Source organism: Neovison vison, chromosome 13, assembly GCF_020171115.1.
Source record: "Neovison vison isolate M4711 chromosome 13, ASM_NN_V1, whole genome shotgun sequence".
NCBI classification, from domain to species: domain Eukaryota; kingdom Metazoa; phylum Chordata; class Mammalia; order Carnivora; family Mustelidae; genus Neogale; species Neogale vison.
Genome location: NC_058103.1, coordinates 17,183,289 through 17,305,184, shown reverse-complemented (window position 1 = coordinate 17,305,184; position 121,896 = coordinate 17,183,289). Strand labels below are relative to the sequence as shown.

General features: G+C 49.1%; 3 protein-coding genes and 1 long non-coding RNA gene across 4 annotated transcripts; 1 reads left to right on the top strand and 3 right to left on the bottom strand.

Moving 5' to 3' along the window:
* Positions 1–419: 419 nt before the first annotated feature.
* On the bottom strand, positions 420–31,341 carry LRRC74A (leucine rich repeat containing 74A). The gene is given in 15 exon segments (XM_044230975.1): positions 420–457; positions 460–604; positions 607–759; positions 1,181–1,288; positions 4,685–4,831; positions 7,521–7,616; positions 10,981–11,175; positions 11,631–11,716; positions 16,868–16,949; positions 17,299–17,348; positions 22,802–22,898; positions 24,110–24,217; positions 26,159–26,331; positions 29,534–29,662; positions 31,194–31,341. Coding segments are annotated over 15 exon segments (1,719 nt in total). The 5' UTR covers positions 31,306–31,341.
* Positions 31,342–31,692: 351 nt separating this feature from the next.
* On the bottom strand, positions 31,693–43,405 carry LOC122893784. Its single transcript, XR_006381684.1, has 3 exons — positions 43,261–43,405; positions 34,000–34,070; positions 31,693–32,260 (listed from the first exon to the last, which is right to left on the bottom strand). It is a non-coding gene; the product is annotated as an uncharacterized LOC122893784 (long non-coding RNA).
* Positions 43,406–45,019: 1,614 nt separating this feature from the next.
* ANGEL1 (angel homolog 1) lies at positions 45,020–73,016 on the top strand. Its single transcript, XM_044230325.1, has 10 exons — positions 45,020–45,128; positions 48,259–48,834; positions 49,738–49,964; positions 50,427–50,496; positions 51,102–51,535; positions 53,779–53,905; positions 54,215–54,325; positions 68,585–68,654; positions 69,181–69,344; positions 70,090–73,016. The coding sequence occupies exons 1-10, from the start codon at positions 45,065–45,067 to the stop codon at positions 70,248–70,250; spliced, it is 2,004 nt and encodes a 667-aa protein (XP_044086260.1). The 5' UTR covers positions 45,020–45,064; the 3' UTR covers positions 70,251–73,016.
* Positions 73,017–75,538: 2,522 nt separating this feature from the next.
* Positions 75,539–95,657, bottom strand: VASH1 (vasohibin 1). Its single transcript, XM_044230446.1, has 7 exons — positions 94,094–95,657; positions 88,378–88,466; positions 87,216–87,272; positions 85,387–85,461; positions 82,137–82,518; positions 80,236–80,348; positions 75,539–79,430 (listed from the first exon to the last, which is right to left on the bottom strand). The coding sequence occupies exons 1-7, from the start codon at positions 94,394–94,396 to the stop codon at positions 79,358–79,360; spliced, it is 1,092 nt and encodes a 363-aa protein (XP_044086381.1). The 5' UTR covers positions 94,397–95,657; the 3' UTR covers positions 75,539–79,357.
* Positions 95,658–121,896: the final 26,239 nt, after the last annotated feature.

The window sequence follows — 121,896 nt, the reverse complement described above, 5'->3', positions numbered from 1 at the left end:
GGGAGCCCAATCGGCAGGCCTCGGCGAGGAGGTCCAGCACACAGGCCTAGCTTCAAAGGCCACAGCTGCCGCGTTCTGTGTGCGCACTGAGCTCCCGTGCTGCCCTTCTCCAAAGCTCAGTGTCCGTCACTGCGTGCAGCCGACGACAGCCGCTGTTGGACGCTGTGAGAGGTAGGGCACCTGGGCAGGTCCGGTGGCCCGCAGAGTACAGGGCCCATGGACAGGGCTCATGGACAGTGTCTTTATCCCTATGACTGTTATCCCAGCCGCTTCCTGTCTCTTTAAGGGATGGAGACTATGTCACAAACCACCGAACCACGACAGGTCCTGCCGGAGTGATCCTCCTCTTTGGGCTCCCAGGGGACCTGCAGACCCCTCCCAACACGCCGGGGTCTAGCCATGCACTCCGGGGTGTCACCTCACTGTGTCCCCAGAGTCTGGCCCTGCAGCCAGCAGCCCGTGGTTGAGGGGGAGCTGAGGCAGAGGGCAGACCGTGGGGCGGGCTTGGGAGCCCCGGAGAGCTCGGCCAGCTGCTTCCATGGAGGTGAGGTCGCCTCACAGAGTGCAGGGTGCACATGGAGCTCAGCTCAGCCCCGGGGGGCCTGCGGGGGGTGGGGGTGGGGGCAGGGCCTCCCGGGCAGAAGCGGGATCAGATGGCCGCCGGGCCCACACTGACCTGAAGTTCACCATGCCTGTCTTGTCATCCAGCTTCTTTATCAGCTCCCTGACCTGGTGCAGGTTTACAGGGACCTTGTCCTGCTGAAGGGGGTGAATGGACCGGGCAAGATCAGCAGCCCCCCAACACAGACAGAAAGACAGACATACACACAGACACACACACCCAGACAGACAGACATGCAGACACACAGACACATGGACAGACATGGAGATACGCACAGACACAGAAACTCACACGCACACGGATATTCACACATACAGATACACAGACATATAGACAGCACAGGCACACACAGACACACACAGAGACAGATGCAGAGATACACACACACATGCAGACACACAGATACACGCAGACACACACACAAATATACACAGACAGATACACACAGACACATAAACACACACAGACACATATGCAGACACAGACACACACAGACGCACGGACGGACAGACACACAGACACCCCCCCCCCGGGTTATAGCCACAGGGGTCCGCACACCTGTATCATGGCCTTCCGGAAGTCCCCCACAGGCATCGTCATTGTTCCTTTAGGGTTCAAGCTCTTGAAGAAGTCTAGGACTGTGATTTTTTGCTGGTCGGCATAGCTCTGAGAGAAGCGGGAGACCCCAGGAGCACACAACTGACTTTAGAACACCCACTCACCGCCCACCGCCCCACCCGCCGCCCCCTGCCACAGGGGCAGCCTGGCAAGCGGAGGGGAGGCGGACGAAGGAGACGGGGGAGCCCAAGTCTCCTGTGTGTGGCGGTTGCCTGAGCCCAGGAGCCCCGCACAGGGTGAGGCGTGGCGAGCTGCCCGCCATGACGGCTCTGGGGGTTTGCTCGCTTTCCAGGAGCCCCCACTCCGCGGAGCAGGATCTCCAGACAACTCCAAGGAGGGAAGGATTAGAGTCGCTGCTGTTTGTTCTGTCTGTCTGTCTATCATTCATTTATCATCTACGACCTGTCTCTCCATCCATCCAATATCTTCCTATCGTCCATACTCTTTTATAGAACGCATTGTACTAATACACCGTGAACATCTCTTCCGTATCATTCAAACATTCTTTTGGGGTCCTTCTGAAGTATGTGTACGTGTCTCTTCCCCTCGCACTCTCGACGGGCCTTTGAGGCCCAGCCGGACTGACAGACATTCCCGCAGATAGCATGCTCGCTGGGGAACTCCTCAGGGACCAGTCCTCAGTCCTGCTCTTGCCTCCCCCCACTAACCCCTCTGGGGTGCGCTGCCTCTCCCCCCGGAGGGACCCGACTTCTGCATCCTGAGCGGCTCAGCTGCCCACAAGTCCATGCTGACACCCACCAGCACCACAGGCCAACACGTCTCAGCTCACTCTCAGGCACGGGTGAGCCGCCATGAATCCCGTCCCCTCCACACACGCAGCTCCATGAGGCAGACACTGCAGAGCTAAACACGGACCTTCCCTAACCTCCTTGCAGCTAGGCGACTGAATGGGATGCGTTTCACCAAGCAGCCAGGGGAGGCTTGTGTGAGAGGTCTGATCCGGAGGGAGCAGGCCGGAGGCAGCTGTGGGGCGGGCCTGATTCGGCAGCTGATTCCCCACTGGGCGGCTCCCGTTCACAGCAGAAGCTGCCTCCACACTGGGAGCCCACGTGGGGGATTGGGGGAGCCATTTCTGGAACCTAAACTAGGAGTCTGTTTCTTCAGCCCCCCTCCACCTTTCTGGGGTTGGTCTCTGGTAATATATCCCTCTTCGCTTAACCCAGTTAGAGTGGATTGTGTGGTCAACAACAAGAGCTTGGACCAGCTCAAGAAGGGCCCGTGGCTCTGGTAGGTGCTACTGATAGAACCCATCATCGCTCCTGCCCTGGACGGGTTCAGAGAAGGGCCAGCACTCCCGACTAGGGAATCTGGAAGGGTTGCTCGAGGACGTGAACTTGAGTAGAGACCTAGAGGAGGAGTAGGAGCCAGTGAGACACAGAAGGCAGGAGGAAGGGTGTTCCAGGCGGAGGAACGTGCGTGTGCACCGGCCTGAGGTTGAGCGAGAACTGGGGTAGATAAACAGGGGGAAATCCTGTGGGGCTCAACTGTGCAGAGCCAGCGGGGAGGGGTAGGGAGAGAGGGTGCGGCCAGAGAAGACTTGGCTTCCCCTGCCAATTTTTCTGGTCGCCTGGGTTAGAACTCTTGGGGTTGTCTTTGGCTCTCTCCTATCACAACAAGCCTTTCTTCTCCGAACACATACATACTCACACACATTCACACGCGTGCACCATGTGCCCAAATATCCACCAAATCCTGGAGATGCCCCATAATGGTACCTGCCACATAAGTCCCTCCACTTCCACTGCCGCCCTCAGGCAGAGCACCATCCTAGAATGCTGTTACCATACCCAGCATACGATCCCAGTGTCCTCACTGGCGTTCCCTCTCTCATCTTTACCCTCTTCGGTTCATTTCTTCTCCATTGCCTGAAAACTTATCCCTCAGTCCTGCTGGATTCACATCTCCCACTGCTCAGCAACTATCGCTGGCTCCCTATGCCCTGTGGGATCAAATCCCAACACTGAGCCCCAGCCAGCCCCTGCCTCCCTGCGCAGCCTTGACTGCCAGGCTTTGCAGGAGCCTGGAATCACGGGGTTCTTTTGCTGGAGCCGCGTGGTCCTGCCCATCCCCCAAGCACATGGTGTGTACCACCCCCCCAGCTCCTTTGCTGGTGGGAATCCTATTCCCAGAACTTCCTCCCTGTCGCTGTCACTCTCCTGAATCCTTTCTGCTCTTCAAGGCCCTTCCCCAAGACGTGTCCTTTTCTGTTTGCCTAATCCCACAGTGGCCTCTGCTCTGGACTTGGATAATATTTGCTGCCTGTCACTCATTTATTATTTGTCATATATCTATGAAAAGTTACCACATCTGTCCCATCCTCCCAACCAGACTGTTGCCCCCCACCCCCACCTCGAGGGGAAGGACTATGTTTTCCATTGCACATCAGGTTTGGTCTCTAATCTGGAATTCTTATGAGATTCCTAAAGATTTCTATGCTGTTTTAAACACGGGGTGCGGCCCCCACTTCGCATCTCAGAACTCCATTCCTGTGGTTTTCCCTTGGTTCCATCGATGTCATCTGACTCGTGAAGATACTTGATACCCCCTTGCCTTCTAGAACTTTCCACACAGCAATGTTTTGCACGCAGAGCTTTTCAATTTAGTCCTGGAGGCTAAGGCACAGAGCAGACCAACTAAGGAGCAGGAAGCAGCCCCAGCAGCACACAGCCTACAGGACCTGCATCGGCTGGGCATCACCCCAGATAGCAGCCAGTGGGCACCCAGCAAGGGCCTGTCCAGCAAGAGCTCGGAGTGGGAACACCAGCCTGCGCTGGACGCTCCTCTGTGAGCTGATCAGACCCGACGAGCGTCCTTGCAGCTCTAAAACTGATTTCTCATTTCCATGGGTTCCACCTGCCTCCTGTGATCTGAGACTTGAGCTAGGAGCAGGTGACCACGAGATAGAAAGGACCTGAGAGTCTCTCCTTAGCCAGAGCTATCCAATAGCTGTCCTTACCACGGCGGGGGCGGGGGAGCCGGGGAGTGTCTTGGCCATCCTTACCGCTCATTGGCAAGAGCTTGCCTTTGCTGGGCGCTTATTATTGGCCAGGCATGGCTCTAAGCCCTTCATGTGTGTTTAACAGAACTGGCTATCCACAGCCCTTCTGGGGTGAGTCGTGTTGTTCTACCTGTTTTCCACAAGAAGAGATTGGGGCTCAGAGAGCGCAGCGACTTGCCTTGGTTGAAGGAGCCTGGCTGGTAGAAACCATCCTTTTCCAAGACCGGCCCTCTCCTCCCCTCCCCTCCAGCCAGGTCCTAGATGGCCCCTTCCTCGGGGAGCCGGGAAGCACTGCTGGGGGAACCAACATCCACAAGAAACATTCCATGTCTGAGACGTTCCTCGTCAGAGAGGACTGTGCAGACGCTCTGGGGGAGGGGAGCCTCTGGGTCCTTGGGGTCTCAGGGAGGAAGGCAAGGGCTCACCTGGATCAGTTTCATGGGGTTCGTCCACTGGAGGAGCGCTTTCTTGGCAGAGAAGCCTTGCACGGACTTGTACAGCACATCCAGCTGGGGGTGGATGGCACACACCCCGTCCAATATTTTTAGGAACTGCTCAGACACCAGCACATTCTGAGGCAGGAAGAGAGGGGACCTCCACTGTACCATCTCCACGCCCCGGCCCCCTCCCCACCTCTCCACCTCCTCAGACCAGCAGGTGCATCCAAGCCAAAAGCAGAGGTTTTGGTTTGGGGATTTTGTTTTGTTTTGTTTTTTTGTTTTCTTTTCCAGCTTGTTCTGCAGTGCTGCTCCTAGCCTGGGGTCCTTCGTTGTTCTCAGAGCTTGCAATTTGACTTGTAAGGATCGCACGTGATTTTGATCGGCTGTTCCGGCTGAGGGGCAGCCTGCCCCACACTGTCTCCTCGGCTCTCGGGGGGGGCGAGCCTCAGTGTCTGCGTGTGACAGATGACACCCAGCTATGGGGGTAGGAGACGGCGCCCGAGACAAAAGCCCTGAAATGTCCATTTCTACACCATATTGGACTTTAGAGCAGATGCCCCGGAAGCGGGTTCCTCATCCCAACCACCCCGTCCTGACTCAAAACCCACTGGGAACTCCCCTTTTGGAAGTGCCCTCCGAGCGGGGTGATAGGCCACGGGAGATGACATGTTCTGTGAAGCAGTGTTTGGCCCAAGCGAGCCTCCCCTGGTTGGGTGAGCCCGTCTCATTCCTCAGATGTGGTTCTGAGGAATTATTTGCCACTTCAGATAATTAAACCCGTGCTTAAGGGCTGACGGCGTACCTCATCCCAGTTTGTAGATATTCTAGAGAAGGTTCTAGAGAAAGTTCATCTACAATGAAGGGGTTCCAACACTGTTTAGAGTTACATCAGGAGAGATGACAAAAGGGAGGGAAAAGTCTAATTCAGACCTGTCTGTGCTGCTGGTAGGCTTTTTTTTTTTTAATTTTTTTTTAAGATTTTATTATTTATTTGACAGAGAGAGATCACAAGTAGGCAGAGAGGCAGGCAGAGAGAGAGGAGGAAGCAGGCTCCCTGCTGAGCAGAGAGCCCGATGCAGGACTCGATCCCAGGATCCTGAGATCATGACCCGAGCCGAAGGCAGTGGCCCAACCCACTGAGCCACCCAGGCGCCCCTGCTGGTAGGCTTTTAAGGGGGCAGGGTGATCCCAGCTCGTGGCGTCGTGTGCCATCTGGGATTAGCACCGCTTCTAAACGTTCCCTCAGATGGCAAGACAGTGCCTGAGGACATGCCTTCCAGCCTGCACTGGGGCAGGCTTGGGGGCAGGGTTGGGTGGGGGCTAAGGCAGCATGGAGGGGGGGTGCGAGGCCAGAGCTATTGGGTGAGGGTGGACCGAGGGCCCCCGAGGAGACAGACTGTGAGCAAAGGTGGACCCCGGGGGCAGGGAGCAAGGGGAAGAGAACAAAGGGAAAAGAAAAGCAGGGGTGTTTTTCCAATGTTTTGTAATTTGTGGCAAACCTAAGTCCAAATTTCACTTATTACTCAGTTCCAAGGAGCCTGAGCTTAAATCTTCAAAATACCATCACTGATACTATTGCATGGCAATAAAATCTTGGCAAAACATCGTATTTGTGGGACGTTAAAATAATGTAACATGACTTTAACACTGTGTCTTGATAGAACTCTAGAGCAAGAGGCAGAAGCCCTGGGTTTACCCCTTGTCGAGTTTCTCACTTGCTTTTGTGATCCTGGGCAAGTGACCTAACTTTTCTGTTTCACTTTCCTTATACATAGAAGGATGAGGAAAAGTTCTTGTTATGGGTTGAACTGCATTCCCACCAACGAGATACTGAAGTCCTAATCCCCCTATACCTGTGAAGGTGATCTTATTTGGAAATAGGGTCTTTTTAGAGGATAGAGTCAAGATGAGGTTATTGGAGTGGACCCTAATCCGCTGTGACTGGTGTCCTTCTAAAAAGGACATTTGGATACAGAGACAGACATGCACACGGGGAGAACACCATCTGAAGCTGAAGGCAGAGATCAGGGTGATACTCTTACAAGCCAAGGAACATCCACAATTGCCATCAAACGGCCAGAAGCTGGGAGAAGCATCAAACCCTCTTCCCCATAGTCCTCTGCAGGAGCCAATCCTGCCAACACCTTGATCCTGGGCCTTGGTTTACGGAACTGTGAGATAATACATTTCTATCGTGTGAGCCCCCAGACTGCAATACTGTGTTCACGGTCGCTATGGAACATGAGAAAACTCCACCCACCTCGCAGAGTGGGGTCCGATGAGCTGGGGCATAGAAGCTCACTTGGGGGGCGGGGAGGGGCCAGTATAAAGCGGAGGACCAGCCGCCACCTGTCTGATGATCTGGGCAAGAACACCTGGCCCAGTGTCATCTCTTCCTCGGGCCCCCCTCCTCCAGGGGGGGGTTAACCTTTACCTTCTACTCTCAGGGGGCCCATGTCATGGGATACAAATACAGATTATGTGTGTGTTAACTACACAGATTCTAAAAGTTCTGTGATTCTGGAACCTTCCTGGAGCCAGGGCTGTCCACGAGCTGGGCTGGCGGCGAACGAAGGCTGCTCTGGGGATCCCTTCTCGGTCTCTGCTCTTTCTGCTCCCAGACCCACCCGGGCTCCGGTCTGGGAGGTCACACCATGAAGTTCCTGACGGAGTGGCTACTCCTGCTAAAAGGACCCCGAGAGAGGGCCAAGTGGTACTCCAAAAGGAGTGACCTTGTCACGGGAGCACTTGTGGGAGGGATAGAGCTCTTGGTGCCCCCGGCGTGCGCCCTGGTGCTGGCAAGCACCGTCTGATCACTCACGGCAATGTCGATCTCTTCCATCTTGGCTTTGGGGTTCCTCTTGAGCGACAGGATAAGTGAAACAGCCCCATCCATACTCATAGGGTTCAGGAAAAGCTGTGGGAAGAGGGACGAGAGATGCGAGGGATAAGGCGGGGACTGGAGAGGCAGGCTCAGAGCACGGCTGCCGTTCCTTCCCGTCAAATTGTCATCTCTGTCTTCCACCCAGACTTCTCTGCGAACACCTGTCTCCCTGTCTGTCTGTCCAGACACCCATCTGCTTGTCCGTCTCACTGCTCATCCATTCATCTATCTGTTCGTCCGTCCAGCCAGCCAGCAAACCTACCATGTGCCAGTTGCTGGGAAATGTGCTAAGGGACGCACAGGCAGACAGGAGGGGTCTCTGCCCTCCTGCAGCTTACAGTTGAGAAGGGGCCGCAGGCAAACACGTGCACGGCACCAGAAGAGCAGCGAGGGCAGTGACAGAGGCACACCCTGGTAGCGCGGAAGCCAGGAAAGGGGCATCCACCACCGGGGAGGGGACACTTGAGGTAAGCCTTGCAGAACTAATGGGGATTCTTCAGGTCTGGAAGAAGTGGGGGCAGGACCAGAAGAGGGAATGAGATGCACCAAAATAGACAGGGGTAGGCAAGTGCAAAGGTGCAGAGGTGTTTGGGCAATGGCAAACATCTCTTGAGCAGGAGCCAGAAGAAAGAGGCCACAGAGCTCCACAGGGACCGTGAAGGCCTAGCTGAGCACGTAGGGCATGATCCCAAGGCAGCTGAGAGCCGCTGAAGCTTGGTGTAGTGGTTAACAGTAAGGAACACGGAGCCCAATGGCTCTGTTTCCTATTTGCTGGCCTTGGATTAATTCCCTGACCACTAGGTACCTATCGCTTCGGGCCACTCTGAGGTTCCAATAAATCAAGTCAAGCAAAGCATTCAAAAGAATGCTTTGTACCCACTAAGCAGCAAATAAATGTTAGTTATTATTATTGAAGGCTTTCTGCCAGGTGGTGTCTTCATGAGGCCTCCAGAACTTTCGCTGAGCACATACTCTGTGTCCGGTGTTTCCCCAGCTCTGACGGACTCGAGAGGGAAAACACAGACTTCGTAAGGCTTAGCTTCTAGAAGCCTTTGGTTGACTCACTTCCCTGGGGAAATCCTCATTTTTCCAAGGGTAGGGAAAGGAGGGCGGTGCTCGACCTGGAGAACAGGAGATCATTCCAGGCGCAAGACTCACCTGGCTCCCACCTACGCCCCAGCTGAGAGGTAGGTTGTAAGTTGTGTTTAAAACTTTTTCCTTTCATTTTAAAACATTAAGCGAATTTTACATATATTTAAACACATGACAATATGTTTAAACATTTAAACAGTGACCCATGGTCATTATACAAAAAATTCAAAGAGAGGTAGAAAAAATGTTAAAATCGCCAGTACCCCACCCAGTAGAGAAAACCCCCGTTGCCATGTTGCTGAGACAACGTTTCAGTCTTTGACGATTCGGGTGCTCTGAGCTTGGCTTCATGGTTCCGCGGAGGCTGAGTCCCAGGCAGGCTGCATCGGTCAGTCTCTCTTCTCTGAGTTACTCTTCCTCTGGCTCGGGCCGGACCTCACTGCCAGCTCTCGCGGTCCCCAGCCGGTCCCCCTGCTCCCTCCATTGCTGGGAAGCTGGCTTCCTCTTTGCCGTGCTAAGGTGCCTGTCCTCTGAGATGCCAGTTCATGGTCACTGACTTCGAACTCCCATCCTTCTCCACCAGCACCCCCACATCTGTGGCCCCCGAATCACCCCCTCTCCCATCTTGAGGAATTTGAAGTTGCAGCGGGAAGCCAGGTGAGGCTGACTTCTTGGCCTCTCTCGAGCTGCAGGGCCTGAGCTGGTCAGGTAGGCTCGGCTTTCCCATCTGACAGGGGGCACGCATGGAGCCCATGCTGGAGGGCCACGTGGGGGGCAACAAGCCAGCCCCCTGATAGGCACCGGCCTCATGGCAGGAGCCCCAGAAAGGGAAACTGGTCATGGAAGGCCTCCTTTGTCATCTGTTTTCTAACCGCCGAGGAGCTTCTTTTTTATTTTATTTATTTATTTATTTTTTATTTGACAGAGAGATCACAAGTAGGCAGAGTGGCAGGCAGAGAGAGAGAGAGAGGAAGGGAAGCAGACTCCCCGCCGAGCAGAGAGCCCGATGCGGGACTCCATCCCAGGACCCTGAGATCATGACCTGAGCCGAAGGCAGAGGCTTTAACCCACTGAGCCACCCAGGCGCCCCGCCCAGGAGCTTCTATGTTAGATATTAGCATCTATAAGCCCATCTATGTATTTATTTATTTTTAAAGATTTTATGTATTTATTTGACAGAGAGAGAGAGAGAGTGCATACAAGCTGGGGGTGGGGGCAACCGGCAGAGGCAGGCACCCCTATAAGCCAATCAATTTACAATGAAAGATGTAGGGATGCCTGGGTGCTCAGTTGTTAACCATCTGACTTTCACTCAGGTCATGATCCCAGGGTCCTGGGATCGAGCCCCACATCAGGCTCCCTGCTCAGTGGGGAGACTGCTTCTCCCTCACCCACTCCCCCACTTGTGTTTCCTCTCTCCCTTTCTCTCTCTGTCAAATAAATACATAAAATATTTTTAAAAATAAAATGAAAGATGTATTCATTCTTTCATTAATGGACATTCATTGGGCATCTATTATGTGTCCATAGGTATAAGGGGTAAAATAACGGGCAGAAGAAAACAGCGTCTTTGGTCTGGTGCAGCTCTCACACCAGTGGAGGTGGCCAGATAGTCAGTGAGTCACAGAAATGAGAGTCTAGGGAGGAACCTGGCAAGTTCTGCATGAAGGGGTGAGCTGAGATCTGAGGGTCCGTGAGGACGGCTGCTGGAGCAGGGCACTGAGCCGGGGCACTGACTCAGGTATGGGGCAGAGAACAGTGGGGGAGAGCATTACAGGGGAGGCTGAGCCGAGGCCACCGGAAGAGCCGGCCCTGGGATGGGGGAGATGAAAGCAGCTCCTGAGGCCATGGCTGGACAGCAAGGGAGAGCACGGGGTAAACTGAGTCCGGAGAAGCACACTGGGAGGAGAGACCAGCTCTGAACCACAGAAAGCCAGGTGGGGGTCTAAGCCGAAGGAGACTAGATGCCAGTCGGGGTGGAAGTCAAACTTATGCTCAAAACGCACACTCTGGCTTCAGTGTGGAGTGAAGTCCCAGGTGGGAGGAAGGAAGACGGGTTGGGAGATGAGCCCATGCGCCAGGGCACAGCAGAGGGTGATGTTGGGGTTGTGAAGCGCAAGGTGAATTTTCCCAACAAGTCTCCCCAGCAACATGCAACCCCATCACCCTGCCGCCCCTGCCCAACATACAAACACACACACACACACACACACACAGATGCACGCACACACACCTGAACGTGTGTGCGCGCACACACGGACACACACGTAAAACGCCCTGCTCCCAGCTTAAGTAAAGACTTCACCTTCAGAACTTTGAGGCTCTCGTTGACCTCCAGCCCTTTGCTGATTTTGGAGACTCCGTCGTTGGTGATGTCATTGCAGCTGACGTCTAGGTAGACCAGGGAGTTGTTGAGTCTGAGGACCTCCCCCAGGGCCGTAGCCCCCTCGTTCCCAAAGCCGTTCATAGAGAGATCCAGTTTCTGCAGGGTCGTATTAACCTCCAGGGAGGGGAGAGAACAGCACCAGCAGCAAGGCTGCGTGTGACTCCACCAGCCACCAGGCCCTGGTTTCTCTCCCCTGCTGCTGTCCAGTGTGGGTGCCCAGGGGTCTCCAGGAGGGAGAGCTCCGCCAGAATTTTCCAGATCCTTCCCGGTGGAGGGAGTCAGGACCTGGTCATTCCCTACCCTCTAAAGAAACTGCCCTCCTAATGTATTCCCAAAGATGCCACCGAGACCCCAGCAAGGTACATTTGCCAGAGTAGGATTTATACTAAAGAATAAAGCACATCCAGGAATTGTGGGAGGGATGCTACCAACGGGAAAGCATCGGATGAGAGCTCAACCATGGGGTGCGCTCATCCACGGGGTCAGGAGGAAGAGGCTCGAGATGGCAGGATGGGAGGCCCTGGACGTCCTCATTGGCCTCAACACACCACTGCCAGAGAGCACCTTACCCGGAGACCATTGCACAAGGCCACAGCTCCCCGTACGTGGAAGTGATTCCAGCTCAGATCCAGTGACTGGAGCCCTATATTGAGGGCTGGGGGAGGGAGGGAGTCATCTTAGTGTTCCCCAAATCCCAGGGAACCCATTCTCAGAGTCGACAGATGTCCATGACATCAGGGAATAAGGACTACTCAACGATCATGCGAAGCAAGACACGGGGACAATAATGTTTCAGTTATTCACTGAAAGACAAAATTGTAAGAGGACTCCCGAAGCTCACAACAATGTAATAAAACAATACCGTTCGTATATTGCAGGTGGCAAGCAGATGGCTACAATCTATTTGGCAAATGTGATCTGGTCACAGATATTTGGCTCTTGGACTGTGAGTGCCCTATCATGCAAGCAATGTCACCTGTGAGACCCTTCCTAAGGAGACGGTGCAGGATATGAGAAGAGTCTCATGCTTGTAGGTGTTTAACCGTGGCCTCACTTAGAAAAGTAACATTCGTGACACACATGGGAAGGGTCAAGTACATAAAAAAACCTCCATCTGGCGGAATGTCATGCAGCCATTCAACTAATAGAGATGGTTGGAACCCAAGGGTTGTAGTTACACAGGGAGGCAGTGATGGCCTATTACATCCCGCAATGTGTTTTTCTTGGAGAACTACGGAGCAGAGGCGGCTCCGGAAAGCTTTAGGGACACTATCAGTTCTAAGTGGTGAGGCACCAGGCTTATCTAGAAGCTAGTTTGCATAGAAGTTGTACTTTTTTTAAAACTTAAAAATATTTTGGGGGCACCTGGGTGGCACAATCTATTAGGCGTCTGACTCTTGGTTTCAGCTCAGGTCATGATCTCAGGGTCGTGAGTTCGAGCCCTGCTTTGGGCTCCGCACTCAGTGGGGGAGTCTGCTTGGGACTCTCTCCCTCTCCTTCTTGACCTTCACCAGCTCTTTCTCTCTCTAAAATCAATCAATAAGTCTTAAAAAAATATTTTTGCTTACGTGCTATCTAGGGTTGGGAAAACATCCTCTTGAAACTCATCATCGTGGTTATTTGTACTAGGGGAGGGCGGCTATGCTGAGGATACTGTTGGAAAGGGGCTGAAGAACCCTTGAAACTTGGCTGGGTGGGAGGGATGCCTTCACCCTCAGACTCAGGAAAATGTCTTACTCGGTGTTCTTTTCCACAGTCAGTGCGCTGTGTACTGATTATCCCTTGTGTCAACCACCAGGACGGACTTTGAGTAAAGTGCACATCACCTTACACTGTTTTGAGAACAAACTTCCCCCCTTCATTCTCTTCTTATCCCTACTCCCTCTTCTCTGCCAGTTTCCTCCCTTACTGTGCCTTGTACACCTGCATCTCTTCGATGGCCACACAATTTAAATGTGACTTCTGTTCTCACCCCTGACTAGCTGTGTGACCTTCAGTGGGCTCCTGATTCTTCCCTTACTTCTGTTTCTTAGCTGTGAAAGGGGAGGTAGTAACCCATACAAGGTTTTGGGGGAAACGGATGTAAAATGTCTAACAGGATGCCTCACTGAATCACTGGCTGCCTTAATAATATTTTTTAAAAAGCTCATATACAATAGGAGTCTGTCTCACTTTAAAGTTGTTTTAAAATTTAGGGGTTTTTATTTATTTATTGTTTAAAAATATTTTATTTATTTATTTGAGAGAGAGAGCATGCACACAAGCAGGGGGCAGGGGCAGAGGGAGAGGGAGAAGCAGGCTCCCTGCTGAGCAGAGAATCCTATGCAAGACTCGGTCCTGGGATGCCGAGATCATGACCTTAACCAACTGAGACACCCAGGCACCCCTAATTTATAGTTTTTTAAAAACCCAACATGGGGCTTGAACCCACAACCCCGAGATCAAGAATTACAGGCTCCACCAACTGAGCCAGCCAGGTGCCCCTAAAATTTAGTTTTAATGTATTTGAAAATCAGGTTTCAGATGGACTCAAACTGCCCCACAAGGCTGGTGCACTACACTCCTCCCCTCTGACCTATCGGCCTGGACCCTTCTCTTGGGGAAGATGTCGCTCACACCTCACTGAGCAGGTGGCAGCAGTGACATGGGAGAGCTCTACCCTCCTCCACTCCCTACCCCTTCTACCCACCCCCCACATCTGTCCCCTCAAGCACACACTTCCGGGCCCTCCCTCTCTCAGCACATTTCTCAGAGGCTATCCCTGCCCCCCTGTTCCTCACTCCATGGATGCCAGCATTTTCTTTCTTTTCTAATTTAAATTCAGTTAATTAACTTACAGTGAATTATAGTTTTAGAGGTAGAGGTCAGTGAATCATCAGTTGCATGTAACATCACGTCTCCTCCTTCATGCCCATCACCCGGTTACCCCCTCCCTCCACCCCTCGCCCCTCCAGCAACCCACAGTTTGCTCTTCTGGTTTGTCTCCCTCTCTGATTTTATCTGGTTTTATTTTTGTCTCCCTTCCCCAAAGCTCCTCTGTTGGCCTTCTTAAGGACTCTGTCCTGCAACTACCTCCTCTTCCTTTCTCACGACCCGTTTCTTCTTCTTTCCTTCCAATGAGTATTTTCCATTGTTACGAGTCTTCCTGCCTCCATGTCACCCGTCTTTCTGCCCCAGCCTCATCTCCAAGAAGCTCCTGGAAGTGCCCACATTGCCATTTCACTTCTTTGTGGCCCATTTTCAGTTCCGCCTTCTCTAGTCAGGTCTTCACATTCACGTCCTTCACCAACACAGCTCTCATCCAGGTCACCAAGTATCTTCATGTTGCCGGGTCCTGTAGTCACTTTTCTGACCTCATCTTGTTTGATGTCTACGCAGCACTTGACCCACCTGAGATCACTTTCTCCTTCCTGAAAGCACCCCTTGCTTGGCTCTTTGATACCTCACCTCCCCCTACTTAGGTGACCACTCCTGCTCAGGCTCCCCCTCCCCTCTGGGACACGTGAAGGTGTCAGACTGGTCCAATGGCCACCATCTTAACTCCATCCACACTCCTTGCCTCGATGATCTCCTCTTGCCCCATGGTTTTGAATACATTGCAATGCCTCTACCTCCCAGGTCCCGATCTCCGGTCCTGACCTGTTCACCAAGTTCTAAACCCATGTAGCAGACCACACATCTCACTGCAGATGACAGACACGGCAACATCACATGACCAAAATGGAAGTCTTGGCTCCTGACTCCTGTCCCTCTGTAACATTTACTCCCCGAGTTTCCCCTTCTAAGTGAATGGCACCACCATCCAACAAGTTCCTGAAACACAATAACCAGGCCTGTATCTTTCTCGCTCCCTTTCCTTCACACTCCACATCTGCAAGTCTTTTTGGCTTTACTTCCAAAGTCCGTTCGGGATCCTTCCACTCCCCTCTGTTACTACCTTTTCCCTCAGCTCCAGCTACGGTCCCCTCTTGCCTGGACTACAGTATTAGTCTCCTGACCTTTTTCTTACATTTTTTCTTTTTAATTATAGTGCAGTTAGCATACAGTGTTATGTTAGTTTCAGGTGTATGACACATTGATGCAACTGTTCTATATATTACCTAGCGCTCACCATGGCAAGTGTCACCATAATGACACCACCATGACACCACCAGTAAGATACTATTGACAATGTTCTCTATGCTATACTTTTCATCTCCATGACTTACTTGTTTTATCACTGGCCATTTGTACCTCTCAATTCCCTCCATCCAGCTCACCCATGCCCCCCACCCCCATCCCAGCAACCACCAGTTTGTTCTCTGTATTTAAGAGTCTGGTTGTCGGGGTGCCTGGGTGGCTCAGTGGGTTAAAGCCTCTGCCTTCAGCTCAGGTCGTGATCCTGGAGTCCTGGGATCGAGCCCTGCATCAGGCTCTCTGCTCGGTGGGGAGCCTGCTTCTTCCTCTCTCTCTGCCTGCCTCTCTGCCTACTTGTGATCTCTGTCTGTCAAATAAATACAATCTTAAAAAAAAAAAAAAGAGTCTTGTCCTCAGCTGTGTTCTTCCTAAAACTGCATAAACTTCACAAAACAGTTCCTCTAAACTGCAAAGCCAGCCGTGTCACTCCCCGACGCTAACACCCTGCGCCGACTTCCATCACATGGGGAATGTGATGATGAACACGACTTCATGCGTGTCTTAGCCCACCAATCCCCGGCTGAGCAGCGGCAGGCCACCTCGCTGGCCTCCTCCTTCCATTCGCTTCTTCTGCCCACTCTCCTCCCCTCTCCCCTGCCTGCTCTGCCGCAGTCCCACCTCCCCCCTTCCTCAGACTTGCCAGGCTCTGCTCCTTCTGCCTGGCATGCTGAGCTTCCAGAACCTGGTTCTTCTTTGATAGTCAGATTTCAACAAAAAGCCACCTTCCCTGTGGGGCTTTTTCTCGCCACCCCACCTAGAGTAGCATCTCTCCCACTAATGGTGATCCCCTATTCTACTCATTTCCCCTAGGAATGAACATTTAGTTTATTTTTTTTTTCTTATAACAAATCTGCAACGAGCCTCCTCAGACATCTCTGTCTATGTACGCGCGGGAGCGTCGCTGAGACATGCACCGCTGAATTGTTGTATCATGGAATATATACATTTTCAATTTTACTAGACACTGTCAAACTGTTCCCCAAAACTGGCAGCTTCAGAGAGTTCTTATTTCTCCCCTGGGTTCAATGCACGGGGTATTTTCTGACTTGAAAATTATGCAGCTTTGGTAGAGGACAAGGGGGATCTTTTCATTGTTTTATTTTGCATTTCTCTAATTGCTAGAGTGTATAGGCATTTAGCTTTCTTTTTGCACTGCCTGTAGGATCATTGTTTTACTGGGAGCGTTCATTATTGTCCAAGGATCTGCAGGATCTTTTATCAATATTCTGAACACAAATCTTGTATCTGATGGGATGCTGCTAGTGTGTGCTCTCTGTCTGCTGCTTGTCTGTTCACATTGTCCCGTAACATCTTTTATCAGAGGCAAGTTTTAAACTTATCGTTGTCAAACAGATGAATCATTTTGGTTACAGTTTTTGCCTGCTGTGCCTATTTAATCACCCTTAGCCTCCCTGAGGTTATCAAGTTATTCCTTCGTATGTTTTTCTGATCTTTGTAAAGTGTTACTTCCCACATTCAGATGTTGGGGTGTGGCTTCCATCACTTCCATCACTTTATGATTTGAACATTCAATAACCATAAAAAACAGGGGGATGCAGCCCTGACAGGTGACCGACCGTCTGCCAAGTGCCTCTCCTTTGCTGGACCCTTCCCTCGGTGGGGGACTCACCCAGCATCTGGCCCACGTACTCTCCTCCCTTATCAGAGAACTGGTTGTGGCTGAGATCCAGCGTCTTGATTTGGTAATTGGCCTGGAGAAAGAAACCGTGTAGAGAGGTGATTTTTGTCATCTCTATGACTGCAAATACCTCTTTCATCTCAGGGCCATGTGATGGAGGGCTCCCATGCACCAAAAACTGAGTGGACCAGATCATTTAGACAGAAGGTATTCTCTTGCGCATTTTCTATAACCCTGGGAGGGCTTTGTCCCATCCAAACAGCCCTGCTGCTGGCCGTGGCTGTTGTCAGGCTCAGCAGAGTCCAGATCCTCACCAGCTCCCTAGACTTTTGGGTGGAACTCACTCTTCTCTGCCTGGAGCCACCCAACAGGCCCCCCACATGGCCCAGGGCTCTCAGTGGCACCCGTCCCTCACTTCTTACCGACAAGGCTTGGCACAACAGTTCTGCGGATTCGTCCCTGAAGTTATTTCCTGCAGTGAAGGGGAGGGGAGGGGGGCGTTTTCAAGGCTGTCCAGACTAGGGCTCCCTTGCCCTCCCGAGTCCCGGCCCTGCCAGGCTCTTCCTTTTGGAACAATCAGCCATAAGAAAGGTGGCAAGTGCTTAAGCAAATATATGAATATGGAAGAAAACATGAGAAAAGAAGGCAACTGTTTGCCTTTCTCTTTAATCTTCCTTGCTCTGCCTTGGTAGGGCAAGGAGTTCCAGGAGCCTGCATACCAGCCCCTGGGCACCCCCTGGTGGTGTCAAACCCTACTTTGGTGCCTAAAATTGGTTGTGTGATAAAAAAATAAGACTACAGTTGCAGGGCCAGGACCAGAGGTGACCAAGTGAGGCAAGCCCTTTGCACGCAAAATCCCAGCTCCCTAAGCGCAATGAGCAATATCTTTATTCACAAAAGAATTTTTAGAAATATTGCAATATTTCTAAAAATAAAAATTAATGCAACACTTCTAGGATGAACAGTTTTAAAATTTTAAATAAAGGTAGGATCTGACCTTGCATGGCTAGGCCTCACTCACCTCACCACAATCTGTTCCTTTTGGATCTTGTTTCATATTGGAAGTGATGATATTTTGTTCAGCACAGACTTTTTTTTTTTTACATCGTTTTTGACTTTCACAAACATTACAACACAGTATTATTTACTTGGTTACTGAGCTTTTCTGTGCCCCTTAAATTCTGGGACGGAGGCATGTGCCCTCCTTCTTTTACTCTCAGCCCAGCACTGCTAGACAGTTTAAAAGATTTCTGGAAAATTGGGGTGCCTGGGTGGCTCAGTCGGCTGAGCATCTGACTCTTGATTTTAGTTCCGGTCATGATCTTGAGGTTCTGGGATCGAGCCCTGCATCAGGCTCTGTGCTCAGCAGGGAGTCTGCTTGAGGATTCTCGCCCCTTTCCCCCTCTCCTCCACTCACACGCACTCTCTCTCAAGTAAATAAATCTTAAAAAAAAAAAAAATTTCTGGAAAATAAATGACATAGAAGTTTATCCCCAAATTTCTCCTTTAAACTCTTAATAATCTGTGTACCTTTAACACCCAAGCAGTGCTTGGCACCTAACAGTGTTCTGTCAACGTTTACTGAACGAATGGATGAATCCACTGAGACACAAATGTTTCTTGGTTGCATCTGTACCAGTGCAATAAAATGAGACAATAAGCTAGTCTAGGTATAAAATTAGGTTTCTAGCTATTCAAATTATTTTTACATCAATGGTTACAAATAGTAGAGCTGGCTGTAAGTTTGATAAAATACAGATGCCTAGATCCCTCCCTTTAAAGACTCTGATTCAGCAGCCTGGAATAGGACTGGGTAATTTGTGTTTTTAGAGAGGTTTCCGTATTAGGTTAACGTTGTATTAGAGGTCTTAGCCGATGCAACTAGAAAAGTCACTGGAAGCTATAAATGCTGGAAAGAAGAGACAAAACTCCCATTATTTGCAGACATGATCACCTACCTAAATAATCCAAGAAAATTGATGAAAATGTTAGGACTAGTAAGATAACTCGATAAAGTGACTGCGCGGGGGTGAGGTTTGCACCTGAGTGGCTCAGTCAGTTAAGGGTCTGACTCTTGATTTTGGCTCAGGTCCTGATCTTGGGGTGCTGAGCCTCATTGTCAGGCTCTGCACTGAGTGAGGAGCCTGCTTCAGATTCTATCTCCCCCTCTCTCCTCCTCTCCTCCCTACCACTTGCACTCTCTAAGTAAATGAATGAATGAATGAATGAATGAATGAAGTGACTGGATATAGTATCAATGTGCAGAAATTAATAGCTCTCAGACATATCAGTAATAGCCACTTAGAATATATGATAGAAAAGGCATTCTGTGCATGCAGGAATAAAATGATAAAACACCTGGATCTAATATGAAATGTGCAAGACTTCTAATGGAATAAAAGCACACTACTTTACTGAAGAAGATAAAGACTTTGAGAAATAGAGACAAAACTAGTGCTTGGGATTTTTTCCCAAGCATTGACTTCAACATCCACACATTTAACCATCCTCATTTACAGATAACTTGCTGAGACCCAAAATGGAGACCATATATGGAAACAGATTTTCCACTGGTAGAATTGTAACCTGCTACTGTCTTCTTCTTTTTCTTCTTCTTCTTTTTAAGATTTTAAAATTTATTTGACAGAGAGACATCCCAAGTATGCAGAGAGGCAGGCAGAGAGAGAGGGGGAAGCAGGCTCCCTGCTGAGCAGAGAGCCTGATGCGGGGCTTCATCCCAGGACCCCAAGATTATGACCTGAGCCGAAGGCAAGAGGCTTTAACCCACTGAGCCACCCAGGCGCCCCCTGCTACTGTCTTCTTAAGTGAAGACATTAAATATCTCGAATACGTCAATGCTTTCCTAAATTAATCTAATCTAAATATAACCCCAAGCAAAATCGCAACAGTTTGGGTTTTTTCGTTTCTCTTTTTTTTTATGGAACTTGACAGGATGATTCTAAAATTCACTTGGAGGGGAAATTGCATGAGAATAGCCAAGATTACTTTGAAAAAGAAGGTCAGAATTTGTCCACTCAAATATATAACATATTGTGTCATATAATATAATTATACAGCTAATATATTACATATTGTATACTTGATATATTTTATTAACTACAACTAATCATTAAACTAAAACACATGGCATATAATTTTAATATTCTAAATAAATATTAAACCAGTGTGGTGTTGACATAGATATAGACACAGAGATTAATGAAATGGAAAAGAAAATCTAGAAAGAAACCTGTATTTATAGGGAGTTTAATATAAAATAAAGGTGACGTTTCAGATTAGTCAGTAAAGACTAGATTATTCAGTTGAGGATGCTGAGGCACCTGGCTATTGGTTTTGGAAATACAGTGTTTGATTCTTTCTCTTCCTCATGCCATGAACAACAACAAGTTCCAGTTATACTGAAGATTAGGGATGAAAAAACAAAATCACAAAAACATCTGAAGAAAATTAAGGAAAACATTTTTAAAATTCAGTTTTTTGAGCAGGACTACAAAAATCAAATCTATAAAAAAGTATGATGAATTTTTTTTTTTTTTTTTAAGGAATTGACAATGGTGGGGCATCTGGGTGGCTCAGTGGGTTAAGCCTCTGTCTTCAGCTCAGGTCATGATCCCAGGGTCCTGGGATCAAGCCCTGCATCAGGCTCTCTGCTCGGTGGGGAGCCTGCCTCTCCCTCTCTCTCCGCCGCCTGCCTCTCTGCGTACTTGTGATCTCTCTCTCTCTCTGTCAAATAAATAAATAAACTTTTTAAAAAATCACTTAAGGGGCACTTGGGTGGCTCAGTGGGTTAAAGCCTCTGCCTTCAGCCCTGGTCATGATCCCAGGGTCCTGGGATCGAGCTCCACATCGGGCTCTCTGCTCAGCAGGGAGCCTGCTTCCCTTCCTCTCTCTCTGCCTGCCTCTTTACCTACTTGTGATCTCTGTCTGTCAAATAAATAAAATCTTTAAAAAAATCACTTAAATAAAAGAGAATTGACAATAGTATAAAATACAAACATAATAAGAAATCTGTGTAAGAAAACACCATAAGCAAACCCATAGGTAACATTCTAACATTCAGGTGTGAATATGTATAACATAGTTTCTAACACTCGATAATACAAACAATCCCACAGAACAATTGACATTTCATAGAGGAAAATAAAAATGGAAATGAACATCTGGAAAAGATGTTTTATTTCAGTAGTAACGTGAGAATGTAATAAAGATAGTAACAGTGATGAACTCTTATTGAATTCTTAGGTCCTAGGTATTGTTCTAGGTGTTCTAAATTTTAATTCACTTCATCTCAGCAGTCACTGTCTGAAGTAGGTAATATTATTCTTCCTCATTTATAAATGAGAAAAATGAATCACAGAGGGCTAGATAACGTGCCTTGTGTCAAAGCCAGGATTTGCACCCACCTACTGGGACTTCAACATCTATATACTCAATTATTCTGATTCACAAAAGACTTGCTAATAACCAGGAATTCACCAAAAACTAGTTAATAACCAGGAAACAGATATTCCATTGGTGGAATTATAACTTGGTATAGTCTTCTTCTTTTTTTTTTTTTTTTAGATTTTTTTTTTTTTTTAAGTACTCTCTACCCCCATGTGGGGCTGTAGCTACCCTGAGATAAAGAGTTGCATGCTCTATTGACTACGCCAGCCAGGTGCCCCTAAAAGTTTTATTTATTTATTTTAGAGACAGAGAGAGAGCGCGCACGCGCGCGTGTGCGCGCGCACACACACACACACACACACACACACACACACACGAGTGGGGGAGGGGCAGAGGGAGAGGGAGAAGCAGGCTCCTCACCGAGCAGGGAGCCTGATGTGGGGATCCAGCCCAGGACCCCAGGACCATGACCTGAGCTGACCTAAACCGACTGAGCCACCCAGGTGCCCCAATTTCTTTCTTTCTTTCTTTCTTTTTTTAAGATTTTATTTATTTATTTGACAGATAGAGATCACAAGGAGGCAGAGAGGCAGGCAGAGAGAAAGAGGGGGAAGCTGGCTCCCGCTGAGCAGAGAGCCCGATGTGGGGCTCGATCCCAGGACCCTGGAATCATGACCTGAGCCGAAGGCAGAGGCTTTAACCCACTGAGCCACCCAGGCGCCCCGTCCCAATTTCTAATAATTCTATTTTCTCAAGATCTTGATGCTGCCACTTACTAGTCTTGGACAGTTCTCACAGTGTCTGTTTCCTTGCTTTGCATTTTTGGACTGTGAGCCCATCTTTAGTGGAGCTTTATCTGTGAGAATCTCAAATAGCCTGGAGCCTCAGTCAAGGGATTGTTCCTCCAATGGGGTGTTCTCTTTGTTCCTGTTGTGTGCCCCAGGGCATTACCAGCATGGGACCACTTAGGTTAAGTTCCAGGACCCTGAAGATAATATAAATCCAAACCACAAGCCTGAGTGAGGACAAGTCTGGGGGTGCTAGAGTTCTCAAATGAGTTTTTTTTTTTTTCTTCTGTGAGAGAGACAGATAACAGACTAATTACAAACTGAGTGTACAATGGGGATCAGGTAGCAATAAATGCTGTTAAGAAAAACCCAGCAGGGAAATAGGACAGTGATGGAGATGGAGGGGAGGTCAGGGAAGTCCTCTGTAATGAGGGGACATTTGAACAGAGGCATGAATAAAGCAACAGAGTGAGTCATGCAGATACCTCGGGTAGAGACTTTTCAAGCGAAGGCTGGCATGCTGCCAAGTGAGTCAGAAGTCCCTTGTCTGGGAGAGCCAGGAAGCCAGTGTGGCCTCGGGGAGGGGAAAGGATGTCCAGAGGCCTTAGCAGGGTGCAGACACAGTGTTCTGGAACCTGGTCTGGCTCAGTTAGACCCTGGATTCTCTGCTCTACCCCTTCTCTCCTTTTCATCCCCTTGTCCTCTCCTGCCTCATCTTCCATGGGCTCACCTGAAAGCTGGAGGTTCCAGAGCGAAGAGATATTTCTCTGAAGGAATTCTGAGATGATTCTGGCCCCCTTCAAACCAAGATCATTGTCGGAAACATTCTAAAAAGCAAGAACACCCTTATGTGTGTATTGAATACGCCACCCAAGGGCTCTCATTAGCAAATGGTGTCCAGGAGGGGCTTACTCAAGACCTGCACTGGGGAGTAGGGCTGGGTGGGGAGAGGAACAGGGGAGAAAGGGTAGGAAGGATTGGGAAGAGCAAAGGAGGAGAGGACGATGAGAATTCAGCTCCCCTAATGCCTGGCTGGGAGGCCCCCCTGCTCGTCTCAGTTTTCTCTGGTCAGCTTTGGTGACTCCCCACTTCTCTGGTTTAGCTCTAGTACTTTACATTTGTTTTTTTTTTTTTGTTTGTTTGTTTTTTTTTTTAAAGATTTTATTTTATTTGACAGAGAGAGACACAGCGAGAGAAGGAGCACAAGCAGGGGAGGGTGGGAGACGGAGAAGCAGGCTTCCTGCCGAGCAGGGAGCCCAGTGTGGGGCTTGATCCCAGGACCCTGGGATCACAACCCGAGCCGAAAGCCGACGCCTAACATCTGAGCCATCCAGGCGCCCCAGCCCTAGGACTTTAGATAAACTTACTGTACCTTTTTTTTGAAACCTAAGATAGCTTTATTAGGATAGTTCGGCATAAAGCAATTGAAAGATTCCTTCAGAGTAAATCATCATTGTAAATTTCATTTACTGATTTGTGAAACATGAATGACTGTGCTGGGAACACGCAGGGATGCAAATGGACACAGTCCTTTAGGGCTTGTGGGAGGGACCTTTATACAAACCAGCTCTTATGATCTTAATTGCTTCTCCTCTTTTTTCCCCCATTTCTAAATTATGGTAAACTAGATATAACACAACATTTACCGTCTTAACTATTCCTAAGGGTACTGTGCAGTGGTCTGAAGTATGTTCACATGCTTATGCAACCCTCGCCATCATCTGTCTCCAGACACATTGTGTTTGATGGAAGTATTTCGTGCCTTTATTTTCTCTAAGTTCACTTTAAAGCGACTCTGCGGAAGGGCTTATAAGGTCCAGACAGAACTGGTTTCTTTGGGCCACGGGGAACACAACCCCCTGGCCAGCCTCTGACGCGCGGCCCTCCTCGGAGAAGTCACCTCTGGAGGAGAGGGGCCTCCTGGCCCATCGCAGAAAGCTGGAGGCTGGCCGGGGCCAGGGCGGGGGTCTCTGGCCCATCCTAGGTGGTGTCGAGAGCCCCGGTGCGGGGGTGGGAGCTGGCAAAAGGGCCACAGTACCATCCCCTGCAGGTAGTAGTTCTCTTGCAGCATCTCCACCAGGCTCAGGAGCCCCTCCTCCATGAGACCGTTGTCTGCCAGCTCCAGGGTGACCACACTCGTGTTGGACTTCAGCCGCCACAAGAGGAGGGGGAGAAAGACAGAAGGAGTCGGTGACCTGATCAGTTCCCTGCCCTTGCCCAGAGCCTGTCCTCTCCCTTAGCCTCCCAGCCTTTTGAGAGGGCACAGAGCTGCAGGCCAGCACTTCCGGAGAACGGACTGGAGCAGGAGGAAGCCCGGGGGGGACGAGCCATCCCGCCGAGGTGTGCTGGGACAGTATGCTTATTCTGGGCACCTCCACCAAAGGGGGCTCTGCAGGGGAATGTAGAAAGGGGTTATTGAAACGATGAAGTCCCTGAAAAATGCGGGACACAAGGGTGAGCTACACAGAGTGTAGTTATTTAGCCTGGAGGAGAGAAGCTGTGACCTACTCTAAGATTAGGGAGAAACTGATGCATTTAATCCGGTACTGAAACAGAAGGCGTCTACTGGGCCTGCTTCCTCCAGAGGTCTTGCTCAGGCTCTGTCTTATCTGGAACGTTTCTTTAGTCAGAACGTGGCCCCAGGGCTGCTTGGAAGGACCTGGACTTCAGTCTTAAATATCTACATCCAAGCCCACAGGCATGCCCACAGGCAGCAAGGTCAGAGCAAGTGACTCACAGCAAGAGGGCCAGGGATCCGCTCTAAGCAGCACTGTTTGCTATTCTCCCCTTCCGCACCTCGGGGGTCCTGGTGCAGCAGGTGTGGGGGGCAGCAGACAGCCCCCGACCCAAGGCTTATCCACATTCATCTCACCCAGGCCAGTAGCCACTGGTTACTTATTGTGCCCACTGCTGGGGAAACAAGCATGAGAGAGCAGGGAACACCTCTGCACCCCACCAAGTCCAAGGACGCAGAGGCAGACAGGGGAGGGAGGAACAAGACCCATGAAACACGACCACTACTGTCAGGGTGCTTTTAAGCTAAGCCCGGAAAACACAACATGTGCAAAGTTGAACAGTACGAAAGATAAATACCAGTCCGGTCCGCTGACATGTCACAGTGATTAACTGTCAAATTAGTGACACAGAGAATCAGAGAACAGAAGACTCCCCCCCCAAACGGAAACTGTTGTTACTAAGAGATAAGTGGCCCATGTCCTGAGAGAATTGCATTATTATCTGTTTTTTCCCCCAAGAAACTTATGAGGTAATGGTGCATTCCTAGCACCTCATTAATCAGTCTTTCAACACTCAGTAAATTTTGAGACGGCTTTGTTCGTTCTCTGCTCTTCCCCTCTTCCCTCCCCCCAGAAAGCAGCACAATCTCACATTTCATGTAGCCTCTTAATGGACACGTGCTAAACGTAAATGCTGTTCTAGTTCCCAAAATGAGTGAGTGCTTTTTTTTTTTTTTTTAAATCAAACTTTCCCTTTACCGTCTTAAATGAACAGTGTTGTGCTGACCTACAGTCATCACGTGTTCTGTTTTTCTGGGATGCAAGGTGGTTTGTATACAATCAATTATAATTATATAAAGCCAGGATGAATTCAAGGTGAAGTCCTTGGTTGCTCATGCCGAGCCGAGAGAGAGAGAGAGAGAGAGAGAGAGAGAGAATTATTCCTGTGGGAAAACATGATCTACTCTACAGTGTGATCTTTTAAGAATTATAATGTTGCAAAAGGCAAACACTGAATACAATAGCTCAGTAGTGAACCTACTTACAGCAAAGGTGAGCTTTGGAATTGAGACCCAGCCTGGCCACTTACCTAGGACTGTTGCCTTTGCTTCCTGAATCAGAAAGTTCATAGGCTTCCAAGGCCACGGTCCCTAGTAGCCCCCTTCCCAGGAGCTAGTGGGGCACACATGTCTGTGAGGTCAATCAACTGGCAGTCAAGCAGAGCCTGGGGTAGGTTGGGCATAAAGCTTGGAATCTAAGGTCCCCTGGAGGATCTCTCTGAGTCTTGGACCCCCCCACTCCATCAAACCCCACCGCTGCCAGTCTCCATGTGCCCCCATTGTCATGCTCACCACCAAGGCTATAGCAATAGCCTTGGTACCGTTGGGGCCCAGCCCATGGTGGTTGAGGTTCATGTAGGACTCCTCCATGTTCCGGAGAAAGTAGGAGACAGGCACTACACCCATCAGTTTGCAGGCCTCCAGGTAGAGCTCCCTTTGTCCGGTGGTGAAAAATTTCTCTGTATCTACACAAAAAGATGCAAATGAATGAAGTGGGGATTCTCTTCTCCCTTTGTCTTATTCCCCTCTAACCCTAGGGCCAGGTGTGCTTCTGCCTGGTGTCCCCTCTGCCTGAGGATGTCCCTGTGGGTGTGTGTGCAGGAGGGTGGCTCTAATCGCGAAGGCAGCCGGAGGTGGGAGAGGGAGACCTGAACTTCAGAAAGCCCCAGATGGATGTCCCTTTGGGGAAGAGACAAGGCCCCTGGTTCTAGCCCCCAAGCTTTCCTAGGAGGAGAAGTGTGGCCCACGCCCACCTTCCCAGGTTGCCCGCATCCGGGACTGATTACCAAGGATGCACAAAGGCCCAGCTCCCTTGCCCACCATGAGACAGCTCTGAAAGGCCAAACAGACAAGAAGCTCATTTGTGAAACGGGCAGCCTTCATTCAGTTTTCGTTGAATGAGTGAATGAATGAGTGAGTGAATGAATGAATGAATTTCGTTGGAATGAGAGCCACAAGGGAAGCTTTACTAAAGATTTCAAGAGGAGAGGTTCCAACTTTAAAATCCCCAAGCAGGACTGAGAGGGCGTCTCAAGGTGACCAATCCATGCAAGGTGGAGAGACCCCTCCCCAACCCCAAATCAGCTGGAAATGAACAAACTTGTATTTGAGGGGGCTTTCCTCTTTCAGAGATTTGCATGTCATTTTTCCTCCCAAAAAGGACAGTCATGACTCCTTTACCAAGGACAATTCTAGCCCCGAATCACACAGAGCTGATCAGAGCTAAAAACCAGCTAACAGCATACGGCGATTTATCTTTCCATTCCAACCACTTGGGGTCTTTGTTCCTTGGGCTTTAGACCTGCCTGGCTTGTGGTCGACGGGCAGTGGGCCTCCCTGGGTTCCGTACGCCCTCGCAGCTGTCCCCTCATTAAGTGAGCCCCTTCGATGGCAAGGCTTCCCACGGCCCGCCGGGTTCTAAAGCCTGCATCTGTTTTTCCTTCGGATGCCAGGGCCTTTGTCCAACCCACCCTGAACATTTCTGGGGCAGACAATGAGAGCTTTGTCGGTGAAAGGACAACCCTACAAGGAAGTTGACTTTGCAGGCACAGCCCCTAACTGGCCTTCTCCTTAGGACGGCTGGAGAGCAGAGTCTCTCCAACTCCGCACATCCGAGAGAATGGAGTTGGCTAACTCTCGGGTGCGAGGATCTGTTGTGTGCCTTGGAAGGATATTCAGCAGGATTCCTGGCCTCTGCCAGGGACAAGCCACTAGCATCCCCCCAGCCCCCGCCCTGGCCCTGTTTGCCTGATGTCCCCTGGGGTACAAAATCGCCTCCGAGTGACAACCACTGTGGCATAGGACAAATGGCATGTGGCAGGTGACAACTTGTCCTGCCTTCTCTCCCTCCTCCGTGGCTTCGTTGCCAGCTTGTTATTGCACCCGGGCTCGTGTCTCAGGCCTGCCCGGAAGCCCTCCCCGCCCTGTTCCCAGCACCTCAGTCCCCGCGGCAGGGACACGAGAAGCCGGAGCAGCTGGGCCCTGGGTTTCTGTCCCAGCACAGCACAGTTGCCATTGGAGATGTCTGTTTGCCACGGCAGGGTCGGTAAGCCCCACCTTTGTCCTTGGCACTAATTCTGCTCTGTTTCGTTCTGCTAACCCTTTCCAGCTGTAGTCACTAGGGTGGGGTGTCATCTGATTTTTTATTTTTTTATTATTTATTTATTTAAAAAAAGATTTTATTTATTTATTTGACAGACAGAGATCACAAGTAGACAGAGAGACAGGCAGAGAGAGAGGAGAAAGCAGGCACCCTGCTGAGCAGAGAGCCCGATGCGGGGCTCGATCCCAGGACCCTGGAATCATGACCTGAACCGGAGGCAGCGGCTTTAACCCACTGAGCCACCCAGGAACCCTCATCTGATTTTTAAAAAAGATTTTATTTATTTATTTGAGAGGCAGAGCGAGAGAGAGCATGAACTAGGGGAGCAGCCGAGGGAGAGGGAGAAGCAGACACCCCGCTGAATGGGGGGCCCAATTCAGGGCTCGATCCCAGGACCCCGAGATCATGACCTGAGCCGGAGGCAGACGCTGAACCGACTGAGCCCGTCAGGCACCAACTACCACTGTATTTCGGAGGCAGCTTGCAACTGTGTTCTCTCTTGTGGGGAGTTGGGGGTGGGGGAGGAATGGTGTGAAAGCAGGAAAATGGGAGAAAACATCCAGTTTCTATCTGCCACCCCTCCAACCAGGTAAAGTTCCACGTTGAAAACATCAGTATATTAGCATGGAAAATGCTAATCAGTACGTCTTGACATGGAAAGAAGTCAGAAAAAGAGCAACAAGACGTGGGGTGGGGTTGGGGTCAGGAAGGAGGCATGCGTGGAGGGGAAGCTGTGTGTTGATCGTGGGTTTGGAGGTTTACGAACTTGTTGACCCGGAGGCCAGAGCACAGGAGAGGAAGGCCACTGGGCTAGCCTCAGGCTGGAAGTCCCAGGCTTGCCCATCAGTGGGATGAGCACGGAGCTCACCTTGTTTTACAAGGGTTCTGGGCACTTTCCTGCTTCGGGAAACAGAGAGGGAGAGGGTAAAAGCATTGTTTGCGGTAACAGAGTCCTTGCTGCAGCTTCCCCGTCCGCGCCCCCATCCCAGGCACACTCGCTCTGTCCAGGGTGAACTCTCAAGTAGGAGAACCGAGACCTTGAATGTGAGTAGAGAGGAAAGCCACCAGGAGGCAAGGTGGGCCCCAGACACTCCTGGGCCTCCCACAACACAGAGCAGGAAAGCAGATCAGCAGGGTGGGGCAGACAGGGGATCTGCGAATGGTAGCAGCTCTCCGTGGCCTTGGGCAACTCACACAATCTCCGTAAGCCTCAGTTTCCTCCTCTTTAAAAGGCGGGTAATAAGACTATTCCTGGGACGCTAGCCAAGATGACAGAAGATGCCACATGCGGAAACCTTGAGAAAGCCAGAAATCCCCATTTGTGTTTGGGTTTGGCTTCCAACAAGCTGATGTGACCGCTCTGCTCCCCGGGGAGGCCACGAGCTCAGGGCAGCTACAGCTGCGGCACCCGGCCGGCCTCAAGGAGGACCCGAGGCTGCTGGCCCGGGGTTCCTTGTGCCGGACGGCCCGCTGGCCAGAGCCATGGCCCACCCCGGAGGGCAGAGCCTCCAGCTCCTGCGGAAGGGGTCGAGCCACCACCACGCGCCCCCAGGGCCCACTCTCACCTTCGATCTCCAGGTCTGTTTCTGAGCTCTCCCGGGCGGCCTTGTCTTTATCCACACCCACGGACGCCTCGGCCTCACAGTAAAGGGTTTCATCGCTGTTCTGTGGCGCTGGCTCTGTTTCGGGTTCATCTGGAAGAAAAACTCATCTCCGGATGCTGGCAATGAAAGCTGTGGGCCTTTCCCGTGGAGCCCGGCCTGCGCTCCCTTGCTCTGCCAGCCGGTCCTGGCCACAGCCTCTGACGCCCCAGCCTCACCGCGCTCGGGGGGCCGAGGAACTGCAGTGCGCTTCAGTCCCGCCAGGGGGCTCCGTTCCACGGGCCGCCCCTCCCGGACCCAGTGCTGCCCCCTGATGGCCCGCAGGGTCTTCTGTTGAACCCCCGCCCCGCTCCAGCCCAGATCCCTGCTTTGGGCCGGTCTTGGAGACTGGCTCCTTGCTCATTCTTTTCCTTCTCTTTGCGTTGGGTGGGGTTCAGGGTCTGCTTCACTATTCCCGGGAGAGGATGTGTGCCGATGCTTAGGCTTTCTCATTGGTGGGCACAAACCATGCTGAGGAAGGCCCGGGATGGGGCAGGGTAGGGCAGGCGACTTGGGTCAAATGTCAAATGAGGGGGTACAGGAACAGTCCCAAGGAGAAAGAAGGATAAGTTGATTCCTAAAAACTTAACCTAGCTTCTCTCTCTTCCAATCCAACATTTTAGGACCACGAAGAAGGACGGACTTGCAAAATCTTGCTGGGGTTGAAATTAATTACAATGAGTACGTACCTATGCCCTTTGCTTTCCTCCCACCAGTCCCTACACTCGCTGGACATGGGTTTTCTGCCAGTGGACCACTGATCTGGGATCAGCATGGGTTCCTGAAAACCTCACACAAGGGTCAGAGCTAGTCATCCCACCTCTGTGGGATGCAATGTTTGGGGGTAGCCATGCTCGGCCACCAGGAGCCCATCAGAACTTGGCCAATCTACTCTTTGGGTGGGCTGAGCATTTGTGGCGGTGGTCCTAAGTTTTAACCCCCTACGTTCTAAGATAGTGGCTTCCTAATGAGTCCATGCAGGTCTGTGTTTTCTTAGTCCTTATCCATAAACCCAAGCTCCAGTGTTTACTTCCAAGAGGGTAAGACAAGGTCTACATGATAAGGGGTGGACGAAGCCATAGCCCAGCAGCTGGAAGACATACAGTGGCTTAGCCATCAAACTCAGCCATCGAAAAGTGATGACTTTCTGAGTCTTAATATCCTCATTAGTCCTATAATTTGAGAATTCCATCCAATGCGTAGAATGCTCTAGATGTTTAACTGGCTCTCAAGGGGGGGCAGGGGTGAGGAATCCTGATTTGTAGTATGGGTGGTGTAAATATTCCCAACATGGCTGAGTATCTCCACTACAGATCGTATTTGTATTCTACCCATTCATTCACAAAATGAAAAAGAAAATCAGCCAGAGCTAGGACAATCCCATTCCAGCAGATCACTACATCCAACTCTCTCACTCCCTGTTTGAGAAGCCCCTGAAGCCAAGTCACTGTGACATTCCATCCCGCTTCTAGAGGAGAGGTCCCCATGAGGAGGGGAGGGGGCTTCGGGGTCCATGTGATCCCTGGGTATTACACTGAGACAGCCCAGAAGGGCCCGAGAGGTGAGAGGTAGGATGCCTGTTCACCTTGTGTCTTGGGCTCAAGAGGCTCATCATTTTCCATGGTTCCAGGGCTCTCCTGGCGGCTGCTGTCAGCTTCTCGCCACCTCTCTGCTGCTCCCCTAAGAAGCACACCCATCCATTCACTTCTGTCTCAAAGTCTGTGCACCCTGCCCCTCACACGGATAAATTCCAGGGGGGCCTGGAGTTATCTTTCCATCCCAGCAAGCCCTGGGGACAGTGGGCTGTGGTGGGAACAGGACAGGCATGGAGTGGACCCCAACTCTGTCTGGGAGAAGTCGCTGCTTCCCCGGAACATCAGGGAAAGTGGTACAGCCCGATTCCTGGGAGCCCCGTCGAAAGGATGCCCATCCGCCTGCGACTTTGTGACTCAGGAGCCGCTTTCATCCCACCTCTCCAACATTCCATGACCTCATGCAGTCATTGTGACCCACGCGGGTGCACCTGGCAACAGCAGCCGGCCTCCCACCCTCTTGGTGGCTCTGGCAGGCCCTCTTTTCTCCTATGTCCGCGGGGGCCGAGCCCAGGCTTGGCTGTGAGTGTGCTGGTGCTGTGGGCGGGCCTCTCCGGGGTGGTGCATTTCCCTCCAGGGCAGGAGCAAGCCCAAGACCCTTAGTCAGGTGACTGTGAAGAGCGGCCACCATGTTCTTCTCTCAAGGTGGCTGTGCTTCAGGTACGAAATATTACAATGATGGGTGAAGTCCGTTTTCTTCCACCCAGTTCTCTTTCCTTTTTTCTTTCCCCCTCGGGAGAGTGTCCTCAGCTTTGGAGCAGAAGATCAAAAGCAAAGCCCGGGAAACATATGTTCTATCACCACAATTTGTTGCAGCCAAAGCACTGTTCAATCCAAATTACCGGGCTGCCTAACTTGAATCCACTCAACCACCACTCACATGCGGGGCTGTTTTCACATGCCTTGGAGTTGAAGGTCACTTGCAGTTTACTCTCAAGAGAATCTGGAGGCGTGTTTGTTCCTTCTTGATAAGCTTTCAGCACATCAACGGTCAGGTCAGTGACTGGAGGGCTGGGGATGTTGGCAATCCGTCTTTGCCACTCGGAAGAACGACGACGATCTAGGAATTTGTTTAGAGAAGCCGTAGTTAGAATCTTGGACCAAAAGAAACATGTATATCTGAGACGTTACTCATTCCTTCAGGGATTCATTCTGTAAGATTTATGGAGCGTCAGTTATGTACGAGACACTGAGGTAGGCAACCACTGTGGGGAGGGGGTACAGACAACATTATGGATTGGACCTTTCAGGGCAAGTATCATACAAGACAGAAATTGACACAGCTACCCCTAGGGTATAAAGGTCATACGCAAACATTTTTGGCAGAGCTGCCATTCATAAAACAAATCTGGGTCACCCTAAATCAGCATGGTAACACCATTCTTCCGTGGTCCAATATCATGTGTTTCCTTGAAAGAAACACCAAGCAGACCAGGGGGAGTGCTCGACTTCTAGGATGAATTGGTAAGCATGTGTCCCGGAGACTCTTTGGGCATCTGGTATACTCCCATGCTGGTGCAGAGGATACAGAAGTATCCTTAAAGGAGAAAAAAGGGGACTGGGAAGTATGTTGGTCCTGGTCTAGACTCTAGGTGCTCTATCTGGACAGTACCACGTGGTCTCACGCACAAAGAGAGACTTAGAAAATTTGGAGGACAACACCCTAAATAGCCACTGGGCAGAGGCACCAGGCAGTTACTGGAAATTGATTAGGGTCATGAGGGAGACTGAGTTCAAGGGAAGGTGAGGTTTCTTTAGGCTGGGGAGCATTTGTGGGCTCTGGGCAAGTAGCGTCCTGGCCAGAGGCATTTCTGGGAATGCGGAATAAAGGAAGCAGCAGAGTCCCAGGTGAGTTTGGGGGAGTATAGGGTGCAGGGAATAGCAGGGAAAAGTGAGGCAACAGATACCAGAGCAATTTCAGGGATAGATTCAATGCAGTGGAAAGTCAATAGGAAGCCACTGAAGATTTTTGAACAGGAGTGTGATTTAATCAGAGCCTCTCTTTATGATGGTGGACAGCAATTATTTATTTGGGGGAAAGAGTATTCTGGAGAAATAAAAATGTTCAAGAACCATAATTTTAAAGTTTTCTTTCTTTTTAACATCATAAAATCTACCTGCAACTTCTTTTCATATGTTATTTTAAAAGTTTATTACTGAGGGGTAGCCTTTTTATTTTTTTAAAGATTTTACTTATTTATTTGAGAGCAAGAGAGAGAGCACGAGTTGGGGGTGGAGAGAGGAAGAAGCAGGCTCCTTGAGGGGCTCCACCCCAGGATCCTGAGATCATGACCTGAGTTGAAGGCAGACACTAAATGGACTGAGCCACCCAGGTGCCCCAGAGTATCCTTTTTTTTTTTTTTTTTTTTAAGATTTTATTTATTTGTTTGACAGAGATCACAAGTAGGCAGAGAGGCAGGCAGAGAGAGAGGAGGAAGCAGGCTCCCCGCCAAGCAGAGAGCCCGATGTGGGGCTCGATCCCAGGACCCTGGGATCACGACCTGAGCTGAAGGCAGAGGCTTTAACCCACTGAGCCACTCAGGCGCCCCATAGAGTATCCTTTTTTTAAATTAAAGTTTTAATTCTGAAATATTTAAGGGGCGCCTGGGCGGCTCAGTGGGTTAAGCCTCTGCCTTCAGCTCAGGTTGTGATCCCAGGGTCCTGGGATCGAGCCCTGCATTGGGCTCTCTGCCCGGCAGGGAGCCTGCTCCCCGCGCCCCCCCCGCACCTCTCTCTGCCTACTTGTGATCTCTCTGTCAAATAAATAAATAAAATCTTTTAAAAAAGAGAAATACTTACGACTGTAGCAGAGTCACAAAATAATAAGGTTCCCGTATACTCTTTACGCAGCTTCCCCTTGTCTTTACATCCTGCATAGCAAAATTATCAAAAGTAAGAAATTAACATTGGTGCAATGTTCTTAACTCCACTACAGATCACATTTGTATTTTACCCATTCTTTCACTAATGCCCGTTCTTTGTCCTGGGATCCATTTCAGGACCCTACTTTGTGTTACCATGTCTTTCTCTCTCTCTCCCAAAATATGACCTTTCTTCAGTCTCTTTTATGACCTTGACACTTCTAAAGAGTCCTGCTCAGATGTTTTGTGGAATGTCCCTCAGTTTGGGTTTGTCTGGTGTTTTGTCATGATTACTGGGAAAGGTACCAGAGCGGATATGCCCTTCTCAGCACATATCAGGGACACATGATGTCTATATGTATTATGTTGTTGCCTTGGTCAAGGTGGTATCTGCCAGATTTACCTACTATAAAGTTACTGTTTTCCCCTTTGTAATTATTACATATTTTGGAGATGTTTTATGCAAATATCCTATTTCTGCTTAAACTTTTTGCCCAATACCTTTATTATTTATTCTGCCCAATAATTGTAGCATCCGTGATCTTACTGAGGTCTTGCCTCAGCCCTTATTACTGTCATGTTTCAATGGTGATTTTCTGTTTCCCACAGTCCTTCTATTGTTTGCTGATTGGAATTCTTTTGTGGGAGAGAGTGGTCCCTCTCCCCTACTTGTTTGTTTATTCAGTTGTTTATCTTAACAGGGATCATGGAGGCTTATTTTATTCATACAGTGCTACCATTATCTTGCTATTCAAGTTCCGGCTTTGGTTATGGGAGCTCCTTCAGGTTCACCGCTGTGCCCTATTGACGTGTGCCTCGCCTTTTATTTTTATTTGTTTGATCCCTTTCTTCCCTTTTGGCGCCACAGGCATCAAACACTTTCCCAAGGAGAGTGAAAGCCTAGGTCTGAGTGCTGGCATGCCCGTCACTGTTGGGTTGGCACTGCTTCTAGTCCTTCCCGGTGGATAGAGCTAGGAAATACACCTCTGTCTGTCTGCATATACACTAAGCCACACATAACACACATCTGTATTTATTTCCATACCCGTCTATCTGTATATATATTAAACAAAGCCATGAATACACCAATACCCCCTGATTCCAATTCAGCACCATCCTCTGTCTTTCCCCTTTTCATATTTGTCATTTCTTTCTCCTCAACAAAACCTGCTCTCATTTTCTACAATGTATTTACTTCTTTGCTCATCTCTAGTATACATATAAAGTAATTCCACAATTGCTAAACCATAATAGGGGAAACAAATTTACCAACTAGAACACAATGTTTGTAATTATATAGTGTTTGTGTGTGTGTGTGTGTGTGTGTGTATGTGTGTGTCCCCTTATGTATCCAGTTAAAACACTCCACCCCCCATCCCCCCCACCCCCCCGTGCCACCGCCCTGGCAAATTATCTAGGTCCACTCTTCCTAGCCTCTTCAATGTGGTTATTTGATTCATTTGTAACATAGGTTCACTGGTAACTGCCTGCATTTTACACCCCCCCCCATATCCTGGTTGATTTTATTTAATTTACATACAGCAACATTCACTTTGTATAACACAGTTTTGTAGGTCTTGATAAATGCAGAGTCATGTATTTACTACCATGGTTCCACTCCAAACAGTTCCGTCACCTGAAAATTTCTCTCATGCTGTCTATGATTAACCCCTTCCCAGCCTAATCCAATGTTAGAAATCACTGTTCCATCCTTATAGGTTCACTTTCTCCGGAGTCATTTAAATGAAACCATACAAGATGTAGGTTTTTGGCCGGGGGTGGGGGTGTCTGGTTCCTTTCACTTAGTAAAATGCATTTAAGATTATCCATGTTATTGCCTGAAGCAGTAGTTTGTTCCTTCATATTTCAGAGTAATATTCTATTGTAGGATGTATCACACACTATCCACTTACCTGCTAGATCTTCATAGTTTCCCTTTCTGGTGATTTTGCATAAAGCTGCTATAAACAATCAGGTTTATACAGTTTCTGTGTGAAAACAGAGATTTCTCTTGAGTAGATACTAGAAGTGGGATTGCTGCCTGTATGTAGCACGTACATGTTTTGCCTTGTGAGAAACCGCCATGTTGTCACCCAAATTGCAAAGGAGCTTCGCTAATTTGAATTCCCCCAGGAATATATGGTAGCATCAGCTGTTCTACATTCTTGCCAACTCTTGATGTCGTGGTATTTCCTGGCGGTTTTAATATGCATTTCCCTAGTGACTAGTAATGTTGAGCATCCTTTCATGTGCTTTTTGGTCATTCATATATCTTTCTTACTGTTCAGATGTTTTGCCTATTTTAAGCTGGATGGTTTATATTCTTACTGAGTTTTGAGAGTTCTTGATATATTCTGGGCAGAAACCCTTTGTCAGAAATGTGGTTTGCAAATATTTTCTCCCAGTCTATGGTATAGCTTCTTATTCTTTTTTTTTCTTAAGATTTTATTATTTATTCATTTATTTGACAAAGAGAAAGAGAGAGAGAGAGTGAGTGAGTGAGCGTACAGCATGGGGAGCAGGAGAAGGAGAAGAAGGCTTCCTGCTGAGCAGGGGGCCAGTGTGGTGGGACTCAATCCCAGGACTCAGACACCATGACCTAAGCTGAAGGCAGATGCTTATCCGACTGAACCACCCAGGCGCTCCTAGCTTGTTAGTCTTAACAGTGTCTTTCAGAATATGCATTTCAATTTTTATAAAGTTGAGTAATTTTGATAATTTTTCAAAATTCATAATTTTAAAAAATGTATTCATTTGAGACAGAGAGAGACACACAAAGAGACAGCATGAGCAGGGGAGAGAGGCAGAGGGAGAGAAGCAGACTCCCTGCTGAGCCAGGAGCCCAACGAAGGGCTCAATCCCAGGACCTGGAGATCATGACCTGAGCCGAAGGCAGATGCTTAAGCATCTGAGCCACCCAGGTGCCCCTCAAAATTCATAAATGAAAAATTTTCAAAATTGATCAAAATTACCATTTTTTTCTCTTACAGATCATGTTTTTGGTATCATATCTAAACGTTCTGCCTAACCCAAGGTCATGTTGATTTTTTCCTATATTTTATCCTAAAAGTTTTATGATTTTAGCTTTTACATTTAGGTCTACAATCCATTAAATTTTTTTTATTGTGATAAAATATGCCAACAAAAAATTTATATTTTAACCCTTTTAAAATGTGCAAGTCTGTGGCATTAAGTACATTAACAATGTGGTATAACCGTCGCCACCATCTGTTACAGTGCTTTCTCTAGGATTCGTTTTGCATGAGCATAAAAGGTACCTTCGTGAGGTTTGGGTGGAGATTCGTTGTGCGTGTGGATGTTCGAATGTTCCAGTACCATTTGGTGAAAATACTGTCCTTTCTCCAGTGAATCGCCTTTTTACCACTGTCAAAAGTCTGTTGACTCTATGTGTCCTTCAGGGTTATTTGTGGGGCTGGCATTTCAGAAACCATATACCCAGCGTGTGATGTCCCACCTAATCAAAATGTTGTACTTTTAAACTACTAATTTGGGCATTGAGCTGCTGTGGCGCTGGGAGGTAGGCATAAGGCACTTAAAAGTTGGGAGGTAAACTGACTCAAGAGTTAATCCACAACCAGGGACAAAAGAGACAGTCCCAGGGGAGGAGGGGAGGCACAGTTTTGATTTGAATGAGTCAAAGAGAGTATCACCCTGGGCAAGGTATGGCCCAATACTAAGAGAATGAAAATTCCCTTTTTTATTGTCAGTCTCACTGCTATAACACTTCCACTAGTGGGGGGAACAGCAGAGGGACCCATAACGATCCTATAAGGTACCATTTACACAACAGTTATAAGTGCAGACACTGTTCAATGGAATTGACATTTAAACCATCTATTATTATGCTATTACGAGATACTATGTTTGATTCCCATTTTACAGAGGAGGAAACTGAGCACAGACAGGCTAAGTAACTGGCCCCACATCACAGAGCTAGAAAGTGGCAGAGCTGGGACATAAATAAGTCAGTCTGGTTGCAGAGCCCATGCTGCCTCTCCACACTGCCCCCTTGCTGGTGGTTTAACATGACAAGGTTGTTCTCCATTCATGGCTCGGAAGGGTCTGGGCTCAGGGGGTAGGTTTCAGAAGTTGCCGAACTATAGTCTGAGGACAGAATCTGGTCCATTGCTTGCTTTGTAAGCAAAGTTTTCTTGAAATACAGTCATTATCAGTCATTTAGGTATTTCTGTGGTTGCTTTCATGCAGCCACGTGGCAAAGTCAAGTTGCTACTGAGACCCACAGACTGCAAAGCCAAAAATATTTCCTAACTGCTCCTTTAGGGAAAAGTTTGCATTGTATTTGGTCTTTTTTTTTTTTTAAGACTTTATTTATTTATTTGACAGACAGAGATCACAAGCAGGCAGAGCAGCAGACAGAGAGAGAGGAGGAAGTAAGCTCCCTGCTGAGTAGAGAGCCCGATGTGGGACTTGATCCTAGGACCCTGGGATCATGACCTGAGCTGAAGGCAGTGGCTTTAACCCACTGAGCCACCCAGGTGCCCCATGTATTTGGTCTTCTATTAGCATAAGATGATGAAGGTTCTAGATCTCCAAGGAAAGAATGAAGAGAACAGAATCCAAGAAAATTGGCAGAAACCACGTTAGGAGGCAAGGTTGAGGAAATGCAACCAATGAAAGAAGAAAGAGATGCCATTATTATTAGATGTAATCATATCTCATATTTTGCGAGAGCTTTTTAAAATAAAATGATAGTTATAAATCAAGTGGAATTTCAAATACGGGGGGTCTTTGAAAGAAAGTCACTTGCAGAATTATAAAGGAAGAAGTGCCCCATTATGTGTCCACTTTTGCAAGTTTGGGTTTTATTATGCTCAGTTTCCTTATGAAACTGATGCCCTCCAGAAAGAAGGACTTTTTATTCATTTATGTGTTTGTTCTTTCTATGTGTTGGATGCCCTAGGCCGGCTTAGGCAATGGGAACAGAGTGGCGAAGCTCGTGAAGTATACAGTTCCCTGAGGGGTACTGAGGAGTAAAGAGACAGTGACAGTGTTGGGCCCAGAGTGAGCAAGGGTGTGAGAGAAGCAAGTAAGAGGAAGCTTCTGGTCCAGACTGGGGGATGTGGTATGTTTGTGTGTGGGTTGGTGCTGGGGATTTGGGAAAGCTTCCTTTTTTTTTTTTTTTTTTTAAGATTTTATTTTATTTATTTGAGAGAGAGAGACAGTGAGAGAGAGCATGAGCGAGGAGAAGGTCAGAGAGCGAAGCAGACTCCCCATGGAGCTGGGAACCTGATGTGGGACTCGATCCCGGGACTCCAGGATCACGCCCTGAGCCGGAGGCAGTCGTCCAACCAACTGCGCCACCCAGGCGTCCCTGGGAAAGCTTCCTTGAGGAAGAAATGTCTAAGTTGAGACTTGAAGGTCCATTAGGCAGTAAGCAGTGAAGACAGAAGGAGGGGCAGACCCAGGGGAGGAGGAGAGGGATTTGGGGCTGGGAAGAAAATTTCCATAAAGTTCCTGCAGCCTGTTGGAGTGGGATCCTCACCTTGGCGGGGGGGGGGGGGGGGGGGGGGGGGGCTGAGGGGGTGATAGAAGGGAAGGGCTGAAGGATGAGACAGGGAAGTGGGCGGGGCCAGCAACAGAGGGCCTTCACTGCCATGCTGAGGAGTTTGACATGCATTTTGAAGATGGTGGGGGTTGGCAGAGAGGTTTGGTTTTGTTTTGTTTTTTAATATTTTATTTATTTATTTGACAGATCACAAGTAGGCGGAGAGGCAGGCAGAGAGAGAGGAGGAAGCAGGCTCCCCGCTGAGCAGAGAGCCCCCAGGACCCTGAGATCATGACCCGAGCCGAAGGCAGAGGCTTTAACCCACTGAGCCACCCAGGTGCCCCCTGCAGAGAGGTTTTAAGCAGCAGTGCGACTGGCCATGATTCACAGAGTAGAATTCTGCTCTGTGCAGTGTGGAAAGCAGACTGAGGACAGGAGGAAGATCAACACCAGTTAGAAGTGGCTGCAGGAGGGCGCCTGGGTAGCTCAGGGGGTTAAAGCCTCTGCCTTCGGCTTGGGTCATGATCTCAGGGTCCTGGGATTGAGCCCTGCATTGGGCAGAGAGCCCCGCATCGGGCTCTCTGCTCGGCGGGGAGCCTGCTTCCCCCTTTCTCTCTGTCTGCCTTTCTGCCTACTTGTAATCTCTGTCTGTCAAATAAATAAAAAATTTAAAAAAAAAGTGGCTGCGGTGAAGTAGACTCCCTGAATAAACATAGAGAAGGCCAAATCCCTTCACTTGAAACAGATCAGAGATGAAAGTCAAAGGGAGAAGAAAAAGCCAGAGGCCAGGGTAACTTGATAGCGATCGTGCCATTCAGAAAGAAGAGGACAGAGGAGCCGAGGGGACAGAGGGGCTGTCTTTTTTTTGGAGGATGGCGGCAGAAGGTGCTGAATGCACCTTTGGGCATGTTGAGTCTTTGTCTCTGATGAGGCTTTGTCTCATCCATTGAAGAGGTCCATAGGCAAAAGGATTTATGAGTCTATGGCTCAGAAAAGGGAATAAAAACATAGATGTATGAGTTGTCAGTAGGGGGATGATATGTGACGCAACTGGAGGGGTGAAATTTTCTCAAAGAGGGGCTTTAAAGTAAGAAGAGGAAAGAGACCAAGGATGAAATCTTAGGAACACTGTCATTGTCTACAGAATTAGAAGGAAAACAAGAATATCACAGAAACCAAGGGAAGAGAATCTTACAAGAAGGGGGGGTTACGCAAAATTATAGAACATTCAAGAAATAATAAAGCCTGGAGGGTGCCCATTCCATCTGGCAACAAGGAAGGCACTGGGGATTTTGATGGGGAGTTTCAGTAGAGTGATAAGAATAGAAGCTATATTTCAGTGGAATGAAGATGAATGAAAAGTAAGGAAGTATGGATATCAGGAGAAGACAACTCAAAAAGCTTGGCTGTGAGGGAGATGTGGGGAGGTGGAAGGGTGGCTGGAGGGGGCCTTCGGCTGGGAGAGAGTTTCATATAGGAGAGATCCGAAGCATGTTTAAATGCTGATGGGAAGGAGTCAGGAAAGAAAAGGAGAGAGGTGAGCAGAAGGAGCATAATCTCTGAGGAGGCAGGAAGAAGGGATCCCAAGCATAGTGGAGCAGTCATCTACTGTGTTGGGAAGGAAGGAAGAAAGGTGGTTATGGATACCGGCCAGTGTACTGGTGTGGCAATAAGGAGTAGAGTGTTTTCACTTGGTGGTTCCATTTTTTTCTCTAAAGTTGACAGGGAGATGATCTCTAGAGAACAAGAAGGGAGATCATAGGACAACAAATTAGAAAAGAATGGTCATCAAGGAAATGGGAGAGAAAGCTGATTAAGAACAAAGGATTGCCGGGGAGGGTTGGGGGCTAAAGTGTGAGGCTGGAGACCAGAACACTAACAGCTCCAGTCCAAGGGGTTGGTAATTTTATTCTCCAGTGTTCAGCAGCCCAAACGTCAGAGCCAGGAAGGAGAATGGTTTCACTGACCTCAACAGGTGTCATTTAAGAACAGTGGGCAGGGGAGTCGATATTGGGAACAATGATAAAAGATGGTTCAGGGGGATTCCATATAGGATAGAAACAGAAATGATGACTGAGGGGAAGCATGAAGACAGAAGAGAGAATGCCAGGGTTTGATGGCGTTAGCAGCTGAAGCAGAAGTGAGAGTCGGAGAGGCAGAAAGCCATGAGGTGATCCGCTGGGGTGGGGGTTTGAACTTAGGATTTCAGAGGTGGAGCAGTACTTGGCCATGATACTCCAAGGGTGTCAGAAGTGGGAATGAGGCCACTGAGGAGGTGGTGCCAGTGACCTTCTAGGCTCTGGGATGGCTCATCGACTTTGGGCATGGGAGGACTCGAGGTAGGAAAAACTGAGTCAGGGTTAGTCTGCAGTGGAAGAGGAGGAGGGGGCCTGAGGTCAAGAAAAATCATGGTGAGGTTGGGGTAAACACTGATGAGTGTTTGACAAACGTTCGATGAATACACGAATACAGGAATCAGTGAATATGTGAATGCATCAACTCAGACCAATCTGGCACATTCTGGGAATATCAAGCCATAAATCTCGAGATCCCAGGGGAAACACTAGGATTACAGAGGCCCGGTTAGGAGAGTGTATGGGTCTCAGGTTATCATAAGCGTTAAAGGTAAGCAGTTCTTTTCAGCCTCTCCTATCTTAAGAGGCTATTTGAGTCCTCTAGACCTGCCTAGGTCCAGACAGATAGCTACTAACCCCTTGTAGCTATTGAGCACTTGAATTGTGTCTAGTCTAAATCAAGATGTGCTGTCCACATAAAACACACTGGATTTCAAAGACTTGGTACAAAAAAGAAAAAAAAAAGAACATAAAATATCTCATTTTAAAGTATTGATGATGTTGAAATCCCAATTTTGGGGAATGGATGCATTTAAATAAATAAAACATTATGAAACATTATTAAAATGAACAAAACATTATTAAACATTATTAAATAAATGAATAAATTCATTATTAAAATGAATTTCACCTGCTTTCCCCCCCTTTGCATATGAGGCTACTAAAAAATTTTAAATTACAGATGTGGTTCACATTGCATTTCTCCCGAGCAGCTTGGCTCTAGGCCTTGGTCCGTAGCTTCTGCAATCCCAAAAGGAAGGATTATGCAGCCTGTGTGATGTGCCTGTTCTACCAGTAAATGAATAAAGGCAGCCATCTTGAACTTCCACACATACTTGGGGCAGGAAAACAGTTTGAACCCGCAAAGGCTTGCGTTTCTTGTATACAGGAAATTTCGCTGTAAGAGAACACTTTGTATCTCTCAGAGCATTGCAAAACCTTCCCCTGGCCCTACTAGATGGGGTCTGCATCCTTGCAACGACCCGGTGGTTTATCATTGCCTCCACCGTTATCACAGTTGGGATAAACTGAGGGACTCATCCGGTCTCTCTTCTTGGAGTATTTCTGACATGATGAGGCTGAAGATGGTACAGACTGTACTTTATACTTTTCCTTTGACTGGGGAAGCCCGAGACTGTTCTCCTCCATGCCCAGTCTCCTTGGAATCTGCGGGGAGAGCTTGCTTAACATTACAGTTTGGAAGGCTCTTATTTCTGCCAGGGATTGTAGATGACCCTACATTAGCAGTAGCCAGAGCTGGTTTGGGCTTAAATTAAAAAAAAAAAAAAAAAAAAAGTCGCAAACACTAAGAGCTTACCCTACGTTGGAGGAAACTGAGGCTCCAAGATGTTCCGTAGCCTGAGAGGTTCCACAGGTGTGAAGTCGGCAGAGCCAGATCTAAACTCAGGTGGTCTAACTCCAAACCTTGTGACGCTCACACCCCCTACACTTTTCAACACAGCTGATTATGGCCTGGGAAACAAAGAGAGGGCAGTCTCACTTACTTGGCCTCAGGGAAAAGCCTTCCTTTTCTCCAAAAGAGTATGGCGTCGGTTGGCCTGACACATTTGCTCAACACACGCGTTGAACAGCCCAGTTGAGGGCAGGTCCTTTCCACAGAGGTTCCTACACTGTACACCAGAATAACTCGGTCCAAGTTAAGGGCTGCATTCCAGACCTGTTAAATCAGAATTCTGGGAGTAGGGCCTAGGAATTTGTATTTTTAAAACATTTCTAAGGAGATAAGGGAACCCTCATTTCACAAAATGATAAACATAGGCTCTAGGTAAGTGGAGCCTATTTAGGATCTTGATTTAGGATCTGATTTAGAACTTGGACTTCTGGGTGACCATTGGGACAAAATGTAGGGAAGTTACAAGGAAGGTTTATTTCACCCACCTGAAAAGAGTGGGTCTGGCTTTGGGGGCTCCTTAGGCAAAGCTGACATTTGTGCGCTAGGTTCTACGAGGCTTCCCAACCTTCAGACTGCCCTTGGCGCCTCTGCTTCATCTCAGGCAACGGGTGAGTGCTGTTAGTTGGAGCCAGACTGACTCTCTCCTTCTTCTTCCTTTTATTTAGCCTTTCAGTGTTATGATGTACCCAGCTGGTCCTGGATCTGGTGACTCCCCAGAGGGCTTCCCTGAGCAACCGAGGCTCCAGCCACAAATTGGAAATCACACAGCTCAGACACTAGGTACTGAATTTGGGAGTATTAAACAGTCCTTGCTTCCCAGCGTGGCTGGGGTAGACTGAGGGTGAGGCAGGGGGAAGAGAGACTCAAAGAGGTCTTCGGGTAGCACAGAATCCACAGAATCCTAACCTTCATTTAGTGACATGGGCTTTATTTGATCCACAAAGATTTGGTTCCTCCTGTGTGCCTGGCACTGTTGTAGGCACTAGAGAGATATCTCAATGAAAACCAACCAAGCAACCAACCAACCAGACTCAGCGCCTGCCTTGTGGAGCTTTTCCCCCCAGCCTTCCTTGACTCCCTTACCAGTGGGACACCCCCCTTTTTTCCAGATTAGGTTAAAAGAGGGCCCATTTGGAATAGGATGGGAAAGGAGACGAAGCTGTAGATTTAATTTGTGACCTAGTATCTGAGCTGGGGAAGACTGAGCAGAGTCAGGAAAAGAAAACTAATGGGGAAGAACACGTGCTCTTCTCTGGGATGAGAGGACAGAGATTATAGAAGTCAGGGCTATGTGGGGCTTTAAGGAAAGTCCAGCGCCTCATTTTACCCGTGAGGAAACTGCGGGACAGAGAGGTTAGAGTGTACCCCGAGGGGACCCCTCGTTAGGTGGCAAAAGTGGGAATGGAACTGTGGCCCTGCAATGATACTATGCAGCCTCCAGCGAGGCGCTCAATTTTCACACTGGGCGCCTGGATGGCTTCTGGGAGCTAGGCCCGGCCGTTGCCACGGGGAACAGGGTTCCCCGCCCCCGCGGGCCCCGGCGTGGCCCTGCGCTCCCAATAAAGTTTTTGTTGAAGCGCAGCTGTACCACGTGAGCCGGCCCGGGGGCGGGGTCGGGGTCGGGGGCGGGGCCGGGCTCGGAGACCCAGCGGGCGGCCTTGAGGAGGGGAGGCGGGCGCGAGCCGGAGCGCGAGCGCGGCGGCTGGCCATGATCGCGTCGTGCCTGTGTTACCTGCTGCTGCCGGCCGCGCGCCTCTTCCGTGCCCTCTCAGGTACCGGCCCCGCGTCCCGGCAGGCGGGTGCCAGGCCCGGGCCCACGTCGGCGGGGTCCCGCGGGGCCCGGGGCGGTGTGCGGCGCGTCGGGCCTCACGACCACCCTTCCCCGGCCAAGTGGGGAGGCGGCCCTCGGTCCCCGGTGCCCGCGCTGGACCCCACGGGGCCCCGGGCCCGGCCGACGACCCTCGCGGGCGCCCCTCCTCTCCCCGCGCCTGTGGCCTGGTGGCGTCCGGCCACGGTTAATGCGGGAGGGGGACGGCGAAGGGGCAGGAGCCGTCCTTCCCGGGTCCCGGGGGTGTACAGGTTTCAGGGGTCCGCCGAGTCACTGCCCTGGGGGCTCGGTGAGGGTTGGCAACTCGGGTCCAGGCGAACGCCCGAATTGTCGGGGCTTGGGTGGGGGGTGGTGTCTGTGGGCCGAATACCCGCAGGCACCTGCCCTCCCCCGGGTTACTCCACGCTCACCTTTCCCAGCCGCCTCTCCGCTCGCTCGCCAGCCGCGTCTCTCGTTGAAACACCGCTGCTCACAACCCAGAGACCTTTTCCGACCCAGCTTTGAAGCAGCCTCCCCTGCCCTTAGAGATGCGGCGGGGTGGAGCCAATGCCCAGCTGGTACTTTAGAGGGGGAAGGGTGCTATTTTTTTTTTTATTTTTATTTATTTGATAGGCAGATCACAGAGAAGCGGGCAGAGAGAGTGGAGGAAGCAGGCTCCCTGCTTAGCAGAGAGCCTGATGCGGGGGCTCAATCCCAGGACTCTGGGATCATGACCCCGAGCCGAAGGTAGAGGCTTTAACCCACTGAGCCACGCAGGCGCCCCGAAGGGAGCTATTCTTTCACTTTTTCATGATCTGCCTGCGCTGCCATTCCTGGTCTTTGAAATTCCCGAGGCTCTTAGGACACCGTCACTTCCCACAGAACTCCCAAAATGTTCTCTGGCAATTTAGAGGCCGGGACAGACCAAGCGCTACTGTCTTGGAAATAAGCAGTCAACTGCATTCTGTGCTTTTCCTTTCTAGACCTTTACGTGTGTGTGTGTGTGTGTGTAGATACATTTATCTAGTTATTTGTGTGTCTGCCTCTGGAGTGCAACCTCCAGGAGGGCAGGGCCATGTCTGTTTTGCTACTGTATCTCCAGTGCTAGCACACTGCCCAGAATATAGCAGGCACTTGATTCAGGATGAGAAACTCCACGGAAGTAATTGCTTTCAGAGAATTAAAGCATATTCCTTTATCCATGCTGTCATTTCTGGAGCTCTTCCAATGTCCACCATGGTAGTCTCAGTGACATATACTAGTCCACAGTTTTCTAGGCCTGCGGTCAGCCTTTAGAGATCTCAGAGGAGGGACCACTTCCCTCCCTCCCCCATTAAAGTAGTACCACTTTTTAAAAACTTTGTGTATTTGGTTTTTACATAAGGGTTTCTTTCTTTCCCTCCCTCCCGTCGTTACTTCCTATAAAACAATTCTGTTGAAAAACCAGCCTCCACCACCACCAAAATTCTCCTAAATTTGAAACCAAGGACCCTCACACTTGTCAACTGGAGAGCCTCTGCCATCTGGTATGCAGAAGATGTTTCAAGGGACAGGGAATTAGCAAATCCCTGAGATTAAAGCCAGCAACACAGTTCATGGGTGTAAAGCGGGGTTTCGCAATCTCAGCATTATCGACATTCGGGCCTAGATAATTTGTTGTGGGGCTGTCCTCTGCACTGTAGGATGTCCAGCAGTATCCTTTTCCACTAACCTCTAGATGCCAGCAGCATCCCTGCAGTTTTGACAACCACTGTTTCCAGATAATACCATCTGTCCCCTGAGGGCAAAATCACCCCTTGTTGAAAACCACTGGCTGAGAGGGACATAGACTATAGGTCCACGTACACTATAAAAAAGATAATATCTTTCAGCATTTGAACCATTTTTGATACTTTTCTTTTGAAAAAACAGAGCTGATAAAATGACTCTCTGGTGATTGAGGGTGAGCTTGTCACTTGTCCCATGCTGTAAATAAGTGATTTAGTGAGTGTGGGTGTTTGCTTGCACCCAAACCAAAACACTGTGCTTGGAGTTTGGGGGGCTCCTAGTTTAGAGTTTTCCCACTTGCTGTCTTGCCTGTTCGCTCTCATTTGTTGCTGCTGTAGCAAAGAGATGACAGCTGTCTCTTACTGTCACTCGTTGGCACCTTCCGATTTATAGCCTCTGGTGTGTTATAGAATGGGAAGGCTGATAATGAAGTTTGTGAAGATTTATGAATAGAATATATAGCTTTGAGAAAAAGAACTACGGCCTTTGCTAAGAAATAAATTCTGTACATTTTGAGACACCCTTTTTGTCTACTTCAGGACATATTCTCTTTTTAAAGATTTTTTTTTAAAAGATTTTATTTATTTGACAGACAGAGATCACAAGTAGGCAAAGAAGCAGGCAGAGAGAGAGAGGAGGAAGGGCTCGATCCCAGGACCCTGGGATCATGACATGAGCGGAAGGGAGAGGCTTTAACCCACTGAGCCACCCAGGTGCCCACAGGACATTTTCTTTTGGAATGCATTCATAGATAAGAGGATTTATAGAACTAGAAAGGTTCTTGGAGATTGTGTTGTTCAAACTTTCCCTTTCCCGCCTTTACAGTCAAGAGTGAGTCCATCTCACCAGGGGCTTTGTCCAAGGTCACATGGTTTGTTAGTTTCAGTGCTAGGTCATAACCCACAGTTCTGATTCATGGTCAAGTGCTGGTTCCAATGTAATGTGACCCCTAGAACCAGAGAGTTGATGCTCAATAGGAGTCGTGACCTCTAGACAGAAGGGGGTGGGGGTGGTTATATATGACCATCTCCATCCTAGATTATGTGGGACAGCCACTCTTTCATTCGTGCACTGGATATCTCTCAGATCACTACCATACAAGTTAGTTTATACTTGTAAAGCACTTAGAATAGTACCTGGCACATAAAGCACTTTATGCTAATGATAATGGTGTTCCCGGCCCTAAAATGGGCAGGCTTGGTGATGGTAAACAATGGGCAAGGTGCACATGATTCTTGTTTGTATGGGACTTTCATTTTAGTTGGGAGAAGAGTATGGTTTGGGGCATGTTGTCATCTTCTAACACAGTATTTTGGCTTGCTTCTTAGATGCTTTCTTCACATGTCGAAAAAATGCCCTCCTGGCGAAGAGCTCGTCCACCCAGGTAGAGGGCGACTTTGCCATGGCCCCTCGGGGGCCCGACCAGGAGGAGTGTGAGGGCCTGCTACAGCAGTGGCGAGAAGAAGGGTCGAGCCAGGTGCTCTCAACTTCGAGTGAGGGTCCCCTTGTAGATAAGGGACTAGCCCAGAGCAGCCTGGAGCTCCTGATGGATAATCCTGGAGAACAGGATGCTGCTTCAGAGGACAAGTGGTCCAGCAGGCAGCTGAGTGACCTGCGGGCAGCAGAGAACCTGGAGGAGCCTTTCCCCGAGGTGCTAGGAGAGGAGCCACTGCCAGAGGTCGAGGGTCCAATGTGGGCGGCTGTCCCCATGCAGACCGGCCCCCAATATGCAGACTGTGCTGTCCTCCCAATGGGTGCCCTGGCTGCAGAGCAGTGGGAAGAGGACCCTGCAGTGGTGGCCTGGAGCATAGCACCTGAGCCTTTGCCCCAGGAAGAGGCTCCCATCTGGCCTTTTGATGGCCTGGGGCAGTTGCAGCCTCCCCCAATGGAAATCCCGTATCATGGTGAGTCTGACAACTGGCTGAGTGAGCCTGGGCAACAGCTTGTCTCCAGTGTGAGCAGAGCCTCTGCTAAAGAGAAGATTCTCTGACAGGGAGCTCTGTTGCGTTCTGTTTTTGTGAGAATCTTACGGTATCAGATCTCGAGGGGCCTTAGAGATTGTCTCATCCAGCCCCATGGTTTTTTGAAATAGATGATGAAATAGCCGTGGTGCAGAGAGGTGGCAGGACAGGCCTGAAGTCACACAGCTAAGTAGAGGCAGAACTGAAAGCACATCCTCGTTCTGATTCTCCACTCTCTAGCAATTGTGGTGGAAAGATCTCAGGGCCTCCACACCCTGCCTCAACCAGAATTTTATCTTCTGGTTTTATCTATGTTATATATATTTGGCTTCCATTAATATTTGAAGAATGAGTTCTGTGGCTCAAATAGGTTTGAAATCCACTTTGCAGTGCCCACAGGCTCTAGGGGAGATGGGGACATGTGGTTTATAGCCCCACAGGCTTTTTTGAATTTAAAGGTTAGGAAACACTCAAGGTTGAGATTACTCTAGTAATGTCTTTAACCTCAGGTGATTGGGAAGCACATTGATCTGTGATTCTCCAGAGACCCATAGACTTACCAAAGTGAGAAATTGTCAGCCTAGAATTATTGACCATGTACCAGGTGCCAGGTATCGTGCTAGGGACATTGGTGAACAGGCCAAGATTGTCTCTGGTTTTGTGGAGCTTATTATCTAGTCTGAAAATGTCTTATGAGCGCTGCTCAAATAGCCATAGAGAAGGATGGGTGGTAGGGAAGATAAAAAAAGGAACCTGAGGCACAGTAGCTCTGACTCAGGAGTGGAGATGGTGGGACCTGAGGATAACATACTTGTTGTGGACCTCTTCTTTCCGACCCCTTTGCAGAAATCTTGTGGCGAGAATGGGAGGATTTCTCTGCTCAGCCAGATGCTCAGGGCCTGGAGGCAGGGGATGGCCCTCAGTTCCAGTTCACTCTGATGTCCTATAACATCCTGGCCCAGGACCTGATGCAGCAGAGCTCAGAGCTCTACATGCATTGCCACCCGGACATCCTCAATTGGAACTATCGCTTTGCGAATCTCATGCAGGAATTCCAGCACTGGGACCCGGATGTGAGTGAAGAGGGGAGGAAGTGCCATCTTGTATTTGCTTTAAACCTGGGCTGTTTCCCAGTGCTCTTAGAAAATGAGTTCAACCCCATAGTTTTTTATAGGATTGGAGTTTTGCCTAGGGCTGGAGCTTTCCTGCCTGGAGTAAATTAAGTTTTGGGCAGGTGCTGAGAAGACTCTCTGGGTGCACAGTTTCCAGCACCATTATGCAGGGAGGGAGACTCGAGGGATTCAAGAAGCGGGTAAATCCAACTCAGGCATCTAGTCTAATCAACTTAACTCTGGGCCTGTCCTTGCTGGTGGTGGCTGTTTGGGAAGAGTCGGCCGTGTGGGAAATTTCAGTGTGACCCTGCCTGAGACAAGCAGCAGCTTCCCACCTGGCCTCAGTGCCTGCTCCTTGGGTGGGAGTCACTTTCCAGCACTCTTGGTACTCTGTAGTGATTGGTCTCCTTGTCAATCTCCCAGATCCTGTGTCTCCAGGAAGTCCAAGAAGATCATTACTGGGAGCAGCTGGAGCCTTCTCTGCGAATGATGGGTAATGCAGCTCCCTGGCATGCTCACCGGTCTTGCTTCCTCTGGCCCTGTCTGCTCTCTCTGGAAGGCACCAGCTTTTTCTTTTGCCTCAGTAAATCCTCAGTCTCAGCTGTGCACTAGCTCCTCTGTATGGGTGAGAGAAAGAATGAGTTCTGCAGTTTTAAGGCAGTTCTGACATTGAGTGCCATTTAATCCTTGAAGTAACCCACCCTGTGGGGCTGAGTTACTGTTATCCCCATTTTTATAGTGAGGAGACTGAGGTTCTGAAAATGTGTGTGACTTGCTCAAGGTCACCCACGCTACAAAGTTAGTAGGTTGTGGAGCTAGGACTCGAATTTGTCTGACTCTAGAATCCATGTTTTTTCTATCCAGTGATACTGCTTCATACCCTTCTGTCCTCCTTCCCCTTTAGCCACTCTGTCATCTGGTTATAACTGTAAGGGAACCTCTGCAGAGCCAAGGAGTTGGCAAGGACAGGAACCCCCTTACGGAGCAGCAGGACAGGAGCAGTGCCATAGGCACACACACCCCGGCTACTGCCACTGGTTGGAGGGATTCAGGCTTGGAGGTCCCTGACCCATGTTCTTGGCCGGATGTTCCTTGCAGGTTTTACCTGTTTCTACAAGAGGAGGACCGGGTGTAAGACAGATGGCTGTGCTGTCTGCTACAAGCCCACGAGATTCCGTCTGCTCTGTGCCAGCCCTGTGGAGTACTTCCGGCCTGGCTTGGAGCTCCTCAATCGGGACAACGTGGGCTTAGTGTTGCTGCTGCAGCCACTAGTCCCAGAAGGCCTGGGGCAAGTCTCGGTGGCCCCCCTCTGTGTGGCAAATACCCACGTCTTATACAACCCACGCCGGGGTGATGTCAAGCTGGCCCAGATGGCCATTCTCTTGGCCGAAGTGGACAAAGTAGCCAGGTTGTCTGATGGCAGCCATTGCCCCATCATCTTGTGTGGGGACCTGAATTCTGTTCCTGATTCACCTCTCTACAACTTCATCAGGGACGGAGAGCTCCAGTACCATGGGATGCCAGCCTGGAAGGTGAAACGGGAGAGGCCACTGGAGAGTGAGGTGGGGGGATGGGAATGGCCAAGGGAGAGAGTCAGGTATTGGCAACTTCTGTGGCAGTGACCTCAGCTACACCTTTTCTGGCTCCCTCTGGCTTTTTCTGTTGTTCTCTTGAATAGTGTGTATGAAAGGCTGGAAGCTAGAAATTCCTGGGTGCCTTTGGCATCTGGGAATTCTTTTAGTTTTTATCATTAATTTTTAGTTCGTGAGGAATACAGAAGTGCATCCTTGCAAGAATTCAGACATTGTAAAATAAGACCAAACCCCCTTTATCACCTACATTCCTTACCTTTCCCTTTAGAGTGAGGTAGTAATTGTTTGAAGTTTGGTGGTGGTGTTCCAGAATATTCTGTGTGCATTTACAGTGATATCTATGTTCCTGTGATATTATAATTATAATTTATAGTTATTAGGCACTTACTTGGTTCCAGGTGCTATTTTAAGCACTTTACTTAAATTAGCTCACTCAACTTTCACAATTTCTATCATCGTTTTCATTTTTGAAGTGAGGAAACTAAGGCGTAGAGAAGTTTGGCTGTTTACTGGCTCTAGGCCATGCAGGTAGCTAGTGGTAGAATCAGGATCCCAGAGCCTTTCCCCTCCAATACTGTGCTGTGATTGCTTCTGAGAGCTGATATATGATCTACTGTCTGTGTGTTTGTAAACCCATTACTGTATGTTTTGTTCTGTAGCTTGTTCATTTTCGCTCAATGTATATATGGATCTATCTCATTCCTTTTAACTGCTGAATGTTGATAGCATACATATCTCGTAGTTTTATTCCATTTAGCACTGCTGATGGACATTCAGCTTGTAGTGATTTCTTTATATGTCACTTCATCTCCCTGTTCTTCTGTTTGGCCACTGCTGTCCATCTTATCACTTAACTTGTGGCAAGGCACAGTGGCGAAAGGACACAGAAATGGCTGTGTTATTGTTGAGCACTCTGGGCTTTTATTTTAATAAGGTTACTCAAGTGCCAGCAATATCCTGGTTCCCATGTGTGCAGAGAAAGGTCTTATCCTGCCAGAAAGCGCTATGATCAAGGAGCTCAGAGAGTGGGAAAAAGAATGTACTAAGTGCCTACCATGTGATCAGCACCATTAGGCATGATGATTAAGAGCCAGCCAGTCCTAAGTTCCAGTCCCTGCTCTGCTCCCTTGTGCAAGTTACTTAACTCCCTTAAGCCCCATGTGCCTCATCTATACACTAGGGATAAAATGGGACCCATTTCAGAAGGGGGTTTTTTGTTGTTATTTGGCAGATCAAATACAAGAATGCATGGTAAAGTATTTTCTGGTTTCTGCTTCAAAGGAAGCAGTCAGCCATCAGTTGTTATTATCAAGATTCTTAATTGTAGGTGATTATTATTATTATCCCATTTTATATTATTATCCCATTTTATAGTGGAGGATATTGAACCCTGGTGTTAAGTAACTTGCCCAAAGTTACACAGCTAGAAAGTGACCATTAAATCTTTGGTCTGTTTTACTTGAGACGGCATATTGAAAATGTATGTCCTTCAAGGGCAGATGGATTGTATCTATCGCTGTGCTCTCCCTACCACTCAGCTAGTGTCTTGCACATAGCTGGCATTAACATATTTCTTGTTGTTCGATGACATAAAGGGAGTTTTGCTACACAGGGTAGAGCTAGGCAGATGACTGATGTTACCCGATGTTTCCCTGCTACATTCTGTCCGTTCCCAGGCTGCTCATTGGCTTTTACCAAGGATGGTGACGTAGATACGGTAAAGTTCTTGGTGCATTTCCCATTTGGTTTGACCCTGCGGTTTCCTCATGATGGACTTAAGATGCTAGACCTTGATCCAGAAGATCCAAAGATCGAGATAAAACTTTTTCCCACTGCAAATTAAAGCCCCTGGAAGTTGATAGACCCTGTGGAGACACATGTAGATTTTTCTGAGGTGAAATTCAGGGGACCGTATGTTCTTACAGTTCTATTCCTTTGACTCACGTACCTTATCTTCTTAGCGCTCCTTTCTGCTTCCTGGACATTTCAGTGCCTCTGGTTTTTTAAAAATAAGTTTTAATTAGCATCTTATTTTTAACAACTTCCCTGAAACTGACGTGTTTTGCTTATATTATGTATATAGTGTGTGATTGTGTTTGTGTGTGTGTCTGCATGTCCCAAATCATGGGCTATTTTCTTTTTCCATCTTGGTATCATCATTCCCACCTGCTCTTTCCTTCTAGGTGTCTGGACAGGAAGACTTTTCCCATCAGCTTTACCAGAGGAAGCTGCAGGCTCCACTCTGGCCCAGCTCCCTGGGCGTCACTGACCGCTGTCAGTATTTCTCCTCCTGTCACCCCAAGAGAGCAGGTGAGCCTCTGCCACATTCTTGGTTGGCTGTGCCTCTGTGCCTATTTTGGGAGAAAGCTGGTATTTCAGTGACAAGAGAAAATGTAATTCCCTCAATTCTCTTAGCAAGTTCCTTTGTTTTTCCCACCGTCCTCCTCATGACCTCCCAGTGAAATGGACAACTTTAAATCCTATCTGTTGGAAAATCAGCTGGCCTTCGGAGCCAGGCTTCCTCTGTGTCCCTATACTGGAAGCTTCTTGGTATTAAGGCTGCTTCAGCACGTGGCTTCTCTTCTTTTCTCTCACTGTGTGGCTTTTCCTGGTTTGCAGAGAGACTGAAGTATAGCCGAGACTTTCTGCTGCAATTCCGTTTCTGTGACGTTGCCTGTCAGCGACCAGTCGGACTGGTTCTTATGGAAGGAGTGACAGATACTAAGCCAGGTAATGGACACTAAGCTTATTTTCTCGGACTTCTTTCCTCCTTACTCCTGATATTTGCCAGTTACGTGGTTTCTTAGTCTTTTTGTAGGTATAATTCTCAAGGTCAGCTTCTAGTAATAAGCATGCTTAGAAGGAAGGTCAGTGGAGTTCTGCACCCATATGCCGGCTTAGATGTGCAGCATAGTGAGAACACGGACCAGGAGTCAGGAGACTTGAGTTCCAGTCATGTCTGAGACCTTAAATGAGCCATGGAACCTTTTTAGGCTTAAGTAGCTAGTGACCAATGTATGTACAGCAGATAGGGGAGATGCACGTGACAGAGTTTGAAAGTCATACGGTGACAGTGGTCCTGCTTGTGATAAAAAGTTATTCCTACTGAGAACTCCCAGATCGAACGTGGCAGAGTATCCTTGACATTTTCCCCTTCTTGTCTCTGAAACCATTCCAGAGCAACAAGGATTGGAAAAAAGCAATGCAAACTCCATCTTTGAGAAAACTAGGAGACTTGAATATATCTGAAACTGTGGATCACAGCGTAGATAGAATGGCTGCAGGAAGCACTGGAGGCTGTGCAGGTGTGCTGGGGGAAGTATGGAAGGACATATCTGGGGGCTGTGTTGATCTCAACAAAGACCCAGCGTAGCACATTTCTCCGAAGTGCGGAGTGTACCTTGAGGCACAAAATTAAAAAATTCCTTGTTTCATCAGCAAGAATAGTACGCACAGGTTGTGATAGGAGATTCTCTGTACCTGCTTTGGTCTTAATAGGCACTGGAGAAAAGCCTGATAAGGAATCAAGCCCTATTTGCATTAAGTAGTCTGTTTGAGTGGCAGGAGGGGCGATGAGATACTTAATAGAGCTGCATATCGCTTTTGGCTGGGGAGAAGTAAAGATTAAAAGGACTCATATACAACCCTGTGTCATCAGGAATATTCCTGTTACTTGGAATGTATACCCAGTTCTTCCCTCAGAGAAGCTGTGCAGATAGCTGGTACAGAAAAATCTCAACTAATTCAAAGCCAGGGTGCTTAAAAGGAACCAGCACGAGAGCTGTGCTAGAATATTGCAAAAAAGAAAGCAGAAGGAACAGGAAAAACAAAAGACAGATAAAGAACAATTACCTCAAAGATAAAAATTGTTGTCATGTAGCATATGAAAGATTATGATTATTTTCCCATGAATAAAAAAGTGAAGCAATTGCCTTTTAAAAATAAGAGTACAAAAATAATTGCCTTTATAAAATAAGTTCAGACATTGCAGGACATCAGAAGTTGAAATGGAAGCTGCAGAGCCAGGAAAAAATAAAAAGTTTAAAAATCACATAAAATGAAGACAAAATTGGTACAGCATAAGAAGGAATGGGAATAGAGACTGCTGAAAACAGACCAAGAGACAGAGGCCATGAAAGAAAAAGCAAAATAAAAAGGACGTAAAAGGTAACAGGGATTAGAAATGATAGTGGTAGAAGATCAGGAGACTCTTAACATACACAAAGTTGGAGTTCACAGAGAAGAAAACCAATATAATGGCACAAAAGGAATGCGTAAAGGTATGATTCAAGGAAAATTTTTCCCAAAGTTAAAAGATCTGAGTCTTCAAATTGAGATAAAGTACCATGTTTCAGTAGTAAATGACATAGGAGAATCAACAATAAGATATCTTACTGAAGTTACTAGAAGCCAGAGACAAAAGAATCCTTTGGGCAGTTGAACCAAAATGATTGGGCTGTTCTTAAGGGTAAAAATAACCAGGTTGGCTTCAGACTTCTTAACATTATCATTCAACTCTAGAAGACAGGAGAACAAGGCTTCATGGAAGGAAGGTATGATTCAAGATTTCGTACTCAACCAAAAGCTCTTCTTGACCAAACTGTGAGAACAACCTAAAATAACCAAGCCATGACTGTATTAGAAGGCCTGGTGATAAGCAATGAATTTATTTTTTCCTGTAGGAATTTAATTTGAATTGGCATTTTGCACAAAGCAAACATTTCAGTGGCTTTATTATTTTTTTTTATTGTGAAGTTAAATCTGTTATGTAGCTCTAGCGATAGCAATAATGGTAATGGTCCCCATGTGTGAAGCAGCTACCATGCTCCAGGAACTGAGAGAGCTGCTGGTATTAAGTGGCCTCAGGCAGGGAAGCAGTGACTCAGTGCTTTAGAATTACAAAATCCTAAAGTTAAGACAGTAGTAGGACCCCACATTTCATGTTAAGAAGAATACATTATTAAAAACCAAACCAAAACAGAATTGTACTTGAAACATAAAACAAGCATTTCAATTTAATAACAAAATGAAACCGTTAAAACATATACAGATGATCACTTTGTAAGTAGAATCATTATGTAGGGGGAAAATATCCAATTCACTAGCAGTGCAAAATAATTAGCAGTATTTTCAAAACTGAGATTAAATTTGGGTAAACACACTGATCCACCATAAGTATAGTTACCATCTATCACTGTACAAAATTATTACAATATTACTCTGTTCCCTGTGTTGCATTTTTCATACCTATGATTTACTTACTTTATAACTGGAATTTTGTACCTCTTAATCTCCTTCACCTATTTTGCCTCTCCTTTACCTCCTCCCCTCCGTCAACCACTGGTTTGTTCTCTGTATTTATGAGTCTGTTTCTATTTTGTTCTTTGTTTTGATTTTTAGATTTCACATGCAAATGAAATCATATGGTATTTGTCTTTCTCTAAGTTATTTCACTCATAGTGCCCTCTAGGTCCACCTATGTTGTCACAAATGGCAAGATTTCATTCTTTTTTATGGCTGAGTAATATTCCGTGTGTGTGTGTGTGTGTGTGTGTGTGTGTGTGTATGTGTACATACATTCTATGTTCTTCATCCATTCATCTGTTGATGGACACTAGGGCTGCTTCCATATCTGTGCTAATGTAAATGAGGCTCCAGTAAACATTGGGGTGCTTATATCTTTTTGAAATGGTGTTTTTGTTTTCTTTGGGTAATTATCCAGAAGTGGAGTTACTAGGTCATATGGTATTTCTATTTTTAATTTTTTGAGGACCTTTCATACTGTTTTCCACAGTTACTGGTTTATATTCCCACCATGAATAGAAAGTCTTTTTTTTTTTTTAAATATTTTATTCATTTATTTGACAGACAGAGATCACAAGTAGGCAGAGAGGCAGGCAGAGAGAGAGAGAGAGGAGGAAGCAGGCTCCCTGCCAAGCAGGGAGCCCGATGCGGGACTCGATCCCAGGACCCCGAGATCATGACCTGAGCTGAGGGCAGCGGCTTAACCCACTGAGCCACCCAGGCGCCCCATGAATAGAAAGTCTTAAGTGTAATAAGGAGATCATAATATGTGATCTCTTATCTAGAAGATGTGTTTAGATGTGTTAGCAAATAATATTTCCAGTCTAATACTAGAGTCATGCAACCCACCACTGCACAGTGCACAAAGGTTCCCTTTTCTCCACATTTTTCTCAACACTTGTTTTTGTCTTTTTGATACTAGCCATTCTGACTACATTCTGATACGAAGTGATATCTCATTGTGGCTTTGATTTGTGTTTCCCTGATGATTAGTGATATTGAGCATCTTTCCATGTTTTTGTTGGCCATCTGTATGTCTTCTTTGGAAAAGTGTTTATCTCATGAATGTCTTTTAAAGACTCCAGATGTAAAAACTGCCACGAGTTTTAGACCATGAGTAGAAAGACTTAAGTGCATTAAGACCATCTGTGATCTTTCTTTCTAGAAGATGTATTTAGATGTGGTAACAAATAATATTTCCAGTCTAATACTAGAGTCATGCAGCCTACCAGTGCACATCAGAACTTTCCAACTTGACCGTGACACTGATTTAACAGGCAGCAATGTGAGATGCAAAAGGAGCTGCAGTGCTCAGTCGTGATGGCGGACATTGCACTGAGCAGAGAACTCTGCATTGCCCGGGTTGTGCAATAAAAACATCGTGATTCTCACTCTCCCCAACTCCCTTTGTGGGGGAATATTTCGTAAGAATGGAATCCAAATTTTAAGTCCCCTTCTTACAAATATTTTCAATTACTAATGATTTCTTCTTTCCAGTATGGTCTTAAAGATCCTGAAAGAGGGTTACTGATTTTCTTTGTAATGACCACTTGCCTGTTTCCATCGAACTCTGGACCTTCAGGTCTTTTAACAAATAACCAAAAAACCATGTGCCCAATAAAGTACACTATAGAAAAACCGATGGCTAATAGATGATTTTTGTAACCACTATTTACAAACTGACCAGATGGCCACAGACCAAAAGCTGTCTGATCAGTTGTCTAACCAGGAAAGTTCTGAATCAAGCTTCTCCAACGGCCCGTGCCAGAATACAATTTATCCTCTTCCCAAGCCTTGCAGAAGAGCTTGCTTGTTTGACCACAGCTCTGGTAGAGGCAGCTATGGCCCATGTGCTCATCTGGTCTGGTGGGGCACGTGTGTGACTGCTAGAACAGTGCTGTTTGTACACAGTGCGGCTTGGACAGAACTGCGTGTTGAGGGAAACCAGTTTTAGTATCCTGCTGCTCACTAAGATTTTTCTTGTGTATCATAATGTAAAAGACACAACTCAAAATGAAGATATTCGCATTATAAATATTTAAGCTTCCAATAACATTACATCAACAATCATCAAGTGAAAGTGCAGGCATAACAAGGAACAGTACTCAGAAAATAACTAACAGTAAAGGGTTTTAATTCCTCTGTCTTAGCCCACAACAGATCAAGTAGAAAAAAAGATCACTAAGAATATGGAAGACTATAATCATGTGTATATGGTAAATCTGATTGATGCATATCAAACTCTGAATACTGAAAGCAGAGGAAAGACATCTTTTTAAGTATTCATAGGAAATTCTTAAGAATTAGACCACCAAAAAAAAAAAACACCTCAATAAATCTCAAACAATAGAAGTCATACAACCTTTCTTTGGTTACACATGCAGTAAAAATAGAAATTAGAAACAAAAAAGAAAACATTATCATCTGGTTAGCTAGAAAACTTCAAACAACTTTTGAGTCAAAGGTGAAATTTCAGCTAAAATTGCAGAATATCTAGAAAATAATAATAATGAAAGTACCATGTATTTGTGGGATGTAGCTAAAACTGTTCAGTGAAAAGTTTATGGAATTATGTGGAATATTTAGAATCATAGAATTACATGAATAGATGAGATAAAAGTAAATTACTTTCTTTTTTTGGGCAAAAAACCAGCTGTCAATTAGTTAGCCCCTTTAAGCTATTTTGAAGGGCAGGGAAGGAACAAGGGAATGTATCTGCATCTGGATACAGAATGCAGATAATTAATAGGATTATAAGGGGGTTCTTTTCCCACCTGAGTGAAATTGAGATGGTGTATATTAATTTTAGAAAATGTATTTTAGTAAAGTTGGTTACAGAGGAGAGAGAGAATCTAAGTAGGGAAGAAATACATAAAGTTCTCAACTTTGTAGTCCTACAAAAACACCAGACTCAGATTGATTGGAGAATGTCATCAAACCTTCAAAGAACTTTTAATTCCATTACTACTTAAATTATTACAGTGCACAGAAGAAGAAAGGAGCTGATTCTTTTTATGCAACAAGTATTTTGACCCTGATACCTGACAATAATTATACAGAAAAAACTATCAACACTAAAATTCTCCACTCATGAATACTGATGCAAAAACATTTAAATAGAAGATCAGGAAACAATCTAGCAGCACATTGAAAGACCAAATGGAGTATATCAGAAATACAAAGATTGTTTAGTATTGGGAATTCTATTCATGTAACTTAACATACTAATATATATGAAATCTATTAAAATATATAAATTGCATCCTATAGATGTCTAAAAGACTGTTAAAAAATCAACATCTATTCTAGATTCTTTTTAAAAGACACCCCCCCTTAAATTAAGGAAAAACTAGATACAGGCATACCTTGTTTTATTGTGGTTCACTTTGTTGTGCTTTGCAGACATTATATTTTTTACAAATTGAAGGTTTTTGGCAACCTTACAGTGAGCAAGTCTTAGCGCAATTTTTCCAACACCGTTTGTTCACTTTGTATCTGTCACATTTTGATTATTCTCGTGATATTTCCTACTTTTTCATTATTATTATATCTGTTATGGTGAACAGTGATCTTTGATATTATTATAAGAATTGTTTTGGAGGGTCATGAGCCACACCCATGTAAGACGGCAAACTTAATCATCAAATGTTTCGTGTGTTCTGATGGCTCCACCGACCAGCCATTCCCCTGTCTTTCTCTCGCCCTCTCCTTGGCCTCCCTGTTCCCTGAGACAAAACAATATTGAAGTTAGGCCAATTAGTAACCCTACAATGGCCTCTAAGCATTCAAGTGAAAGGAAGAGTCGCATCTCTCCCACTAAATCAAAAGCTAGAAATGATTAAGCTTAGTGAGACAGGCAATAGCTAGGCTTCCTGCCCTAAACAGTGAGCCAAGCTGTGAATGCAAAGAAAAAGTTCTTGAAAGAAATGAAAAGTGCTCCTCCGGTGATCACATGAATGATAAGAAAGCAAAAAAGCCTTACTGCTGATATGGAGAAAGTTTGGTGGTCTGGATGGAAGATCAGTTTAGCCACATTTCCTTAAGCCAAAGCCTAGTCCAGAGCAAAGCCCTAACTCTCTTCAATTCTGGGAAGCCTTAGAGGTGAGGGAAGTGCAGAAGAGCCTGAAGCTTCAGGGGTTGGTTCATAGTGTTTAGGGAAAGAGCCCATCTCCATAATGTCAAAGTACAAGGTGAAGCAGCAAGTTATCCAGAAGATCCAGTGAAAATAATGAATGAAGGTGGCTACACTTAATGGATTTTCAGTGTAGACAGAACAGCCGTCTTTTGAAGGAACATGCTGTCTGGGACTTTTATAGCTAGAGAGGAGAAATCAATGCCTGGCTTCAAAGCTTCAAAGGATAGGCTGACTCTCTTGTTAGGGGCTAACACAGCTGGTGACTTTAAGTTGAAGCCAGTGCTCATTCACCATTCCAAAAATCCTAGGGCCCTTAAGAATTATGCTAAAGCTATGAGCTGCCTATACTCTCCCAGTGGGGCAGCAAAGCCTGGCTGAGAGCATATCTGTTTACAACATGATATACTAAATATTTTAAGCCCACTGTTGAAACCTACTGCCCAGAAAAAAAGATTCCTTTCAAAATATTATTGGCAGTGCACCTGGTCACCCAAGACTCTGATGCACATGTTCAAGGAGGTTAACATTGTTTGCATGCCTGTTAACATAGTATGCATTGTGAAGCCCATGGATCAAGGGAGGATTTTGACTTTCAAGTTTTATTATTGAAGAAATACATTTTGTAAGGCTATAGCTTCTGCAGATAGTTGTTCCTCTGATGGATCTGGGCAGAGTGAATTGAAACCTTCTGGAAAGGCTTCCTTACTCCAGATGCATCTAAGAACATCTGTGACTCCTGAGAAGAGGTCGGATGCCAACATTAATTAACAAGAGTTTGGAAGAAGTTGATTCCAACTGTCAGGGATGACTGTGAGGGGTTCATGACTTTGGAGGAGGATGTAACAGAGATGTGGGGGAAACAGAAGAGCCATGGAGCCTGGAGATGGGACTGAATTGCTTCAATATTAGGATAAAACTTGAACTTATGGGGAGTTGCTTCTTTTTTTTTTTTAAGATTTTATTTATTTATTAGAGAGAGAGCATGAGTGGGGAGTCGGGGGAGAGGGACAAGCCAACTCCCTGCTGAGTGGGGATTCCCAGGACCCTGAGATCATGACCTGAGCTGAAACCAAAAGTCGATGCTCAACTGAGCCACATCGGTGCCCCCAAAGGATTTAGAATATTATATAAACTTAGTTGATGAGGCAGGATCTGAGTATGAGAGGATTGACGCCAATGTTGAAAGAAGTTCTCTGGGAAGAATGCTGTCACATGCTACAGAGAAACCATTTATGACCACCGCCGTCATTAGTCAGCCATCCATACTGAGGCAAGACCCTCCACCAGCAAAAAGACTACAACTTGCTGAAAGTTCGGGTGATGGTTAGCATTTTTTAGCAAATATTTTTACATTAAGGTATGTACATTTTTTTTTTTAGACACAATGCTACTACACTCTTAGAAGACTATATTATGGTATAAACGTAACTTTTGTATGTATTGGGAAAGCCCAAAAATTCAGTTGACTGGCTTTATCAGGATATTTACTTTTCCGCCATGGTCTGGAATGGAACCCACCTAATCTTTGAGAATGATCTTGGTCTGTCAGAGTGCATGTTGGCAACAATGTGCCATAGAGGTGAGGGGCAGGAGGAGAGGGGAGTGAAGCCACTGCAGGCCTGCAAATTAAAAACCGAAACCAAACCACAGCACTTACTCAGCTCCACGCATCAGCATCTGGCTTAAAGAAGACACTGTAGTAACATTCCTGTCAAAGTCAGGAATAGGACAAAACTCTTGTTTTTCAGCTGTATTCAAAGATGCCAGCCAATAGATAGAGAAACAGAAATGTGGGTGGGTAAACAGAAGTAACAAAATGGAGGGGAGGGGCTAATTACTTGCTCATGTTTTTAGCTAACTGGTAATCCAAGAGAATCAACTAACAGCTATTATAGGCATTGAGATAATTCTGGAAAGTAGCTGGTATAATATGAATATATAGAAAAACAATAGTATTTGTGTATAAAAATAAGGATATACTTGTTAAGAGATAATAATGAAAAAAAAAGACCCTATTTATAATGCCAACAAAAAAAGAAAAAAATCAACAGGGAAAATGTAAAGTATATGAAGGAATATTCCGTTTAATCTGAATTATTAAATTACTTGGCATGAAATTGTCCATAACGTTCCTTTACCCTTTTTTAAAAAAAAAAAACAGCTTTACTGTGATGAAATTCATATATCATAAAATCTGCCCATTTGAAATGTGCAAGCCATTGGCTTTTATTCTATTCAGAATTGTGTATACATCACCACAATCTAATTGTAGAACATTTTCATCCCTCCTGAAAGGAACCCGGTATCCATTAGCTGTCATTGTCCATTCACCCCTCCCCTTGTGAAACATTAATTGAATATGGCCTTGCAGGTTTCTGAACACTCAGTTCTATTTCATTCACTTTATGTCCATCCTTATGCCAGTACCACAGTGTCTTATTTTAGCTTTGTATAAGTTTGAAATAGAGAAGTTACATCTTATGACTTGGTGGGGTTTCAAGATTATTTTGTTTATTCTGAGTCCCTTTCATTTCTATATGAATTTCAGAATCATCATGTCAGTTTCTGCAAAGAAGCTAGTTGGGGGATTTTGATAGGGATCTAGAAATCTATAGATCAGTTTGGGAGGCATTGCCATTTTATTATTATTTTTTTAAAATATTTATTTGACAGAGAGAGATCACAAGTAGGCAGAGAGGCAGGTAGAGAGAGGGGGGGAAACAGGCTCTCCGCTGAGCAGAGATCCCGATCCGGGACTCGATCCCAGGATCCTGAGATCATGACCTGAGCCGAAGGCAGAGGCTTAACCCACTGAGCCACCCAGGCGCCCCCGGTATTGCCATTTTAGTAATACTGTCTTATGATCAATATATATCAGTGTTTTTTTTCATTTATTTAGATCTTTAATTTCTTTCCATGTTTTGTAGTGTGTAAGTCTTACGCTTTTGTGAAATTTATTACTATTTTATTCATTTTGATATTGTGTTTTCTTAATTTTATTTTTAGATTTTTACTGCTAGTGTATAGAAATGCAGTTTTTGGGAGCGCCTGGGTGTCTCAGTGGGTTAAGCTGCTGCCTTTGGCTCAGGTCATGATCTCAGGGTCCTGGGATCGAGTTCCGCATCGGGCTCTCTGCTCAGCAGGGAGCCTGCTTCCCTCTCTCTCTCTCTGCCTGCTTCTCTGTCTACTTGTGATCTCTGTCTGTCAAATAAACAAATAAAATCTTTAAAAAAAAGAAATGCAGTTTTTGTATATTAATCTTCTATGTTGCAGTCTTGAAAACTCATTTATTCTAATAGTTTTTTAGTGGGTTCTTAGGGTTTCTGTATAAGAGATCATGTCATCTTGCATACAGAAAGAGCATTACTTCTTCCCTTCTAATCTGGATGCCTTTTATTTCTTTTTCTTCCATGATTGCCCTGGCTAGGCCTCTCTAAAGTTGAGTGGTGAGAGTGGACATCCTTGTTTTGTTCCTGATCTTAGGGGTAGAGCTTTTAAGTGTGTTGTGAATTAAGTGTGATGTGAGCCCTGGGGTTTTTGTGGATTCTCTTTCTCTGGTTGGAGAAGTTTTCTTCTTCTTCTTTTTTTTTTTTTTTCAAAGTTTTTATTTATTCATTTGACAGAGAGAGACAGCAAGAGAAGGAACACAAGCAGGAGGAGTGGGAGAGGGAGAAGTAGGCTTCCTGCTGAGCAAGGAGCCTGATGGTAGGGCTCAATTCAGCATCCTGGGATCTTGACCTGAGCCAAAGGCAGATGCCTAATGACTGAGCCACCCAAGCACCCCAAGAAGTTCTCTTCTGTGTTTAGTTTTTAATGTTGCTTTTCCCCCCATAAAGCAGTGTTGAATTTTGTCAAATGGTTTTTCTGTGTGTGTTCAGATGATCATGTGGTTTTTATCCGTTAGTAATCCAGTAATATACTATATTACATTAATTGATTTTTCAGATGCTAAACCAGCCTTACATTCCTAGGATAAATTGTACATGGTCATAGTATATAATCATTTTTTTATTTTGCTGGATTTGGTTTGCTGATACATTGTTTTGGTGTTCTGAGACTTAATTTTCAACGTGGGGAAGGAGGGTGTTTATACTCGATTCAATTCTGACACCATCTACCCAGAGATAGCACAGGCGAAATAAAGGCTCAGTCCTGTAAGACTTGCCCCACTTCCCAACTTCAGACACCGATCACACGCCCACCCTGTGCTTCCAGCACCCTCCCGCTTGGACTTTATTTTTTTTATTTTTTATTTTTTATTTTTTTTTTTTAAAGATTTTATTTATTTATTTGTCAGAGAGAGAGGGAGAGAGAGGGAGCACAGGCAGACAGAGAGGCAGGCAGAGGCAGAGGGAGAAGCAGGCTCCCTGCCGAGCAAGGAGCCCGATGTGGGACTCGATCCCAGGACGCCGGGATCATGACCTGAGCCGAAGGCAGCTGCTCAACCAACTGAGCCACCCAGGCGTCCAAAGATTTTATTTATTTATTTGACAGAGAGAGATTACAAGTAGGCAGAGAGGCAGGCAGAGAGAGAGGAGGAAGCAGGCTCCCCGCTGAGCAGAGAGCCTGATGCGGGACTCGATCCCAGGACCCTGAGATCATGACCTGAGCCGAAGGCAGCGGCTTAACCCACTGAGCCACCCAGGCGCCCCCCGCTTGGACTTTAGATACCAGTAACAAGTCCAGCGTATTAACTGAACTTTCTGACCAACTGGCTGTTAAAAATCAGAGGTTCCCGTGAGTCTCTCCTTCCTTGGGTTTAATTAAGTTGCTGTAACAGCTCACAAAACTGAGAGAAACATTTTACTCATTAGATTACCTGTTTATTATAAAAGGATAAAACTTAGGAACAAGCCAGATGGAAGAGATGCATAGGACAATGTATTTGGGAAGTTTCCATGCTCTCTGTAGGCCCCATTCTCCCCAAATCTCCATGTAGTTACCAGTCCAGAAGCTCTCTGAAGGCTTTGCTACATTACATAGGCAGGGTTGATTAATTCATTGGCTATTGGTGAGTCAAGCTCCAGCCCACTTCCTTCCCAGGAAGTTTAGGGAACTGGGACAGAAATTTCCAACCCTCTAATAGCAGGTTGGTTCTTCTGGTAACCAGCCCTCATCTTTAGGTGATTTCCAAATGTCACCTCATAATATAACAAAAGACACCTTTATCACTCTGATCTCTTGAGAAATTTTAAGGGTTTTGGGAGCTATGAGTCAGGAGCTGTGGACAAGACCAAATATATATTTCTTATAAATTATAATGTCATAGTCATTGAAGAATTTTGCATGGACATTCACAGGGGATATTCTGTAGTGTTTTTTGTGATATTTTTGTCTAATTTTGATTAACACCTCACAGCATGAGTTGAGAAGTGTCCCATCTTAATTTTTAGAAGTGTTTATGAAGTATCTGTATTACTACTTCTTTAAATGTTTGGCAGAATTAACCAATAAAGCCATCTAGTCCTGGGCTTTTCTCTGTGGGAACTTTTTAAATTATTAATTTAATTTCTTTACTTGCTTATAGGCTATTCAGATTGTCTATTTTTTCTCGAATCAGTTTACATAGTCTGTGTCTTTTTATTTTATTTTTTAAATTTTATTTATTTATTTGACAGAGAGAGAGAGATCACAAGTAGCCAGAGAGGCTGGCAGAGGGTGGTGGGGAAGCCGGCTTCTCGCTGAGCAGAGAGCCCGATGTGGGGCTTCATCCCAGGACCCTGGGATCATGACCTGAGCCGAAGGCAGAGGCTTTAACCCGCTGAGCCACCCAGGCACCCCTGTATCTTTTTAGAAATTTGTTCATTTCTTCTGAGTTATCAGATTTGTTGGTATATAGTTGTTTATATTATTCTCATAATTTAAAAATTTCTGTAGGGTTCCATTCTTCTTCCATTCTTAGTTTTAGTAACTTAGTAACTTGGGCCTTCTTTTTTTTTGATCAGTCTAGCAAGGGTTTGTCAGTTTTATTGATCCTTTTTACCCTGTTGTCTTAGTTGGTTTGGGCTATTATAACAAAATATCACAGCCTAGATGGTTTATAAAGAACAGAAATTTATTTCTCACAGTTCTGGAGCTGGAAGTCTAAGATCAGAGTGCCAGAATGGTCCAATTCTGGTGAGGGCCCTTTTCTGAGTTGTTGAGTGCTAATTTCTTGTGTCCTCATTTGGCAGAAAGAGGGTGAGGGAGCTCTCTGAGATCCAAGCCTCTTGTAAGGGCATTAATCCTATGCCCAAAGGCTCCACCCTCATGACCTAATTACCTCCCAAAGGCCCACCTCCCAAATACCATTTCACTGGGGGGTGGGATTTCAATGTACTTTGGGGAGACACAAACACTCAGTCCATAACACTTATTGAAGTCAGTGGGATCTGTAATAATATCCCCTCTTTCTTTCCTGATACTGTGCTTTTTCTTTTTTCTTTTTTCTTTGTGTGTTTGTATGTGTACTTATTTTTGTGTATTTAAGAATGTATACATACATATTACATTGTGTGCATACATATGTATGTATACTACACACATACATATATACATACACAGCAGATGGTATATGATAGAAAATCTCTGAAGGAATATACCAGGGATTTGGTAACATTGGTTGCTTCTGGAGAGGGAAATTGAGTGGCAGGAGTTCCGGAATGGGAGGGAGACTTTTCACTGATATTTTTCTCTACATTTTGATTTTTGTACCATGTGACTCTATTACCTAAAAAAATAAATTTATTTCTAAAGAATAAATTTAAATAAACTATTTAAAAAGGTGCTGGGCCCTACTGGGTATTTACCCCAAAGCTACAGATGTAGTGAAAAGAAGGGCCATCTGTACCCCAATGTTTATAGCAGCAATGGCCACAGTTGCCAAACTGTGGAAAGAACTAAGATGCCCTTCAACGGACGAATGGATAAGGAAGATGTGGTCCATATACACTATGGAGTATTATGCCTCCATCAGAAAGGACGAATACCCAACTTTTGTAGCAACGTGGACGGGACTGGAAGAGATGATGCTGAGTGAAATAAGTCAAGCAGAGAGAGTCAATTATCGTATGGTTTCACTTATTTGTGGAGCATAACAAATAGCATGGAGGACAAGGGGCGTTGGAGAGGAGAAGGGAGTTGAGGGAAATTGGAAGGGGAGGTGAACCATGAGAGACCATGGACTCTGAAAAACAACCTGAGGGTTTTGAAGGGGCGGGGGGGTGGGAGGTTGGAGGAGCCAGGTGGTGGGTACTGGAGAGGGCACGGATTGCATGGAGCACTGGGTGTGGTGCAAAAACAATGAATACTGTTACTGTTAAGCTGAAAAGAAATTTAAAAAAAAAAAAAAAAGGTGCTGGGCCAAGGAAGAAATGTCAGTGTTCAAGGTCTCTGTCTGCCTTCCTACAAAGTTGATCCATTGTTTCCTTTGTCCCATCACCTCTTCTCTTATCCTTTCCCCTTTTGGAGCAATCTGGTCCAAGGATCTGAGAGGGGTCCCAGGGTGCAAGGTTCTGGCCCTGCTTCACTCTCTGGGAATAAAAAAATCTCTTCTCTCTGGTTTTCTACAGAGCGACCTGCTGACTGGGCCCCGTCTGTCCTTGAGGAAGACACTCTGGAGCCTGAGCCTGTCTTCCCCAGGTGATCTTCCTTCCGGTTCCCTGCAGCCTGCTTTCCAGCCCCCATCTGGGTGAATGAGAGATATTCTCATTGGCTTTCCTCAGGCTGATTTGGGGGGCAATTTTGCTGAGGTCTCTCTTCTCCTAATACGTGCTAAGCTTTTGGAAGGGCTGGTGTGCAGAGGCCAGAGGTGACCCACCTAGGTTCTTGCAGATGAAGAACCCATGCACATTTCCTCAGGGGGTGAGGCTTCACAGAAGAACTTGCTGACCCCTGGACAGGGTACATTAGGTATACTTCACCAGGTAATGAGAGGAGAGTGGGATGGGGGTGGGGTGAGGAAGGTCAGGGGACTGTGTATAAATGTGTCTATTTCTAGGCTGATTTTAGCTAAGACCATCTGCCTCTTATTAGCATGGGAAGGAACTTGCTGAGATAGAATTAGTTGGGATTGGCCCTTGAAAAACTATAAAACCCATAGAGGAAGTGACTTTGAGAAAAGGTCAATAATGTTTGTTGACTGACCTCTTCCTCTTCATCCCTGCAGGACTGTAGGCACCATCCAGCACTGCCTTCACCTGACCTCAGTATATACTCATTTCCTGCCCCAGCATGGCCGCCCAGAGGTCACCACAATGCCCTTGGGTCTTGGAATGACAGTGGATTACATCTTCTTCTCAGCTGAGTCCTTCGAGAATGGGAACAGAACTGGTAAGCCTGGTGGATCCTGGGTTCATAGAAGCCACCTCAGAAGTCCCTGGGAACAGCTGATGGTGAAGGTCAGGCATTTGGTCACATGGCTTGGGCTGCTGGGACCAGACTCCTCAAAGAGCAGATTTCATATCTACCTGGCACTAGACATCCTCATCATAATTCCCTTATTAGGCCACTTGCCTGCCTTTATATCTTTGCACTTTAGAGAGAGGTGGGCAGAGCCAGCCTTATCTCTATTTAGGAGATAAAAATAGAGCACCGGGAGGTTAGTGGACTTTGAATGTGGCAGCCATTTGGTGAGGGACTTGGTTAGGTTAGAGACCCTGTTTCTTGTTTCTTCACCCTCTACCAGCAGTCACAGTATGGCAGCCTACTGGCCTCATGGCTGGTTTGTTTAAAGCATGTCTTTTAAAATGTTTGAATTGATTCCCTATGTTTCAAAAAATCAAATTTTATGTAGAAAACCTGGATTTCCAGCTTTTCTTGGAAAGTCCAAAGTTTTCATAGATGCTGGGCCTGGGCACCACAGTCTCCCTGAACCCACCCTGCTTCATTCAATGATATATCCTAGGGTATCTGAGAAAGGGAGGCCTCAGCCAGAGGCAGCTGGGAGAGGTAAGGGGTGGCGGGGCAGCCAAGGAGATGCAGCCTCCATAAAGCATAGCTCCCACAGGCCCCAGTCACCCCATGCAGTGGCCCTGGCTGCTTTCTCACTCTCACTGGCTTCTGCTTTGTGCCCCAGATCGCAGGCTGTATCAAGATGGGACTCTCAAGCTTCTGGGCCGGCTCTCCCTCCTCTCTGAAGAGATTCTCTGGGCTGCCAATGGCTTGCCCAACCCCTTCTGCTCTTCAGACCACCTCTGCCTGCTGGCCAGCTTTGGGATGGAAGTCACCGCCCCATGATGGGGTTCCCAGGGCAAGAGAGCTTCTCTTCCAGAAGAGCTCACTGGGTCAGAGACTGTGGAAATACCCCATACTTCTGGAAACCTAGATCCAAGAAACTTACTCCTATCCCCTCCCCTCCTTTCCCCCGTTTCCCTTTTCCCATGGTTAGATTTTCTCCAGGCCTGTCCACGTTCTCTGCCTGTGGTCCCTGCCCCGCCCCAACCTCTTCCTAATCCTGTGCCACATACTCAGTGGCCCTGGGAGAGGCAGAAGGGGGGGTCCCCTTTCATTCCATGTATCCAGTGCTCCCCCTTAATTTTTAATTACCAGGGTTGCGGGAGCTATTGATCTCATTGGTTATTTGCTTTCAGGCTGTTTCTTGATGGTATCTTCTAACCCAGTCTTCTTTCTGCTTTCATGACCTCTGGGCCCAGCCCTCTTGCCAGACACACACGTGAGGTGTGTAGCGTGCATGTGTCCTCTCAGTGTGGGACTGCTCTGTACGGCCATGCCTGCCTCCGGCCAGCCCCACTTTCCACACTGGGGCTGTCGACCTCTTCACAGGTCGAGAGCATGACCTAGTAGCTGTGCGTTGCCAGGCAGCGGCAGGGGCGTGGGCCCTTCTCCCCTTTTATCCTCTGTGTCTCAGGAGGCGTTCATCATGCCACCCAGGCCATACTCCTCATCTGGCCGTGGGGAATGAACGGGCCTCATAGCCTGTAACAGCAGCTTCAGGGATGCACTACCTGCCCCAGCAGCCTCTGAGCCTCCAGCCCAGAGCTCCCACAGCCCTGGCACGCTTTCTCGAGGGCTCTTCCCTTTTTCCAGGCCGCTGTGAGAGATGTGCAAGTGTGAAGCCCTGTGTGGGGTCAGGGGACTGAAATAGGAGTTTGAGGTTTAAAAGGACAAGAAAGTACCTTCAGGAAACTCTTGTCTTACTGTATTCTGCCCCACGCAGAACTAGGGGGCTGGGAGGCCTGGTGGGGGTAAGAGCAGGCAGGCTATGCGGCCACACTTCAGCTGGGACCCAAGACCTCAGGGACTTGTTCTCCTTCCTCTGCACTCCTCAGAAGCTTTACAGTTCCTTTCCTCCCACCACTTTTTACCTCGCTGCTTTCCCTATTCCTGTCCATTTTCTCCTAAAACAGCCTGATGTGTGGCTCAGGCCAGACCCTCTCTGCAGAAGGTGGCCTTGGGCGAAACCTGTCCAAACATTCGAGGTGGCAGTGCTGGGTTAGTTCTGGCCGGCAAGGCCTCAGCGGCTCATTGCCAGTGCTTTTCCTCCTAGCACAGGGCCACCCTGGCCTATTCAGGGTGCCCTTTGCCCACATGTATCACCTGCATGCCTTAATCTTTCATAGCTGGGGTGTGGCCTGGGTCTTCTGGGCCAGCAGCTCCTCCCACGTCCCCCAGCTCAGAGCAGCTGCTGGTCCTTGCAGATTAGCCTTGCTGTTGTCCCGCTCGGCCTCCGGAATGGGACTGAAGGGAGTGGCGGAGAGGCTGGAATTCGGGGCAGTTAGCCAGAGGTTCTCTCCCCCTTTTTTTTAAAAGCCAAAGACCCAGCCTGAATTCTGCTGCTGTGTTCATGGTTATAAGCTTTCCATGCCCAGATACTGGGGAATTTATATGTGCGTGTATATTTTTGAACATTGTATCCTGGGTACTGGGCATGTGCCTGTCTGAGCCCCAGGCCCACCTGTCCACACCCCGCCCGTCGTTCATTGTGTTCGTCTCTCCCAGGGCACCTCCTGAGATAGTCTCAAGTCCGTGTCCTATTGGTTTTCAGGACTGTAGCCCATCACTGTTCTCTTCTGCCAGGAAATGCAGTTTAAGACGGCTCAAGATGGCAGAGGGCAGGAGTTTTATAGGTGATCTTTTTCTTGTTTTCTTATTTGTTTCTGTTTTGGAAATGAAATGGGGGTTTTAAGTGGTCATTTAAGCTCTCTTTTCCGAATAAAGGTTTACCATTTCCCCCCTATTGTTAATCATTTTGTTAGGATCCTGAAGGGGAGAGAAGGCCTGGAGAGTGAGGTGGGCGAGAGGAAGAGACCAATCCTGGGCGGAATGGTCCTGTGATAAGGTGTAATCGCCCTGTGATAATTGGCACCTATCCCTGCTGCTCTGAGGCCTGCGAGGAACAGGGGCCGAAGAAGCCTCCTTCCTTGCCTTTTGTTGGGGTCCAGCTCTCTTCTCCCTCCTCACCAAGCTAGAGAACAGCTCTTTCAGCTGCTTTCATTCCCATTCCGTCTGCCCCCATACCTTCCCCTGGTCCACATGCATTTCAGGAGGTTCTGTACGGAACGTGGGGTGAGCAGCGCTTTCCTGGTCAAAGCCACGACAGCCGAGTGAGGCACGACATGTGCCTGCCGGTTGCCTCTTGTTCAATGCCTATTTCTGATCATCTTGTCTGCACGCTGGAGTCCGAACTGGACTGTGCCCATCTGTTGCTGGAAAGGTTTCCCTCCTGGGCCTCATTCTGCTGGTACTTTCATCTTCCTCCCGCCTCCCCCTGCAGCAGGTCTATGAAGCCCACATGCCCATGGGAAGCCCTGAAACTAGGTGTGGCTTCCTGCCTTGCCTGAATCAGCCTCTGAGAATCTGAATTATTTAAAGTTACCTGGTGCTTCTGTGGAACCACCTGGGCTGGAATTCAGCCAAAAGAAAACAGCTAGGGATAAGGAACACTGCTTGTCATGTTGGCTTGGTCATTTGGTGACTGTGGGTAAGTTCATTCCTTCTTGTGTTTATATCTTGGTGAATTAAAGTAATAATCTTTTCCACTTGTGAGGAATTTTCAGACCTGAAATTGTGCCGATTGGGCTTTAGCAAGCAAGGGATGCTAAGACTTGAAGAGTATCATTGGTAGGCGTAGTTCTTGCCAGCCTGGCTGTGTGGTTTGCCTGTGGGCGAAGCATTATTTTGCAGCTCTGAGCTTTGAGGTGTATCCTCAGAGCCCCTTTCCTGGCCTGGAGGCTTTCCTGAGTCATGGAACATTTGCACAGACTTTTATTAAGTTCAAACAGTGCTTCCACACCCACGTCAGTTGACCACACCATGTGGCAGCAGTGCCGGCATTATTACCTTTATTTACATCTGAGGAAACCCAATTCCCACAGAGGTAGATTGAAGATCTCCTTTGCTTTATTCCTTGACACCCCACACGCCTCAGAGCACAGCCTCTCCCGGAGTAGGAGAGACAGGTTATCTTGTAAGGAAAGACCCATGTTGGGTGGGCCTGGGAGAAGGGAACTCACCAACTGGCCTGCTGCCGGTTTTAGTCTTTAAACTTTGTTTTCTCTTCCCAGTTCTTGCCCTGGTGTAACAACTAACCAGAGGGTTGTTTTTTGATTGGGTATGTAATGCACAGTGTGGCCTCTCTTCTCCCAGGAGTCAGAGGGAGCCCCCTCCTCTAGTTTCCACCTGAGGAGAGAGTGGACCTTCAGCCCAGCACTTCCAGCCTCATCCTGGTGCATCTCCCCCTTTCTGAGCAAATGCACGAAACCAAACTATTCTAGGCAGGAACCAGCCAGATGAGAGCCTGGTAGGGCCCAGCTTCCACCCCCGTTAGGAGAGTGTGAACCGTGTATGTTTCCAAGGCGACTCTGCCCCATGCCTCCTCAGGTCCTCTGCTGCTGAGGCCATACACAGCTGTGGAGAGAAGACTGGGGTCTCTACACTTAAATTCTGGGAGGTATCATCTTTCCCATGACCAAGCCCTTTCTTATTGGGGGTTGGAGGTAGTGCATATCCCCAGAGAGCTGTCCCTCTGGCCAACCTGAGGTGACCCATTTCCACTACCTGTCAAGCCTCAGCAGCTGGTCCCGTAGCCCCTTGGCAAACACTAAGAGTTAGCTAGGCAGCTCAGGTCGGGGCCATTTGCTTGGGTCTTTGCTATGACCACCTCTTCTTGTCACCACTGACCACCACTCTGGAGGGCAGATACTGACAGATGGGGGTGACAAGGATTTTGACCTCTCCCTGTTCAGGGCTCCAAGAAATGCCACCTGCATCTGAAAGTCCAACACAAATCAATCCTGTGCCTAAATAAGGCTGGGACATGCTGAAAGCCTGGAGGAAACAGGGCAGCAGGAAATGAGGTACCCCCCCCCTGACACACACACACACCATAAGTTGAGTCTGGATCCTCCCGGAAGTCCATGATGATATTTACCTGTCAATTCTAAGCAGTGTCCACAGTGAGCCTGCTGAACTCATGATGGACTCTGGTCCCAGCACAGACCCCCCTCATTTGTACACCAGCAATCCAGTGGTCCCACTGTGAATGAGCCCTATCACTGTAGTCTACCCACAGACCCCTGAATGGGTATTTTAGCTGGACTTGAATGTGTACAGTATAAGGTTCCCTTTTAGTAAAGGTGTACAATCCACATTATTCACAGATTCTGGTTACCTTTACCGAAGGGTTTTTTTGGGGGTATCATTTAAATCAGACTTAAATAAGCCTGTAAGGAACAAAACTGCCTCTCTATAAAATACAGTCTGAGACATCCATGGATTCCAACAGACCGCCTCCCTTCCTGGCTGCCATGATTTACCACCATACCCCTGGAAGTGAGGGAGTCTTACTGGTTAGCACAGGACCTAATGGGAATTGGCTGGAATGAGGAGGCAATACCCCACCTCTTCTTACAAGTTCAGGTGTTACTCTCAGCTGAATGGATGGAGAGCAGAGGAAAGAAGGGTATATGTGAAAACTAAGGCTGTGGGGTCTAAGAGCTATTTCTGTGCAAGTCCGGTTGCCATGGTTGGGCTAGTCTTAAACATGGGAAGGGGCTTGGAGCGGGAGCAGGGGTGATGGGTGGAACCAGAGGTGTTCTCCAGACCGGTGGCTGTAGCCACCATGGATTCTATGCTGAGACTGTGGGCAACCGTGCTGAGGAGGGATTTCAGATCCCTGTTGCTGTGCTTTCCTGAAATAACCTTTCCTCCGAGGGGAATACTCCTCCTTCCTCCCCTGTCCCTGGGGGACTGCTGGGAACCGGCATGGGAGGAACAGATGCTGGCCCGCAGGGCTCAAGCTGGCTGTGTGAAGGGGAAGGGTTTGTTTACAGCCAGCAGGAAAGATCTCCCAGGTTGGGGTTAACAAGAGCAGAGTGGCTCAGGCAGGCTGAAAGGGATATTCTGGGACCCCAGAAGTTTCACGATGACTACAGGGGCCTCAAGTTTTCGGGTTGGCTGGTTTGGGGCTCCCCTCACTTCTGGCCATGTTCTTCCTGGAGCCACCGAGGCTGACTGGTGGGTGGGGTGGGCTCCAGCCCCAGCATCCAGGGGAAAGGAGACCAGGCTTCCATGTGGTTTCTGCCCGGCCCATGCAACCGGAGCCGGGGAGCTTTTATTCATTTCAGGAAAAAAGTGAGCACAGCGATGAGAGGGGTGTAAAAGTGAGAGAGGAGGGAGCAATACTGACACGGGAAGAGCAAGAAGGACAAAGTCTGGTCCCACAGCCCAACACAAAGCTTGAGGGAGGGGTGGCCCCCATCACCAGGCCCCTGGGCCACGCACACCGGAGAGAAAGGGGAACTTGGGACTCAGGAGCACTAGGATGTGGCAAGGGGGTCAACACTGATGGGCTTGCAGCTAGCACCACAGCAGACTGCCCGGCCTGGGGCAGGCCCCCTCCCACCCTTCAGCTGGTTCCTCAGCGGGAAAGAACGGAGTCTTCAGGACAGGGGTGCTGGGGCACAAAGAACACAGTATGCTGACCTGCCTTGCACTTGCCTTCAAGGCCAGAGGGATGGGCTGGGTGCATCGAAGCCAGAAAGATACTCAGGCAGGAGACCTAGGTGCACATGGACACATGGGCCTCTGGGCATGCTGCTGACCAAAACTGGACCCCATCTCAGAGCCAGAAGGTCGAGTTCGAGATGGAAGGAATTAGGGCGTGTGCTGACAGAGAGGGCCAGAAAACAGACACAGCTGGCTTATGGCCTTTTCTGCTCCTCGGGATCCCCGCTCCAGGCTTCGTGACTCCCCGGCCAGGGGGCTGCTACCCTCCCACGTGTCCACGCCCAGGAAGGATGAGGTCTGGCGTGATGGGTGAGGCGAACATGACTGTGTTGAGGCCATGGGCGGGAGAGGACTGGCAGTTAGTTGGGCAGGAAGGCTCTCTAAACCCAGCTTCCCAGTGTTGGGTGCTGGCACTAAGCACGAGGAGGTGGACTTTGGGGAGCACTCACTGCCACCCCTACCCTTCATTAAGCAGCTTTTTCTGACCTCACCTTGGGGCCTCCTCGGCCAGCAGCCCCGCAACTCCTTCGGGCAGAGGAGCCCCTACTGAGTGCTGGAAGGCAGTCCTGAGTCAGGAGCCAGGCGCCTGTTCCTCACAGGAAGTAGGATGAGGTGAAATCAAGGATGGTGACTAAGGCCCCAAAGTCCCTTCCTCTGCCTCCCCAGAAACTCTGCAGTCAGGCCAGCCCCAGGGAGCGGAGCCTGTGTAAACACGCTCAGGAGGGGAGGAGGGCTTGCTACATAGGAGAAAATGTTAAAAATAAATTAAAAAGCACCGCTGTATCCTGTGGTGGCCATCACAGGCCCGAGGTCTCAGCGAGGAGAGGGTGTGCTGGAGGCTCCCAGCTCAGGGTGATCAGCTCCCTCCTGCGGGCAGCAATAGGGGTGGGCCTCATTCCACTTCCTGCTCCCAGACTGCGTAGGGCAGAGCCTGTGGGCTGAGCAGGTTCCTCCTGTCTCCCTGACCCCAATCCCCTAGCACTCGTCTTCCCTCAAGCCCTACAGGGGTATCTGAATCCCCTCCCCTGCTGATGAGTGGCCTGCACGAGGCACCCACACGTAGACCCGGGAAAGGCCTTGTTCGTTTTCAGCAGCACACCTCCCCAAGTGAGCCGTCTCTGCCTCAGGCCAATGTGGGGAACGTGGGGACCACCACCCCACGCCCTGAGAACCAGGATGGTGAGTCAGGGGTCACAACGGCCCTGGAATTGGCCTGGCTGGGGTACAGTCCGGGGGCAGGTTAGGTGCCTCCGCAGGGCCTGGTGAACCCTGAGGACCCCGAGGGACTGCCCAGCTGGCTTCCTGCTGGGCCTGGCTCCGGGCCCAAGCTGCTGGTGTGAAGAGCTGCCAGCCTCCCGTGCTTCCCTGACGGGCACTCGCATTAGCAAAAGCATCCCGTCTCCCTCCCTCCCTCTTTTCTCCGGTTCTCTCACCCCATCCATCTCCCCGGTCTCCACACCACCTCTGCTGGTGACCCTAGTGGGTCTCTGGTCTGCAGGGAGACTAAGGAAGACAGACATGGGCCAGCTGCCCTCTCTGCGAGCAGCTTCCGTGGCAAGGACCCTGCCCTGGCCCAGCCTGCCCTGGGAAGCCTAGAACTTTCATGATCTCCACCTCAAAGCCTCTCCGTGGACTTCTACCCGGCACAAGCGCGCTCCACCTCAGATTACAAACTGGCATCCTCTTTCATGTTGGGTTTTTAAGTTTTCTGAACTGATAGCCAACATTTAAAAGTCAGGATATTTCACACAAAAATCCAGAGTTCTGGCTTCTGGGGGAAAAAAAAAAATCAGACTATCTGGCGAGGCAGGGACCCTGGCGGAGCAGGAGTAGCCGCTTCAGTGGCCACAGTGCCCACCCAGCCCTGCAGCCCCCCTCCGAGCCCCCGCCTGGCCCTGAGGGCGTGTGAGCTCACCACCCTGGTTCTGATCCTCCCTTTTCCAGGGCCCAGGCCCTGGCTGGATCACAGCCTCTTGGTGAAAAGAAACCTTACCGGTCATCATACCCAGCTGCCTTTCCATCACCTGAATCCGCTCTACAGCTGCCCGACAAGTAGCCGTGCAGGCTTTGCTTGGACACTGCCAGCAGCTGAGAACTCACTATTCCCCAAGCTCCCTGATTCTCAACTCTCCCCACATCCTTCTCTCACTTACACTCCCCTGTCCCCGGGCTCTGCTCCTCTGTGTGGCCAGCTGCACACTTGTCCTACCACCACCTTGTTGCTTCAGCCTCTAGAACCTTCTCCCAACCCTGCCAACTTCTTTCCACTTCTCACTCGCCTGCCAGGTATCTCTCACTCGACAGGCAGGCTGTGCAGACTCCCAGCTGTTCAGATTCTTCCCTGACAAGCTGTGATCATCAATGGTACCCCCAAACCTAGATGGGCTGCTGCATGTGGGGAGATAGGCCTGAGGCACAGGCATCCTGATCGGGTCTTCTTTTCAGAGCGAGGACTGAGGTAACAGAAAGGGGGGAGTAGCAGTGCCTCCTCCCAACCCTTGGGGACTGCCAGGGGATAGCCCCAGGCCCGACTGTCCCACTCTACCCCAGCCACAGTTCCTGAACCCACCAGGCTGGCTCAGTCCCTACAGTCACACTGAGTCCAGTGCAGTTCTGGGCCTTTGGCAAAGCCCAGCCCCTCTGCAGGGAGTCCCCTAGCTCCAGCAACAGGCAGAACTGGACTAAGCAAGGGGACCAGGTAGGGGCCTGGGAGCTCTCCCCACAGAGGTCTCTCCTGGGCTCTCCTACAGCCCGCACAGCACTGTCCATGGGCCACAAGGGCACGAGGGCTCTCCCAGGCCTTGGGCTCTGCTCTTGGGGCAGATGTGGTCTTGTGCCAAGGTCCTGATACTGGCTATACAGCCCTTTCCCAGGATGATTTCTACCCTGCTTCCCGTTCCCTGGGTCAAGATTCTGCCATAGCAGGCAGAACTGGAGGAACACGTCCATCCCTCCTGCCGCGGGCTAAGTGGGGCTGGGAGATTTCCCACAGACTGGATGGATTCAAGTCCCAGAGAGCTGCCGGCAGAGCCAGCAACCCCTCCTTACCCAGCCTTGTGGAACTTAGATCTCCTAAGCACTGGCCTTCTGGTGATGGGCAGATCCATTAGTTTTTTAAGCTTTCCCCAAACACTTTAAACTTCAGTTATTGGGTTAAAAACTCCAAATAAAATACTAACTGCTTCTTGGCCCAAAGTTAGGGGTCCTGGCCCAGTGAGAGGGGCAGCAGCTTGGGTGGCTGAGCTGAGACAGGCTCTTCCTGCTGCCTCTTGCCCTGCCCCCCCATCACCAGCCCCTCGCTCCCCACGAACGAGGCTGGCTCTGGCAGATGGCTGCTGGCCCCCGGAAGTGGCAAGGCTGGCGTACTGCCCCATGCCTCACACCCGAATCTGGTACCCATTGAGGTCTGGCATGGCTTTGGGCTCAGAAGGCTTCTTCTCACCCGATGGCCTGCAGGGAAACAAGAATGGAGAAGGGTAGGGATGAGTGGCTTGGCAGGGAGGTGGGGGAGGAAGGGACAAAGAGTGGCTGCTTCTGGGAGCTCCCCCCCATTCTTCAAGGTGCCCTAGAGGCAGCAGCGAAGTCCATGTGGGAGTGTGCTCCTGGAACCCATGCTGCGTGTGGTCCTGCTCTTTGCTAGAGGCCCCCATCTCCAGCAGCTGGAGGAACAGCTCAACTGTGTAGCCCTCTGCACTGGGAACTGGTTCCCTACCAGAGCCTCCCGGGTGGAAGGGATTAACACTGACCACGGGAGGCCTGCTTGTGCTCCTTAATCATCTCGGAGCTGTGGCTCCTGATAATATTAGAGCAAGAGCCAGACCTATCAGTAGGAGAGAAAGGAGAGGAGGCGGCCTGGTATTTTAATGGGATGTTTCTGCCATCTAGATGGAGGCAAACACCAGAGTTGCAGGGCAAAAGTTAGGTTCAAAACCACCCACTAGCTGCCATCTGATGTTAACCTTTCCCTGGGAGAGCTTATTGTCTGGCGGGAGCCCACCCATCACCACCTCCGTCCCACCTAACACTAACCCTAACCCTAACCCTAACCCATGGGGTAGCCAGTGGGCCAGCGGATGTGGTTTTCCCTGGGGAAATGGGACAGCAATCCACCAACCCACATCATCTCCCTCTGGGGAGGAGAGACAAAAAAGGGAAGGGTGAGAAAAGGGTGAGAGACAGACAGGGATCTAGAAGATGGGAGGGAAAAGCTGCCTTCAGGCTCCCCCAGGCACGACCCCATCAACCCATCCCTCACCGCCTTTCGCTGCGGCTGTTCCTGCGGTGGGGGCTGGACTGGCCCCTCTGCGGGGAGGAAACGTCCTTCTTCCGGTCCTTGGTGGGAGAGGGAGGGCCGGTCCCTTTGCCAATCTTGGTGTGGAGGAAGAAAGAAAGGCACACTTAGGGCTTCCCAGAGTCCCTCCTGCCCGAGGCTGCCCTGTTTCCCAGGGGTCATCCCAAACCTGTTTCCTAGGAACTAAAGCTGCGGGGGCAAGGGTTCCCCAGCCGGGCAGCTTGCACTTAGAGGGAAGATGCTGAGCTTAAAGATACTGTAAGAAGCCCTGGAGAAAAGGGCCATTTACCCATGCCACGTAAGTGCAACAGCTGGGGAAGAAGCCTCTGTGTTCTGGGCCGGGAACCTAACAGTCCAAGGGTGGACACTGGTAATCTCAAGCCGCACAGAAGCTCAGACTGGCAGTCGTGCATGATTAAGGAAAATGAGAAAAGCAAATGAAATATCTTTCATATGACATGATCAGCTTGACCTGATTTTTCAAAACATGGGGTATATGATGGGGCTGCTGGAGAGGGGCAAATAAGGTGGGGAGTCCTTAGCACCAAACAGATTGGGAATCACAGTGCCAAAGAATAGGAAAATCTTAGGGCACCTGGGTGGCTCAGTGGGTTAAAGCCTCTGCCTTTGGTTCAAGTCATGATCCCAGGCTCCTGGGATCAAGCCCCACTTCAGGCTCCCTGCTGAGCAGGGAGCCTGCTTCCCCGCCCCCCCTCTCTTTGCCTGCCTCTCTACCTGCTTGTGATCTCTGTCAAATACAAATCTTAAAAAAAAAAAGAATTGGAAACTCTTGGCTCCGATTCTAGGTCCAACCTGCTCCCTTGAAGGCCTGGTAGGACTCCAGCAACAGGAGCCGCTGGAGGAGGGGGAGGGCCCCCCAGGGCCCCACCTTAGTTGCACAGGGTCACTGCAGTTGGCTTCTACCCTGGACAAGGGTAGTGCCTGGGGCCTGGCAAAGCAGGGCAGCTGAGCTCTGACCCACCCTGCAGGGGGGCACTGTGACATGCCTGCATTCCCCATCTTAAGACTGAGCGCCTGTCCGATCTCATCGCCTTGAGCAAGCGCTCGGGCTCCCTTGTACCTCAGTTTCCTGCCCTGGAAACAGAGCTCCTACCTGCCACTAGCTGCCTCCTGGGTTCCACAGTGACTGACCAGTGGGGAAGGGCTGAACACCCAGGAGGGGCCAGGCAGGCACCAGGGGAGGCACCCCAGTCCAGGGGGACCCAAAGAGAGGCCAAGATTCTGCCCACTGTAAGGCTGGGGGTGGGTGAGCTTCTCAGCATCTCAGCCCACCGGCTGGGGTACAATAGCCTCTCACCGTCCTGCTCACCGCAGGCGGGAAAGAGGCAGAAGGGACGACCACCCTCATGGTCTTCCCATGGTATGAATTTCTTCCCGTTTCTGACTTCCCCCTAGTCCTTTACTGAAGCAGGATTTGGGAGGTCAAGGGTCAGGACATGCAGGACTGATGGTGGCTCCTTGCACCTGCCCCTACCTTTCCCTCCAGACAGCCCCTGATTTCCCAACCAACTGCTCCACCCGAGGGTCGCACCCCTGCCCTACTCCCCAGGTTGCAGGCTCACTCTCCATTCACACCCAGCTCAGCGGCTACTTCCTTCCAGAGCCTTCCCTGGCCTGCCCACTCGAGGGAAACGGGGGGGGGGGCAAGGATGGCCACGTAGATTCTTCACCCCCATCACGGCCCTTGAGACTCACTCCACCTCTGCTAGGGTCGGGGCCAAGGTGAGGGGGTTGGTGGCCTTCCCTGGCGATGTGGCGCACGAGGAAGAGGCAGCCCTTCCACTTCCAGAGCTGGGGGGCGGGGGCGCTCCGCCCCGCCCCCCCACCCCGGTGCCCGCACTGACCTTGAGCCGCATGTCGCGGGCGTGGCGCTCCAGCTCCTTGCGGAAGTCCTCACGGCCCAGCCTCTCCACGTCCAGCACCGAGTGCTTCCACTCGATCTGCTCCACGCTGTGCGGGTCGTGGGACACGCACTGGCCCAGCTTCACCTTCTTGAGCACGTGCCAGCAGCGGCCGTAGGCGGCCTCGTAGTCCAGCACGAGCTCGCTGAGCGTGCGGAAGGCCGGCGGCTTGTACATCAGGTCCTCGCGCCGGCTCATGCCCAGCGCCCCGTAGCGGCCGCCGAAGTTCACCCCCAGCACGATGTGGCGGAAGTAGTTCCCTGAGAAGTAGGTCTTGAAGCTGATGGGGAAGCGCTCCAGGGTGGGCATGCTGTTGGTGAGGTAACTGGGCCCGCCAGCCCCGCTAAGGAAACAGCCAGCAGAGGAGCAGGGGCCACCCCCGCAACCTGACCCCGAACCCAACCCCGACCTTGGGACCCACACCCCAGGGGGGCCCTCCACCCTGGCTCCCAAGGGCGTCCCCTGCGACTGGTCCCAACGGCATCCTGTTCTCCTGCCCGGAGCCTGGCATGCAGTAGGTGCTCAATAAAATAACCTGTCGGGTCAGGGCTCTCAGTCATTCAAGGCTGCTAGGATGTCAAGGGGGCTCCCGAACTATCAACAGCTAACCGTGAGCTCCCCGCTGCAAACTGCAGGGCTCGCCACAGCTCTGGTGGCTAAAGGAGAGAGAGGAGGCCCCCGCCGCACCACTGTCTCCCTCCCCCTGTCAGCCACACGCATGTCCCCTCACCCGCCCCCCACTCGCTCTCAGACACATTCTCTCACATTCCCTCTCTCTCTCACACTTCCTCCCCCACGCAGACGGTTCTGTTCTCTCTCTCTCGCTGCTGCTCCCCAGTCACACAGCCCTCACACAGCCAAGCTCCCGGGGCCCAGGAGGCCGGCAGGGCCTGGGCCAGCTGCCCACTCTGGCCTCTCACCCCGCCCGCCGCACTCATTCAGTCTCTCCGTCCTTCGTTTCCCACTCAGGACCTTCTGCTCAGCTCTTCCCTTCGACCAGAGGCCCGCCTCCTGCCCACCTTAGCCTGCCCCTCTCCTGCCTTAGGCCCAGCGGTCATGGCTGACCTCGCCTTCTCATGCGAGTGGGCTCTTCTGTTTCTTTCCTCCATGACACGCTCACCGCAAACTGTAATGATCTGACTTCTTTGTCTGCCGGCTTATCTTTGTGTCCCCTGGCAGAATGCAAACTTCTGAGAACAGGGACCTTGCCTGCCCACGTTTCTTGATGCCTGTCTGGGGCTCAGCCCAGAGCCAAGGACCCAACAGTACTTCGTGAGCAAATGAGCCAAAGGAGATGAACGGGTAAGAGCTTGGATCAGGTGCCCCAGAGAGGCCCTGTGCCAAGTGTCCTCCACGCACTGACTTGATTGGTTTTCCTAATAATCTTGCAAGGCAGGCACGCCAAGTCCGCCCTTTGACAGAGAAGGGCCCTGAGGGGCTAGCTTGGGGTCACACAGTAAGAGGCAGAGCTAGGATTCAGGTCCAGATCCACCTGTCCCCGTAGTCCGTGCTCTCAGCTACTATGGTACTTACTGAGCCTGACTCTGTGTGAGGGCCTGAGGGTGCAGAGATGAACAAGGCAGGCACCCAGGGCGCCCCAAGGACGAGGCACAGGAGCAAACTCAGTACAGCACCCGCCGTGTGTGCGGCAAGCTGGGGGGCTGTGGCCGTTCTGTGGAGGCCAGAGGGAGGGGCCCCAGGCCAGATGAGAGCTGCTCTTGTCATCTTCCTGTCCAGGAGATGCCAGGTAAACTCTGAAAGGCCTCTGGGACTGTGGGATCCTGCCTGGGCCAGCTTTAGGTGAGCTCTGGAGGGAGGAAGCAGAGTCCCCCTCCTTTCCCTCCTACAGTGTGGGTGGGAGCCTCCTGAAGAAGAAAATGTGGGGTGCCAAAGGGGGTGCTGGCAATGGCCCCGAGTGTGCAGGCTGGCCTCAGGTGCATCCCCTCCAAGAACCCTTTGGACAGGGCCATGCCCTCAGGCTCTACTGAGCGGGCCTGCCTGTCAGCAAACCATCACCACAGTGGAGTGAGCTCTGGGGGCCTCTGAGGGAGGGGGGCTAAGGAGGCACCCCTGGGGTCTTGGTGTATAATTTAAGATAGGTGTGTCTATGAGGGGTTGGGGGGGTGGTCTTCTCCAAGTCTTCCTTGGAGAAGCTGTGCTCCTGGCCTGACTATCATGTTCTCCTCCCCAGGGAATGGAGTCCTTGTTCTGGTAGGCAGCTCGTCCCCGGCCCTCTCGGCAGCGCTAGGCCCAGCACCCATACCGGGGGTCGGGGGGAGACAGAATACTTAAGGTACTATGGGAAGCAGGAGATGGGACGGCTGGGCAGGGATGAATCAAGACTGGTAAGACTGAGTGATGGGCACGTGGGATTCATTACCATGTTCCGTTTGTACAGGCTTAACATTTTCTGTCATGAAGCAAAACCAAAGGCTGTATCTAAGGCACAGACGAATTCGAGCAGAGAACAGGCCATGAACACCTGTCTCCCTCCTGCTCCGACTCGGGGCTGGGCTGTCCCACCTCACTCCCCTGGTGAGCCCGCTATAGGCCTCAGTCTGCCCTTTGGATGGGGGTGACCCAGAAACTCTGCCTTTTTAAAGAGGCGTTTTTGTTTCAAAGACCCCATCCATCATCTCCACGAATCAATGTGTCCTGGAAATGCCAACATTTGGGCATTCAAACGGATTCTCCCAGACTGTCTGGTTCTCAGAAATGGCACGACAGCCTTTGTGAGACAATACGCCCAGATTTTGGGTTCAGAGAACACAGTCACGGTGTCTACAAGATTCAAAAAAGATCTGCCTAAGGGTGTCCAGGTGGCTCAGTCAGTTAAGCATCTGTCTTCGGCTCAGATCAGGATCCCAGGAATGGATAGAGCCTGGCGCTGAGCCCCCTGCTCAGGAGGGAGCCTGCTTCTCCCTCTCCTTCCTCTCACCACTTATGCTCTCTCTCACTCTCTCTCTCAAATAAATAAAATCTGGCGGGGGGGGATTGGCCTAATACGCCTGGAAAGTCAGCAACTGAGGTGTTGGGGACTGAGTCCCCCAAGAGCTCCTTCACTTTGGGACCAAGTTCAAGACGGCTGGGAGGGCCTCAGAGCTCATTCAGCCCTCCGCCTCCCAAGGAGGAAGCTGGAGCCCAGAGAGGGGAGCTCACCTGCCCCTAGTCTCTGAGGGCCAAGGAAGGATACATTCCCAGGATCACGGCTTCCAGGCATTTGATTGGCAGAGCCTCTTTGGTCATTTCCTTGGCCAGGTCCATCAGCCTGGGGGAAGGGAGTGAGAATGATGATGTCCCCCTTCCAGTGGGGGAGGGTCAGCAGGAGGGAGCAGGGGCTCTAGAAGTGCTACAGAACAGAGCGCCCCAGCTCAGGCCCAGCATCCCCCCAACCCCCAACCCAATCTGTCCTGAGCCTGAGGGATGGGAGAAGAGGCAGGCACTAAAGATAAAGAAGGAGGTCCCATCTCCCTTTCCTACCCTCCTTTCATTTCCTTCTCCTACCCCAGACTTTCCCACTCCAAGGACTTCTGGGAGGGGGAAGCATGAATTGGGGGGGGGGTGCATTGGTAGGCAGGTCTTTGACACCCGCGGGGCTGGGGGCCTTCTATGAGGATGGTGTTTGCGGGGGCCAGTGGGAAAGCATGCCAAGGATGCCGGGACTTTGGCATTGCTCTTGTCCCTTTTGGAGCACAGTGACTCTTGACTCAACCATGGCTTCTCCAAAGAGCTTGTAATTGATTACAACTGTCCCCCGTAGCTGGCCAGCTGCCCGGAGCCTAGACACAGGCTCTCAGGCAGTTAGTGACAACCCAGGCAGTTAGTGACCTGAACTTGCAATTCAGGCCACTTTGGGACAGACTATCCCTGAGGCCTCAGGGGAAGGAGGAAGTTCCTTCCTCATTAAGTGCTGCTCCCAGGCTGGGGAACGCAGCCTGGCCACTGGCTTTGCCCAGGAGGGTGCTGGATTCCTCCATCACCCTGAGGCTGGAGCGGGGCCCCCAGCACCCAGCAGCCACAGGATAGTAAGAGCCAAGCTCTTTGGTTAGAGAGGCTGGCTTCTACCCAGGGCTTTGGAGAAGGGGTAATGAAGACAGTTAGCAAATAGACCATTTTAAGTATTTTTCTTAAGAAAGCAAACATGGACAGATTATACATGGAGAAAGATGTAAAATTCACATTAATTTTTAAAACACAGGGTTTTAGGGGTGCCTGGGTGGCTCAGTTAAGTGGCTGCCTTCAGCTCAGGTCATTGGTCCTGGGATTAAGCCCCACAGCAGGCTCCTTGCTCAGCAGAGAGCCTGCTTCTCCTTCTCCCTCTGCTTGCCAGTGTACCTACTTGAGCTCACTTGCTCTCTGTCTGTCTGTCTCTCTCTAATAAATAAATAAAACAGGGTTTTATACTTTGGGCTGAGCCACCAGACCCAGCAATGGCATTCACTCTTCACCCCTGTGCCTTCGGGGCTTCTTTGGGGTGAAACCAGCTAGGCACCTTCAAGGACTGGCAGAACGGGAAGTGACAGATGCAGTGCTCTCTCCAGTGGGGTCCCTGTTTCTCAGACACTGGCCTTGTACTAAAGGACTAGAAGAGCATCTAATAAGGCAAACGGGGCAGCAGACAGGCCCCTACAACAGGGAGTCTGTGGACAGCTGCAAGGAAAGGAGAGAATGGGAGGCCTGGCTCTCTCCTGCTAAGCTCACCTCTTAATTTAAAAGAAGAGAGAGAGAGAGAAAGATGAGGCTAGACATCTACCTGGGACACCCTCTGTCATCACCAAGGCAAGGTGGGCGGCTGCCCATCACTCTCCCAGCTCAGCAAGGATATTGGGGTTTCCTTTCCATCAAGGGAGCCCTGGATATTCATCCTGGGCAAGAGTTCCCCCTTTATGACCACCTCAGAGCCCCACGGTGGTATTTGCCCCCACTCGCTGGCTCCCCAGGGAAGTGTCCCTGCGCCTGTCTCTCCCCAGGCACTCCAACCTGGCTAGGGGCACTGTTAGCCTGGGTGCTTCCCAAACTTACCCTGTCAGAGGTCTGCTCTTCTTAATTTCAAAGAACTGTGTCCCCGTGTGATTGTACCTGGGGGTACCAGTTAAGGGTTTCCTAGCTGGGTCTGGAAGAGATACATCCCTCTGCCCCCACCCCTACCCCAGACCGCGGGCCCAGCACTCCCGGAGTACAGACTGGATAAGAACCCCCACAAAGCACTGTCACAAGGCACTCGAGACTGGAATATTGGAAAGGAGAGGACGCCAGGCCAGCCAGGGCTGGGAGACGAGCGCACAGCTCTCTGCAGCACGTCATTTTCCAACCAGCTGAGGAGCAATGTGCATGGACAGGAGGCTGGAGTGGGGGTCCCAGTGCAGCTCGACAGCCAGGAGCTGCTCCTGAGTCAACTGCCTTCCCCAGTTCGGGCTCCAGCGTCCCCACTGGGACAATGGAAGGGCTGGGCCTCGTTTCCTGTAATGAGTCTGTCTTTTCTCCTGCTGAGGCCCCAGGCCTGGACCTTCCATCCCTGTCACATCTGCTGCTGGAAAGGCCTAGGGAGAGGACGCAGGACACACAGCTCTGGGCAGGCAAAGGGGGTGGAGAGGCCCAGAGCAGGGATACTGAGGAATCGGGCTTGCATGGCAGGGGTCAGGTCTTTCCATGCTAGGCAGCTGGCCTCTTACAAGGGAAGAAAAAGGCAAAGAACTAGGAGAATGTTCCAAGATGTAGAATTTACTTCCTGGAGCATAACACCCTTTTTCTCCTCCACTGGCCTCCGCCTACCCTTTTTAAACCAGCTGTTAAACAGCCCCAAGGGAGCTTCCCCTCTCTCCTCCTGCTGGTCTGGATGGCCAGCAGAGGAGGAGGTCTGTGCTGGGGGATCTAGGCCTGACGATCTCAACATCTCAACGGCAGGTCCCTCAAGAGACATTTACGTGTCACCCGGAGGACAGGGAAGTGGGTGGTGGAGAGGCCGGGGCGGGTCCGGCCCTCTTCCGATAAAACCTTCACACAGCCCGGCTGTGCTGACCACTGGACAGCCACAGAGACATCTGTGAACGGCACTCGGGTGTGGACTATGGAACTGGGCTGCTCTGCTGATGCCTCTCCAGCCCTGTCTGAGGACGGCCTGCCTTGGCCTCTGGACCAGCAAGCCAGCCAGAGCGTGGCCATGACCCCGAACCCCGGAGGATACTGCAGCTCCCTGATGTAGCGCTGCACGGCTTCCAGGCGCTCAGGGACAGGCGTAGAGGGTGGGAACGTAGGCACACTCGGTATGGGAATCTAGGAGCAGAGAAAGGGCTCAGGTCAGAAGAGGGAGGCTCACCCTGGGGCTTCCAGCCCACCTGCCTGCCACCCAGGACTCGCCCCCAGGGAAGCCCCCACCTGGAGACAGAGTCCCCCTTCCCTCCTGTCCTGACTCTCTGTCCTTGGCAACTCCTTCCAGAGACTGTGGTCAAGCCACCACCACCCCTCCATCCCCCCACCCCCGCCAAGGCCATTTCTCTCCCTCCTGGCACTTGACAGCATTCCTGATTTGGAGCCTCTGTTGATGTTTAGATTTTATGCTTCTTCCATAATTTTAAGAAAACACAGGTTGGCTCCCCAGCTGTTTTGAATCTTAAATATTCATTAACTTCCAGGCTTAACAAGAATGTCAATATTGGGGTTGAGTTCATTTGCATTGTGGTTTGCTCTGGTTCCAGTGTGGGATCAAAGTGGATCTACCTGGTGTCCCTTCCTGCCCCCTTGCCCCCCAGGGCCCTGCCTGGGCTGGGGGAGTGCTCCAGAGCCCAGTATCACGGGCATTCCAGCCGCAGCCGGAAATGCTGAGGTGGTCGCTGCTGGAGGAACAGGTTTGGGGACAGATCTTGCCGGGGACCTACTTGCCATGGCCTAGCTGCTTTGGAGGGGTTTCATGGATGCCCAGGAGCCCCCTTCTCAGGCCAGGGGGCCTGAATTCTTGCAGTTTGGCTGCGACAAGTCAGTGAGGCAGAGGTGGCCAAGAGGAGTGCCAGCTAGAGTTGTCTGGGGTTACGAGACACACGTCTTTAGGTAGAAGAACCGGACTTCACAGACAAGGCCTACCTGTCTGGGCTCCCCCTGGGCCACCAGGACATCTTGCTGGGAGGTGGCCTCAGGCTCACCTGAGAGCCACAGAGAGGTCTCCCTGCTGCCATGCCTCCACCCCCACATCCTTCCAGGGCACACAGAGACCACCCCGCAGGCTGAGGCTGCATGGACAGGGGTATGGGTGAGCCAAAGGGCAAAGCAGGAGCCCTGTCTGTGAACTTGGCCTAGGGCTGGGGAGGGAGAGGTTCTCCCCGTCATGAGATGCTGAGCCCACAGGGCACAGCCTTCTAAATTACAGGGCTACGATGTCTGGGGCTCTAATGTGGAGGGAGGGGACATGCCAGTGATCACCGTACACTCACATGTGGGTGCCCCTGCGGACAGGGGGACAAAGGACAGTCTCGGACAGACCCCTACTCACGCCAAAGGGTGAAGAGGCAGGAGGGAAGGCCCTGCTGGCAGAGTCCAGAGGAACAGCTCTGCATGAACTTCCTGTCTCTTCCTTGCTGGTCCCCTCCTTCCTGTCTGGGCAGTCCCGAGCAGCTGACACCTCTCTCTGGAGGAAGCTACTTCCCCTTTCATATCACACGGCTGCCCAAACTGACGTGGCCACTTACAGTCACCAGGGGGATAAAAGTCCCAAGAATGGGCATGGCGGGGGGAGGGCATTCTCCCACTTCCTGCCTAACCACTGTGAGCCAGATGAGCTCCAGAACTCTGAGGGCCTGGCCTAGCCTTCCCTGATCAGGATATGGGGGGAGGGGAAGAGGGAGAGGAACTGGAGAATTCCTTTGCAGTGTACCATGAACAGCAGGGTGCCTGACCTCCTCAGGTGGAAGGTCTCTGAGAGGCAAGTGGGTCATCCCCTTCTCTAGTGAGGCCATCCAGGGGCTTCCAGGGGCTTTGGACAGAGAGTGAAAAGATGCCCTCCCTTGAGCCACTCCAAACAAGGACGGAGCTCCAGTCGGTGAGAGGGTCCCTCACCGACGCTTACCGGAGCCAGCCTTGGGTCAGGGCATCGGCTGCCCTGACAGAGAACCTAGGGATTGGTTACTCTGGGAGAAGGAAATGACTCCAGGAGAGGCAGAGAAAGATGTGGGATTCACAAGAGGGGCCTCAAAGGCCCCCACCACTGAGGCTTAGCTGGAAGGAGCCATGTGGCCAGCTGCATGACTCACATTACGTGTTAACTAGTATAGACAGGGCCGATGCCGTTCTGAACGTTCCTATACACACTCATTTGCTCAAACACACACACACACACACACACACACACACACACAGAGATTCTGTACACCCAAATGGTCCGGCCTGCATTAGGACTGGAGCCTGGATTTGCACCTTGAGCCTCACCTGTAAAGCAGGAGCCAGGAAGTGTCAAGGAGTAGTTAAGTGAGGTATGTGGCAGTGAGTGGTGTCTGCTCCCCAGATCCTTCCAGGACAACTCCTCTTCCACTACCAAGGCCAAAGGTAACCCTTACTCCAAGACCCCCTGAAGTCCTGAACTCTACCAAGACATTCTCCCTGGTGGAGCCCATTTCAACCAGCACAACAGGGAGGCTTCTGGGAGGCAGAACAGCCCACAGATGAAGGTGTAGACCAGACCATCATGATCCAAATCCCAGCTCTGCCATTTCCCAACTGGCATCAAGTTCCTGAACATCTCTCTGTGCCTCAGAGGCCTCATCTGTGAAATGGGCACTGTAACAGAACCAACCTCACAGCCTAAAGGAGATGCTGCACATTGAGGCCTTAGAACAGGGACTGGCATAGGGCCAAGGTTCGATTCTTGTCCAGCATCACTACCGTGTGGGCCAAAATGACTGGTCAGCATGTGCTGATGCTGGCTGTGTTACCTCTTTGGAGATGTTCAGATTCTCATTCTGTAGGAGCTCGGTGGCCAGAGCCACGGTCAGAAGACCTTCAGCAGCTGGCGTTGGGAGCAGGGGCCGCTGAGCATTTAAAGGTGGTGGCAGCTTGGAACATCAAGGAGAGATTCTTAGGTAAGGACACACGGTGTGCCTGCACCTGACATCCTTTTAGAAGTGGGCTGTCCTTCAACAAACTGTATCATCCTCTAAAGGCTGTTCCCTCAAAGCACCGGGGGGTGATGGCGGCTGCACCCTGGGCCGTGCTCCATTTGTGAGGTGCACATACTCCGTGCTCACCTTTTCACACGCTCCACTCCAACAATTCCTCCTGAAATCCCTCGGACACCGCTGTGGTGACTGTCCCCATTTTACAGCTGAGGACACTGAGGCACAAGGAGGCTGCGTGCCTTCCTCACACAAAAACAGTTATGAGAGAATCAGGATTTGCATATGCTGGATTTTTCTGCCCAGCTCTTTGTATCACACTGCTACACTGGGGGGCTCCCAGGCTGAGCCAAGGGGCAGGGGCCGGACTGGGAGCACAAAGGGGGAAGGCAGGTGGGGAGGACGTGGTGGGGACTGTGGCCCGTCAGGGGAGGGGGACGCGTCCTCAGGGCCAGCTGCCAGCTGCTATGTGGGATCGCAGATTCTCTGTTCCCGGATCGTCTCATTTTCTGAAAAGGTGCCCAAAATCTGGATCTTTATATGAAATCTCCCAATTCTACATTTTGGCTCCAGTGATCTTTTAAAACAGTGCGCCATCCCAACAAAACAGCTCTTGGGCCCGCCATGATGTGAGAGAGTGCCTCTATGCCACCTCCAGGGGCACGGCCACTCAGGCAGGGCCCAGCCCAGGGGTCGGTCGTCTCTGCTGCTGGCACCAACCCCCAGTGCTTCCCAGACTCTAGGGCTCCTTTCTATTCTGGGCTAAGGTCCAAGAGGAACCTCGTAGGGATGTGCAGCTTTTCTGTCTGTGACCTTTGTCCTGTGGCGTAAGGAGGGTGAGACTGGAATTTTTCCAGGCTGCTCACAAAACCCCTTCCACTCCACCGGACGGTCAGTCACAACATCCCCTCCACACCTGGCCAGGAGCTTCATTCCTTCATGGGTGTCCTTCCTAGACATGAAGGCTGAAGATGGCAAGACTACAGACTAGTCGCTAACGAATTTGCAGATCTTTTTTAGTCTTCGGGAATGGTAACAGTTTTGCAGGGAACCATTCACACTCTCCCACAGCCCGATTTAGACATAAGCAAGGTGGTTGGGGAGCTGTCTGCCAACCCCCCGCTTGCTGCTGTGGGAGATGCGTTGGGTGCTGGCCCTCCTGGAGCTGACCCCGTGGGAAATCTAGCCTCCCGTCCTGACGGAAGATGTGCAGAGAGGTAACAAACATCCGCTAACAACCACTGGCTTCAGCCTACTGTCTGTTAAATGCTTTGACACATAGTCTCTCACTGAATTTTCCCCACAGTCCACTCCATCGCACAGGTGAGAAAACTAGCTCACCAAGGTTGAGGGTCTGCTTGAGTTCACATGGGGAGATGGGCGATCCAAACCAACATTCATATCTTTTGACACAATGCTTCCTTTCCAGGAATTTATGCCAAGGAAATAATCAGAGACGGACCCCCAAATGTATGTTTTAGAATGTTCACCACGTGTTCATCTTAAGAATCAAATATTAGAAACAATATCCAATCACAGGGGATTAGCCTCATAAGTTCCAAGTTTCTACATAGGACGATAATGTAGCCATACATAATCAATCCACATTTTATCTCCCCTGGAAATATGAGGGTGTTGCTTAACCTTCAACTTCTGAATTCCCTTTTCCCAGAAGACAGCTTCTGATGGCTCTACTGATAACTTGGTAAAAATGAAACAAAACAGACTGTCTTCATGTCTAGTCTACGTGAAGGGCCGCTGTCCCTAGCTCCCTACTCACCTGAGGAGGCACGACTAAGCACTGGGCACTGACCTTTGCCCCAAGTGCTTTTCTTTGGGCATTTCTGCATTGGGGAGAGTGTTTCCTTAGTCTCAGCTGTAATGCCAAAAAAACCCCAAAACTATGCATGTGAAAACCGCGAGCACTCTTTCACCCAGCAAATACACGCCTGTGCCTGTCCTGTGCCAGGTGCACAGAAGGTCCTGGAAAGACAAAGATGAATGAGACACAGCCTCAGCCTTCCTGGGGAACACAACTGAAGGACAGCCATCCCGGGGCCAGCTCTACACGGAAAGATGATTTAACTTTACCCCTCTCCACAGGCCCTTTTCGGACTGCCCTCGCCTCCAGCAGAGCAGAGGACATGGAACCGGAAAACCTGTGGTCTCGGGTCCTGGCTCCATGGTTACTTACTAGCGGTGGGACCCTGAGTTCCTGCCTGAGTTCCCATCTGTAAAAATGGGACCTCAAAGCCCACTCGTTCCTCAAGGCTGTCAGAGAACTCAGAGGGATGAGGCACGAAAACATTTTCTCAGTATCTGAAGCCCTGTATCCTCCTTAGTCCTTCATTACCTCTCTGCCCACAGTTCACTGGCTTAACAAATAAGATGTAAGCCACACTGGTGCACTTGTTAATCTGCTGCCCGGCTCACAAAACATGGGTATTTAAAAAGAGATGGCTGGTTCAGTCAGAAGAGCATGCAACTTTTGATCTCGGGGCATGAGTTCGAGCCCCACTGGGATACAGAGATGACTTAAATAAATAAACTTAACAAAAAAATAAAAGGAGATGGAAGAGCACCTGCTGGAAACAGGGTATGCAGACCTCACAGAACCTCAGTGGCAGCTGAAAGAAAATTCTTCTGGACAGGTACAACCTATCTGTGTTTTCAAAGTGTTACCATGCCAGCGGTCCCCTACCCCACAAAGGAAAGCGTGGTTTTGTTTTCCCAGCCCCAATATGACCAAAAGCCTGGATACTAACTCCCCTCCCCCAAGCCACACACATACCCATCCCTCACCTTGGGCAGGTCTGTGGCCCCACGGATCCGTTGGGCCACCTTCTCTCCATCGGGGTGGATCTTGGCCACGTGCTTCCACATCCTTTCCCAGGTGGCCTCGTCCACAGGCAGCCCACCCCGGTTGACAAAGAAGGGGATGCCTCCATCTCGCAGGTCCTCTTCGCCTTCCTCTTCTGGCTCATCATCTCTCTGGGCTGAGGCCCCTTCGCTGGTCTCCAGACGTCTGACCCCAGAGGGGGTGACAGAGGCAGTGGGGGCAGCGCCGCTGCTGCCACCCCCCGCCACTTTCTTCCCCCCGGGCATCCCCAAATCCTTGATGGGGGTGGGAGTATATATCAGGAGGCAGGAAAAAAATAGGTGGCTCACAGGGGGCCTCCCACACACCAGCTGCAGAGATAACACATGGCCAAACAGAGCGTAAGGCGCCTTTAAGAAACCAGGGCGTGGCTCCTGTACAATAAAATACTACTCGATAAGGAAAAAAAAAAAAAAAATCAGTGCCTCAACGTGAAGTAGGGGATAGAGAGGTGGTTGTCTGGGGTCAGCCTTAGAGGCTTTGTTCTTTTTGTGAAACGGAATAAAGAGAACACACCCCAAGTTGGCAGCCTTCTCAAAGCTCCCCCATTTGACAGCGAGAACAATGACGGCAGCAGTCTGGGCTTGCAAAGAGAAAAGTCGGAGGGAAACTGAGGCCAAACAGCTCCGACCTGCGGCCACAGAGGGTCAAGGCACCGGTGCTCAGGCCGACCCGGCTCCCCAAGTCCCAGTTTTGGAGAGAACAGATTTCTCTGCAAAATATCGCACGCTCAAGGCAGCGTGCGCTCCGGGGAGCACCGAGGCGACTCCTGGCCGCATCAGCTCCGAGCCGGGACCCCCGAACGGGAGGGTGGCGAGGAGGCGCGCTTTCTTCGATGCGACGAGCCGGGGAGCCAAGACTCGCAGCTGGCGGGGCGCGGGGAGGGGGCGCGCGCCGACGCGCTCATTCCACGCCCGCGGCCAACTCCCCGCACAAAGTGGGCTTTGTCTCGGGCCCCCGTCCCCTCACCCCCGGGAAACAGCAGCGCAACTCCCAGAGGGGGAAGGGCGCGGCGGGGAGCGCCAAGGCCTCGCCGGTCCCCAGCCGGGCGCGCCTCAGCGGGCGGACAGCGGGCACTCGGCGCCGCTCAGCGCCAGCCGAGCCATCGCGGGGCGCGGGTCCCGTTCCCGGGCCCGGGGTTCAGCGGGGCCGACTCGGGCGGCGCGCAGAGGCCAGGCTGAGGTCACCGAGCGGCGGGCTCCGGCCGCGCGGTCGCAGCCTCGGAGTGGCTGCGGCATGGGCGGTGGCGCGGCCGGCCTGGGCGAAGGATGCTCCGCGGCGGTCAGCTCGCGCTCCCGCTGCCCCGGCTGGGATGGGGCAGGATGGAGGCGCGGAGGATGGACCGCCGGACTGGGAGGGCTCGAGGCTCGCGCAGCCACAGCCCGCGGATGGAGCTGGAGGCGAGTGACAAAGCCTTGGCGAGCGACAAAGGCTCGGCGAGCGCGGGCTGCGCGAGTCCCCGGAGAGCAGCCCGCCGGGCGCGGGGTCCACGCGCAGGTCGCGGCTCGGCTGCTCCTTGAGGCTTGGGCGGCCGCCGCCCCCGCCGCCCCAGGGCCCAGCTGCCTCGGGCAGCGCGCGTCCCCTGCCCGCCCGCCGCCCACCGGGCTCGACTCCCGTCCGCGCCGCGCATGCGCTCCGTCCCCCACTTAAAGGGCCAGCGCGTTCCCGCCGGGCCCTCCGCCGCCCGCCCCCCGCCCCGCGTCCCAAGTTATTTCCAGGAGGCAGGAGGTCGTCCGCTCCGCTCCCACCTCTTTCTCGGGGCGCCGCGAAGCCGGCGCGGAGCCGCGGAGGAAGTTCATAGCGTGCGGCGCAGAGCGCTAACTGCACCGAGGTTCCGGGCTCGGGAGGCCCGCGGTCGGGAATTTCCTAAAGGAAGCACCTCGCCGGGGCCCTCGGGGGGTCGGCGCGAGAGCTCCGGCTTGGAGGACCGGGTTCTAGACAGGACTCAGAGTCTAATTTCCCGCGGGACATCCTCCATATCGCTTCCCTCAGTGGGCCTGGGTTTCCCGATCTGTCAGCCGAGCTCGTCGCACCCGGTGAGCGCAGAGTCCTCCTGGAGTGCGGGCTCCCTAAAGGAGGACATCTGGGGGTTAGGGTCCGACCTCTGGAAGAGAAAGGGTTAAAAGCCAACCAGTTCCACCCCGAGTGGAGACCAGTGGGAGGGGGATGCGCGGAGTTTGCCCCTAGTTGGCTTCCCTGGACCCTGGCGGTGGGCGTCCCCGCACCGCAGGCAGAGGGGCTGCTGCGCCCCAGGGTTTGGGGACCGCGCGACCCGTGGGAGTGTGAGGCGACAGTCCAGCAAGGTCCAGCCGGCTCAGAAGAAGGGGGAAATACTGCTTGCAGGACTGCAGAGGCCCAAGGCAACCTTTACTTCCCTTCCACAGAGCAGTAACGGGGAATAGGTGCCAACAGGGAGCCGAGGGAAAGAACTTTCCAAAGGAGACTGATAGCCTTGGGTGGTTTAAGACTTGTGGTCTCCTTTCTCCCACCAGGAGTTAGTATGAATGTGGCGGCAGGGAGGTGGGGTGGTAGAGCAGATTTCTGGGCTCTGGCCTGCCTACCTGCAGGTGCTGATTGCTTAGGTCTGTAATGGCTGCATTTCTCACCACCCCTCTCTGATAAGCTGAGGTTTCTACACCTGGGCTGGGGCAGCGGAGGCCTTGGAGAATCCGGAATTGCTCAGTGGTTCTCCTCTGTTCCCTAAAGTTATCCCTCATGTCTGAACTTCCTAGGTCCCCTGAGCTCCAGTAGCTACTTTTGCTGCCTCCAGGATCAGAAACCAAGGGTGATAAGTGATGGAAAGGGTCATGGGACTTCAAGAAAGCTAGTTAAGAGGAGATCCTCTTAAGCTCACTGAGGCTAGAAGACTCGGAGCATGAAAACCTCCAGGCACCTTCAACCTTAACCTACTCATTGCATGGATGGGGAATTTGAGTCTCAGAGAGCAAGTCCTTTAAGCTCACACAGCGAATAACTTGAACTGAAGCCTTATTTCTTCAGACACTTGCCTTTCCACCCGGCACTTGACCTCTTGCCCTAGCTAAGTGGTTGTGGTAGTTTAAACATGTTTGCAAGCTTTTTTTTTTTTTTTTTAAAGATTTTATTTAGGGACACCTGGGTGGCCCAGTCGGTTAAGCCACTGCCTTCAGCTCAGGTCATGATCCCGAGGTGCTGGGATGGAGTCCTGTCCACCGGCTCCTTGCTCAGCGGGGAGCCTGCTTCTCTCTCTGCCTCTGCCTGCAGCTCTGCCTGCTTGTGCTCTCTCTCTCTCTCTCTCCCCCACAGACAAATAAATAAATAAATAAATAAATGAAATCTTAAAAAAAAAAAAAAGATTTTATTTATTTATTTGACAGATCACAAGTAGACAGAGAGACAGGCAGGGGGTGGGGGAAGCAGGCTCCCGGCTGAGCAGCAAGCCCTATGTGGAGCTTGATCCCAGGTCCCCAAGATCATGACCTGAGTCAAAGGCAGAGGCTTTAATCCATTGAACCACCCAGGCGCCCCTGTTTGTAAGCTCTTTACTGCTTCTCTTTCCAGAAGATGTTGGCTCATTCCCCTCCCCTTGACTGTGGGCTTGACTTAGCTATTGGCTTGCAAAGAGCAGAACAAGGTGGAGGTGATGCTACGTAGCTCTTAAGCCAAAGTCATAGAAAGGAGACAGTCTTTCTGTCTCTTTCTTCCTTTCCCAGGACAGCCACCCTGGAGCCTAACCACCATGCTGTGAGGAAGCCCAGGCCACATGGAGAGAGGACAGGAGGCTCTCCAGGAAGGCTCTCAGCTCCCAGCCAGCCTCACTCATCAGATAAGTGGTGAGCTGGGGTTATTCCGTCATCAGGCTTTGAGTCGTCTAGACGAGGTCGCAGACAAGGAGCAGAGATAAGTCCACCTTGCGGTGCCCTGTCCAAATTTCTCTCCCGTGGAAAATGAGAGATAAGAAGCGATTGTTGTTTAAAGTCAGTAAGTTTTGGGGTATTTTGTTATGCAGCATTAGATGATTAATTCTGTGAAATGACACTTCCTGAAATGACAAGGAATAAAATGCACTTGGAGTCCTTATTCGAACATTCAACACGGAATAGTTATTGGGTACCTCTTAGGTGCCTGGCTCTGTAGGAGGCTCTGGGGATTCGGTGTGAATAAGAGGAGCGTGAGCTTTGCCCTGGAAAGGCTTACAGTCTCTACCACTGGAGGAGGTGGTTAAACATGATTCTAGTAAAACGCTTTGCCAGAGGCTTAGACCAGGAAGCTATGGGAGTGCACACCTGGGGCAACTTGCCAGTTAAGTGAGTTGCTGGGGAAAGAAGAAATGAATTGGGTACAAGGCCAGCATGGTTTAGCCTGGGGAGTTTTCTGGGATATATTTGTAGAAGGAGGAGGAGACAGGTGTCAGCCAAGGTGGGAGGGGCATGCAAATAGATGAGAAAATGCTGAAACTAGGGAGGGACGTGTCTTAATCTCATTTTAGCAGAAAGCTGAGAAAGGACAAGAGCTTGTGAATGGGGGCCCAGATCCTGGGTCCTGCATCAAAACCTCCCATGCCTCCCCATACCTGTATCTAGGAAACAAGACCTCTGGTGACACTTCGGACACTCCCTCATTTGGCTCTAAGCTCTTATGACTAATATTTCTTTTGCTGCCTTTACAAAAACTCTCAAAGAAATTTGGTTGAGTTAATTTCCATTTTGCAGATGCAGAAATGATGCCCAGAGAAGCTAGGCAGCTGAAGTACCCAGTTTGGGAACCGGCATGTCAGGGGTGCTGGGTACGATGATGTTCTTGGATGATGAGAAGGATGATGAAGATAATGATGCCTAGGTCACATCGTATCTCACTTATTATTGTCACACTGGGGAGTAATGTTCTGGAAACTAATACACAGTGTCTTAGGGAATCAGCACTGGTATTAATCTGCTCCAAGTCATTTTCTTGCAACCCTGAAGCTACAGTCAATTTCCTGGAAAGGAGAGTCTGGTTGACTGAGCTGAGGTTCTGGACCTACCCCTTGGCTGGAAGAGGGCAGGACAACTTCATGAACTGCCCCCACAGAGACCATAGGTAGTAGGAGCAGGGGACTGCCCTAAATGAAAACGGGGCCCTGTTAGTCAAAGAGGGGCATGGAGGGGCACAGCTAGAGGTATGTTTATGAAAGGCAGACACTCTATGTCTGCGCTGTTCAGTAAGGTGGCCAGAAGTGACACGTGGCTGTTTGATTCATATGACATAAAAATCCAGTTCTCAGTCACACTAACCACATTTCAAGTGCTCAGGAGCCACATGTGGCTTATAGCTACTGGATTGGATGGCACAGATTATAGAACATTTCCATCAATGCAGAAATTTCTATTGGGTAGCACTGCTCCAGGATTCTCATTTGCAATTCACCTGTTTCTTTTCTTCTTTTGCTTCATACATTGTGAATAGGGAAATAGTAAAAACAAAACAAAACAAAAAACGTGGGTCAGAATCCTCATTAATTTATTCATCAAACACATAGGAAGTGTCTTCTTTGAATCATACACTGTTGTAAGCACCAGGATGCCAAGAGGGGCTTTGGAGAGGTCCTTGTCCAGTGGATCTCATGTTAGAATCATCAGAGAGCTCTTAGAAGTACTGGTATCCAGGCTCTAGCCAGCAGAGACCCTGCTGAAAGTGGTTTGGGATGGGGCTGGCAGTCCCTCAGGTTGGAGAAGCTCCCCAGGTGATGTGAATGTGTTGCTGGGCTGGGGAACCATGACAGTCTGGTCAGGCTAGGGAAGTGATTTGCCTCAGACAGTCTGAAAACCTGAGAGTGTGTGTGTGTGTGTGTGTCTGACCTCTGGGTCCTTATGACAAGATCAGAACTCTCCATGGATATGGCATCTATCTGATCAAATGCAAAATTCTTAGGGAAAAGCAAGCCAACTCTTCCTTAACTCAAAGAGAATCTAGTTCCCTTTAAATAAATTGCTGAAGGGACTTCTGGTTTTAAATCACTTCTTTCTCAAACTGTTTGCATGTTTGGTGCTTGGACCTGCCTTATTCAGCAAGATGGGGAGATCCTTATAAAACGACTGCATGTTCTGAGTACCTCGTGTAAGTCAGGCACTTCATACGCAGTTTCATTTCATCCTTAGGACAAAGTATTACAAAGTGAGTTTCGGTGACACCAGTTTATAGAGAAGCAAACTAAGATGCGAAGAGGGTAAGGATCATAATTTGTCCAAGCTGGTACAGTGGGGATCCCAACTCCAGATATCTTACTCCTTCCCCTTCGCCACCCCGCACCTACCCCGTCCGTAGCCAAGAGTGCAGGGCAGCCCGCAGACAGAGGCATTATGCTCCGTCCGCGGAGGGAAGAAAGCTCTGTGAGGTCCTTCGTGTGTCAGGGATCACGCTGGAGCTGATGTGACCCAAGCACTGTGTTCGGTGAGGGTATCGGAGGGGACTGGGAGTGGAGTTTTCCTTTCAAGTAATAGTCACGTCTGGATTCCTTTTACCAAGGGATTTGGAGGAAGCAGCTAAGGACTGTGTTGTACCTGAAACAGTGAGCTCTTAGACACCTGGCAATTATGATATATGCCTGGTGGAAGCATTGTCTGTTCCTAGCCTGGATCCCCGTGGGCTTGCAGAATGTCTGTGTCACCATGTATCTTTGTAATCGGAGTCCCTGCCTGATACTTCCTGGGCTGCCTGGCCTAGCCTCAGTGGGTGGCTGGGAAGGGACAGGACTCATTGTGTCCATTCCAAATGACTTGAACAGTGGAGGAGATATGTCTCCCCTGCCATTCTCTGCGGGCCACCTTATATAGTAATAGGAGCTCCTGGCCTTGGAGAACAGGAAGGGCTGCCCTTGGAATGCCTCAGGGCTTGTCTGTGTGGCATTCAGCAGATCTCTGTGGGAGCCAAGCCACGACTGGCCATAGAAAGAGCATAGAATATCACAGCCAAAAAGACTCTTAGAGATCTTTCCGGGTTTCATTTCACAGATGGGAAACTGAGGCGCAGTGAGCTAATAGGACTTACTTTGAATTACAGCCAGTTAGAGGCAGGGATCACACAGTCAGGTCTCTCTTGTGGCCCAGTATGTTTTTCCTAATGTCTTCACTAGCAGAGCAGAAGGCGTAGTAGATGAACTTCTGAAAGCTCTGGGGTGGCAAGAGGTAGAGACTGTATTTTCACATTTGCTTCCAGGTGTGGCCGGGCTGTGTGGGTAGCTGGGTGTGGACTGGGTGTGTGTTTAGGAAGTCTCCATCCAATCTGAAGGATGGGAGGGTGACCCTTCTCATTTTTCAGGCAGATTACACGCACAGAGACTTGTGTCCTTCCCGTTCGGAAACTGGCATTTCCTTTGATTTTCTTCTGCGTGCCCTAGGGCAGGTGTTTGGCAGGTGGCGGATTATTGATTTGGTCCACAAGGAATGGCTGGGCCATGGACGTTGCTCCCAAGCAGTGGCCAAGACTCTGGCAGTCCCAGAAAGAACCAAAAACCCAGTGTCAGCCTCCGCACTCAGTGGAAGGGCCCGAGGCTTGGTGACAGGGAGACACAGAGGTTGAGATGATGGTGTATCCTGAAGTCTAAATCAAAGTGATTTAGGGGCTCCTGGGTGGCTCAGTGGGTTAAAGCCTCTGCCTTCGGCTCAGGTCATGATCTCAGGGTCTTGGGATTGAGCCCCACATCGGGCTCTCTGCTCAGCAGGGAGCCTGCTTCCTCCTCTCTCTGACTGCCTCTCTGCCTACTTGTGATCTCTGTCTGTCAAATAAATAAATAAAATCTTAAAAAAAAAGTGATTTAAAGTGGTGGGGCCATGTATAGGTCCCTGAGATGGGCTGGGTTCCTTTCTTAATCCTTGGCTTCCAGGAAAGACTTCACTTTTTGTCCAAAAATTTCTGAGCACCTGCTACGTGCATGGTATAGTCTGAGATGCAGACATATGCAGGACATCACATGACCTTCTGGGTTGTACCTAGCAAGACGTGTCCCGATAACCTGGTGGGAACTTGCCACGTACCACGGGTTCTGCACAGCATTCTATGTAAACCCTGCCCTTAAGCTTGCAAATAAGGATTCTAATTCTCCATTTTTCAAATGAGGAAATGATCTCAGAGAAGCTAAATGACTATTTCTGGGTTTTAGCCAGCTAGTGGCTGAGCCTGGGGTCAAAAGCTGGGCCCTTCCCACTGTACCGGGATGCTACCAGCTAACTAGATACCTGGCGGGGTCAGGCCAGTGGCCCAACACAAGCTTAAACAGGGTGTTTGCAGAACGCAGAGAAGAGAGAGCTTCATTTTAATTTGGGCAACAACGTTTGGCTGTGGGCACGTGGACCCTTGGGGCTGCAAGGTCCTGTGTTGCGGGGGGTGCCCTGTGCCTGGCGGGTGTCTGAGCAGCCTCCGGGGCCTCTCCCGAGGAGACACCGGTAGCAAGTCCCCTGTTGTGACTCCCAGCACAGAATTACAGGTTGTAAGAGAGAAATTGTCTTCCACCTGGGCCTATGAGAATCCTGTAGGTAAGACAAGGATTTGGGCAACTGAAGACAGGAGGAAAACACTCATTGGCTTCGTGATTTTTTCCATCGGACAAAGAGTTACCACGTAGGTCTTCTACTTCGTTCTTCCCCCATCCCCGGCCCCGTGGCTTGCTTGCATCAGCACACAAAGCAAACAGCCACATCAGGTTGCCATGGGACCGCGGTGCACAAGGGGGCCCTGGATGGATTGCAGGTGTCCTTGGGAACCGGGTCCTTCCTGGCCTCTGTTTGTTCAGCCTGCAGGGAATGCCTCATTTTCATCTTCTGGCCGGTATTCCCTTTCTGGGGGTGGGTGCGTGGCGGGGGAGGGGGGGCTCTTGGAGAATCTGTTGCACCATTAGCCGTCACCACATCACTTACACTCCTCCAGCACTCATTCGGAGTGTGGCTCTGTGTTGAGGGTTTTATAATGGGTAACTCATCTAGCCTAGCCCTTACAGCACCGTGAGAGGAAGGGCTCCTTACCATCCCCATTCCTTGGGGGAGACGGCAGCCAGCCAGACGATGGGGAAGCAACATGCCCTAGTTCATGCTTATGCAAAGTGGCAGAGGTAGGATTTGAACCCAGGTCTTGCTGAGTCGCCTCTCTTAACCTCTGTATGCTACTGCCTCCTAAGAATGTCCTTCCCTCATTTGGCAGCCCACTGGGCTTTCTGGGCCCGTGGGATGAGTTCCCAGGAGAACCGTGGGCAGCAGCCAGCCCCAGAATGCTTGGTGGTGGTTGGCGGTGGCAGTGGTGAGGGCTGTGAAGGCTGTGGGAGGGAGGATGGTGTTTCTGGTGGTGCTGGTGGATCCTCCCCTAGCAAAGGGCAATTAGTGGGTCTGTCTGGTGCTTGGCTATCAGAGGGCTTCCTGTGAACGGGGCAAAGCGCCCAGTCAGACTGCAAGACAAATGGGAGACATATGGACTCTAGATCAGCGCACAATGGGTTCGTTATTTTGCATCTGCCAGCAATGAAATAACACTCTATTATAGCAGGAGGCACAGAATAAATAAGCCCAATATTTGGGGCTGGGTCCTGAGGTCGTTTTATCTGTGTCCTCCCATTTCTTGGGGGTCGTGGTCCCTTTGGGACCATTCATTTTGAAGCTTGAGCATTTTAGCTGCTACCAAGTCAGACCAGCAGGTGCAAACAGACTCTAGATGAAACTCTTAAAGATATCTTGACATCCATGTTCTTTCTAGTTCACAAAGGACCCTGGTTCCAATCCTTTGTGCTGCAGGGAGAGACAGGGAGGGAGTGATGGGAAAGGACACTCTGAGGCATCCCTGGAGATGAGAGAGAAGGGTGACCTGACCTGCTCTCATTCATCCCAGACAGGCTGTGGTACAGACCACATGAGGTCAGGGTCCAAGGTTGCAGGAGAGTCAGGAATAGAGCAATGTCTTGATAGCATTTGCTGGGTGTCCTAAAGCAGTGCTTCTCAAATGTGAGTGTGTCTCAGAACCAGGGGGCTCCCCGCCACGCAAACGGTTAGACTCACTCCTCAGGGTTTCCACCAGGGTTGAGCAGAGGATCTGGAGCTCTTTCAGCCAGGCTTCCTGTTTCTGCTCACCTCCACCCTCACTTCCCAAGGTGTCGGTGCCTCATGTTTGGGGCAAGCTGCGTTTCTTCTTGGATTTCCCGAGCGTGATTTTAGTCTTTCTTTTTCCCTACTAGCTAAGCCATTTGCTAATTGACCATCTACTCTTCTGCTTCCAAAATTTTGTGGACTTCCTTTCCTCTCCAGTTGCTTTGTCATCATGGGTTTATGATCCTCCCCCCACCCCTTTAAAAAACCCACATCCCTTTATTGTCATTTTAGTGTAGTTTCGGAAGGGAACGGAGCACACCACATCCATTATCGGGCCTCTGGAGCCCCCAAATGGCACTCTGGGACGTGCTGTGGCCTGGTTATCACGGTGCCTCTTTCATAAGTGAGGAAACAGACTCAGAATCTACTGGACCAGAATCTCCTTTTGCAGATCTCATTCCCTATTCCAGGCTCTTTGCCCAAGAAAAATCATTCTAACATATTCTGGTTTTGCCAAGCCCTTTGGCAGAGTTTCTCTGGTTGGCACCTCATCCAGTTTGACAGAGCAGGCAAGGCAGGTGTCCGTCTCTGCTTTATGACCGTGAAGACCGATCAGGAAGGGGAAGGCACTTGCCCAGGATAACACAGCTTACTATGCTTGGAGGCCACTGTTTCTAGGTTTGCACCCAGGGCCCTTTCTTCTGCTGACTTCAGGTTAGCCTTAAAGACATCTCCAGATAATAAAACATCTAATTACTCAACAAATATTTATTGCCTACTATGTCCCTGAAACCCCACCAGGTTCTGGGCTTATCACAGGGAACAAGTTGACTGGGAGCAGCCCACACCTCCTGTGCCTTCTCCGTCCCTGTACCTCATCTCAGAGGTTGCCGCTAGACACCTCCGTGCCTGCTGATGGACTCTTTTTGTCTCCGCTTGAGGGGCCAGGGCTTTAAAACCCTGGTGGGACCCTCAGCTAATGAGGATGGGAGTGGATAGGTAAATCTTGAGCTTCCTTGCCCCTCGGGGGACAGGGTACTTCTGAGGCACATTCTCTACAGTCTCTATGAGGGTCTCCCAGGACCGAGCCTCAGCTGCCCACAGTGGTAAGTGTCTCATTAACAAACTATGGCCTTCCTTCTTCGCTGTCACTGCCCCGTTTGCTCACCAACGCTTCCTGGGATCACTTCCTCAATAAGCAAGCTATTCTCAAATCCTTACCTTGAGGTCCCCTTTTTGGGGGAACCCAAACTAACCCCCCAGGCTTCTAAAATCCTTTCGATTTGTAGCTGACGGTCCTGTTGCCTGCTGTTCCCCGCCATCCCCAAGGGCACAGACACCTCTCCCCCAAGTGATGCAAGCTGCAAGAAGACAGGACCTTTCACTGTGCTGTTCATTGCTGGGTCTCTGTGTTTAAAACAGTGCCTGGCCCATGGTCAGTGCTCAATAAATGTTTGCTGATTCAATGAATACTGATCATTGCTACCTTGTTCAAGGGGGGATCCAAGAGACTAGAGTGGAATGATGTGGGGGGGGGTAGATCACAGCAGGGGGTAGATCTTTCTTGTGTGTTTTATAAACAGTGTTTGTGTCCTGAAGGCTTCCTTCTGGTTCATTCTGGCCATTTTCTCCTCTAGAGGTGGGAAGAGGTGAGCCCTGGGCCTGTGTCGGTGGCAGGCAGGGCTTGGCAGGTGGAGGAGGGAGCCTCTGAGGCTGGGCTCAGAGAAGGGGGTGTGAATTCCTAGTTCAGATTCATGCACTAAGAGTGAGTATCAGCATTGCCAGGTCCCAGGAAGAGGCCAGGCTTGGCTTTTGTCTGTTCTGCAGATGAGAATTTCTTTGAAGAGGGGATACAGCACCTCAGCTCCCATTGAGGAATGGTCTAGGCTAATTTTCGGCAACAGTGTTAGGAGCTCGGAGATTGAGTGAGATCTTGTATAGAGGGTATCCAGTCCCTGAGTTTTGATTGAACGATGGGCTTTTTCGAAAAACTGCCCCCCACCCCCAGGCCATGGTGGCTCTTGGATAAAATTAAAATTCAGATTGAGAACTCACTTTTTGTTGTTGTTGTTGTTGTTTTGTTTTGTTTTCTTAGAGTTTATTCCAGGTCAGTAACTCTCCTCTTGGCCTCTGATGTCACTGTTTTTTGGCCGTTCGGGCTGGATAGCCTCAGCCTCTTGGTTAATCAATAGACACTGGGGAAAATGCCTTAAGGGGGTGTGTAGATTGGCTTTCCAAAAGGATGTGTTCAGTAATGTCAGTGAGAAAGGATATCTCAAGTTTATATAATGTTTTATATTTTGCAAAGTACTTTCTCCAGACATTATTTCCTTTAATTAATCTTTTTATTTTATTTTTTAAAAATATTTTATTTATTTATTTGACAGAGATATCACAAGTAAGCAGAGAGACAGGCAGAGAGAGAGAGGGGAAAGCAGGCTCCCTGCTGAGCAGAGAGCCCAATGTGGGGCTTGATACCAGGATCCTGAGACCATGACCTGAGCTGAAGGCAGAGGCTTAACCCACTGAGCCACCCAGGTGCCCCAATTACTCTTTTTAGTATTTACCCATATAATCATCTAAAGACATCGCATATCCATGGCTAAATTTAATGGAGTGTGTGCATGACCTCTTTCCTGGAAAGAACAAATCATTATTGAAAGAAATTGAAGAAACCTAAATGCAGGGAGGGCTAGACCATGTTCATAGATCGGAAAGCTCAGTACTGCAAAGATGTCAATTCTCTCCAAGTCACTTTTTTGATTCAGTGCAAACCCAATAAAAATACTAGCAGGTTATGTTTTGTGGAAATTGACAAGCTGATTCCAAAATTCAAATGGAGGGGTGCCTGGGTGGCTCAGTGGATTAAGCCTCTGCCTTCGGCTCAGGTCATGATCTCAGGGTCCTGGGATCGAGCCCCGAGTTGGGCTCTCTATTCAGCAGGGAGTCTGCCCCCACCCACCTGCCTGCCTCTCTGCCTACTTGTGATCTCTGTCTGTGAAATAAGTAAATAAATTTTTTTTAAAGATTCTATTTATTCGTTTGACAGATGGAGATCACAAGTAGGAAGAGAGGCAGGCAGAGAGAGAGGAAGCAAAGCAGGCTCAGGCATCTTGCAATAATCTTAAATAAAGTCTTTCTTTCCTGTCTAACTTTTGAATGGAATCAGTTTAAATTTAACAATTCTTGGATGGAAGATGTATTTGCCATCTATATGACTTCGTTTTCTTTTTTTGTTTTGTTTTGTTTTTTCTTTTAAAGATTTTATTTATTTATTTGACAGACAGAGATCACAAGTAGGCAGAGAGGCAGGCAGAGAGAGAGGGGAAGCAGGCTCCCTGCTGAGCAGAGAGCTTGATGAGGGGCTTGATCCCAGGACTCTGAGATCATGACCTAAGCCGAAGGCAAAGGCTTTAACCCACTGAGCCACCCAGGTGCCCCAGTTAATAAAATCTTAAAAAAATAAAATTCATATGGAAATTCAAATAGCTAAGCACAATAATAAAGACAATCTAGAAGAAGCAAATGCTGGAAGATGTATGCAGGAAGAATCAAGTATTACGAAGCTCTAGTACATAGGACAGTGAAGTGTTCCTCTTATGGCCCCCCTTTATTTTAAGTTTTCCTTGTTTGTGTGGTTCTGAAGGCTGGGATGGAGACAGTGGGAAGCACAGAGGTGCAGTATACATCTCTGTTTCTTTGTTTCTTTCAGTTGTTTCAAGTAGGCTGGAGTAAGTCTTATGGCTGGGTTCATGCTATACAACACCCATCACCAGTGACCCGAGGGCCCCTGCGGGAGTTTTAGGCAGTCCATTATCCACACAGCACCAAAACCCTCCTTTCCTTAAGGCTCTGAGATGGCTTCCCATTGGAGTAAGGACGTAGTCCCAGCTCCCAAACCGATTTAAATAAGATGGTCCTTCACGTCTGGTCCCTGCCTGCCACTCTAACCCAGCCTTCTGCCATACCCATCAACCCTTTTGGTTGTCTTCAGTTCCTTAGGACTCCTAGACTCTAAACGTAGATTCTGGGCATTAGTCTGCACACTGTTCTCCCTCCAGACCCTCCCCTTTTCCTGCTTCGTCCACTTCTACTTACCTTCCAGGTCTGGGTTTACCTTTTCTTTCCTTGGGAAGCCTGGATCCCCAGCTCCTTAGACTGGTGCCGCCCCCTGGCCACACATTCTCGACACACTCATGGCTTCTCCCTTTTCAAGCCACTCTGCACCTTGTTCAGAATCTCTCCTTCCAGCAGCATGAGAACAGGGACTGTGTCTGTCTTGCTCACCACTGTGTCGCCTGCTCCTAGAATAATCTGTGGCAAAGAGTAGATGCCTAATCAATATTTATTAAACACATGAATAAATTAATGAATGTATAAATTAAAAATCATACTCAAAAGGCTGACTTTATAAAATCAAACCTATTAAATTTTGGCAAACTTCACAGTTTGGCAAAGAGCACGGGTTTACGATGTCCTGGGCCACGGATGAGGCTGTAGAAGGCTAGTTGCCTATTTGCCAAGCCTGCCGTCCTCCTCTAAATGTTTCCCGGACCGGGCCGGAGAGCGTGGCTGGACCATGGCTGACCATCCGAGCCCCTGGAGAAATAAAGCCAGTGTGGGTTGGTCTTGTCCTCCCTGGGAATAAAGAACAAGGCATGAACCCCTTCTCTTTGGTAAGCCAGAGAGCGACTTTGTTCTGAAAACTAGAGGCTTCATCTCCTTGGTTGGTTCTTGCAGGAAATCATTGGATGGGCTGGATCAGCGGGGCCACAGATGATGGGCTGTATTGGGTGGGGAGATTTCAATGCCCTTGGAGGGGGTTGCCTCCAAGAGCTGCCTTTACTCTCGGTATTATGTGTAAGCATTGCATAAAATGGACCTTTTTTTTTTTTTTTATGTTTACCCACCTCTTGTTCAAATGGTTTTTCATTACAGTAGTAGAATAAATCTTAGGGTATGGAAGATTTAGAGAACGCCGATGAGCCAGAAGGAAATAAAAATCCAGTAATTCCATTACTCACAAATGAGGGCCAAGTCAGAGCCTGGCGCCCACGAATATTATCGTTTTAATTTCTCTTAACATGAGAAGAAAAAAAATGAATATAATAATAATGAACATAGAACAATGAATCCAGCCTGGACCATATTATCTTCATACCAATGCCACTATGAACTATAATTTTTAACATTTTTTTTTTTGTGGGAGAAGGGGCCATGAAGGCAAAAGTGCTTAAGACCCATGAAAATCAGAATGCATCCCTGGCAGAAATAACCACTTTTAATATTTTGTTGTATATCCTCCCATTGTTCCTATACACTGTACATGCAACACACATTTAGACATATACAGGTTTATGTCATTGCTACAAAAATGGGATCATATTTGCTAAAATATATGTATATTTATGTTGTTGTTTCAAAAATCTGAGCATATTTGCTCATTTTTTTTTAGCAATACATTGCTCATGTCTTTCCATGTTATCAAATATTCTTCTGAAGTACTTGTCGGTGTTTTATTTTTAGTTAGAAAAGTAGTGCTCGTAGGGCTGTTGGGAGGCCCAGTCAGCGGAGCATGTGACTCTTGGTTTCAGCTCAGGTTGTGATCTCAGGGTCTTGGGAATGAGCCCTGCGTGGGGCTCTCCACTTAGTATGGCGTCTGCTTCAGATTCTCTCTCCCTCTCCCCCTCCCACTGGTGCATGCTCTCTCTGTCTCTCAAATGAATAAATAAATAAATCTTACCAAAAAAAGGTAGTACCCATTACATCATTCTTTTTTTTTTTTTTAAGATTTTTAAATTATTTATTTGACAGAGAGCGAGCACAAGCTGTGGGAGCATCAGGCAGAGGGAGAGGGAGAAGCAGGCTCCCCACCAAGAGGAGTGCTAGACATGGGGCTTGATTCCAGGATCCTGGGACCATGACCTGAGCCAGGCAGATGTTTAACTACTGGGCCACCTAGGCATCCCCATAACATCATTCTTAATGCCTGTATAGTGTTCCAAAGAGTGGATGTATTGTTATATATTTAACCCATTTTTGCTGTTTGTAGGGTTTTGCTATTAAAACAGTAAGATGACCTTCCTTCTAGGAGGATCATTGATTTGTGATTCTTCCATGGGAATAAATCTATAGATAATTTTGAAACTTGATACATTATGCATAACTTCACAGTGAAAGAGGACCAGTGTGGTCATTTATGATAGCTTAACTCATCCTGGCGCCTTCTCTTACCATTAATGACACTGTAGTGGCCTCTCCTTGGTTTAGGGTGGACATCTCTGAGTGTGTGAGCACTGGAAGGCTCAGGAACCACCATGTCCTCTGGTCTCTACTCTGTGTTCGAGACCTGTGTGGAAGCTCGGTGACTCTTTGTCAGATGAACAAATGGGTGGATGGGTAGTTGGTGCAAGTGCAAGTCCGCAAACTCCGATTTTTGGAACTATTACATTTCTCCGTATTCTTTAAATCAACGTGTCTTTCTCTCACCTGTTGAATTGGTGGGAAGTTAAGTTTCAGTGGTTATTGGCTGTTCCCCATAGCACTCTGCTTCCTTCAGGTTATAGAAATATCTTAACACCTTAAGCATTTAAGCCTCATCTGAAATACTCTGCCAGTGTTGATCCCACTGGCCTCTCTGAGACCCCTGTGTCTTGGTTCCATGTTCCCTTTAGGCTGCTGCCCCTATGCCGCATTTAGGGCCAGAAACTTTTTTGTTCTTTTTTTTTTTTTTTTTTTTTAAGATTTTATTTATTTTGACAGAGACACAGTGAAAGAGGGAACACAAGCAGGGAGAGTGGGAGAAACAGTCTTCCCGCTGAGCAGGAAGCCTGATGTGGGGCTTGAACCTGGGACCCTGGGATGGTGACCTGAGCAGAAAGCAGATGCTTAATGACTGACGCACCCAGGCGCCTCTGGGGCCAGGGAGTCTTGAGAAGATGAAGTTTTGGTGTCAGGGACTCAGCCTACCGAGATGTACCCGACAGCCAACAGTCACTTCAGATCTTGCCAGAAAGAGGTGCATGATTCCACATTGCAGGCTGGGGGGTTCTCTTCTGCCCTTTGCTATCCTCGCTCCCCTCTTGGTGTAGCACACCACTCTTCACTGCATTCCCTTACTTCTTGCCCTCCCTTGCCTTACCCCCCAAATAGTGAAGGAGACATTGACTACAAGCTCTTGTGCCTTCCGCTTTCCAAAATCCAGAAGGCAAGCAGCTCCAATGGGCCTGGCTATCTGCTGGAAAGCAGAGGGAGGGCAGCTATGGAGAAGTGCAAACTCAAGTTAATCTCAAATGATTCTGGTGCAGACGGACTCGTGAAGGCACGTCTCATTTGGGATTGAGCTACGTGGGAGTGAGACTCTTAGAAATGGTTTGATGTTGAGAGGAAGCCAGTGTTTTCTAAAGCCTTTGTTTTGGCAGTGTCTGACCTACATCTGCATTTCTTGCAGTTTCTTACAAAGAAACTTCCTTCTGAGAGTCAAAATGTATCAACTGAAGTTATTTTCCACAGGAGGGAAATGTTTGCAAGTCAGCCTTTGTTAGCCTAAAGAACATTGTTTTGTCCACAGTGGTTGCAATAGTATTTCCTTTGGGAAGCCTACTGAAGCCAACTTTGATGTTGGAAACAAATGTTTGGGCTCTAATGATGGCGTCCAAGGATTACAACTTCTTCTGGCTCTTTAGCGTAATTTATTGTAGTGTGAGGAGAGTAAGTTATTTCAGGCTTGAGCAAGGACAGCTGCTTTGGCTGGCCAGGATCATGTTGAGAGCCAGTAGTGTATAGTTCAATGGGAGGAGCAGGTTCCTTAGAGCTGGGCTGCCCATGTTTCTGTTCCTCACTTGGCCACTTCCAAGCTGGAATCTTCAGCAAGCTAAGTTAACTGTTCTGAATCTCAGTTTCTACATCTATAAAATGATCAATGATAGTATTTACTTCCCATGATTGTTACAATGACTGAAGAATTAATGTCATAAACAGCCCTTAGAGAAATCCAGTAAGGGTCATAGCTTAGTTAATGGTATTGTATCTGTGTAAATTTCTTGGTTTTGATCATTCTACCCTGATTATATAGGATGTTTTTACGGAAGGAAGCTGGGCAAGGGATACACAGAAATATTCTATAGTATTTCTCTGTGAGGCTAAAGTATTTCAAAATACCAACACAGGTGTGCCCATAAAGTCAAGGAATTCAGCAGGAGCAGTTCAGAGCCAGAAGTGACCCCAAGAATGGGATGAATCAATACTATCTGGATCGTGGGTGGCTCAATGAACCCAACTGACAGTTTTAGTAAATAAACGTAGAACGTAGTTGGGGAGGCATAACTTTACCTCTACTTTCTTAGGGTTTCTGACTGCTCCTGAGTATTAAATTGACATAAAAAAGATTAACAGGAGAGAAACATACAGAGTTTTTGCATGGATCTGGAAACCCCCAGAGGAAAATGAAGACCCAAAGGGCAGATTGGAGCAAGTGCTTATATACTAGCTTGATCAGAGAGTAGTAATTATGGAAAAGTAACTAAAACACTCAGGGAGACTAGAGGAAGATAATTTACTTTAAAAAGATCTGTTTGTACAGATTTCTTTTTGCCTCTACTCCCTGTCTCTGGGGATGATAATGTTTCTTTCCTCCTGGGGCTAGGGAGGGCAGCTTTCACATGAGAGTCTGAACTTCTGGTTCCTGGAAAAGGGGAGGTCAGAATGACTTTTTTGCATCTGCTCTTCTTCAGGTGTTCTTTAGCTCAAAATAGTCCTTACACCATCGTGGCATATTTTGGGGTAATGTATTCTGCCAGCTTTCACCAACTTCTTCCGTACTCAAATGTTAAATGTAATCTTGATTGCTTCAATGCTGTTCCAATCTAAGGGATGCTAGAAGGCTACCTATTTAGCGAGAATCTCCTGGGAAACTGGCAAAGAGGGTCAAACTCAGGAAGTAAGCTGTGTTGCTGGGGGAGGATCAGAGTCACACTGAGTAAGCGATGATCAGAGCGTCACAGAGTTTAAGGGGATAACACTATGATTTGGAAGTATTCTAGAAATTGAGAGATCCTCTGACATATTTGTGGCTTGAAGAAACACAAGAGGCTTTGTTGTGAATTAGGTTCGGACAGAGCATTAAATAAAGACTTTGCAAACAATTCTGAGGCAAAACTTAAAATGCCTGGGACACCTGGGTGGCTCAGTTGGTTAAGTGTCTGCCTTAGGCTCAGGTCATGATCCTGGGGTCATGGGATCGTGTCTCACATCAGGCTGTCTGCGCAGCAGGGAGCCTGTTTCTCCCCCTTCCTCTACCTGCTGCTCCCCACTGCTTGTGCTTGCGCACGCTCCCTCTCTGTCAAATAAATAAATAAATAAATAAACAAACAAATAAATAAAAAAAAATATTTTAAAGACCCCAAAATGTAAAAGGCCTGAAAGCATTTCCTGGAAGCTTTTCACAATGGCTGAATTACATTCTGTCCATACTAGACACAATACAAACATCTTTGTGTAGAGTTTTTTTGTAAAAGGCAAACATTTACAATTTAGTTTCACTTCGAGATATATCGTGTCTTTGGGGAGGATGGGCTCTGTGACATACTCTACAGCTCGCAGAAGTGGATGGGGTCATTTCACTGGCATGTCTTAGTTCCCCCAAGTAGGCACTTGGTCTTTGAAGCCACGACTGTGCGTGGGACTGTGGATCTATTTTTGGTACTCTCCACCCTACCCCCTCATACTATACTGTTCTGCAAATTGTTGCTAGATGTATAAAAGCTCTCCACTGTGCTCTTTTAGATATCTAGTCTTCCCAATCGGTTGCATTTTGAAGCATTCTTAGAGGAACTGTTGTAAAAGAGAGATGTGTGCATTGCACCAAATACAAAAGGTACAGAAAAAGTGTAAAGAAAATAAAAATCAATAATAATTCCACCACATAGCGATAATCACTGCTGACAGCTTTACACATAACCTAGACTCGGCGATGTTTTTCTGCACATGACGGAATTTATGTAATATCAAGATAATCACCTGTTTTTTTAAATTTCTGGTTATTGCCTAGAGAATTCCTTTCTTAAGTGCAGTGTCATCTTTAATGACTTCACAATATATATTGGCAGGCTATAATGTCAACCTTTATTGTGGGACATTTAGGGTATGTCTGTATTTTCTCTATCATGTGTTATAATTCGGTAGATATCTTTGGATGTTCTGAGGAAAAACTCCCAGGAGTGGAGTTGCTGTTACTTTTAGTCTAAAACTTGTTGATATTCTAAGTTGTTCAATTTTGAAGGACATTGAGCATAATGTCCAAGGCTTAGATGTCTCTGTATCCTTTACAGATTCCAGCTTTGCAGGGGTGGGGGTATTAGAAATGTTTGGGACTGTGAGTTGTAGAACACCTATAAGAGAAGAGCTTGCTTCAGAAAGTTACCTAATTATCTCACCTCATTAAGAAGTCTGGGCGCAGACAGTTCAGAGGTTGGTGGAACAGCTCAGTGGTGTCACCAAGGGCCCAGCTCCCCTCGTTCCATTGTCAGCACGCTCCCTGTCCTCAGGCTTGCCACCTCATGGTGGGGAGTGACTGTCTTAGTAACAGGCGTGGTATCTTCCCACTCCACATCCAGATGGGAAGACATTTCCCAAAAGCTACTTGGGAGAATCACCCTTCTCTTTTGGTGGCCAGAACTGGGTCATAAGGCTGCTTCCAGCTACAGGAAGGCTGGGAAGGCAAGTCTTTGGCATTTTGTCCCCTCCCTTGAGAGACAAGCTCATGGGAAGAAGGAGTTGGGGCCGACCTCCTGGGTGGGCCACCACAAATGGGGTTCAGTGCCAGGACTCAAACTTTTCCCTGAGTTGGGATTCAGATTGTCTCCTTTCTCATCTCCTTATCATCTCTCAGGAAGGAAAGTGAGTTCTTGGAGTGTCACAGTAGCTGGGGGACCCCCGGGACAAAGTGGCTGTGAAGGACAAAGGCTCTCCGTGATCATATTTGAGTCAGGTTCTCTGAGTGCCCTTCTTGACCGGGCCTCGACCTTGGCCCTGTCCTTGCTGGGCCTGCATAGCCCAGTTACAGTAGTAGGAACCCTGCCAGATCAGTTTGGAGAGAATCTCCCCACGCTTGATGTTTGATCACCCAGGTTGCCTTCAGCAAGGATCCTGTGAAGTGGATTAAGCAAGAACCCCTTGGCCTTGAAGTTTCCTCCTAGAAATGCCCACCCTTCAACCTGCTCCTTGACTATACACCCACCTGTTCTTGTTGGGTTTGGAGCTGAGTCCCATCTCTCTCCCCTCTTGTAATGGTCTTGATACCTATTATGACAGCCTTAAATAAAATCTTCCTTGCCATTTTAACAAGTGCCAGAGCAATTTTTTCTTGAGCAGTTACGGTGCCATGACTTCCTTCCCAAACATTTGGTGGGGCTTCCTTGTTCATGTGGGTGTCCTCCAGGGTCTGAGACTGGGGAGGTGGCATCAGGGCTGCTCAGGGATTGTGGACGACTTGGGTCACCTCTGTTTTTAAAGGTCCTCTGTCAGTTAAAAAAACAAAGAACAGAACTCACACAACACTATAAAATTTGTGATTTATTTGAAATGCTTGTCTTCCACAGATTAGGCCATGGACACTGGCCACAGTCCTCAGTGAAGTTGTGAACGGTACCAGCTGAAGGGCGTCACGGCTACAGTCGTTCAAGATGGCGACACCCTTCAAGTTGAAGGTGGAGCGTTGTCTTCAAAACACAGGTCTGTGCTTCTCAGCATTTCATTTGGAGCTCTAAATTTGAGGGGATCATGCACGCCACCCTCCTGAGCCCCTGTGAGAGGCCCAGCCAGGCAAAAGTCGACCCACAGCCCAGAGGACACAGGTGCCACAAGTTCATAATTAGTTACTCATTGTGTTTTCTCTTCTTGGGTTTTTCCTTCCCCGCCAGTTCCCACCTCCATTCTCTTAGATCCCTTCTTTCCCTCCCCCTTTTTCCTTCCTTCCTTCCCTGCTTTGAAAGTCTGGAGTCTGAGATCTGGAGGGCAGCCAGCAGGGGGCAGGGAACACCTGTGGAGTCAGACCAGGGTCCACCAGCTGCTGGGGTTGGGGGTGGAGGCAATGAGGCTGCATGTGCTCCCTGCCCACCTCCCTCCAAAAGACCCCCCCCCCGCGCTTAACCCCCTCCATTTGCTGGGGAGATCAGGGTTTATTTTAAATGCAACAAGGGCATCCATCATTCCTGCATCATTTTTGCTCCGGACTGCTCTTTGTGGAAGGGTTCCTTACAACCCCAGGGTAGGAAGTCACCCTCTAGAGTGGGCAGGAGTTTGGTCAGGAGTTTGATCAGTCTAGGCTGAGAGGAAGAGACGCTGTCCTCTTGACCCAGTTCTGGGGAGAAAGCCTCATCAGCTCTGACTGTCTGCTCCTCTATCTATAGGAACAACTTCCCACTTTTTTTTTTTTTTAAAGTTTTGGGGTCATAATGATGCCAAGACCTATGTATGCCCGACCATTTGGTCCAGGGAATGGTCCCCCAGCTCACTCCTGAGCAGTCCCTCCATCTTGTCCATGTGGTCCTGGGGAGGTGTTGGGGCTCTCTGCTGCTCTGTGGCATGGGGACCTGTTTCATTCTCAATGTCTCCCCCCAATACCCCCCTCCCCAGTCCAGAAAAACCTCTGCTCCATGTTTTGGTTGTCACCTACAGGCTTCTGTGTTGTTTGCAAGTGTTGAGAGGTCAGAGGGGAAGCTGGGAATTCTCAGACTGGTCTCCGCTTTCTGCCCTTTCATTGCTTTCTTGAGGAAGGAATGTGGAGCTCAGGAACTGCTTCCCAGCGGCAGGTGGCAAAGGAGGCAGATATCTGACACTGTGACCTGGCCCCTGAGCGCGTGTCCCAAGCCACAGAGCCCAGCATGCAGGAAGTGATTGTTCAAAGTGACTGGGCTAGGGAGAGAAGGTGCATGTCCAAGGCGGCTGGCTGAGAGCCGCAGAACTTGGATTCAGACCGTGTCCTGGCTGACCGCTTCTGTGCCTCCCCACGACCTCATCCATAAGAGAAGGAAGGGATTAGATCATGTCCTGAACTCCTGCCAGCCCCCAAACTCTAGATTTTGTACCATAGGCAAAAGGAAAAGAGTATTTCTGCCGTCATCCCACGGAACTAGAGCAGGAAGGAAACCTTCCTGAATAATTCAGGCTCACATACACAGCTGTCTCCAAATAGCTTTTCCTGCTATTGAATGGGGTCTCCTCTACATCCCCCAACAGTGCGGTGAGACGGTGCGACCGAGCTCCGTGCTCACTGTGGCAGGGGGGATCACCGCTCCGCAAGGCCTCTGTGTTGCTCCCAGGGAGGACAGAGTTGGGGTCTTTACTGAGACCTCGAAGCCTGGTTTAAGACGGCTGTTTCAAGGGGGATGTGACATGTTTGATTAGGAGGGTAGGGATCACGATGTAATAAATCGTTGGGTTGGTGGACAAAGCAAAGCGTGGATTTCCAGCCAAGGGGTTCAAAGGACCTTGGGGGTGTAAACTGTCTTTTGATGCTTCCTAGGAGAGAGAGGATCTGTCTTTCGGGAAGTTCCTGGGATGAACAGGGAAGTCCTTTGCAACTTCCCTTTTTTAAAAAAAGATTTTATTTATTCATTTGACAGAGAGAGGGAAAATAGCAGGGGGAGTGGGAAGGAGAGAAACAGGCTTCCTGCTGAACAGGGAGCCCGATGCGGGACTCGATCCCAGGACCCTGGGATCATGACCTGAACTGCAGGCAGACGCTTAACAACTGAGCCACCCAGCACTCCCTCTCCTCTTTAAAGATTTTATTTATTTGACAGAGGGAAACACAGGGAGAGAGGGAACACAAGCAGGGGGAGTGGGAGAGGGAGAAGCAGGCTTCCTGCTGAGCAGAGAGCCCAATGCGGGGCTCTATTCCAGGACCCTGGGATCAGGACCCCAGGCAAAGGCAGATGCTTAAAAACTGAGCCACCCAGACCCTCCCCTCCCCACCCCGGCCCCGGGCCTTTCAACTTTTGTCTTCCTGGGCAAGGATCTTCTGGAGTACTAGTAAAGTGATTTTGATGACGACAATGGAATAGTAGGGTCGACAATGGATAGTAGGGTCGACAATGGAATAGTAGGGTCGACAATGGAATAGTAGGGTCGACAATGGAATAGTAGGGTCGTGTTAATACAGAGCTGTGGGTGGTTTAACTCCCACCCCAAATGCCTTTGTTGTTTGTCTGAACGACAGGGATGTCCCCTCCACCCTGCCAGACCCTGGAGGCTGACACAGATGGCCGGATCCATTCTCTCTTACCTTCTTGCATCTAGTTGGCCTGGGCCACAAGGGAGAGGGGAGGATAGTGAGGTCAGAATACCCATTTCTGTTCTCTCCTTGCTGGGTTGGTTGTTTCCTCTTTGTTGAGCTCCCAGCGCCTATCAGGCCGCCTCCTCAGTCACCTGCCCTGCTCCCTCCACCTGCCCTCTCCCACCTGCAGGAGCCTAGCTACAGTTGACCCTATTGTAGTGTCTCTTATTTCTTATTCCCAGGGCTCATAGGTCACTTTTCTGAGGGCATTTCTGCAACCCTTTATGTTTTCAATTATTTTCTAAAAGTTTATTTATTTGTGGGGGTGGGCAGGAGAGAGGGAGAGAGAGTCTTAAGCAGGCTCCTTGCTGAGCAGAGAGCCTGACAAGGGGCTCGATCTCACAGCCCTGAGGTCACGACCTGAGCCAAAAGTAGCAGTTGGACCCTTAGCCAACCGCGCCACCCAGGCACCCCTGCACAATACTTTATTTTTTAATTGATTAATTATTTACCTATTTTTTAAAACTTAAATTCAGTTTAACATACCCTGTATTATTGGTTTCAGAGGTAGAGTTCAGTGATTCATCAGTCTCATATAACACCCATCAGGTGCCCTTCTTAATGCCCAGGACCCAGTTACCCCATCCCCCCCGCCCAGCAACCCTCAGCTTGTTTCCTAGGATTAAGAGTCTTTTATGGTTTATCCCCCTCTCTGACTTCATCTTATTTTATTTTTCCTTCCCTTCCCCTATGTTCATCTGTTTTGTTTCTTAAAATCCACATTTGAGTGAAATCATATGGTATTTGTCTTTCTCTGACTGGCTTATCTTGCTTAGCCTAATATCCTCTAGTTCCATCCACATTGTTGCAAGTGGCAAGATTTCATTCTTTTTGATGGCTGCGTAATATCCCATTTTGTGTATATCTGTGTGTGTGTGTGTATACAGACACACACACACCCCCGCCCCCACATCTTCTTTATGCATTCATCTGTCAATGGACATCTGGGCTCTTTCTATAGTTTGGCTATTGTGGGCATTACTGCTATAAACATTGGGGTGAAGGTGTCCCTTCAAATCACTATTTTTGTATCCTTTGCATAAATACCTTATAGTGCAATTGGTAGGTCATAGGTAGCCCTAGTTTTAATTTTTTGAGGGACCTCCGTACTGTTTTCCCAAGTGGCTGTACCAGTTTGCATTCCCACCGGCAGTATAAGAGGGTTCCCCTTTCTCCGCATCCTCGCCAACATCTGTCGTTTCCTGACTTGTTAATTTCAGCCATTCTGACCGGTGTGAGGTCCTATCTCATTGTGATTGTGATTTGTATTTCCCTGACGTTGGGTGATGTTGAGCATTTTTTCATGTGTCTGTTGGCCATTTAGATGTCTTCTTCAGAGAAATGTCTGTGCATACCTTCTGCCCATTTCTTTCTTTCTTTTTTTAAAGATTTTATTTATTTATTTGAGAGATTGGTGGGGAGAGGGAGCATGAGCAGGGGGAGGGGCAGAGGGAGAAGCAGACTTCCCCCTGAGCAGAGAGCCCAATGTGAGGCTCCGTCCCAGGACCTTGGGATCATGACCTGAGCCGAAGGCAGACGTTTAACCAAATGAGTCACCCAGGCACGCCCTGCCCATTTTTTGACTGGATTTTTTTGGTTTTGGGGTGTTGAGTGTGGTAAGTTCTTTATAGATTTTTGATACAAGCCCTTTATCTGATAAGACATTTGCATATATCTTCTCCCATTCCATAGTTTGCCTTTTAGTTTTGTCAACAGTTTCCTTTGCTGCACAACACTTTATTTTTAAGGGCAATTGTGTGGAGAGTATAAATGCTATTGGGGATCAGTGGCTAACCTGAGAACTAGAGAAGAAAGCTAAAACCATGACTCCCACATAGATACAGATAAACACATGTTAAAGACTTCATTTAGCTCATTATTTTTAAAATATTTTTAATTTATTCATTTGAGAGAAAGAGAGAGAGCACAGAAGCAGCAGGGAGGCTCAGAGCAAGAAGGAGAAGCAGACACCCCACTGAGCAAAGAGCCGGTTGCAGGGTTTGATCCCAGGACCCTGAGATTATAACCTGAGCAAAAGGCAGATACCCAACTGACTGAGCCACCTAGTGCCCCTGGCTAGGTCGTTACTAAAGAGCCACTGATATGTTACAACCAGCTCAAATGAGAAGCCAAAGAAGCACAAATTTATATGGAATAAAAGAATGTTGACACTGGTTTTCTCTTGGGGGTTAGGGAAGGAGGTCAGTTAAGCTTCTATACAAGACAGAATTTGTTTGTGCATCTGTAAACAAGAATTATTTGCATTGCTATCAGTTGTCCGTAATGTACAGAGTCATAAAAACCGCTCAAAGGCAATGAAAGGCTCCCCCAGCATCACGGTGAGATAACCTGGAAGAGCGTGTTCTGCATGATGCCTAGTTTTCCGCTGAAGCACACATTTTTTCCCACGTGACATTTATAAAGTGCTTAATATTTGCAGGGAGTGATCCAGTGCTTTAGAACGGAGAGTCTGCGGGGGGTTTAAGGCCGCTGCCCTGAGCCATCTCCCTCCCTCCGTCTGATCACCTGCACGCTGATTACTCCCTCCACCAAGAGAGGTAGGATATTTACAAACAGACTTCTGTCCTGAGGTTTTCTTTGGGGGAAGAACCAAATGTTCCGTTGCTTTATAGAAGTTTGAAAACCCCCAAACATGTCCCAATGCTGCATATAATGGAAGAGAAAATGAAGACTCAGAGGGGGAAGTGACTTTCTCTAGGACACACAGCCGGATATGGGATCTCTGGTTGCAAGACAGGCTTTGAGGGCCAAGAAGGCCTTCCTTTGGGCATTATTCGGTAACACAAAGAGCTTTCCTGGAAGAAAGGGCTTAGGAATCAGGCTGTGACAGATGGTTTTCATCTCCTGGGTTCTGGGAAATCTGCTACCATCCCTCTAATCGGATGTTGGGAGCTACAAGCAAACTTGCAATCTACATTATATCCTTGTTCAGTATCCCTAATTATACCTTGGAATTTGGCTTAAGTGCAGCATAGAGGATGTTCATTAAGAGTGTGGACAGGGACACTCAGCATTTATAAAATTCTTCACAGTAATTTAAGTCCCAGCGCTGTTCCTGTGTGTTAAGGAAGTATGTTAGTTCCCCGCTGAAAGACTGACAAGTTCAGAAAATGGGGACTGGCTGACAGCGTTGGTTTTCTAACATCCGTTTGAATGCAAAACTTTACAATCTTGTTTTCATCAGCTCAAGGAAGCTCCTCGCTGACTAACGTGCAGGGCTCCATCCACCAGAGTTGGAGCGATCGGCCCTGGGCATTTCATAACCAAGCTCAGCTTCCTATCTCTTGGCCATTGTGTTGTCAAAAACCTCATATTCTTGTTTGCACGACCAGTTTACAGAGAAGCT

Excerpts from the sequence above, each read along its gene's own strand:
- VASH1 (XM_044230446.1), bottom strand. The coding sequence starts at position 94,396 with ATGCCCGGGGGGAAGAAAGTGGCGGGGGGTGGCAGCAGCGGCGCTGCC. Across the intron at positions 82,519-85,386 it reads GAAGCCGTGATCCTGGGAAT|TTACCTCACCAACAGCATGC; the intron begins GTATCCTTCCTT and ends TGGCGGGCCCAG. Across the intron at positions 79,431-80,235 it reads AACAGCCGCAGCGAAAGGCG|GCCATCGGGTGAGAAGAAGC; the intron begins GTGAGGGATGGG and ends GTTTCCCTGCAG.
- ANGEL1 (XM_044230325.1), top strand. The coding sequence starts at position 45,065 with ATGATCGCGTCGTGCCTGTGTTACCTGCTGCTGCCGGCCGCGCGCCTC. Across the intron at positions 51,536-53,778 it reads ATGGGATGCCAGCCTGGAAG|GTGTCTGGACAGGAAGACTT; the intron begins GTGAAACGGGAG and ends CTTTCCTTCTAG. Across the intron at positions 68,655-69,180 it reads CCTGAGCCTGTCTTCCCCAG|GACTGTAGGCACCATCCAGC; the intron begins GTGATCTTCCTT and ends TCATCCCTGCAG.